The 144,179-nt window shown below is 42.9% G+C and overlaps 2 protein-coding genes across 2 annotated transcripts; one reads left to right on the forward strand and one right to left on the reverse strand.

The window, feature by feature from the left end:
* Positions 1 to 11,884: 11,884 nt before the first annotated feature.
* Positions 11,885 to 104,783, forward strand: LOC311106250 (beta-arrestin-1; the record flags this gene model as incomplete). The annotated part of the gene is made up of 17 exons (XM_084148545.1): positions 11,885 to 11,954; positions 12,336 to 12,384; positions 39,242 to 39,272; positions 41,854 to 41,914; positions 43,933 to 43,977; positions 44,345 to 44,541; positions 44,861 to 44,920; positions 45,054 to 45,121; positions 50,550 to 50,685; positions 64,772 to 64,856; positions 65,230 to 65,302; positions 67,699 to 67,836; positions 68,636 to 68,719; positions 69,471 to 69,494; positions 69,721 to 69,791; positions 69,919 to 69,967; positions 104,678 to 104,783. 17 exons carry the CDS (start codon positions 11,885 to 11,887, stop codon positions 104,781 to 104,783), a joined length of 1,347 nt encoding a protein of 448 aa, XP_084004671.1.
* Positions 104,784 to 110,562: 5,779 nt separating this feature from the next.
* LOC311105396 (olfactory receptor 52L1-like) lies at positions 110,563 to 111,615 on the reverse strand (the record flags this gene model as incomplete). The annotated part of the gene is made up of 1 exon (XM_084147542.1): positions 110,563 to 111,615. The coding sequence occupies one exon, from the start codon at positions 111,613 to 111,615 to the stop codon at positions 110,563 to 110,565; it is 1,053 nt and encodes a 350-aa protein (XP_084003668.1).
* Between the last annotated feature and the right edge of the window lie 32,564 nt (positions 111,616 to 144,179).

The raw sequence follows: 144,179 nt of genomic DNA on the forward strand, positions 1-144,179 counted from the left end.
ATCATCCTCTATAGTCTATTCACATCATCCTCTATAGTCTATATCCATCATCCTCTATAGTATATTCACATCATCCTCTATAGTCTATACACATCATCCTCTATAGTCTATACACATCATCCTCTATAGTCTATTCACATCATCCTCTATAGTCTATTCACATCATCCTCTATAGTCTATTCACATCATCCTCTACAGTCTATTCACATCATCCTCTATAGTCTATTCACATCATCATCTATAGTCTATTCACATCATCCTCTATAGTCTATATCCATCATCCTCTATAGTCTATATCCATCATCCTCTATAGTCTATTCACATCATCCTCTACAGTCTATTCACATCATCCTCTATAGTCTATACACATCATCCTCTATAGTCTATATCCATCATCCTCTATGGTCTATACACATCATCCTCTATGGTCTATACACATCATCCTCTATAGTCTATTCACATCATCCTCTATAGTCTATTCACATCATCCTCTATAGTCTATATCCATCATCCTCTATAGTCTATTCACATCATCCTCTACAGTCTATAAACATCATCCTCTATAGTCTATACACATCATCCTCTATAGTCTATTCACATCATCCTCTATAGTCTATTCACATCATCCTCTATAGTCTATTCACATCATCCTCTACAGTCTATTCACATCATCCTCTATAGTCTATTCACATCAACCTCTATAGTCTATTCACATCATCCTCTATAGTCTATTCACATCATCCTCTACAGTCTATTCACATCATCCTCTATAGTCTATACACATCATCCTCTATAGTCTATATCCATCATCCTCTATAGTCTATTCACATCATCCTCTATAGTCTAGTCACATCATCCTCTACAGTCTATTCACATCATCCTCTATAGTCTATACACATCATCCTCTATAGTCTATTCACATCATCCTCTATAGTCTATACACATCATCCTCTATAGTCTATATCCATCATCCTCTATAGTCATTCACATCATCCTCTACAGTCTATTCACATCATCCTCTATAGTCTATTCACATCATCCTCTATAGTCTATTCACATCATCCTCTATAGTCTATTCACATCATCCTCTATGGTCTATACACATCATCCTCTATAGTCTATACACATCATCCTCTATAGTCTATTCACATCATCCTCTATAGTCTATCCACATCATCCTCTATAGTCTATTCACATCCTCCTCTATAGTCTATACACATCATCCTCTATAGTCTATACACATCATCCTCTATAGTCTATACACATCATCCTCTATAGTCTGTTCACATCATCCTCTATAGTCTATTCACATCATCCTCTATAGTCTAAACACATCATCCTCTATAGTCTATATCCATCATCCTCTATAGTCTATTCACATCATCCTCTATAGTCTATTCACATCATCCTCTATAGTCTACTCACATCATCCTCTATAGTCTATATCCATCATCCTCTATAGTCTATTCACATCATCCTCTATAGTCTATTCACATCATCCTCTATAGTCTATACACATCATCCACTATAGTCTATATCCATCATCCTCTATAGTCTATTCACATCATCCTCTATAGTCTATACACATCATCCTCTATAGTCTATTCACATCATCCTCTATAGTCTATTCACATCATCCTCTATAGTCTATTCACATCATCCTCTATAGTCTATTCACATCATTCTCTATAGTCTATTCACATCCTCCTCTATAGTCTATTCACATCATCCTCTATAGTCTATTCACATCATCCTCTATAGTCTATTCACATCATAGTCTATTCACATCATCCTCTATTCACATCATCCTCTATAGTCTATTCACATCATCCTCTATTCACATCATCCTCTATAGTCTATATCCATCATCCTCTATAGTCTATTCACATCATCCTCTATAGTCTATTCACATCATCCTCTATAGTCTATTCACATCATCCTCTATAGTCTATATCATCATCCTCTATAGTCTATATCCATCATCCTCTATAGTCTATTCACATCATCCTCTATAGTCTATTCACATCATCCTCTATAGTCTATTCACATCATCCTCTATAGTCTATTCACATCATCCTCTATAGTCTATACACATCATCCTCTATAGTCTATATACATCATCCTCTATAGTCTATACACATCATCCTCTATAGCCTATTCACATCATCCTCTATAGCCTATTCACATCATCCTCTATAGCCTATTCACATCATCCTCTATAGTCTATTCACATCATCCTCTATAGTCTATTCACATCATCCTCTATGGTCTATACACATCATCCTCTATAGTCTATTCACATCATCCTCTATAGTCTATTCACATCATCCTCTATAGTCTATACACATCATCCTCTATAGTCTATATCCATCATCCTCTATAGTCTATTCACATCATCCTATATAGTCTATATCCATCATCCTCTATAGTCTATTCACATCATCCTCTATAGTCTATACACATAATCCTCTATAGTCTATACACATCATCCTCTATAGTCTATATACATCATCCTCTATAGTCTATACACATCATCCTCTATAGTCTATATCCATCATCCTCTATAGTCTATTCACATAATTCTCTATAGTCTATTCACATCATCCTCTATAGTCTATTCACATCACCCTCTATAGTCTATTCACATCATCCTCTATAGTCTATTCACATCATCCTCTATAGTCTATTCACATCATCCTCTATAGTCTATATCCATCATCCTCTATAGTCTATTCACATCATCCTCTATAGTCTATACACATCTTCCTCTATAGTCTATATCCATCATCCTCTATAGTCTATTCACATCATCCTCTATAGTCTATTCACATCATCCTCTATAGTCTATACACATCATCCTCTATAGTCTATTCATATCATCCTCTATAGTCTATTCACATCATCCTCTATGGTCTATTCACATCCTCCTCTATAGTCTATACACATCATCCTCTATAGTCTATACACATCATCCTCTATAGTCTATACATATCATCCTCTATAGTCTATTCATATCATCCTCTATAGTCTATTCACATCATCCTCTATAGTCTATTCACATCATCCTCTATAGTCTATTCACATCCTCCTCTATAGTCTATTCACATCCTCCTCTATAGTCTATTCACATCATCCTCTATAGTCTATTCACATCATCCTCTATAGTCTATTCATATCATCCTCTATAGTCTATTCACATCATCCTCTATAGTCTATTCACATCATCCTCTATAGTCTATTCACATAATCCTCTATAGTATATACCCATCATCCTCTATAGTCTATACACATCATCCTCTATAGTCTATTCACATCATCCTCTATAGTCTATTCACATCATCCTCTACAGTCTATTCACATCATCCTCTATAGTCTATTCACATCATCATCTATAGTCTATTCACATCATCCTCTATAGTCTATATCCATCATCCTCTATAGTCTATATCCATCATCCTCTATAGTCTATTCACATCATCCTCTACAGTCTATTCACATCATCCTCTATAGTCTATACACATCATCCTCTATAGTCTATATCCATCATCCTCTATGGTCTATACACATCATCCTCTATGGTCTATACACATCATCCTCTATAGTCTATTCACATCATCCTCTATAGTCTATTCACATCATCCTCTATAGTCTATATCCATCATCCTCTATAGTCTATTCACATCATCCTCTACAGTCTATAAACATCATCCTCTATAGTCTATACACATCATCCTCTATAGTCTATTCACATCATCCTCTATAGTCTATTCACATCATCCTCTATAGTCTATTCACATCATCCTCTACAGTCTATTCACATCATCCTCTATAGTCTATTCACATCAACCTCTATAGTCTATTCACATCATCCTCTATAGTCTATTCACATCATCCTCTACAGTCTATTCACATCATCCTCTATAGTCTATACACATCATCCTCTATAGTCTATATCCATCATCCTCTATAGTCTATTCACATCATCCTCTATAGTCTAGTCACATCATCCTCTACAGTCTATTCACATCATCCTCTATAGTCTATACACATCATCCTCTATAGTCTATTCACATCATCCTCTATAGTCTATACACATCATCCTCTATAGTCTATATCCATCATCCTCTATAGTCATTCACATCATCCTCTACAGTCTATTCACATCATCCTCTATAGTCTATTCACATCATCCTCTATAGTCTATTCACATCATCCTCTATAGTCTATTCACATCATCCTCTATGGTCTATACACATCATCCTCTATAGTCTATACACATCATCCTCTATAGTCTATTCACATCATCCTCTATAGTCTATCCACATCATCCTCTATAGTCTATTCACATCCTCCTCTATAGTCTATACACATCATCCTCTATAGTCTATACACATCATCCTCTATAGTCTATACACATCATCCTCTATAGTCTGTTCACATCATCCTCTATAGTCTATTCACATCATCCTCTATAGTCTAAACACATCATCCTCTATAGTCTATATCCATCATCCTCTATAGTCTATTCACATCATCCTCTATAGTCTATTCACATCATCCTCTATAGTCTACTCACATCATCCTCTATAGTCTATATCCATCATCCTCTATAGTCTATTCACATCATCCTCTATAGTCTATTCACATCATCCTCTATAGTCTATACACATCATCCACTATAGTCTATATCCATCATCCTCTATAGTCTATTCACATCATCCTCTATAGTCTATACACATCATCCTCTATAGTCTATTCACATCATCCTCTATAGTCTATTCACATCATCCTCTATAGTCTATTCACATCATCCTCTATAGTCTATTCACATCATCCTCTATAGTCTATTGACATCATCCTCTATAGTCTATTCACATCATTCTCTATAGTCTATTCACATCCTCCTCTATAGTCTATTCACATCATCCTCTATAGTCTATTCACATCATCCTCTATAGTCTATTCACATCATAGTCTATTCACATCATCCTCTATTCACATCATCCTCTATAGTCTATTCACATCATCCTCTATTCACATCATCCTCTATAGTCTATATCCATCATCCTCTATAGTCTATTCACATCATCCTCTATAGTCTATTCACATCATCCTCTATAGTCTATTCACATCATCCTCTATAGTCTATATCATCATCCTCTATAGTCTATATCCATCATCCTCTATAGTCTATTCACATCATCCTCTATAGTCTATTCACATCATCCTCTATAGTCTATTCACATCATCCTCTATAGTCTATACACATCATCCTCTATAGTCTATATACATCATCCTCTATAGTCTATACACATCATCCTCTATAGCCTATTCACATCATCCTCTATAGCCTATTCACATCATCCTCTATAGCCTATTCACATCATCCTCTATAGTCTATTCACATCATCCTCTATAGTCTATTCACATCATCCTCTATGGTCTATACACATCATCCTCTATAGTCTATTCACATCATCCTCTATAGTCTATTCACATCATCCTCTATAGTCTATACACATCATCCTCTATAGTCTATATCCATCATCCTCTATAGTCTATTCACATCATCCTATATAGTCTATATCCATCATCCTCTATAGTCTATTCACATCATCCTCTATAGTCTATACACATAATCCTCTATAGTCTATACACATCATCCTCTATAGTCTATATACATCATCCTCTATAGTCTATACACATCATCCTCTATAGTCTATATCCATCATCCTCTATAGTCTATTCACATCATTCTCTATAGTCTATTCACATCATCCTCTATAGTCTATTCACATCACCCTCTATAGTCTATTCACATCATCCTCTATAGTCTATTCACATCATCCTCTATAGTCTATTCACATCATCCTCTATAGTCTATATCCATCATCCTCTATAGTCTATTCACATCATCCTCTATAGTCTATACACATCTTCCTCTATAGTCTATATCCATCATCCTCTATAGTCTATTCACATCATCCTCTATAGTCTATTCACATCATCCTCTATAGTCTATACACATCATCCTCTATAGTCTATTCATATCATCCTCTATAGTCTATTCACATCATCCTCTATGGTCTATTCACATCCTCCTCTATAGTCTATACACATCATCCTCTATAGTCTATACACATCATCCTCTATAGTCTATACATATCATCCTCTATAGTCTATTCATATCATCCTCTATAGTCTATTCACATCATCCTCTATAGTCTATTCACATCATCCTCTATAGTCTATTCACATCCTCCTCTATAGTCTATTCACATCCTCCTCTATAGTCTATTCACATCATCCTCTATAGTCTATTCACATCATCCTCTATAGTCTATTCATATCATCCTCTATAGTCTATTCACATCATCCTCTATAGTCTATTCACATCATCCTCTATAGTCTATTCACATAATCCTCTATAGTATATACCCATCATCCTCTATAGTCTATACACATCATCCTCTATAGTCTATTCACATCATCCTCTATAGTCTATTCACATCATCCTCTATAGTCTATTCACATCATCCTCTATAGTCTATTCACATCATCCTCTATAGTCTATTCATATCATCCTCTATAGTCTATACACATCATCCTCTATAGTCTATACACATCATCCTCTATAGTCTATTCACATCATCCTCTATAGTCTATTCACATCATCCTCTATAGTCTATTCACATCATCCTCTATAGTCTATTCACATCATCCTCTATAGTCTATTCATATCATCCTCTATAGTCTATTCACATCCTCCTCTATAGTCTATTCACATCATCCTCTATAGTCTATTCACATCATCCTCTATAGTCTATATCCATCATCCTATATAGTATATTCATATCATCCTCTACAGTCTATTCATATCATCCTCTACAGTCTATTCACATCATCCTCTATAGTCTATTCACCTCATCCTCTATAGTCTATTCACATCATCCTCTATAGTCTATATCTATCATCATCTATAGTCTATACACATCATCCTCTATAGTCTATATCTATCATCCTCTATAGTCTATTCACATCCTCCTCTATAGTCTATTCACATCCTCCTCTATAGTCTATTCACATCATCCTCTATAGTCTATTCACATCATCCTCTATAGTCTATTCACATCATAGTATATTCACATCATCCTCTATTTACATCATCCTCTGTAGTCTATTCACATCATCCTCTAGTCTATTCACATCATCCTCTATTCACATCATCCTCTATAGTCTATTCACATCATCCTCTATAGTCTATTCACATCCTCCTCTATAGTCTATTCATATCATCCTCTATAGTCTATTCACATCATCCTCTATAGTCTATTCACATCATCCTCTATAGTCTATATCCATCATCCTCTATAGTCATCATCCTCTATAGTCTATTCACATCATCCTCTATAGTCTATTCACATCATCCTCTATAGTCTATATCCATCATCCTCTATAGTCTATATCCATCATCCTCTATAGTCTATTCACATCATCCTCTATAGTCTATTCACATCATCCTCTATAGTCTATTCACATCATCCTCTATAGTCTATTCACATCATCCTCTATAGTCTATTCACATCATCCTCTATGGTCTATATCCATCATCCTCTATGGTCTATTCACATCCTCCTCTATAGTCTATTCACATCATCCTCTATAGTCTATTCACATCATCCTCTATAGTCTATACACATAATCCTCTATAGTCTATACACATCATCCTCTATAGTCTATATACATCATCCTCTATAGTCTATACACATCATCCTCTATAGTCTATATCCATCATCCTCTATAGTCTATTCACATCATTCTCTATAGTCTATTCACATCATCCTCTATAGTCTATTCACATCACCCTCTATAGTCTATTCACATCATCCTCTATAGTCTATTCACATCATCCTCTATAGTCTATATCCATCATCCTCTATAGTCTATTCACATCATCCTCTATAGTCTATACACATCTTCCTCTATAGTCTATATCCATCATCCTCTATAGTCTATTCACATCATCCTCTATAGTCTATTCACATCATCCTCTATAGTCTATACACATCATCCTCTATAGTCTATTCATATCATCCTCTATAGTCTATTCACATCATCCTCTATGGTCTATTCACATCCTCCTCTATAGTCTATACACATCATCCTCTATAGTCTATACACATCATCCTCTATAGTCTATACATATCATCCTCTATAGTCTATTCATATCATCCTCTATAGTCTATTCACATCATCCTCTATAGTCTATTCACATCATCCTCTATAGTCTATATCCATCATCCTCTATAGTCTATTCATATCATCCTCTATAGTCTATTCACATCCTCCTCTATAGTCTATTCACATCCTCCTCTATAGTCTATTCACATCATCCTCTATAGTCTATTCACATCATCCTCTATAGTCTATTCACATCATCCTCTATAGTCTATTCACATCATCCTCTATAGTCTATTCACATCATCCTCTATAGTCTATTCATATCATCCTCTATAGTCTATTCACATCATCCTTTATAGTATATACCCATCATCCTCTATAGTCTATACACATCATCCTCTATAGTCTATTCACATCATCCTCTATAGTCTATTCACATCATCCTCTATAGTCTATTCACATCATCCTCTATAGTCTATTCACATCATCCTCTATAGTCTATTCATATCATCCTCTATAGTCTATACACATCATCCTCTATAGTCTATACACATCATCCTCTATAGTCTATTCACATCATCCTCTATAGTCTATACACATCATCCTCTATAGTCTATATCCATCATCCTCTATAGTCTATTCACATCATTCTCTATAGTCTATTCACATCATCCTCTATAGTCTATTCACATCACCCTCTATAGTCTATTCACATCATCCTCTATAGTCTATTCACATCATCCTCTATAGTCTATTCACATCATCCTCTATAGTCTATATCCATCATCCTCTATAGTCTATTCACATCATCCTCTATAGTCTATACACATCTTCCTCTATAGTCTATATCCATCATCCTCTATAGTCTATTCACATCATCCTCTATAGTCTATTCACATCATCCTCTATAGTCTATACACATCATCCTCTATAGTCTATTCATATCATCCTCTATAGTCTATTCACATCATCCTCTATGGTCTATTCACATCCTCCTCTATAGTCTATACACATCATCCTCTATAGTCTATACACATCATCCTCTATAGTCTATACATATCATCCTCTATAGTCTATTCATATCATCCTCTATAGTCTATTCACATCATCCTCTATAGTCTATTCACATCATCCTCTATAGTCTATTCACATCCTCCTCTATAGTCTATTCACATCCTCCTCTATAGTCTATTCACATCATCCTCTATAGTCTATTCACATCATCCTCTATAGTCTATTCACATCATCCTCTATAGTCTATTCACATCATCCTCTATAGTCTATTCACATCATCCTCTATAGTCTATTCACATCATCCTCTATAGTCTATTCATATCATCCTCTATAGTCTATTCACATCATCCTCTATAGTCTATTCACATAATCCTCTATAGTATATACCCATCATCCTCTATAGTCTATACACATCATCCTCTATAGTCTATTCACATCATCCTCTATAGTCTATTCACATCATCCTCTATAGTCTATTCACATCATCCTCTATAGTCTATTCACATCATCCTCTATAGTCTATTCATATCATCCTCTATAGTCTATACACATCATCCTCTATAGTCTATACACATCATCCTCTATAGTCTATTCACATCATCCTCTATAGTCTATTCACATCATCCTCTATAGTCTATTCACATCATCCTCTATAGTCTATTCACATCATCCTCTATAGTCTATTCATATCATCCTCTATAGTCTATTCACATCCTCCTCTATAGTCTATTCACATCATCCTCTATAGTCTATTCACATCATCCTCTATAGTCTATATCCATCATCCTATATAGTATATTCATATCATCCTCTACAGTCTATTCATATCATCCTCTACAGTCTATTCACATCATCCTCTATAGTCTATTCACATCATCCTCTATAGTCTATATCTATCATCCTCTATAGTCTATACACATCATCCTCTATAGTCTATATCTATCATCCTCTATAGTCTATTCACATCCTCCTCTATAGTCTATTCACATCCTCCTCTATAGTCTATTCACATCATCCTCTATAGTCTATTCACATCATCCTCTATAGTCTATTCACATCATAGTATATTCACATCATCCTCTATTCACATCATCCTCTGTAGTCTATTCACATCATCCTCTAGTCTATTCACATCATCCTCTATTCACATCATCCTCTATAGTCTATTCACATCATCCTCTATAGTCTATTCACATCCTCCTCTATAGTCTATTCATATCATCCTCTATAGTCTATTCACATCATCCTCTATAGTCTATTCACATCATCCTCTATAGTCTATTCACATCATCCTCTATAGTCTATATCCATCATCCTCTATAGTCATCATCCTCTATAGTCTATTCACATCATCCTCTATAGTCTATTCACATCATCCTCTATAGTCTATATCCATCATCCTCTATAGTCTATATCCATCATCCTCTATAGTCTATTCACATCATCCTCTATAGTCTATTCACATCATCCTCTATAGTCTATTCACATCATCCTCTATGGTCTATATCCATCATCCTCTATGGTCTATTCACATCCTCCTCTATAGTCTATTCACATCATCCTCTATAGTCTATTCACATCATCCTCTATAGTCTATACACATCATCCTCTATAGTCTATTCACATCATCCTCTGTGCATATCAGTGTGTTGTACGGATGGTGGAATGGTCTATTTAAATGCATAGTAACAATAGATACATGACACAACAAAGCAGCAGAAATGACGTCAATGCAAAGACAATGCCGCGTTCAGAACAACTGGGAACATGGAAATCTCCGACTTCAGTGCATTCAAGACAACTTATGACCAACTCGGAATTCCAAGTCGGAAACTCTGGCATCTTTCTAGAACTCCGATATGACGTCATGATTTGACCTCATTTTCCCCCCAGTTCCCAGTTGTCTTGAATGCAGCATACTAATGACATGCCTGCCTCCTGCAGCAGAGCAGCTGAGGGTCTTTCTCTGATTTTAATGCATTTCTCATCTTATTAGTTTGGCAGACGAGAGAGCCATTCCCTGTTCCCTAATCCATCCACACATCCGCGCTCTCACAGATTGAGTGAGCAACAGAGAGGAAAGGGAGGGAGGAGAGTGTGTGAGAGAGAGAGAGTGTGTGCTGGAGAGAGGGAGGGAGGGAGAGCGAGAGTGTGCGGCAGGGGGCGAGAGAGAGAGAGAGAGAGAGCGTGTGTGCTGGAGGGAGGGAGGGAGAGCGAGAGTGTGCGGCAGGGAGAGAGAGAGTGAGAGAGTGCTTAGCAGGGAGAGAGAGAGAGTGTGTGCTGGAGAGAGGGAGAGAGAGTGAGAGAGTGCTTAGCAGGGAGAGAGAGAGAGAGAGAGAGAGAGCGTGCTTGGCAGGGAGAGAGGGAGAGAGAGCGTGCTTGGCAGAGAGAGAGAGAGAGAGAGGGAGAGGGAGGGAGAGAGAGAGAGAGAGAGAGAGAGAGAGAGGGGGAGAGAGAGAGAGAGAGAGAGAGAGAGAGAGGGAGAGAGCGTGCTTGGCAGAGAGAGAGAGAGAGAGAGGGAGAGGGAGAGAGCGAGAGAGAGAGAGAGAGAGAGAGAGAGGGGGAGAGAGAGAGAGAGAGAGAGAGAGAGAGAGGGAGAGAGTGTGCTTGGCAGAGAGAGAGAGAGAGAGAGAGAGCCATAGAAGAGTGATAGAAGCAGTCAGAGCTTCTGAATGTGAACAGAACCTAGATGGAAGAAGAGGAAGATTCCTCCTGCCAGTCTGCTGGATCATTCTCTCCCACTGAGCTGAGCGCTGGATGTTCTGACTGCAGTTTGACCCGTTCAGCTCTACACTTGACTACCCAGGGAAAGGAAGAAACCAGACCCACTGTGCTGTATGGATGAATCACCTGTTTCTTCTTATTAAGGCAATTTCTCAGGCATCGCTGGAGATGCCCTTTTAAGTGCATTGAGCTGGAGACAGAGAGCTGAGAACAGAAGGCACAGACAGAGACATCCAACTGAGAAGAGCCCCTCTTCAATTCACCCACCCACCCACCCACCCTGAACTGCACAACCACAGTCTGTACATCAGAACATTCTTCTCACCCCTCCCTCTCTTTCTCTCTCTCTCTCTCTCTCTCTCTCTCTCTGCCTTTCTGCACAACGTTATTACGGTCTATTTACTGAGGGTGAAAAGGGGGATTCTACCACCCAACAATCCTCGCCATGGGAGATAAAGGCACAAGGTAAGCAGGAAATACCGTCTGGGTTTTTCATGTTGCTGTGGAGGGTGGAGATAATAACATCTATGACTGCTGTATTCTGACACCATGGCTGCTTCTCTTCACTCTGTGTAGGAGGTTATCTGCCATAGGATCCCCATGCTGTGTCCCTTTGTTATTTCATCATTTTGTGTGTGTGCGCAGACACGCATTTGTGTGCATCTGTACTCGTGTGTGTGTGTTGCTTGGTATGTTCAACGAGTGTTCAACGTGTGTTCGTGTTAGTTCTCTCTGTATAATTTCCCCAGTAAATGTAGTGTCAAAGGTAGTTATCTGTTGTGTTTTTGAGTCACCAGCCATGTAGCTCCCTGCCCAGCCAGCAGGCTAAACAGCCCATCCTCTCTCCTCTCTCTACCCAGCCCCTCTCTCCTCTCTCTACCCAGCCTCTCTCTACCCAGCCCCTCTCTCTACCCAGCCCCTCTCTCCTCTCTCTACCCAGCCTCTCTCCTCTCTCTACCCAGCCTCTCTCCTCTCTCTACCCAGCCCCTCTCTCCTCTCTCTACCCAGCCTCTCTCCTCTCTCTACCCAGCCTCTCTCCTCTCTCTACCAGCCTCTCTCCTCTCTCTATCCAGCCTCTCTCCTCTCTCTACCCAGCCTCTCTCCTCTCTCTACCCAGTCTCTCTCTACCCAGCCCCTCTCTCCTCTCTCTACCCAGCCCCTCTCTCCTCTCTCTACCCAGCCTCTCTTCTCTCTCTACCCAGCCTCTCTCCTCTCTCTACCCAGCCCCTCTCTCCTCGCTCTACCCAGCCTCTCTTCTCTCTCTACCCAGCCTCTCTCCTCTCTCTACCCAGCCTCTCTCCTCTCTCTACCCAGCCCCTCTCTCCTCGCTCTACCCAGCCTCTCTTCTCTCTCTACCCAGCCTCTCTCCTCTCTCTACCCAGCCTCTCTCTACCCAGCCCCTCTCTCCTCTCTCTACCCAGCCTCTCTCCTCTCTCTACCCAGCCTCTCTCCTCTCTCTACCCAGCCTCTCTCCTCTCTCTACCTAGCCTCTCTCCTCTCTCTATCCAGCCTCTCTCCTCTCTCTACCCAGCCTCTCTCCTCTCTCTACCCAGCCTCTCTCTACCCAGCCCCTCTCTCCTCTCTCTACCCAGCCTCTCTCTACCCAGCCTCTCTCTACCCAGCCTCTCTCCTCTCTCTACCCAGCCTCTCTCCTCTCTCTACCCAGCATCTCTCCTCTCTCTACCCAGCCTCTCTCTACCCAGCCTCTCTCTACCCAGCCTCTCTACCCAGCCTCTCTCTACCCAGCCCCTCTCTCCTCTCTCTACCCAGCCCCTCTCTCCTCTCTCTACCCAGCCCCTCTCTCCTCTCTCTACCCAGCCCCTCTCTCCTCTCTCTACCCAGCCCCTCTCTACCCAGCCCCTCTCTCCTCTCTCTACCCAGCCCCTCTCTCCTCTCTCTACCCAGCCTCTCTCTACCCAGCCCCTCTCTCCTCTCTCTACCCAGCCCCTCTCTACCCAGCCCCTCTCTCCTCTCTCTACCCAGCCCCTCTCTCCTCTCTCTACCCAGCCCCTCTCTCCTCTCTCTACCCAGCCTCTCTCTACCCAGACCCTCTCTACCCAGCCCCTCTCTCCTCTCTCTACCCAGCCCCTCTCTCCTCTCTCTACCCAGCCTCTCTCTCCTCTCTCTACCCAGCCTCTCTCTACCCAGCCTCTCTCTACCCAGACCCTCTCTACCCAGCCCCTCTCTCCTCTCTCTACCCAGCCTCTCTCTCCTCTCTCTACCCAGCCTCTCTCTACCCAGCCTCTCTCCTCTCTCTACCCAGCCCCTCTCTCCTCTCTCTACCCAGCCCCTCTCTCCTCTCTCTACCCAGCCCCTCTCTCCTCTCTCTACCCAGCCCCTCTCTCCTCTCTCTACCCAGCCTCTCTCCTCTCTCTACCCAGCCTCTCTCTCCTCTCTCTACCCAGCCCCTCTCGCCTCTCTCTACCCAGCCTCTCTCTACCCAGCCCCTCTCTCCTCTCTCTACCCAGCCTCTCTCTACCCAGCCTCTCTCCTCTCTCTACCCAGCCTCTCTCCTCTCTCTACCCAGCCTCTCTCCTCTCTCTACCCAGCCTCTCTCCTCTCTCTACCCTGCCTCTCTCCTCTCTCTACCCAGTCTCTCTCCTCTCTCTACCCAGCTTCTCTCCTCTCTCTAGCCAGCCTCTCTCCTCTCTCTAGCCAGCCTCTCTCCTCTCTCTACCCAGCCTCTCTCCTCTCTCTAGCCAGCCTCTCTCCTCTCTCTAGCCAGCCTCTCTCCTCTCTCTACCCAGCCTCTCTCCTCTCTCTACCCAGCCTCTCTCCTCTCTCTAGCCAGCCTCTCTCCTCTCTCTACCCAGCCTCTCTCCTCTCTCTACCCAGCCCCTCTCTCCTCTCTCTACCCAGCCTCTCTCTACCCAGCCCCTCTCTCCTCTCTCTACCCAGCCCCTCTCTACCCAGCCCCTCTCTACCCAGCCCCTCTCTCCTCTCTCTACCCAGCCCCTCTCTCCTCTCTCTACCCAGCCCCTCTCTCCTCTCTCTACCCAGCCTCTCTCTACCCAGACCCTCTCTACCCAGCCCCTCTCTCCTCTCTCTACCCAGCCCCTCTCTCCTCTCTCTACCCAGCCTCTCTCTCCTCTCTCTACCCAGCCTCTCTCTACCCAGCCTCTCTCTACCCAGACCCTCTCTACCCAGCCCCTCTCTCCTCTCTCTACCCAGCCCCTCTCTCCTCTCTCTACCCAGCCTCTCTCTCCTCTCTCTACCCAGCCTCTCTCTACCCAGCCTCTCTCCTCTCTCTACCCAGCCCCTCTCTCCTCTCTCTACCCAGCCCCTCTCTCCTCTCTCTACCCAGCCCCTCTCTCCTCTCTCTACCCAGCCCCTCTCTCCTCTCTCTACCCAGCCTCTCTCCTCTCTCTACCCAGCCTCTCTCTCCTCTCTCTACCCAGCCCCTCTCGCCTCTCTCTACCCAGCCTCTCTCTACCCAGCCCCTCTCTCCTCTCTCTACCCAGCCTCTCTCTACCCAGCCTCTCTCCTCTCTCTACCCAGCCTCTCTCCTCTCTCTACCCAGCCTCTCTCCTCTCTCTACCCTGCCTCTCTCCTCTCTCTACCCAGTCTCTCTCCTCTCTCTACCCAGCTTCTCTCCTCTCTCTACCCAGCTTCTCTCCTCTCTCTAGCCAGCCTCTCTCCTCTCTCTAGCCAGCCTCTCTCCTCTCTCTACCCAGCCTCTCTCCTCTCTCTAGCCAGCCTCTCTCCTCTCTCTACCCAGCCTCTCTCCTCTCTCTACCCAGCCTCTCTCCTCTCTCTAGCCAGCCTCTCTCCTCTCTCTACCCAGCCTCTCTCCTCTCTCTACCCAGCCTCTCTCTACCCAGCCTCTCTCCTCTCTCTACCCAGCCTCTCTCCTCTCTCTACCCAGGCTCTCTCCTCTCTCTACCCAGCCCCTCTCTCTACCCAGCCTCTCTCTACCCAGCCTCTCTCTACCCAGCCTCTCTCTACCCAGCCTCTCTCCTCTCTCTAGCCAGCCTCTCTCTACCCAGCCTCTCTCCCCTCTCTAGCCAGCCTCTCTCCTCTCTCTACCCAGCCTCAGACTCCTTTTTCTGGGGAAGCTGCTGAGGGGGACAGGGTTAACTTATCTCAGTGTCTGGGCCTGCCAGACTGCCTCAAGTAGCCCTCAGTAGAATCCTCAGAGGAGCTGAGGTCTACAGCCTAGGCTCCCCAACCACCTGATTCTTTTCAGAGGAAGTGAGAGATTGATTTTGGTGTGTGTGGATTGTGCTTCCTGTCCATTGTTACGTCATACCGTGGAGAGGATGGCTCTAATGGAAGAGGCTGTGGTATGTTACTGTGGGGCCAAGAGCTGTCAATCACATCTACTGGAACCACACCCCCACATGAACCGAGTTAGATAAATCCACTACATGACCAAAAAGTATGTGGACACCTGCTCGTCGAACATCTCATTCCAAAATCATGGGCATTAATATGGAGTTGGTCCCCCAACTTTACTGACGTAACAGCCTCCACTCTTCTGGGAAGGCTTTCCGCTAGATGATGGAACATTGCTGCGGGGAGACTTGCTTCCATTCAGCCACAAGAGCATTAGTGAGGTCGGGCACTGATGTTGGGCGATTAGGTCTGGCTCGCAGTTGGCGTTCCAATTCATTTCAAAGGTGTTCAATGGGGTTGAGGTCAGGGCTCTGTGCAGACCAGTCAAGTTCTGCCACACCGATCTCGACAAACCATTTCTGTATGGACCTCGCTTTGTGCACGGGGGCATTGTCATGCTGAAACAGGAAAGGGCCTTCCCCAAACTGTTGCCACAAAGTTGGAAGCACAGAATCATCTAGAATGTCATTGTATGCTGTAGTGTTAAGATTTCCCTTCACTGGAACTAAGGGGCCTAGCCCGAAACATGAAAAACAGCCCCAGACCATTATTCCTCCTCCACCAAACTTTACAGTTGGCACTATGCATTGGGGCAGGGAGCATTCTCATGGCATCCGCCAAACCCAGATTTGTCCATCAGACTGCCAGATTGTGAAGCGTGATTCATCACTCCAGAGAACGTGTTTCCACTGCTCCAGAGTCCAATGGCGGCAAGCTTTACACCACTCCAGCCGACGCTTGGCATTGCGCATGGTGATCTTAGGCTTGTGTGCGGCCACTCGGCCATGGAAACGCATTTCATGAAGCTCCCGACGAACAGTTCTTGTGCTGACGTTGCTTTCAGAGGCAGTTTGGAACTCTGTAGTGAGTGTTACAACCGGGGACAGACACTTTTTGCGCGCTACATGCTTCAGCACTCGGCGGTCCCGTTCTGTGAGCTTGTGTGGCCTACCACTTCGCGGCTGAGCCGTTGTTGCTCCTAAACGTTTCCACTTCACAATAACAGCACTTATAGTTGACCGGGGCAGCTCTAGCAGGGCAGAAATTTGACGAACTGACTTGTTGGAAAGGTGGCATCCTATGACGGTGCCATGTTGAAAGTCACTGAGCTCTTCAGTAAGGCCATTCTACTGCCAATGTTTGTCTATGGCGATTGCATAGCTGTGTGCTTGATTTTATACACTTGTCAGCAACGGGCAACGGGCTCCCGAGTGGCGCAGCGGTCTAAGGCACTGCATCTCAGTGCTAGAGGCGTCACTACAGACCCTGGTTAAATTCCAGGCTGTATCACAATCCGGCCGTGATTGGGCGGCGCACAATTGGCCCAGCGTCGTCCGGGTTTGGCCGGTGTAGGCCGTCATTGTAAATAATAATTTGTTCTTAACTGACTTGCCTAGTTAAATAAAGGTTAAAAAAATTAAATTAAAATGAATAGCTGAATCCACTAATTTGAAGGGGTGTCCACATACTTCTGTTTATATAGTGTGTCTCCCACTATTAGGTATAGACAAATACTAACAGACTGTCCTGGCTCTAACCCAGACTGTCCTGACTCTAACCCAGACTGTCCTGGCTCTAACCCAGACTGTCCTGACTCTAACAGACTGTCCTGACTCTAACAGACTGTCCTGGCTCTAACCCAGACTGTCCTGACTCTAACAGACTGTCCTGGCTCTAACCCAGACTGTCCTGGCTCTAACCCAGACTGTCCTGGCTCTAACCCAGACTGTCCTGGCTCTAACCCAGACTGTCCTGACTCTAACCCAGACTGTCCTGACTCTAACCCAGACTGTCCTGACTCTAACCCAGACTGTCCTGGCTCTAACCCAGACTGTCCTGGCTCTAACCCAGACTGTCCTGACTCTAACCCAGACTGTCCTTACTCTAACAGACTGTCCTGACTCTAACAGACTGTCCTGGCTCTAACCCAGACTGTCCTGACTCTAACCCAGACTGTCCTGGCTCTAACCCAGACTGTCCTGACTCTAACCCAGACTGTCCTGACTCTAACAGACTGTCCTGGCTCTAACCCAGACTGTCCTGACTCTAACCCAGACTGTCCTTACTCTAACAGACTGTCCTGACTCTAACAGACTGTCCTGGCTCTAACCCAGACTGTCCTGACTCTAACCCAGACTGTCCTGGCTCTAACCCAGACTGTCCTGACTCTAACCCAGACTGTCCTGGCTCTAACCCAGACTGTCCTGGCTCTAACCCAGACTGTCCTGACTCTAACCCAGACTGTCCTGACTCTAACAGACTGTCCTGGCTCTAACCCAGACTGTCCTGGCTCTAACCCAGACTGTCCTGACTCTAACAGACTGTCCTGGCTCTAACCCAGACTGTCCTGGCTCTAACCCAGACTGTCCTGACTCTAACAGACTGTCCTGGCTCTAACCCAGACTGTCCTGACTCTAACAGACTGTCCTGGCTCTAACCCAGACTGTCCTGGCTCTAACCCAGACTGTCCTAACCCTAACAGACTGTCCTGACTCTAACCCAGACTGTCCTGGCTCTAACCCAGACTGTCCTGACTCTAACAGACTGTCTTGACTCTAACCCAGACTGTCCTGACTCTAACAGACTGTCTTGACTCTAACCCAGACTGTCCTGACTCTAACAGACTGTCCTGGCTCTAACCCAGACTGTCCTGGCTCTAACCCAGACTGTCCTGGCTCTAACCCAGACTGTCCTGACTCTAACCCAGACTGTCCTGGCTCTAACAGACTGTCCTGGCTCTAACCCAGACTGTCCTGGCTCTAACCCAGACTGTCCTGACTCTAACAGACTGTCTTGACTCTAACCCAGACTGTCCTGACTCTAACCCAGACGGTCCTGACTCTAACCCAGACTGTCCTGGCTCTAACAGACTGTCCTGACTCTAACCCAGACTGTCCTGACTCTAACCCAGACTGTCCTGGCTCTAACAGACTGTCCTGACTCTAACAGACTGTCCTGACTCTAACAGACTGTCCTGACTCTAACCCAGACTGTCCTAACCCTAACAGACTGTCCTGACTCTAACAGACTGTCCTGGCTCTAACCCAGACTGTCCTGACTCTAACAGACTGTCCTGACTCTAACCCAGACTGTCCTGGCTCTAACCCAGACTGTCCTGACTCTAACCCAGACTGTCCTGGCTCTAACCCAGACTGTCCTGACTCTAACAGACTGTCCTAACCCTAACAGACTGTCCTGACTCTAACAGACTGTCCTGACTCTAACCCAGACTGTCCTGACTCTAACCCAGACTGTCCTGACTCTAACCCAGACTGTCCTGACTCTAACCCAGACTGTCCTGACTCTAACCCAGACTGTCCTGGCTCTAACCCAGACTGTCCTAACCCTAACAGACTGTCCTAACCCTAACAGACTGTCCTGACTCTAACAGACTGTCCTGACTCTAACCCAGACTGTCCTGACTCTAACCCAGACTGTCCTAACCCTAACCAGAACTGGGTTCAAATACTATTTAGGGTATTTCAATTACTTTAAAGTACATTTGGAAGTAATTATTTAATGTTTTTTATTTTTAAAAACAAGTAGTTGAATATTGGGAATGTATTTTGAAATTCACTTGGAAAGTATCTGAAAATACTCAAATACACTGACTCAAATACACACCCATGCATTTAACCCAGGTATTTAACCCATGCATTTAACACATGCATTTAACCCATGCATTTAACACATGCATTTAACCAAGGTATTTAACCCAGGCATTTAACTAAGGTATTTGAAAATAGTATTTGAATAACAAATAATCCAATACATTTTACATTTACATTTTAGTCATTTAGCAGACGCTCTTATCCAGAGCGACTTACAGTTAGTGAGTGCATACATTTTTCATACTGGCCCCCCGTGGGAAACGAACCCACAACCCTGGCGTTGCAAGCGCCATGCTCTACCAACTGAGCTACAGGGGACCCATGTATTTGAACCCAGGTCGGACACAGACTGACACAGCAGTGAAACTTGACCTTGATATTGAGCTGAACCCATGTGACTTGTCATGTGGCAACAGAAATGAGCAGGGTGACAGAGGCCCCCAAATACCCTATTCACACAGATACACACACACACAGACACACAACCTGACCAACCTGTCTGACATCTCTCTGATAGACAGCCCTGGGGACTCCTGCTCTCTCAATCTATATGAGGGTCTCCTTCTACAGAGGACTGACAGACAGAGACCCAGATGCAGCACTGTAACTTCTACAGAGGACTGACAGACTCTGCACTACCCTCCTGTCTGTCTGTCTGTCTGTCTGTCTGTCTGTCTGTGTGCTGCTGTGAGTGTCACAGTCATGTTACAAAGCTGAGTCAAAACAAGGAACACATGAAGTATGAATATTAAACACCTGTGTTACACTTATTTCAGTCCTGTGGTGTTGGGTGGTGATGTGAAGCATACTGTTCAGTATTTTGCTGTGGGGGGAATCACTGTGTGTGTGTGTGTGTGTGGGAGAGAGAGCGAGATTTGCGTGAGCATTTACCCAACTTTTTCTGAAAAATGCATTGAAAGTATAGGGATCATTACTTTACTCACTGCCAACAAAGATCAATGTTTATCCACCCGTTTCCTTCCCACTCCATCACTGGGCTGCATGTGTGTATTTGTCTTGGCTAGGGGTGAATGGGAGGCTGGGGCAGGGTGTACAGTATCTTGCCTTAAATGGCTCCTTGTTAAGAGCTCTTGATTCATTTATGGATTGGGGCTGAAAGCATCTGACATACTGGAGCTGCTAGGGGAATCCACGCTATCCCCCTCCAGAAGGATCGTCTCCAGCCATTCACAATAAATTGGCCTTCTTGTTTCCCCTGTGTCTCATTGCATCATGTCCTTCTGGAGAAGGGTGCTGGCCAGAGTGGAAGCGGCTTTTCCCAAGTACACAGCTTATGATGGGGCTTTACCTTCCCTGAACAGCACCACCACCAACTCCAAACTTCAAAACATAACTTGGAAACTGTTCATGGATAACTACCAGCTAGCTGTCTCTCTCTTTCTCAGTGTTCATGGATAACTACCAGCTAGCTGTCTCTCTCTTTCTCAGTGTTCATGGATAACTACCAGCTAGCTGTCTCTCTCTTTCTCAGTGTTCATGGATAACTACCAGCTAGCTGTCTCTCTCTTTCTCAGTGTTCATGGATAACTACCAGCTAGCTGTCTCTCTCTTTCTCAGTGTTCATGGATAACTACCAGCTAGCTGTCTCTCTCTTTCTCAGTGTTCATGGATAACTACCAGCTAGCTGTCTCTCTCTTTCTCAGTGTTCATGGATAACTACCAGCTAGCTGTCTCTCTCTTTCTCAGTGTTCATGGATAACTACCAGCTAGCTGTCTCTCTCTGTCTCTGTTTTCATGGATAACTACTAGCTAGCTGTCTCTCTCTTTCTCAGTGTTCATGTATAGATGCTAGCTGTCTCTCTCTGTCTCTGTTTTCATGGATAACTACTAGCTAGCTGTCTCTCTCTTTCTCAGTGTTCATGGATAACTACCAGCTAGCTGTCTCTCTCTTTCTCAGTGTTCATGGATAACTACCAGCTAGCTGTCTCTCTCTTTCTCAGTGTTCATGTATAGATGCTAGCTGTCTCTCTCTGTCTCTGTTTTCATGGATAACTACTAGCTAGCTGTCTGTCTCTCTGCTCATGGATAACTACTAGCTAGCTGTCTCTCTCTTTCTCAGTGTTCATGTATAGATGCTAGCTGTCTCTCTCTGTCTCTGTTTTCATGGATAACTACTAGCTAGCTGTCTCTCTCTTTCTCAGTGTTCATGGATAACTACCAGCTAGCTGTCTCTCTCTTTCTCAGTGTTCATGTATAGATGCTAGCTGTCTCTCTCTGTCTCTGTTTTCATGGATAACTACTAGCTAGCTGTCTCTCTCTTTCTCAGTGTTCATGGATAACTACCAGCTAGCTGTCTCTCTCTTTCTCAGTGTTCATGGATAACTACCAGCTAGCTGTCTCTCTCTTTCTCAGTGTTCATGTATAGATGCTAGCTGTCTCTCTCTGTCTCTGTTTTCATGGATAAATACTAGCTAGCTGTCTGTCTCTCTGTCTCTGTGTTCATGGATAACTACTAGCTAGCTGTCTGTCTCTCTGCTCATGGATAGATACTAGCTAGCTGTCTGTCTCTCTGCTCATGGATAGATACTAGCTAGCTGTCTGTCTCTCTGCTCATGGATAGATACTAGCTAGCTGTCTGTCTCTCTGTCTCTGTGTTCATGGATAACTACTAGCTAGCTGTCTGTCTCTCTGCTCATGGTTAGATACTAGCTAGCTGTCTGTCTCTCTGCTCATGGATAGATACTAGCTAGCTGTCTGTCTCTCTGCTCATGGATAGATACTAGCTAGCTGTCTGTCTCTCTGCTCATGGTTAGATACTAGCTAGCTGTCTGTCTCTCTGCTCATGGATAGATACTAGCTAGCTGTCTGTCTCTCTGCTCATGGATAGATACTAGCTAGCTGTCTGTCTCTCTGTCTCTGTGTTCATGGATAAATACTAGCTAGCTGTCTGTCTCTCTGTCTCTGTGTTCATGGATAACTACTAGCTAGCTGTCTGTCTCTCTGCTCATGGATAGATACTAGCTAGCTGTCTGTCTCTCTGCTCATGGATAGATACTAGCTAGCTGTCTGTCTCTCTGACTCTGTGCTCTTTTATTTTATTTAACCAGGTAGGCCAGTTGAGAACAAGTTCTCATTTACAACTGCGACCTGGTCAAGATAAAGCAAAAGCAGTGCGATAAAAACAACAAACACAGAGTTACATATGGGGTAAACAAAATGTACAGTCAATAACACAATAGAAAATATATATACAGTGTGTGCAAATGTAGTAAGTTATGGAGGTAAGGCAATAAATAGGCCATAGTGCAAAATAATTACAATTTAGTATTAACACTGGAGTGATAGATGTGCAGAAGATGATGTGCAAATAGAGATACTGGGGTGCAAATGAGCAAAATAAATAACAACGTAAATAACAATATGGGGATGAGGTAGTTGGGTGGGCTAATTACAGATGGGCTGTGTACATCTGCAGGGATCCTGTTAGCCATCATGGTGGACACTGAAATGCATTTGGGGGAAAAGTGAAAGCTTGTTTGCATCTCCCTACTGAAGGCAGCGATGTCTGTCGTGGCCTGTGTGTTAAACAGGGAGAGACTGTCATCCCTCCCTCTCTCTCTCTCTCTCTTCCTCCCTCCCTCTCTCTCTACTCATCCACTTATCTGCCTCCCACCCCCTGCTCTGCCTTTCTGGACCTCTCTCGCTCTCTTTCTCTCTCTCTCTCCATCTCAATTGAGTTTCAGCAGGCTATGTTGCCAATAGAGAATGATTGATTGATAGGGTCTAGAAAGCAGATCGGAGCAGCAGGAGATGGTTGATTGATAGGGTCTAGAAAGCAGATCGGCGCAGTAAGAGATGATTGATTGATTGACAGGGTCTAGAAAGCAAATAGAAGAAGCAGCAATTGATCACAGACAGAGAAGATGAGGCGCCGGAGGTGATGGCTGCCGTTTTACGGGCTCCTAACCAACTGTGCTATTTTGTGTGTTTTTTCGCATTGTTTGTAACTTCTTTTGTACATAATGTTGCTGCTACCATCTTTTATGACCGAAAAGAGCTTCTGGATATCAGAACAGCGATTACTCACCTCGAACTGGACAAAGATCTTTTCTTGAATGAGTCCGACGCGAAGGATATACTGCTTCTCCGAGACCAGGCCCAAAGTCCCCGTCATTCACGTGAAGAAAATAAATACAGGGGGCGGAGATTGGGGTGCCTGGTGAGAACTCGTCGGCGAGTAGGTAACCCGACTCTACCATCCGTTCTATTGGCCAACGTGCAATCACTGGAGAAAAAACTGGATGATCTCCGTTCGAGACTATCCTACCAACGGGACATTAAAAACTGTATTATCTTATGTTTCACCGAGTCGTGGCTGAATGACGACACAGATAATATACAGTTAGCTGGGTTTTCCGTGCATCGGCAGGACAGAACAGCTACGTCTGGTAAGACGAGGGGTGGGGGTGTGTGTCTATTTGTCAATAACAGCTGGTGCGCGATGTCTAATATTAAGAAGTCTCAAGGTATTGCTCACCTGAGGTAGAGTACCTCATGATAAGCTGCCGACCACACTATCTACCAAGAGATCTATATTTTTCGTAGCCGTCTATTTACCACCACAAACCGATGCTGGCACTAAGACCGCACTCAACAAGCTGTATAAGGCCATAAGCAAACAAGAAAATGCTCATCCAGAAGCGGCGCTCCTAGTGGCCTAATTCTATCCTCCTGAATCCTGCTTACAAGCAAAAACCAAAGCAGGATTCAGGAGGATAGAATTAGGCCACTAGGAGTGACTCGCTCAATACGGAAGTGGTCAGATGACGCAGATGCTACGCTACAGGACTGTTTTGCTAGCTCAGACTGGAATATGTTCCTGGATTCATCCAATGGCATTGAGGAGTATACCACCTCAGTCACCGGCTTCATCAATAAGTGCATCGACGACGTCGTCCCCACAGTGACCGCACGTACATATCCCAACCAGATGCCATGGATTACAGGAAACATCCGCACTGAGCTAAAAGCTAGAGCTGCCGCTTTCAAGGAGCGGGACACTAATCATTTTTTAAACATTTTTAGTCATTTTAGCAGACGCTCTTATCCAGAGCGACTTACAGTTAGTGAGTGCATACATTTTCATACTGGCCCCCCTGGGCCCCAGTGGGAATCGAACCCACAACCCTGGCGTTGCAAGCGCCATGCTCTACCAACTGAGCTTATAAGAAATCCCGCTATGCCCTCAGACAAACCAACAAACAGGCAAAGAGTCAATACAGGACTAAGATTGAATCCTCCTACACCGGCTCTGACACTCGTCGGATGTTGCAGGGCTTGCAAACTATTACGGAGTAAAAAGGGAAACCCAGCCGCGAGCTGCCCAGTGATGCGAGCCTACCACACGAGCTAAATGCCTTCTATGCTCGCTTCGAGGCAAGCAACACTGAAGCATGCATGAGAGCACCAGCTGTTCCGGATGACTGTGTGATCACGCTCTCCGTAGCCAATGTGAGCAAGACCTTTAAACAGGTCAACATTCACAAGGCTGCATACTCAGAGCATGCACAGACCAATTGGCAAGTGTCTTCACTGACATGTTCAACCTCTCCCTGACCATGTCTGTAATACCTACATGTTTCAAGCAGACCACCATAGTCCCTGTGCCCATGAAAGCGAAGGTAACCTGCCTAAATTACTACCACCCCGTAGCACTCAAGACTGTCGGTAGCCAAGAAGTGCTTTGAAAGGCTGGTCAAGGCTCACATCAACACCATCATCCCTGAAACCCTAGACCCACTCCGATTCGCATAATGCCCCAACAGATCCACAGATGACACAATCTCAATCACATTCCACACTGCCCCTTCCCACCTGGACAAAAGGAACACCTATGTGAGAATGCTGTTCATTGACTACAGCTCAGATTTCAACACCATAGTGCCCACAAAGCTCATCACTAAGCTAAGACCCCTGGGACTAAACAACTCCCTCTGCAACTGGATCCTGGACTTCCTGACAGGCCGCCCCCAGATGGTATGGGTAGGCAACAACACATCTGCCACGCGGATCCTCAACACGGGGGCCCCTCAGGGGTGCGTGCTTAGTCCGACTCTAACACCATCATTAAGTTTGCTGACGACACAACAGTGTTAGGCCTGATCACAGACAACGATGAGACAGCCTATAGGGAGGAGGTCAGAGACCTGGCAATGTGATGCCAGGACAACAACCTCTCCCTCAACGTGAGCAAGACAAAGGACCTGATCGTGGACAACAGGAAAAGGAGGGCCGAACACGCCCCCATTCACATCGATGGGGCTGTAGTGGAGCGGGTCGAGAGCTTCAAGTTCCTTGATGTCCACATCACCAACAAACTATCATGGTCCAAACACACCAAGACAGTCGTGAAGAGGGCGTGACAACACCTTTTCCCCCTCAGGAGACTGAAAAGATTTGGCATAGGGCCCCAGATCCTCAAAAAGTTCTACAGCTGCACCATCGAGAGCATCCTGACCAGTTGCATCACCGCCTGGTATGGCAACTGCTCGACATCTGACCGTAAGGCGCTACAGAGGGTAGTACTTACGGCCCAGTACATCACTGGGGCCAAGCTTCCTGCCATCCAGGACCTACAGTACCGTTCAAAAGTTTTGGGGTCACTTAGAAATGTCCTTGTTTTTCGAAAGAAAAGCAATTTCTTTGTCCATTAAAATAACATAAAATTGATCAGAAATACAGTGTAGACATTGTTAATGTTGTAAATGGCTATTGTAGCTGGAAACGGCTGATTTTTAAAAAATGGAATATCTACATAGGCGTACCGAGGCCCATTATCAGCAACCATCAGTCCTGTGTTCCAATGGCACGTTGTGTTTGCTAATCCAAGTTTATCATTTTAAAAGGCTAATTGATCATTAGAAAACCCTTTTGCAATTATGTTAGCACAGCTGAAAACTGTTGTGCTGATTAAAGAAGCAATAAAACTGGCCTTCTTGAGACAAGTTGAGTATCTGGAGCATCAGCAATTGTGGGTTTGATTACAGGATCAAAATGGCCAGAAACAAATAACTTTCTTCTGAAACTCGTTAGTCTATTCTTGTTCTGAGAAATGAAGGCTATTCCATGCGAGAAATTGCCAAGAAACTGAAGATCTCGTACAACGCTGTGTACTACTACCCTTCACAGAACAGCGCAAACTGGCTCTAACCAGAATAGAAAGAGGAGTGGGAGGCCCCGGTACACAACTGAGCAAGAGGACAAATACATTAGAGTGTCTAGTTTGAGAAACAGACGCCTCACAGGTCCTCAACTGGCAGCTTCATTAAATAGTATCCGCAAAACACCAGTCTCAACGTCAACAGTGAAGAGGCGACTCCGGGATGCTGACCTTCTAGGCAGAGTTGCAAAGAAAAAGCCATACAGTTGAAGTCGGAAGTTTACATACACCTTAGCCAAATACATTTAAACTCCGTTTTTCACAATTCCTGACATTTAATCCTAGTAAAAATTCCCTGTCTTAGGTCAGTTAGGATCACCACTTTATTTTAAGAATGTGAAATGTCAGAATAATAGTAGAGAGAATGATTTATTTCAGCTTTTATGTCTTTCATCACATTCCCAGTGGGTCAGAAGTTTACGTACACTCAATTAGTATTTGGTAGCATTGCCTTTAAATTGTTTAACTTGGGTCAAATGTTTCGGGTAGCCTTCCACAAGCTTCCCACAATAAGTTGGGTGAATTTTGGCCCATTCCTCCTGACAAAGCTGGTGTAACTGAGTCAGGTTTGTTGGCCTCCTTGCTCGCACACGCTTTTTCAGTTCTGCCCACACATTTTCTATAGGATTGAGGTCAGGGCTTTGTGATGGCCACTCCAATACCTTGACTTTGTTGTCCTTAAGCCATTTTGCCACAGCTTTGGAAGTATGCTTGTGGTCATTGTCCATTTGGAAGACCCATTTGCGACCAAGCTTTAAGTTCCAGGCTGATGTCTTGAGATGTTGCTTCAATATATCCACATAATTTTCCTTCCTCATGATGCTATCTATTTTGTGAAGTGCACCAGTCCCTCCTGCAGCAAAGCACCCACACAGCATGATGCTGCCACCCCCGTGCTTCACGGTTGGGATGGTGTTCTTTGGCTTGCAAGCCTTCCCCTTTTTCCTCCAAACGACGGTCATTATGGTCAAACAGTTCTATTTTTGTTTCATCAGACCAGAGGACATTTCTCCAAAAAGTACGATCTTTGTCCCCATGTGCAGTTGCAAACCGTAGTCTGGCTTTTTTATGGCGGTTTTGGAGCAGTGGCTTCTTCCTTGCTGAGCGGCCTTTCAGGTTACGTCGATATAGGACTCGTTTTACTGTGGATATAGATACTTCAGTACCTGTTTCCTCCAACATCTTCACAAGGTCCTTTGCTGTTGTTCTGGGATTGATTTGCACTTTTCGCACCAAAGTACGTTCATCTCTAGGAGACAGAACCCGTCTCCTTCCTGAGCGGTATGACGGCTGCGTGGTCCCATGGTGTTTATACTTGCGTACTATTGTTTGTACAGATGAACGTGGTACCTTCAGGCGTTTGGAAATTGCTCCCAGGGATGAACAAGACTTGTGGAGGTCTACAGTTTTTTTTCTGAGGTCTTGGCTGATTTCTTTTGATTTTCCCATGATGTCAAGCAAAGAGGCATCCATCCACAGGTACACCTCCAATTGACTAAAATAATGTCAATTAGCCTATCAGAAGCTTCTAAAGCCATGATATCATTTTCTGGAATTTTCCAAGCTGTTTAAAGGCACAGTCAACTTAGTGTATGTAAACTTCTGACCCACTGGAATTGTGATACAGTGAATTATAAGTGAAATAATCTGTCTGTAAACAATTGTTGGAAAAATTACTTGTGTCATGCACAAAGTAGATGTCCTAACCGACTTGCCAAAACTATAGCTTGTTAACAAGACATTTGTGGAGTGGTTTAAAAACAAGTTTGAATGACTCCAACCTAAGTGTATGTAAACTTCCGACTTCAACTGTATCTCAGACTGGCCAATAAAAATAAAAGATTAAGATGGACAAAAGAACACAGACACTGGACTTTTTCTTTGCAACTCTGCGTAGGTCAGCATCCCAAAAAATTATCAAAGACTCCACTCACCCAAGTCATAGACTGTTCTCTCTGCTACCGCGAGCGTCAAGTCTAGGTCCAAGAGGCTTCTACCCCCAAAGCTTCTACCCCTAAGCCATAAGACTGCTGAACAATTAATCAAATGGCCACCCGGACTATTTACATTGACAACCCCCTCTTTGTTTTTACACTGCTGCTACTTGCTGTTTATTATCTATGAATAGTCACTTTACCCCTACCTACATGTACAAATGACCTTGACTAACCTGTACCCCCGCACATTGACTCAGTACCGGTACCCCCTGTTTTTAGTCTAGTTATTGTTATTTTATTAACTTTTTTACTGTCTTAACTCTATTTCTTGAACTGCATTGTTGGTTAAGGGCTTGTAAGTAAGCATTTCACGGTAAGGTGAATTCGATCCCTGTTGTATTCGGCGCATGTGACAAAATAAAAATTGATTTGATTTGAAGCGAGCGGGTTTACTCCGCCCAAAATCTGTCCACGTTTAAGCAGATCATTAATTATTAAGCAAGTGAGGTATTTTTGTATGGGGGCAATGAGAGCATGTCGAATTTAGTCAAGATAAACATGAATTGATATTTTGATACGTGAGGCTTATTTGATCTAATAGAAGTTTGTAACAAAAATGAAGTTTTGTGATGCACTTGACATCCCGGCAACTTTGAGAGAAAACACTTTATATCAGAGTTGCCCCTGTTGAAATTCGAGACGGTCTATGCATATTCATGAGGACAGCATGTCACTCTCCATTGAATACAGGCGGTTGACGTCAACACCCCTCATCAAATATTCAAAAAGTATTTTTGACAGCCCGCCGTTCCGCTCTGTGGACAAAGGAATCCCATTGTTACGGCGGACACAAAAGCATCTCGTCATTATATCTAGTATCTCTGTCACAGATATGAATCAGGAAGCAGGGTTGGGTCGGGGGAAAGGATCATGTCATCATGTAAAATGAAATGATGATGTCTCGTAATTGGTTGAACATTTACTTTTGACCTCATTGTTTTTATGTGGCCATTGTGAAGGAGGATATTAACAGAACAGAAGCAGCTCTGGGAAGGAGGACAGTAACATATGTTTCTTAACAGTTGAATTATTGAGGAGCTACAGTAGGAGAGATGCTAATTGAACATGTGCAGCCCTATATGGATGATCTAACCTATAAGGGAGTATCTGTGCGCCTCACCATCATGCAGTCTTTACAAACAGACAGACACACGACAGATGCACATCTAAATCTGATTTGTTCCTACGGTAGTAAAACCAGAAGGAGAAAGTCTGTCTTTGTTTGTCTTGTTATGTATCTAAATGTGTGAATTGGAGGATGTTTCTGTCTTCACAAAGCTGCTGAGATGTATTCAAATGAAGCGTAATGTTGTTAAGGAATATCTCACATTGAAATGGAATGAATTTAATCATTTTTAAATGGCGAAATGGCAGGTGCAACGAAATGCTTATGTTCCTAGTTCCTATCAATCAATGCAGTAAATGTCAACAAGCACACCATAATCCAAAATGTTACATTTATTTACATTTAGTACAGCAGTAGATAAATATATATATGTAAACATTATTAAAGCAACCAGTGATCAATGACTATGTACATAGGGCAGCAGTCCCTAAGGTGCAGGGTAAAGCAGTGGTTTCCAAACTGTGGGACGCGAGGGGTCGGCAGGGGGTGAGCGGGGTTCCCCCCCCAAATTTTTTTTTTTAAATAATTGAAAGGAACTCAGTCCGGTTTTAAACTTACTGTTGAAAGTTGTAATATTAGAATGCACAAGGTACAATTTCTAAATTGGGTATTGGATCATCAGTTCCTCTTGTCATGTCAGTCATTGCAGACCTTAGAGAGCTATTTATAACTTGTCAGAAATGTCCAGATCAACTAGCCCGCGTGCAGGATGTTCCCCAATGCTGGAAGGGGGGCCCCCAAGTTAAAACGTTGGGGAACCCCTGGGGTAGAGTACCCGGTGGTAGCCAGCTAGTGACTGTGACTGAGGGGCAGAGTAGGGTACTGGTCAGAGGGCAGGGTACTGGCCGGAGGGCAGGGTACTGGCCGGAGGGCAGGGTACTGGCCGGAGGCTGTCTAGCGGTGGTTATTTAACAGTCTGATGGCCTGGGGATAGAAGCTGTTTATCAATCTCTCGATCCCAGCTTTGATGCACCTGTACTGTCTCCACTTTCTAGATGGTAGTGGGGTGAACAGGCCGTGGCTCGGGTGATGATCTCCTTGGCCTTCCTGTGACTCCAGGTGCTGTAGATGTCCTGGAGGGCAGGCAGTGTGCCCCCCGCACCACCCTCTGGAGAGCCCTGCGGTTGCGGACCGTGCAATTGCCGTACCAGGCGGTGATACAGAGCTGTTGCGCCTTCTTCACCACACTTGTCGGTGTGAAGAGACCATTTCAGAATCGATCAGAAGATAGTTTGACATTCATCATGGGCATTTATCTGGGAATGAGGTTATCTTTATAATAGAATCATAAGACACAAATATAACAAAACCTGAAGCTTTTGACCCTCTTGACTCCGGCCCCGTCGATGTGGATGGGGGGTGTGCTCTCTCTGAGGGAGAGGTTATTTTCCTGGCACCACTCCACAAGGCACTCACCTCCTCCCTGTAGGCTGTCTCGTCGTTGTTGGTAATCAGGCCTACCACTGTTGTGTCGTCTGCAAACTTGATGATTAGGTTGGAGACGTGCGTGGCTGCGCAGTCATGGGTGAAAAGGGAGTACAGGAGGGGGCTGAGCATGCCCCCATGTAGGGCCCCCCGTGTTGAGGATCAGCGTGGCGGATGTCTGGTTGCCTACCTTCACCACCTGGGGTCGGCCCGTCAGGAAGTCCAGGATCCAGTTGCAGCGTGAGGTGTTCCCAGGGTCCTTAGATTAGTGATGACTATGGTGTGCTGTAGTCGATGAACAGCATTCATACATAGGTATTTCTCTTGTCCAGGTGGGATAGGGCAGTGCAATGCCAATGGCAATTGCGTCGTCCATGGATCTGTTGGGGGGCGGTGTGCAAATTGTAGTGGGTCTAGGGTGTCGGGTAAGATGGAAGTGATATGGTCCTTAACCAACCTCTCAAAGCGCTTCATGATGACAGAGGTGAGTGCTAGTCCTTTAGTTCAGTTACCTTCGCTTTCTTGGGTACAGGAACGATGGGGGAATCATCCGAGTCCATGACGTCCTGCTTCAGGAGAGATATTCAGTCTGCTAGGGTCAGGGTTAGTCTGGTACAATAATACTGTGGCAACACTAGTAGTGTGAAATATCATAGTTTTTCTGTGTTTGTTTTGAGGGGGTCCTATTGAGAGTGAAACGACTCTTGGTGTAGTTATCCTTACAGTAGTCTCAATAGGCCATTTCTGAGTGTTGTTTTTCTGCACAACGACTGTGTAATCTTTTGCATACCAAAGATAATATTTGAATGAGTCCAGGAGCAGCAGAGTCAAATATCCCCAGTCATCTATTGTTGCCATGTAAACCACAACCCTAACCCTGTTACCATGTAAACCACAACCCTAACCCTGTTACCATGTAAACCACAACCCTAACCCTGTTACCATGTAAACCACAACCCTAACCCTGTTACCATGTAAACCACAACCCTAACCCTGTTACCATGTAAACCACAACCCTAACCCTGTTACCATGTAAACCACAACCCTAACCCTGTTACCATGTAAACCACAACCCTAACCCTGTTACCATGTAAACCACAACCCTAACCCTGTTACCATGTAAACCACAACCCTAACCCTGCCTGCTATGTAAAGCCTAACCCTAACCCTGTTGCCATGTAAACCACAACCCTAACCCTGTTGCCATGTAAACCACAACCCTAACCCTGCCTGCTATGTAAAGCCTAACCCTAACCATGCTGCCATGTAAACCACAACCCTAACCCTAACCCTGTTGCCATGTAAACCACAACCACAACCCTAACCTTAACCCTGTTGCCATGTAAACCACAACCATAACCCTAACCATGCTGCCATGTAAACCACAACCCTAACCCTGTTGCCATGTAAACCACAACCTTAACCCTGTTGCCATGTAAACCACAACCACAACCCTAACCCTGCTGCCATGTAAACCACAACCCTAACCCTGTTGCCATGTAAACCACAACCTTAACCCTGTTGCCATGTAAACCACAACCACAACCTTAATCCTGCTGCCATTTAAACCACAACCCTAACCCTAATCCTGTTGCCGTGTAAACCACAACCCTAACCCTAACATCATCACTACATCATGTCAGAGCTGCAATGTTTATCAGAAAGATTTACATTGTTTTAGTTTTTAACATTTGAATACATTTTTTTGTTTTGTTTTAAAAAACCTCTGTCATACAGTACAGAATATGCTATGTTTCTGGGAAGTATTTCCAGTTAGTTATTCCCCACAACCGTCATTCCAGGAGAAAGTAGGGGAGGGTCTGCTACTCTGCTCTGGACAGTGACATAATGTCTTCCTGGAGTCATTAAGACTATAGAGGGAGGACAGGGGGGGAGAGAGGATACGGAGGGAGAGAGGGAGGACAGGGAGAGAGGGAGGGAGGGAGGGTGTAAATGGAGGGAGGACAGGTAGGGAGAGAGGGAGGACAGGGAGGGAGGATACGGAGGGAGAGAGGGAGGACAGGGAGGGAGGTCAGCGAGGGAGGCAAGGGGGAATGAGAACAGGGAGGATACAGAGGGAGGGAGGACAGGGAGGGAGGGAGGACAGGGAGGGAGGGAGGACAGGGAGGGAGGGAGGATACAGAGGGAGGGAGGAAGGGAGGATATGGAGGCAGGGAGGACAGGGAGGGAGGATACGGAGGGAGGGAGGACAGGGAGGGAGGGAGGATACAGAGGGAGGGAGGGAGGATATGGAGGCAGGGAGGGAGGATATGGAGGCAGGGAGGGAGGATATGGAGGCAGGGAGGGAGGATATGGAGGCAGGGAGGAAAGGGAGGGACACCACAGTATTGCATTGGACACCATTTAACAGGCTGGAGAGGAGAGCGCCATCAGGGCTGAGTAAACTGGGTGAGTGACTGACTGAGTCTGAGAGAAACCGACCTGGATCCAAATAGCTACTATTTGTTATCTTCCAAATACTTTAACTGCATTTGATTAAAGCTTGACTGGAGCAATGCAACCAATAGAATAGAACCCAAACGTGTAAGCACATCTGGTACTCCAGCCAGGCTCAATCAAATGCTCAGTGTTAGAAAAACAATACACATGCTGTTTGACCCCAGGTGAGGTGAGAAAACCTCGTGGTTGTGCAGTATTAGAAGGCTGAGACAGTCCGTGTTGTACTATAGGCCTGCTGAGTTTGGAATGCTGTTTGGGTCTTTGCATGTCAAAAAAGATACACATCAAATAACACTTTGACCCGTCAAATAAGCTTGTTGACCAATCAGGACTTGATTATGACTGCACGTCACGTAATAATTTGACATGTTCATTCATTTTTTATGGAGTTATTACACATGGATTACACTATCACTGTGCTGGTCAGACATTTTTTTGCTAGCAGATGGATGAAAACAAATGTTCTCCCCCAAAAAAACATGGCAAAACGACATCATCTTTTTCAAAACGACATCATCTTTTTCAGTAGCTATAGTTAGCTAGCTAACTATCATCTAAAATACCACTAATTTATAAGACAGTTTTCGTATTTGGTTGCTGATGATCAGACCCGGTCAAGCCACACTAGCCAGATGAAGCTAGCTAGCTGCTTATATGGTTAGCTTGGAGCAACAGGTGTAGGTAGCTGGCTAACTTGTTTAGTTCGCTATCTATCTAGCTAGCTAGATAGTTTCTTTTCATGTACAATGTAAATAGGAGACCAACAAGTGGCTGCCTAGCTAGCTAATACTTAGACAGGTGGATTCCTAAATCATTGCTAAGAATATTGACAATTATCGCCGTTTCTGGTCATTGTTTTCAGTCTAGTTGCATTGGTGCTATGCTAGGTACCAAGCTACAGCTAGCTAGTTACAGTAGCTACCCCACACTGTCCACAGAAGTTGCTGATAACACCTGTATCAAAGATACATTTGTGAGTGACTTTGTCATACTGCAAACCGAGGTCAACGTAGCAGGGAAGACGGCCTACCTCCAGTCTCCAAACTGTCATCGATGTTGACAAAAATGCTTGATTATTATTCTGTATTTTGACTAGCTAGGATGAATCAGGTGCACCTGCTTGGGATGTGGCTGGCAGACGCAGCAGGATCTCCATCCTTTCTCCCCCGCCTCTGGGATGGTTGCATGTCGGGGAGAGTGTTGGACTACCTAGCTATTTTGATCCTGCTGGTTTGATCGTGATCTTATTTCAAAGGCTCACCACACAGACGTTTTCCCATTTGGTCGAACAAATAATGGTGTATTACCAACGCGGTATTGTAAACGCATCATGGCCGGTGTGTGTGCTTTTTTGCAGATTAGTATTATTATTATCTGACGCTTCAAATAGTGTTATTATGCTGAGCTCAGAGAGTCAGAGTATTGTACAACAGCCCTGCTGCTCTGACGTTAACACAGGGATATCTAGAATGGAAGACGTTAAGTAATGGGCATTGCAACATTGTGATGTGATCTAAGGTTATTTAGTTTGATGATTTTCTATTCGTTTTTTATATCTATTAGTTTTACTTTTTGGGGGGTTAATTCAATTTAGTTTCAGTTAGTTTTCAGACTTGATTTACTACAGATGTAGGATCTTAATTTGATCACTTTTTTTTTGCTGAGAATATTCCTGCACAGCAGGAAATGCAAACTTGTAGTGTATTTGAGTTTTAAAAACACTTCTAATGTTTGTAATTTCCACTTTGAATATTCAGACTTGATTTGCCCTAACCAAAAATGTATCAACCCCTACAAAAACCTCCATTATTTATAATCCACATAATAATTCACATTTCCTGACGCTGCAGGATTATTTTCCTGCTGTAGCAAACTGGCTCAAATCTGTAGTTTTTAATTCAGTTTCAGTTTGATAAAAACATTTTTCTATTTCGTTTTTATACTATTTCGTTTTAGTGTTAGGGACAGAAAGTAGCCTTATGCATGGGAGTTTAGGAGACATTTATGTGTTGTTGGCCTATAGCAGGGATATTCAAGTACTATTTGAGATGGTCCGGTCACACACATTTCCTAGGTGGCAAAGGTCCAGATGGATATTGTCATTTATCAGCGTAGTAGCAAACCCATGCAACCCCAAACTGTTCAAACTGTTAACACCCTTTTTGTTGGTGGAGAGAAAAATGTGCAGTTTTAAAGCTAATTTCCTGCAATTCTACACATTTCTGTTCATATGATACCAGGAGTCGAATCCTGACGGATTCCAAAAAATAAAATAATATCTATAATAATAATATCTCACCTTGTCTTTATCCTGAAATTCTTTGTGGGTTCAGATTAACTTTGAGGTTGGTTGGGTTTTTCATCTCTGTTCTATGCACGCTGCCATCTTCTGACACAATACATTTGCTTCTGTCCTTTCCAGCAATAATTCACATATTGAAAGAGCATTTATTTCAATAAACAGACTGAGCAAATGTTTTTTATTTACAGAGATTTTTATAAAGATCAAGGGCTTGTTTGGAATTTAACCAATTTCAAAGATTGTTTATATAACTTTACCTAATTTGAGAAGACAATAAACGGGTATTTTTCAAAAAACTACATTTGTGAATGAAATATTTTGCCATGATGATCAAAAAATTATACATACATTCAGCTTTCCTGTCCTCCATTAGAAAACCAAACCTGATATTATTAAACGTTAAAGTTGGTATGAATAGATCGTCATATGTGATCTAGTACTGAAATCAATCCCAAAAGGTTTTAGTAGGCTTGACGTGAAGAAGAAACATGTTCTGCCGTTTCAATATCTGAGTTACAAAAACACACAATGGTTCAAGTCAGAGTTAAATCTTCATCTTAAGAAATCATTACATGGATAAATATCCTTCAGTGTTTTGAGATGAACTTCTTTAGCTTTAGGCGATGAAGGAGAAGAATGGTATCTGGTTCTTATTCTGACGGTAGAACACCTAGCGAAGTCTTGTAACATATATTTCCTTTTCAGAGGTGAAGAGAAACCGTCTGCAGTAAGAGTAGTTCTTAAGAAGGCTCTGTCATAGCCGGCCGCGACCCGGGAGACCCAACGTCGTCCAGGGTAGGGGAGGGAATGGCCGGCAGGGATGTAGCTCAGTTGGTAGAGCATGGCGTTTGCGACGCCAGGGTTGTGGGTTCGATTTCCACGGGGGGCCAGTATGATTTTTTTTAAAAATAATGTATGCACTCACTAACTGTAAGTCGCTCTGGATAAGAGCGTCTGCTAAATGACTAAAATGTAATATATTATTACATTTTTTATCTAAGAAATTGTATCCTTCTATAACTAATGAAAACATCTGTGATACTGCAGCAGAATAAGTCAACATTCCTTTGACTAAAATAATAATTGCTTGTGGGATTGCCTTAACCACTGTAGTATATTGTCTATCGAGGTCAAACAAGGTCATATTTTTTTATGAAATCGTTATACAATAAAATATTTCCATTATCATCCATTAAATGTTGAATAGACCAGATACCTTTATCCATCCGTTCATTGTAAAATAAGGATTTACTCTTAATTACTAGGATGTATCTATTGATCCAAATTGGATTAGTATGCAGAGTGAAGTTATGTTTATTTATTAGTTTCCAATAACAGAGGACTTGCTGATGAAATGCAGATAACTTAATGGGCAGTTTAGAAATCTCAAAATCACATCTTAATAAAAAATCTATACCACCAAAACTCTTAAAGATTTTAGAAGGAAACTCGAACCAAAAATGTTCACATTTTTGAATAAAACATTGTAATCATTTTTAAGTTGATGGTACCATTCACTGGATCAAAGTCAATTGCATTCAGACCACCTTCCTCAATACACTTTACAATATCCCCCTTTCTTAAATAATGATGTTGATTTTTCCAAAATTGTCTTGGTTAATTAACTTGAATAACTTGTCAGGCATAGCTAAGGAATAGTTAGTCTTGATAGACTCTCCATCTTAGTAAGTAAAATATGTCAAAAATATGTCAAAAAATGGATAACTCCCTTTGTAGCCTACTATTGAGAATAGTTTGACTCTTCTGTAAATAATTCTGTATATTGGACTTTTCCCTAAACTTTAAATCCTTTGTAATTACAATACCTAAATATTTCACTTAATCTTTAACTGGTATATTATGCACAGGAGTCAGAGGGTGATCATGAAGAGCCATTAATTCATATTTTCATATTTAAATGTAAACCGAAAGCTTAAAAAATAAAATAAACATTTAGTACTGCTGGAATCTGTGCTGTGTTCTTAAGGAATAGAGTAGTGTCATCTGCTAATTGACTGATAGCCAATTAACAGTAATGGTGAGCTGGGACATCCTTGATGAATTCCTCTCTTCACGTCAACTCTTTTAGATGTTCCATGCGGAAGAGATACTGAGCTATTAATACCATCATATAACATTCCAATCACCTTGACACATTTTCACCTAAACCTAAATATTCCAGTGTTCAATGTACTCCAAATAATCCCACACGGGACTGACCACTGCTGGTGTTGGGTTTGCTGCCGCCATTGGTTCATGCTCTGAGCTCTTCCTCTTGATTCCTTCCCTGCTAGCTAGTGATAGCTAGTGATAGTGAAGCTAGGCCTATTTGAAACATCACCATCTACTGGCAGCATTAACAGAATCTCGAAAACCCCATTAGAAAAGAAATCCTTCAAAACCCCAAGTCTAGAAGGGGAAACAACTCAAACTAAACATCATTTATGCTGGTATTTTATTTTAGTTCGTTTTGCAGTCAAATATAATAGTTTCAGTATAGTTGTAGTTTTTCAAATGTTGTTTATTTTTATTTCAGATAGTTATTCCAATTTTAGTTGTAATTTTATTTTCAGTTTTTGTTTACAGTTTTTGTTTACTTGGTGTGATCCAGTATGGCACAGCATTATATAACCTACAATCTAAGGACCGGACAAATATGGCCACATCAAGAGATTCTGTTGGTTTGACTGGTCATTGTTACAATCTAGTTTGGTTTCTTTGTTTTATTTGAATGAAGAAACGGATTTATAAATGATAATGATATCAACTCCTAAATCTCACTGTTTATTTTCTCCTCCCCCTCTCTCTCTCTCCCTTTCCCTCCATCTCTCTCGCTCCCCATCGCTCTCTTTCTATCTCTCTCTCTCTCTCTGTGTCCTTTTTCAGGGTATTCAAAAAAGCAAGTCCCAATGGAAAGGTGAGTTATACTTTGTGTTATTAGTAATGACTTATTACATAATAAAAGCATAAGGAGCAACATTCCTCTGATTTCTTAGACAATCCAAAAATAATCAACTAATCTCCATTTAAATTGCATTAATAAGTGTTTCTGATCCCAATGTAACCATTCTAGCGTAATAATAATTTTCAAAGGTTTCATTTACAATTAGAGAACATTAGGAAACACATCCGATGGCTGGAGCTAGCAGCTATAATAACTACCTGTCTGGTAGCTGGAGCTAGCAGCTATAATAACTACCTGTCTGGTAGCTGGAGTTAGCAGCTATAATAACTACCTGTCTGGTAGCTGGAGTTAGCAGCTATAATAACTACCTGTCTGGTAGCTGGAGTTAGCAGCTATAATAACTACCTGTCTGGTAGCTGGAGTTAGCAGCTATAATAACTACCTGTCTGGTAGCTGGAGTTAGCAGCTATAATAACTACCTGTCTGGTAGCTGGAGTTAGCAGATATAATAACTACCTGTCTGGTAGCTGGAGTTAGCAGCTATAATAACTACCTGTCTGGTAGCTGGAGCTAGCAGCTATAATAACTACCTGTCTGGTAGCTGGAGTTAGCAGCTATAATAACTACCTGTCTGGTAGCTGGAGTTAGCAGCTATAATAACTACCTGTCTGGTAGCTGGAGTTAGCAGCTATAATAACTACCTGTCTGGTAGCTGGAGCTAGCAGCTATAATAACTACCTGTCTGGTAGCTGGAGCTAGCAGCTATAATAACTACCTGTCTGGTAGCTGGAGCTAGCAGCTATAATAACTACCTGTCTGGTAGCTGGAACTAGCAGCTATAATAACTACCTGTCTGGTAGCTGGAGTTAGCAGATATAATAACTACCTGTCTGGTAGCTGGAGTTAGCAGCTATAATAACTACCTGTCTGGTAGCTGGAGTTAGCAGCTATAATAACTACCTGTCTGGTAGCTGGAGTTAGCAGCTATAATAACTACCTGTCTGGTAGCTGGAGTTAGCAGCTATAATAACTACCTGTCTGGTAGCTGGAGTTAGCAGCTATAATAACTACCTGTCTGGTAGCTGGAGCTAGCAGCTATAATAACTACCTGTCTGGTAGCTGGAGCTAGCAGCTATAATAACTACCTGTCTGGTAGCTGGAGTTAGCAGCTATAATAACTACCTGTCTGGTAGCTGGAGCTAGCAGCTATAATAACTACCTGTCTGGTATCTGGAGTTAGCAGCTATAATAACGACCTATCTGATAGCTGGAGTTAGCAGCTATAATAACTACCTGTCTGGTAGCTGGAGCTAGCAGCTATAATAACGACCTGTCTGGTAGCTGGAGTTAGCAGCTATAATAACTACCTGTCTGGTAGCTGGAGCTAGCAGCTATAATAACTACCTGTCTGGTAGCTGGAGCTAGCAGCTATAATAACTACCTGTCTGGTAGCTGGAGTTAGCAGCTATAATAACGACCTATCTGATAGCTGGAACTAGGGTTAGGGTCAAGAGGACTCTGCTAAGAGCTGTGATTCTCCTGTCTGGGCAGTGCTGGCTGGGCCATGCCTGTGTCTCCAGTAGTCTCCAGTAGTCTGTAGGCCACAGCAGAGAAGATGGCACAGGTCCTCACAGCAGCAGCAGCAGATACCGTGGGAAGAATATGAAGCAGCTTCCTGGAACACAGGGTTCTAAACAGGGTTCTAAACAGGGTTCCACACATGGTTCTACTCAGGGTTCTCCACAGTGTTCTAAACAGGGTTATACACAGGGTTCTTCATAGGGTGCTTCACAGGGATCCACACAGGGTTCTTAATATAGTTCTCCACAGGGTTCTAAACATGGAACCCCTACCTGTCCCAGACCTGCTGTTTTAAACTCTAATGATCGGCTATGAAAAGCCAACTGAGATTTATTCCTGATTATTATTTGACCATGCTTGTCACTTATGAACATTTTTGAACATCTTGGCATGGTTCTGTTATAATCTCCACCCGGCACAGCCAGAAGAGGACTGGCCACCCCTCATAGCCTGGTTCCTCTCTAGGTTTCTTCCTAGGTTTTGCCTTTCTAGGGAGTTTTTCCTAGCCACCGTGCTTCTACACCTGCATTACTAGCTGTTTGGGGTTTTAGGCTGGGTTTCTGTACAGCACTTCGAGATATTAGCTGATGTAAGAAGGGCTATATAAAATAAAATTGATTGATTGATTGATTGGTTATACAAAGTGTTCTAAACAGGGTTCTACTCAGGGTTCTACACAGGATTCTAAGCAGAGTTCTCCTGGTCAACGACAGGATGAACATGGGATATTGGAGACAGACAGAGTTAATGTTTATAGAGAGCAATACTTTTACAGAAGCCTGAAGATGCATAATCTTTATGAAAACATTTATTTCATCAATATTTACACTGTTGAGACGTTTGTAACACATAAAACGTTGTTGTGCGTGTATATTTAAATTATTCATTTTTTCAAGGGTATGTGATATTTTAGTCAAAAAAATATGTTTTAGTTTTTAGAACAATGAAATCTGGTACTTATATTCATTATCTCATTACACCATTCTCTGAAACCCACCATTGTCTTCCTCAGCTCACGGTGTACCTGGGGAAGAGGGACTTTGTGGACCACGTTGACATGGTGGAACCCCTAGGTAAGACAACACTAACCATAACCACCTCTAGTTAAGACAACTAACCATAACCACCTCTAGTTAAGACAACTAACCATAACCTCCTCTAGTTAAGACAACTCTAACCATAATCACCTCTAGTTAAGACAACTCTAACCATAACCACCTCTAGTTAAGACAACTAACCATAACCTCCTCTAGTTAAGACAACTCTAACCATAACCACCTCTAGTTAAGACAACTCTAACCATAACCACCTCTAGTTAAGACAACTAACCATAACCACCTCTAGTTAAGACAACTAACCATAACCTCCTCTAGTTAAGACAACTAACCATAACCCCCTCTAGTTAAGACAACACTAACCATAACCTCCTCTAGTTAAGACAACTCTAACCAAAACCACCTCTAGTTAAGACAACTCTAACCAAAACCTCATCTAGTTAAGACAACTAACCATAACCACCTCTAGGTAAGACAACTCTAACCATAACCACCTCTAGTTAAGACAACTAACCATAACCTCCTCTAGTTAAGACAACTAACCATAACCTCCTCTAGTTAAGACAACTAACCATAACCCCCTCTAGTTAAGACAACACTAACCATAACCTCCTCTAGTTAAGACAACTCTAACCAAAACCACCTCTAGTTAAGACAACTCTAACCAAAACCTCATCTAGTTAAGACAACTAACCATAACCACCTCTAGGTAAGACAACTCTAACCATAACCACCTCTAGTTAAGACAACTAACCATAACCTCCTCTAGTTAAGACAACTCTAACCATAACCCCCTCTAGTTAAGACAACTCTAACCAAAACACCCTCTGGTTAAGACAACACTAACCATAACCCCCTCTAGTTAAGACAACCCTGACCATAACCCTGTGTAGCTTAGTTGGTAGAGCATGGTGCTTGCAACGCCACTCTACCACTCACCACCCTGCTCTGTGTACTGAATGTCCCACTCACCACCCTGCTCTGTGTACTGAATGTCCCACTCTATCACCCTGCTCTGTGTACTGAATGTCCCACTCACCACCCTGCTCTGTGTACTGAATGTCCCACTCACCACCCTGCTCTGTGTACTGAATGTCCCACTCACCACCCTGCTCTGTGTACTGAATGTCCCACTCACCACCCTGCTCTGTGTACTGAATGTCCCACTCACCACCCTGCTCTGTGTACTGAATGTCCCACTCACCACCCTGCTCTGTGTACTGAATGTCCCACTCACCACCCTGCTCTGTGTACTGAATGTCCCACTCACCACCCTGCTCTGTGTACTGAATGTCCCACTCTATCACCCTGCTCTGTGTACTGAATGTCCCACTCACCACCCTGCTCTGTGTACTGAATGTCCCACTCTATCACCCTGCTCTGTGTACTGAATGTCCCACTCACCACCCTGCTCTGTGTACTGAATGTCCCACTCACCACCCTGCTCTGTGTACTGAATGTCCCACTCACCACCCTGCTCTGTGTACTGAATGTCCCACTCTATCACCCTGCTCTGTGTACTGAATGTCCCACTCACCACCCTGCTCTGTGTACTGAATGTCCCACTCACCACCCTGCTCTGTGTACTGAATGTCCCACTCACCACCCTGCTCTGTGTACTGAATGTCCCACTCACCACCCTGCTCTGTGTACTATATGTCCCACTCACCACCCTGCTATGTGTACTGAATGTCCCACTCACCACCCTGCTATGTGTACTGAATGTCCCACTCACCACCCTGCTCTGTGTACTGTATGTCCCACTCACCACCCTATAGTATGCTTCTGTAATGGAGTTGGTTCAGAAGCACTTCTTGTGGTGCTTGGGAGACCCAGCTTTAAACACCGCTCCATATACTTACTATGGTTTAGTCGGCAGGGTTTTGTGTGTTTGACTTCAAGCAATATGTTATGTGTGATATAATCACAGGTATTTCCTTGAGACGTTGCATTGTTCAGTAGACTACTGTTTCTGGTGGTGAAAGGTGTTTGATTTCACACACCTAGATAACTCTTACATCTCCTTCTGCTTTCAGACGGCGTGGTGTTGATAGATCCAGAGTACCTGAAAGAGAGAAAAGGTACTGTGAAAGAGACTGTCTACTGTGAAAATAAACTGTTTACTGTGAAAAGAGACTGTTTACTGTGAAAGAGACTGTCTACTGTGAAAAGAGACTGTCTACTGTGAAAAGACTGTCTACTGTGTTAATGGCAGCTTGAAATGAAGCTTAAATTAACCCAGTGGACAAAACTGCTTGTCATGACGTCATAAGTGGTCATCATGACGTCAATAGCCTGGTTGTCATTACGTAATTAGCCTGGTCGTCATGACGTCATTAGTCTGGTTATCATGACGTCATTAGACTGGTTGTGGTTTCAGCAATATATTGCATTTAAAAAGGTCTAATTAGCTACTTGATTATCTTCACTCTTCTCTTCTCCCCTCAGTGTTTGTGACGTTGACATGCGCCTTCCGTTATGGCCGTGAGGACTTGGATGTTCTGGGCTTGACGTTTCGGAAGGACCTCTTCGTGGCCAACATCCAGGCCTTCCCTCCAGTGCCTGAAGACAAAAAGAGCTTAACTCGCCTTCAAGAACGCCTGATCAAAAAGCTTGGGGAACATGCTCACCCTTTCACCTTCGAGGTAATGGTCACCACCATTGTGATCTCTATTAGGAGTTTTTTTTGAGTTTTTTTTTTTTTGTTAGTGTTGTTGTTTTTGTTGTCATATGTGAATTGTATAATGTTGTAATGTTTTTGCACCATACACTTTAGGGACCACAGTGGGAAAAAGTATCTGACACCATTCTACTGTGTATATGTATTATTTTTTTAACTGGCAGATAAAATGAATCAATCAATGATCTCATCCTAATTTCTAAATGAAGGTAGCACATCATCCAACCTCCTGTCAGCTGTTTTAAGTACTAAGGTTGAAACTTTCTTTATATTTCTGTCGACAGATTCCACTGAATTTACCATGCTCAGTCACCCTGCAGCCTGGACCGGAGGACACAGGGAAGGTGCTTCTCGGGTTCAGCCTAAATCTAACTTTAACCTGTATAGGTTCAAACAGTTACAATCCATAATGACATTTAAGCAGAAAAATAATCCAACTTAAAAGTGAAAACTTGTTTCTATATTTTGTCTCTGAAGGCCTGCGGGGTTGACTTTGAAGTCAAAGCTTTCTGCTCAGAGAACGTCCAAGACAAAATACATAAAAGGTAAAACAATTTAAGAATAATCATGATACAAAATGTTAAGCACATAAAAACGTAAATTATTAATGTAGTTCAAATTATGGAGTGATGGTTGGGAAAACTACTTTTGAATCAGTCCAGAAGGTATCAGGGATGTACACCAGCACAGTGAACAGAGGAGAATGTTGACATTTTAAAGACGATCATAAATTCACACCATAAAGTTCAGACTTGATTGGGTGGGGAGGTCCTATATGATTGGGTGGGGAGGTCCTATATGATTGGGTGGGGAGGTCCTATATGATTGGGTGGGGAGGTCCTATATGATTGGGTGGGGAGGTCCTATATGATTGGGTGGGGAGGTCCTATATGATTGGGTGGGGAGGTCCTATATGATTGGGTGGGGAGGTCCTATATGATTGGGTGGGGAGGTCCTATATGATTGGGTGGGGAGGTCCTATATGCCCAGCATGGTAAATGGAGTCATTCCACTCCACAATGACTGCATCGGCAAAATGGCATATGTAGATATAATTATTACTATAACTGCATATTGCTATATAGTATTGCATTGGTCCCCAATAACTGCATATTGCTATATAGTATTGCATTGGTCCCCAATAACTGCATATTGCTATATAGTATTGCATTGGTCCCCAATAACTGCATATTGCTATATAGTATTGCATTGGTCCCCAATAACTGCATATTGCTATATAGTATTGCATTGGTCCCCAATAACTGCATATTGCTATATAGTATTGCATTGGTCCCCAATAACTGCATATTGCTATATAGTATTGCATTGGTCCCCAATAACTGCATATTGCTATATAGTATTGCATTGGTCCCCAATAACTGCATATTGCTATATAGTATTGCATTGGTCCCCAATAACTGCATATTGCTATATAGTATTGCATTGGTCCCCAATAACTGCATATTGCTATATAGTATTGCATTGGTCCCCAATAACTGCATATTGCTATATAGTATTGCATTGGTCCCCAATAACTGCATATTGCTATATAGTATTGCATTGGTCCCCAATAACTGCATATTGCTATATAGTATTGCATTGGTCCCCAATAACTGCATATTGCTATATAGTATTGCATTGGTCCCCAATAACTGCATATTACTATATAGTATTGCATTGGTCCCCAATAACTGCATATTGCTATATAGTATTGCATTGGTCCCCAATAACTGCATATTGCTATATAGTATTGCATTGGTCCCTGTCACGTTGTTGATGTGGATGCGGTGGTGAAGTCAGGCGCAGGACACAGAGGATAAGTCAACACGACTTTACTGAGACTCATGAACAAAATACAAAGTAAATGGTCTCGAAAACACCGGAGGCGAACTAATACGCGCAATGCGTAAAATATTCTAAAAACAAAAGTACCGAACCTTGACACCAAACGACAGGCGGACAATAACACACAACTACAAAACATAACACAGGGAAACTTATAGGTGACATAATCAGGACAGAATACGAAACAGGTGCACTAAACTAGACATGACCAAACAAACATCGAAAACATCAAACGGTGGCAGCTAGTACTCCGGGGATGACGAACGCCGAAGCCTGCCCGAACAAGGAGGAGGAGCAGCCTCGGCAGTATTCGTGACAGTACCCCCCCCCCCCCCCCCTTGACTCGGGGACGGCCAGGAGGACGCGGAGCAGGGCGCGTGGGATGGTTACGGTGGAACTCCGTCAGGAGGGAGGGATCTAAGATGTCCCTCCTAGGCACCCAGCACCGTTCCTCCGGACCGTACCCCTCCCACTCCACGAGATATTGTAGACCCCCCATCCGACGTCTCGAATCCACGGTGGACCGGACTGAGTACGCCGCAGCCCCCTCGATGTCCAGTGGGGGCGGAGGAGTCTCTCTTATCTCACTGTCCTGGAGTGGACCAGCTACCACCGGCCTGAGGAGAGACACATGGAACGAGGGGTTAATGTGATAATCATTAGGCAGTTGTAACTTGTAGCATACCTCGTTCAATCTCCTCAGGACTTTAAATGGCCCCACAAACCGCCGACCCAGCTTCCGGCAGGGCAGGCGAAGGGGCAGGTTTCGAGTCGAGAGCCAGACTCGATCTCCAGGTGCGTATACTGGACCCTCACTGCGGTGGAGATCGGCGCTCGCCTTCTGTCTACGGATAGCCCGCTGCAGATGGACGTGTGCAGCGTTCCACGTCTCCTCCGAGCGCCGAAACCACTCATCCACCGCAGGAGCCTCGATCTGTCAAGTCATGCTCCAACAACCTACCCAACACTCGGCGTACCAGGGCTACATGCTCGGCTCGTGTAGAAGAGTACACTAGAATGTCGTCAATGTACACGACCACACCCTGCCCATGCATGTCCCGGAAGATCTCGTTCACAAAGGATTGGAAGACTGAAGGAGCATTCATTAACCCGTATGGCATGACGAGATACTCATAATGACCCGAGGTGGTACTAAATGCTGTCTTCCATTCATCTCCCTCCCTAATGCGCACCAAGTTGTAAGCGCTCCTGAGATCCAGTTTTGTGAAGAAACACGCTCCGCGTAATGATTCCGTCATACTCGCAATCAGAGGAAGAGGATAACTGTATTTGACAGTGATCTGATTGAGATTACGGTAATCAATACACGGGCGCAACCTTCCATCCTTTTTCTTCACAAAAAAGAAACTCGAGGACACAGGGGAAGTGGAGGGCCGTATGTATCCCTGTCTCAGAGACTCGGCTATGTATGTCTCCATAGCCGCCGTCTCCTCTTGAGACAAGGGATACACATGGCTCCGCGGAAGTGCCGCACCCGCCAGGAGGTCTATCGCACAATCTCCCCGTCTATGAGGTGGCAATCGCGTCGCCCTAGTCTTGCTGAACACGAGTGCCAAATCCTCATACTCGGAGGGAATGTGCATTGCGGGCACCTGGTTCGGACTCTCCACCGTGGTCGCCCCTACGGAAACACCTAAACATCGCCCGACACACTGGTTAGACCACTCCTTGAGAGCCCTCTGTTGCCACGAAATGGTGGGGTCATGGGCGATTAACCAAGGAAGCCCCAGTACCACGGGATACGCAGGAGAGTCGATCAGATACAACTGAATAATCTCTTCATGACCCCCCTGCGTCCTCATCTTAAGTGGCGCTGTGACGTCCCTAATCAACCCAGATCCCAACGGACGGCTATCTAGGGCATGGATAGGGAAGGGTGCATCAACGGGCAGGAGGGGAATCCCTAACCTCACACAAAAATTACGATCAATGAAATTCCCAGCTGCGCCTGAATCGACTAGCGCCTTATGCTGGGACTGAGATGCAACCTGAGGAAATCCTACAGGTAAACAAAAGTGAACAACAGAGAGCTCTGGGTGAGTTGGGCGCCTACCCACCTGGAATGACTCCCCAGTGCGCGACCTGTTGCCTCGAACCCCTGGAGACCCTCCCCAGCACCTAGCCGCAGTGTGTCCTCTACGACCACAGTTGGTGCAGGGGACGGCCTCCCTCGGAATCTCTCTCCTCCTCTCTCTAGCGCCAGCACCCCCGAGCTCCATAGGGCTCGGCTCGGAGGTGCTGGGGGATGGAATGGACGGCCCCAACTCTGGACGTCCGCGGGTGGCCAGCAGGGTATCCAGACGGATTGACATGTCCACCAACTGGTCGAAGGTTAGATTGGTGTCCCTGCAGGCCAACTCTCGTCGAACGTCCTCACGCAGGCTACACCGATAGTGGTCGATGAGGGCCCTCTCATTCCACCCAGCATCCACCGCTAGAGTCCGGAAGTCCAGGGCGGGAGAACTCCGCGTAGCTGATGGTGGCGGCGTCTATTCCCCTCCATTCGGCATTGGCCCACTCCAACGCCTTGCCGAAGAGACAGGAGATGAGGGCGGAAACGCTCTCGTATCCCGAGGGCGCCGGGTGTATGGTTGCCAGGTAGAGTTCCACTTGAAGGAGGAACCCCTGACACCCGGCTGCGGTGCCATCATATGCCCTCGGGAGCGAGAGCCGAATACCACTGGACTCCGGAGCTGGTCTGGTGGGGCTGGCCGATGGTGGTGGTGAGGCAGGAGGAGGTGTGGGCAAGCCTCCTCTCTCCCATCGGCGCAGGGTGTTCATGACCTCTTGCATGGCGGATCCGAGTTGCTGGATCCTGGCGTTCTGGCAGCTGACCCGATCCTCCAGCGACTCGGTAATGGTGTGTTATTCTGTCACGTTGTTGATGTGGATGCGGTGGTGAAGTCAGGCGCAGGACACAGAGGATAAGTCAACACGACTTTACTGAGACTCATGAACAAAATACAAAGTAAATGGTCTCGAAAACACCGGAGGCGAACTAATACGCGCAATGCGTAAAATACTCTAAACACAAAAGTACCGAACCTTGACACCAAACGACAGGCGGACAATAACACACAACTACAAAACATAACACAGGGAAACTTATAGGTGACATAATCAGGACAGAATACGAAACAGGTGCACTAAACTAGACATGACCAAACAAACATCGAAAACATCAAACGGTGGCAGCTAGTACTCCGGGGACGACGAACGCCGAAGCCTGCCCGAACAAGGAGGAGGAGCAGCCTCGGCGGTATTCGTGACAGTCCCCAATAACTGCATATTGCTATATAGTATTGCATTGGTCCCCAATAACTGCATATTGCTATATAGTATTGCATTGGTCCCCAATAACTCCATATTGCTATATAGTATTGCATTGGTCCCCAATAACTGCATATTGCTATATAGTATTGCATTGGTCCCCAATAACTGCATATTGCTATATAGTATTGCATTGGTCCCCAATAACTGCATATTGCTATATAGTATTGCATTGGTCCCCAATAACTGCATATTGCTATATATTATTGCATTGGTCCCCAATAACTGCATATTGCTATATAGTATTGCATTGGTCCCCAATAACTCCATATTGCTATATAGTATTGCATTGGTCCCCAATAACTGCATATTGCTATATAGTATTGCATTGGTCCCCAATAACTGCATATTGCTATATAGTATTGCATTGGTCCCCAATAACTGCATATTGCTATATAGTATTGCATTGGTCCCCAATAACTGCATATTGCTATATAGTATTGCATTGGTCCCCAATAACTGCATATTGCTATATAGTATTGCATTGGTCCCCAATAACTGCATATTGCTATATAGTATTGCATTGGTCCCCAATAACTGCATATTGCTATATAGTATTGCATATGGCTAGAGCAAAAGTATTTATTCAATATGTATTTTAAAAGCATATTTGTGAATCGTTTGAATAAATGTCAATGTGAATGTTTTAATATAGCCATAGTTGACTTCCTGATTTCCAGTGGTTGTGTCTGAACAGGAACTCAGTGTGTCTAACCCTAACCCTTGTGTCTGAACAGGAACTCAGTGTGTCTAACCCTAACCCTTGTGTATGAACAGGAACTCAGTACGCCTGGTAATCCGTAAGGTCCAGTACGCCCCAGAGAAGCCTGGCCCTCAGCCCATGGCTGAGACCACCAGACAGTTCCTGATGTCTGACAAACCACTGCACCTCGAGGCCTCACTGGACAAAGAGGTGATGGACATGTTTTTTTCTGCCGGTAGAGGACACCTCTACTTCACACTACATTACACTACATTATACTACATTACTCTTCATTATACTACATTGCTCCACATTATACTATGTTAGTCCACATTACTCTACATTACCCTACATTGCTCCACATTACCCTACATTGCTCCACATTATTCTACATCAATCCACATTACTCTACATTACCCTACATTACAGTACATTATACTACATTACTCCATATTATACTATGTTAGTCCACATGACTCTACATTATACTACATTGCTCCACATTATACTATGTTAGTCCACATTACTCTACATTATACTACATTGCTCCACACTATACTACATCAATCCACATTATTCTACATTACCCTACATTACAGTACATTATACTACATTACGCTAAATTACAGTAAATTATACTATGTTAATCCACGTTACTCTACATTACATTACATTTTTGTATTGTATTTATTATGGATCCCCATTAGTTCCTGCCAAAGCACGTTTTTGACCAACGCCTAGAACACAGCAGGCGCGTTGGCTAGACCGAACGTTATGACTTGGTTCTCGTAATGCCCACTGGGTGTGTTAAAAGCAGTCTTCCACTCATCCCCCTCCTGAATCCTCACCAGGTTGTAGGCATTACGTGAGTCCAGCTTGGTGAAGACCCGGGCTCCCTGCAATGACTAGAATGCCGTCGTCATCAGGGGGAGTGGGTAGCGGTTCTTAACCGTGATGTCGTTGAGCGCCCGGTAATCAATGCACGGCCGCTGCCCACCGTCCTTTTTCCCCACGAAGAAGAAGCCCGCGCCGGCGGGTAAGGTAGAGGGACGGATGTGACCCTCGACGAGTGCATCGTCGATATACTCCCTCATGGCCAGCGTCTCCGGCCAGAACAATGGCAAACAATCGCCCTCGTGTGGGCATGGCGCCCGGCAGGAGATCGATAGCGCAGTCGTAAGGCCTGTGAGGAGGTAGGCCCTTGGTACGCCTCTTACTAAACACCTCCCCCAGATCCCAATACTCTCGGGGAATGCCTACCAGGTCTGGGCAGGTGACGGAGTCTGTAGCCGCCGTCCTCCCGGTGGCAACCACCGCTAGGGCAGTAGACGGTTCGGAGTGTGGGACCTGGGGAAGAGGTGAGGACTGGTAGGTGGTCTGGGACTGTGGTTTGGGCTGATGAGTGGTCGGTGGAGACCGGAACAGGACGGAGGCAGAGCCTCCCTTCAGGATGAGCCGCCCCGTGGACCAGCCTATCCGGGGTTTGTGGGCGACCAGCCAGGGGTGCCCGAGGACGAGGGGACACTCCGGAGAGTCCACAATGAAAAACTGGATATCCTCCCATAGCGCCCCCGCCACCCGGACACGCACGGGGACAGTGCGCCGGGTGATGAAGCCCGACCCCAACGGCCGGCTGTCCAGGCCCATGACCGGAACCGGCTCGGAGAGGGAGAGTAACGGAACGCTCCACCCTAGGGCCAGCCCCGTGTCCATCAGGTTTTCTGCTGCCCCGCGGCCCCAGAATCCACCAATGCATATGCCTGACGCGCAGCGCGGGCCCACTGAACCCTGACGGGGAGAAAAGTCCGGGAGTCTCTGGAGTTTTGGTTTCAGTTCTGGCTTCCCGTCTTCTCCGGGCATGAGTCGCAGTGGTGACCTGCCTGGCCGCAGTACAGGCAACGTCCCTGGCACAGACGCCTCTGCCTCTCCATCCTGGACAAGTGCGCCGCCCCCAGCTGCATAGCCTCCTCCTGAGGCGTCTCCTCCCTGAATCGGCGGATAGCCTCCGGGTTGATAGGGAGATGCGGAGGCACGCCTTGCGTCATCCCTCTCTCATGCGCCCTCTCATAACGCCGATTGTCCGTAAAGGACCAGGGCGGCCTCCTCCCATCCTGCCTCTCGAGCCCGGGTCCGGAACTCCACGGAGTAGTCCGCCACCGAACGGTCACCCTGCCGACAGGCCGTGAGCCGCCTCTCGGCCTCGTGCCCCAACACCACCTGAGAGGTGTCGAACACCTTGCGTAGCTCCCGGGTGAATTGGTAGGAGTCGGAGCATGCCGGAGTTTGGCTCTCCCACTCCGCGGCAGCCCAGGAAAGGGCCCGACCCATCAACAGAGTGATGATGTAGGCCACACGGCCCTGCTCCGTCGGGAAGGAGGAGGGTTGTAGGCTGAATACCAGGGAACACTGGGTGAGAAATTCCCTGCAGCCCTCTGGACGTCCGTCATACCTCTCCGGAGGTGGTAGGCAGGGTTCCTGCGATATCGCAAGCGAGACTGGAGACTCCGCGGCTTCCGCTCTGCCGGCTGCCGGGGCTGGTCGGATGTCCACCCAGCTCTGCACGGCGATCGTCAGCTGGCGGAGATTCTCGGTGATCTGTTGCAGGCTGCGGTCGTGCTGGTTCAGCATGGCTCCCTGCGTTGCCAATGCGCTCCGATACTGTGCTGCCTCCGTTGGGTCCATATTGGCTCAGTTTTCTGTAAGGGTTGGGGTGAGGTGTGACCCAGGTGCGGTGCAGGACATACAGTAGGCATGATGGTGAAACAAGGATCTTTACTGGTGGTCCCGAAGCCAAAATACAAAATAACAGACTTATCACAATAAAAGAAAGGTGGAGCAAATAAGTCTCCAAAAACCGGCTGACAGCCAAAATACGAAATACTACCTAAGACTGAAACAAATAACGTAACAGAGAGAACACTTCTGGTACCTGTACATAGATCTCCGATCAGACACTGAGTAGTACTGCTGGACATAGAGAAACTAGCAGAGAAAACTGAGCAAGGGAACACAGGGAAGTGAGGGCATAAATAAAAAGGTGAACCGATAGACTCAGGTGACACCAATAGGATGATGATTAGTCCCGACTGTGAGTGAGGAGGTGCCTAAGGTTGTCGGAGGATGACACCTAGTGGGACGCTCCGGAACTGCGACCCCCTCCTGTAACATTTTAGTTTTTGAAATATTTAGTACTAACTTATTCATTGCCACCCATTTCAAAACTAACTGCAGCTCTTTGTTAAGTGTTGCAGTCATTTTAGTCGCTGTAGTAGCTGACGTGTATAGTGTTGAGTCATCCGCATACGTAGACACACTTGCTTAACTGAAAGCCAGTGGCATGTCAATAGTAAAGATTGAAAAAAGTAAGGGGCCTAGACAGCTGCCCTGGGGAACTCCTGATTCTACCTGGATTATGTTGGAGAGGCTTCCATTAAAGAACACCCTCTGTGTTCTGTTAGACAGGTAACTCTTTATCCACAATACATGAGGGGATGTAAAATCATAACACATACACTACCGGTCAAAAGGTTTAGAACACCTACTCATTCAAGGGTTTTTCTTTATTTTTACTATTATCTACATTGTAGAATAATAGTGAAGACATCAAAACTGTGAAATAACACATATGGAATGATGTAGTAACCAAAAAAGTGTTAAACAAATCAAAATAGATTTGAGATTTGAGATTCTGCAAATAGCCACCCTTTGCCTTGATGACAGCTTTGCACACTCTTGGCATTCTCTCAACCAGCTTCACCTGGAATGCTTTTCCAACTGTTGAAGGAGTTCCCACATATGCTGAGCACTTGTTGGCTGCTTTTCCTTCACTCTGCCGTCTGACTCATCCCAAACCATCTCAATTTGGTTGAGTTCGGGGGATTGTGGAGGCCAGGTCATCTGATGCAGCACTCCATCACTCTCCTTCTTGGTAAAATAGCCCTTACACAGCCTGAAGGTGTGTTGGGTCATTGTCCTGTTGAAAAACAAATGATAGTCCCACTAAGCCCAAACCAGATGGGATGGCTGTGACACTCTGGCTCCGGGACTTTTGTATTTGAGCCAGGGTGTATTTGTTTTGTTGGGTTTTGTTGTGGGGTTTGTTGTATAGGGTGTATTCGGTTGGTTGTGTTTTGGGTGAGTTAATTGTGGTGTCGTGTGACTCCCAATCGGAGGTAACGAGTGTCAGCTGTCGGCTCGTTATCTCTGATTGGGAGCCATATTTAAACTATTTGTGTTCTCATGAGGGTTGTGGGTTTTTGTTCCAAGTTCAGTCGGTGTACTGAGGACGTTACGGTTCTTGTTTTGTTTTGTCGTTTATTCTACAATAAAGTCATGTTTCTTGGACACGCTGCGCCTTGGTCATACTTGGACGACATAGACCCCCGTGACAATGGCGTATCGCTGCAGAATGCTGTGGTAGCCATGCTGGTTAAGTGTGCCTTGAATTCTAAATAAATCACAGACAGTATCACCAGCAAAGCACCCCCACACCATAATACCTCCTCCTCCATGCTTTACGGTGAGAAATACACATGCGGAGATCATCCGTTCCCCCACACCACGTCTCACAAAGACACGGCGGTTGGAACCAAAAATCTCCAATTTGGGCTCCAGACCAAAGGATACATTTCCACCAGTCAAATGTCCATTGCTCGTGTTTCTTGGCCCAAGGAAGTCTCTTCTTTGTATTGGTGTCCTTTAGTAGTGATTTCTTTGCAGCAATTCGACCATGAAGGCCTGGTTCACACAGTCTCCTCTGAACAGTTTATGTAGAGATGTGTCTGTTTTGTTTTTTTTATAATATGTTTATTATTTTCCAATAAAAATAAAGTAAAAGAGACAGCAATACAAACAATGACATTCATTGTACTGTTGGATGGGATGGCCAGTTTAGAGGACAAAACAAAAGTTAACTCACACATACACAAAATAAAACAAAATCCTATTAGGTGGTACGTGTATAAGAAGACAGCATATAGTCATTACAAGCAGTGTAGTTCAGCCAAAAATAAATATTGAGTGGAGTACAGCACAGAGTAGCAGCAGATCGTCAGCCCAGTTATGAAGCGGGACTAGACCATTTATCCAGTATCGGCTGCCATATTTTGTAAAACAATGGACTTCTATTGGAGGTGTTGTATCGAATCTTTTCCATATGGATTACATTCCCTAAATCCCGTAACCACATTTCAAAGGTGAGATGTGTCTGTTACTTGAACTCTGTGAAGCATTTATTTGGGTTGCAATTTCTGAGGCTGGAAACTCTAATTAACCTATCCTCTGCAGCAGAGGTAAATATGGGTCTTCCATTCCTGTGGCGGTCCTCATGAGTGCCAGTTTCATCATAGCGCTTGATGGTTTTTGCGACTGCACTTGAAGAAACTTTCAAAGTTCTTGAAATGTTCCGTATTGACTGACCTTCATGTCTTAAAGTAATGATGGACGATTAGTTACCGGAGTGTAACTCCAGTTCTATGAGTGGAGCGGAGCCCCATAGGGGAGCTCTGCTCCTAATGGTTTACCCTCTGCCCTAAGGCAGCAGCAGCCTGAGACAAAATTATGCACACACCTACAGCCAATAGGAGTACAGGTGTCCCTATAAGAGGGGACGCTTCCCCTCAATCAGCCTCCCGAGATATTTTTCTTCAGCGAGACTAGAGAGGGTCGGCAGGGCCTTAAGTCCTATGGGGCTCCGCTCCACTCATAGAACTGGAGTTACACTCCGGTAACTAATCGTTCTATATTGTGGAGCTCCGCCCCATAGGGGAGCTCTGCTCCTAATGGTTTAAGGCGGAGCGTAGCGCTCCAAAATGTACTCCCTGCCGAACCTAACACTTCCCATCAAAACGAGAAAGTCAGGCCCAGCAATGGCTGTAACCGAGTCCCGCAGTACTGCAACTAAAAACCCCTACGGGCGTCACAATATACCGCGTCATCGGTTAAAAGACCCGCCCCACCTAGTCCAATGGCAATGCCAATGACTAGTGGGCAGATCACCAGAATAGAAGCCATACTAATCTGTACTAGCAGATAGATGTGCCTCAATATCCTGTGAAAACACTACCGACCACTAATGGAATGACATCAAATGTCACTCTACATTATGAACGCGGTAGACCGCCTCACTCACTCAATGGAATCCCAGAGATTAGTGGGCAGGAACAAAACATGAGTCATACTATCTGAGCGAGCAGATAGATGACCTCATATTCTGTTAATCCACGCATGCCTCTACTGTACTGAGCTTGTCAGTCAGGATTCATGCCACAAAATATGTTTTCTCATCCAAAGCGGACCTGATGGAAACCCAGTCCATAGTCCTGCTTTTCCCTCTCTTCCTAGCTCCAGATCTCCCTTCAGCTATGCTGAGTACAGACCGAGCCAAAGAGTTAGAAAACACATCTGTTAAAGACATGTCTTCCTAACCAAAAGCGGACCTGATGGAAACCTGTGTCCACAGTCCTGCTTCTCCTCTCCTTCTTGCTCAAGATCTCCCTTCAGCCACGCTGAGTACAGATCGAGCCAGAGAATTGGAAGACATATCTAAGAGATAGAAACGGATAAATGGAGACGGCGTCGACCAGGATGCTGCTCTACAGATATCCTCTACTCCCGTTCCTCTAAAAAGGGCAGTAGAAGCCGCTACTCCACGAGTGGAGTGAGCTCTGATACCCTGAGGCAATTGCCGCCCTGCTACCTCATAAGCTGTCTCAATGCCTTCGCAAAGCCAGTGAGACAGCCTCTGTTTTGAAAGTGGTCTACCTAGTGCAGCCGCACCGTGACACACAAACAACTGAGGCGATGACCTAATCGCTGCTGTGCGCTCGACGTAACACGCCAAAGCGCGTACCGGGCACAGGCGATGGAGCTTTTCCTCACTCCTCTCTCTATGAGGAGGAGGAGAAAAAGCCCACAGCTCCACGGTCTGTGACCTATATGAACTCTTAATAACCTTCGGCACAAATGCCGGGTTAGGACGTAACACTGCTCTGCTCAGGTCACCATTGATGGCCAGGCAGTCAGGTCTCGTCGAAAGAGCACACAAATCACTGACCCGCTTAGTTGTAGTCAAAGCGAGCAACAGTGCTGTCTTGATAGACAGCATCTTGAGGGGTATTTGATTCAATGGCTCGAACGGCGACTTACATAGCGCTTCGAGTACCAAAGCCAAATCCCACTGAGGAAGCGTGACTCTAGGTGTTGGCCTAAGTCGCCGCGTTCCTAATAGGAAGCGTTTCACTAGAGGGTGACTAAAGACATTGTCTCTGCCAAAACCCTCATGACAAGCTGAAATCGCTGCTGCAAACACTCTAATCGTGGCAGGCGATTTTTGCTTATCAAACATGAGCTGCAGAAAAGAGAGAATACTCTCCACCTGACAGCTCATGGGGTCCACACTTTGTGTGACACACCATCGTGAAAACACGTTCCATCTACTGGCATACATCTTAGAAGTGGAACTGGCACGTGAACCCTGTATGGTCCTGATCACCGCATCAGATAACCCACGGCGTTCTAGCCTGTCCCTCTCAGCAGCCAGGCCTTCAGTGGTTGGCCGATTATGGGCAATTTCCCTATCGTGCCAGCCGCCTGAGACAACGCGTCCCGTCGATGTGGAATTGGCCAAGGTGGCGCAATCAACATCTGACTCATCTCCGCAAACCACAGAGCCCCCGGGCGATCGGGCGCTATCGGTATCACTGACAGCCCCCCTGACCTCACCCTGGCTAGCAGTGGGAGAATGCAGGACAGCGGAGGGAATGCATACAGGAGAACTCTCGGCCACGGTTGGTGCGCAAAGGCGTCCCTTCCCAGTGGCGGTTCGTCCTGTTCCCTCAGAGAGAACCACAGAGGACATTGCGCGTTCACGCGTGACGCGAATAGGTCCACCTCGGCTCTCCCGAATTGTTCCCAAATCTGGAGAACAATGTCTGGATGCAGACACCACTCGTCGTCTCGAGGACCCCCTCTTGACATGAGGTCTGCTCCTACGTTCAAGTAGCCCGGAATGTGTGCTGCTCTCAATGAGCGAAGGTGCTCGTGAGCCCACAGCCACAATTCCTCTGCCGCCCGATGGAGAGCAGGAGACCTGACTCCTCCCTGGCGATTTATGTGGGCTACTGTGGTCCGGTTGTCTGACCAGACCAGCACATCGCGACCCCGAAGGGTAGACGCGAAGTGGGTCAGAACCAGTCGAACCGTTTCCAACTCCAGGAGGTTGATGTGACGACCTGATTGAGGCCACACACCTCCTATCGCTTGTGTCTGACATGTCCCTCCCCATCCCGTCAGGGACGCATCCGTGAATACTGGGATGTGAGAGGACACCTTTCCTATCGGGACTCCGTGCGTGAGAACGCGCGAGCTTCTCCAATAGTTTAGGTCTGCACTGAGCGAGAGGGGAACCACCACCAACCGATGACGTTGACGCAATGGGTCTAGTCTTAGTTGGGCGAACCATCGCTGCGTCCTGCGCATGTGCAGGAGTCCCAGCGGAACCACAGAGTGGGCTGACGACATGAGACCCAAAAGTGACATGATCGACAGCGCCGTCACCGTGTGATTCGGACAACACTTCCTTAGGGCTAGCAACAAGGCTACCCTTCGGGGGTCCGAAATTCGAGCCCTCATCCTCACAGTGTCTAGCTGTATCCCCAGGTAGACAATCTGATGAGTGGGCCAGGGCGCGCTCTTTTTCCAATTCACAGCAAACCCCAGACTTGTGAGATGCATCACTGTCTGTGTTGTGTGAGTGATCGCCAGCTCTGCTGACGGGGCGAGAACAAGTAGGTCGTCCAGGTAGGCTAGTAGCCGTATTCCCTGACGACGCAACGGTTCCAATGCCGCCTCCACACACTTGGAAAATGTGCGAGGTGCCAGGGCATACCCAAATGGCATCCTCGTGTATTCGTACGCCACCCCTTGAAAGGCGAACCGCAGAAACTTCCTGTGACGCGGCTGAACCGGCACATGAAAGTACGCGTCCTTTAGGTCTATGCTCGTACAAAAATCCCCTTTCTGGACACATTCCAGCAGGCGTTTTGTCGTTAGCATTCGGAAGGGCCGTTTGGTTATGCTCTCGTTGAGAATGCGTGAATCCAAAATCGGCCTCACTCCTCCCGTCTTTTTGGGCACTAGGAAATAAGGCAAATATAGCCCTTTGTTCCTTTGCTCCCGGGGAACTACTGTCACCGCCTCCTTCGCCAAAAGTTCCGTAATCTCTGTCATCAGAGCGGCCACTTTGTCTGGCGTCTTCATCACCGTCTCCACCACTCCCCTGAAGGGGGTGGGGTCCGGTGGAATTGGAGAGCATAACCCTTCTGCAACGTCTGTTCTAGCCAGCGTGAGAGGGTGCAGCTTCTTCGCCACTGCCAGCAATGCAGAGAAAGTGGCTGGGCGCGAAGCTGTGGTGCATCCAGTAGGAAGGACCTGTATTCCTCTATGGCCCTTACCGCCACTGTTCCCCGACATTGAAGTGGTGGAACAGCCCAAGGTGGGCCTCCCGTGAAAGGGAGAGGAAATGCGTTCAGTTAAACCCGTAACCGTCGTATTCCTGCCCTCCTTGAACGCATCGCGGGTCTGAATTGCGCTGACCGAGGCCACAGCCTGCGGCAGGGCACCATCCCCAGCGAGCGATTGCGTCATCTTAGGTGACTGCAATTCGCTATCAGAGCCCTTCACTACAGTACTCCTAGAAGTCTGTAGTATGAGGTCTCTATGAGGTAAAACAAGACGGCGCCTTGATACCTTCTTAACTTTCACCTTCTGTGTGTGTTCAACTCTGCACCCCTGGTGGGTTGATTCACGCTCAGTGTGGTGAGTACTGGCTCGTTCTGTCAGGGGAGCTGATACTTTGGTTATACCCATAACGCTAGTAATCCTGCCCTCCGTGAACGTAGCATGGGTCTGAATCGCATTAACCGAGACCTTGGTCTGCGATAATGCGCCGTCCCCAGATAGCTGCTGTGTTACAATGCCTGGGGGCGCCGATACTCTGGGCACCTTGGTGACCGCGGTAATCGGGCCCTCCGTGAACGCAGCATGGGTCTGGCTCGTACTAGTGGAGACCTTAGTCTGTACTAGTGCGCCATCCCCAAATAGCGGCTGCGTCCTCATGTCAGAATCTGACCGGGACTGCTGCCTTCTATGTAAAGCACTTCTTATACGTGAAGTGTGATGTGACGACCTGATTGAGGTCTTCTGGATACCTACTCTTAGTGCCTGTTCAGCAACGCACCCTCGGTGGGCTGAACGGCTCTTAGAGTGGTAAGGAAGAGAGGGTGAGATTTGAACGCTCTCGGACGTATTATGGAAAAGAGGCTCTTTTTTGACAAAGTCAGGTGGAGCCAACTCTTTATTAAACACATCAACAAAAGCATTTACATCAGCACCCGTCCCTTCAACCGAAGGGTGGGGGGGAACAGTGGGCGCGTTCGACACCATCGATGCGTCCTCCATCCTCTCCCCCGCGTCCCGTCACGTACGCCTCCTCTTGCCTCCCTTGGAGGGCCAGGTCGGCGTCCTCGTCACCTCCCTCGCCGGCTGTAGTGGGGCTACCGTAGCTGCTGGGAGGGCCGAGCCCGCTCCCTTGCTGCTCGTGGCCGCCGGATGATGCCGATTACGCCGCCTCGTCGTAGATCCCGGTCTACTTAGAGGGGCGGAGGTAGATGGCCTTTGGGGAGGAGGGGGGCCGAGTCGTCCTGCCAACGGCAGGTGCTTGGCCAACTGCTTCTTCTCCTCCTCCAACTTCGAAAAACGCTCCGTCGCCTCTTTGACTGCGACCCCAAAGAGGCCGTCGTCAGAGAGGGGGGCGTTCAAGAGAGACGTCCTGTCTGCCTCTTTCATGGAAGTCAAAGACAACCAGAGGTGTCGTTCCCCGACCACCGAAGTGGCCATGGATCTCCCCGCGCAGACTGCGGACGCCTGTGTAAGGTGGAGTATGGCGCCAGAAATCCTGGACGCCTCCTCCACCTCCTCTGGTGCCATCTCTGTCTTACCCGTGGTTAAACGGGACAGAGAGGCCGCCAAGAGGGCAATGTTGTTAGCTGCTGCTACAGCTTGGGCTCCCAACCCAAAAGACTTCTCCAACAGCGACGCTGTGAGTCGGTCCTTCTGGGATGGCAACGTGGCCTTCTTGGAAGAGGGCCAAGGGCTCGAACCCGGTACGAGATACGCCGCCATGGCGCTCTCTAACCTGGGGATCCCCTGACACTGGAACCTTCCTTCCACTCTCGTGAATGGGAGATACGCTTTTACAGGCGAACGCGCCGCTAAAGGTGCCTCCCCCGAGCCTCCAACGTACCTAGCCAAAGAAGGCATGGCAGGAGCCACTGGCTCTGCCGCCTTCCTCGGCCTGGAATAAGGACCGCCCTCCATCATATCAACCTCCGGTGCGGAGGGAAGAGGGGGCAGGCTTATTGCCAGCCGTTGAGCAGCTCTCTCAATGAGACACGGAAAATCCGCTCTCAGAGAGGCTGCAGCGAAAGAGAGAGCTTCTGATCTCTCAGAGCTCGTATCCCCTTCGCTATAGGGACTACAAGCCCTCTCGCTCTCCAGAGGAAAGGGGGGCTTGAAAGTATGAGGGACGGGGTCCGACTGTTCCATTGGAATGCCAGACCCTTCCTCAAAATCCCCATCTTCCCCCGAGTCTGCGCCGTCGGACGACGCCTCTGAAGCAGAGGCTAGTATCGACAGCACATCCTCAAGGGGGATGTCCTCCCTGAAAAACGCCCAACGCTGCTTCCTCTCCTTTAAAGAAAGGAGGGCGCAGGAGGCGCAATTCGGGGGACTGCAGACGCCCTCCTTGGCATGCTGGGATCCCAAACACACTAAACATAAGTCGTGGTGGTCACCGGCCGCCATGGAGGTGCATCTGCACTGAGCTCTGAAAAGAGCTTTTGGGGGGGGAAAATCACCCGGTGTGCTCATTTAGACGACGTTGATGACTGGAATATCAACGGCGTTTTCGTCCTGAGTCTTCGTGCTTCGTCTCTTCTTGGCTCTTCAGTCTAGTCATCCAGTCGCTGAAGAAAAAGGGAGGCTGATTGAGGGGAAGCGTCCCCTCTTATAGGGACACCTGTACTCCTATTGGCTGTAGGTGTGTGCATAATTTTGTCTCAGGCTGCTGCTGCCTTAGGGCAGAGGGTAAACCATTAGGAGCAGAGCTCCCCTATGGGGCGGAGCTCCACGATATAGAACTGTCATTTCTCTTTGCTTGTTTGAGCTGTTCTTGCCATAATATGGACTTGGTCTTGTACCAAATAGGGCTATCTTCTGTATATCCCCCCCTACCTTGTCACAACACAACTGATTGGCTCAAACACATTATGAAGGAAATAAATTCCACAAATTCACTTTTAAGAAGGCACACCTGTTAATTGAAATGAATTCCAGGTGACTACCTCATGAAGCTGGTTGAGAGAATGCCAAGAGTGTGCAAAGCTGTCATCATGGCTATTTGAAGAATCTCAAATCTCAAATATATTTTGATTTGCTTAACACTTTTTTTGGTTACTACATGATTCCATATGTGTTATTTCATAGTTTTGATGTCTTCACAATTATTCTACGATGTAGAAAATTGTAAAAATAAAGAAAAATCATTGAATGACTAGGTGTTCTAAAACTTTTGACCAGTAGTGTAAGTTTGTATCTGGTCAAACACCATTTTTCCAAAACTTTACTAAGGGTTGGTAACAGGCTGATTGGTCGGCTATTTGAGCCAGTAAAGGGGGCTTTCCTATTCTCAGGTAGCTGAATGACCCTCCAGACCTGAGGGAACACACTTTCTAGTAGGCTTAAATTGAAGATATGGCAAATAGGAGTGGCAATATCGTCCGCTATTATCCTCAGTAATTTTCCATCCATGTTGTCAGACCAAGGTGGCTTGTCATTTCACCTCTTCCACACTCAGTTTACGGAATTCAAAATTACAACGCTTGTCTTTCATAATTTGGTCAGATATACTTGGATGTGTAGTGTCAGCGTTTGTTGCTGGCATGTCATGCCTGAGTTTGCAAATTTTGCCAATGAAAAAATCATTAAAGTAGTTGGCAATATCAGTCGGTTTTGTGATGAATGAGCCATCTGATTCAATGAATGATGGAGCTGAATTTGCCTTTTTCCCCAAAATTTCATTGAAGGTGCTCCAAAGCTTTTTACTGTAATTCTTTGTCGTTTATCCATGTTTCATAGTGTAGTTTCTTCTTCTTTTTATTCAGTTTAGTCACATTATTTATTGGTTGTACAGCCAGACCTATTTGCCATTCCTTTTGCCTCATCCCTCTCAACCATACACTTTTTCAATTTCTCACAGTACATTAGAATACGTTAATCCACATTACTCTACATTACTCTTCATTATAATACATTTTACTACATTTTACTACAGTACTCTACATTATATTACATTACTCTACATTATACTACATTACTCGACATTACCCTACATTACAGTACATTATTGTCACGATCGTCGTAGGAGTGAGTAGACCAAGGCGCAGCGTGTGAAACAAACATGACTTTAATTAGTTAAAGTATACAAAACAAAACACGACTCGTGAAGTCCACGGTAAACAAATACCGACACGGAACAAAAACCCACAAACACAAAGTGAAACACAGACAGTTAAATATGGCTCCCAGAGACAACCAGCCGACAGCTGACACTCGTTGCCTCTGATTGGGAGTCACACAGGCAAACATAGAAACAGACAACCTAGAACCCCCAACATAGACATATCACACATAGAATAAACACACCCTGGCTCAACAAATAGAGTCCCAGAGCCAGGGTGTGACAATTATACTACATGAATCCACATTACTCCACATTACTCTTCATTATAATACATTTTACTACATTTTACTACAGTACTCTACATTATATTACATTACTCTACATTATACTACATTACTCGACATTACCCTACATTACAGTACATTATACTACATGAATCCACATTACTCCACATTACTCTTCATTATAATACATTTTACTACATTTTACTACAGTACTCTACATTATATTACATTACTCTACATTATACTACATTACTCTATATTACTCTACATTACTCTACATTATATTACATTACTCTACATTATACTACATTACTCTATATTACTCTACATTACTCTACATTACTCTACATTACTCTATATTACTCTATATTACTCTACATTATACAGAGTTAATCCACATTACTCTACATTACTCAGCCTACTGTTTTTTCGGGGGGAGGAGGGTGTTTGTTGGGGTACAGTAATATTGAGTCTTTTGCATCTCTCCTTTCAGATCTACTACCACGGGGAGCCTATCAGTGTCAACGTTCACGTCACAAACAACACCAACAAGACAGTGAAGAAAATGAAGATTTCAGGTTATTGCAACCTACAATTCAGAATCAAATTACTGTAATCCTGTGTGTTTCTTTCAGAACATTGACAGGTTCTACATATGTAGGATCTCAATTTGACCAATATTGTCACAGCAGAAATATCCTGCAACAATAGGATTTGAACATTTAGTCCATAATGTTGCTTATCGGCGGTTAGGCTATTAGCTAGACAAAAGTAGTCTACATGAACAGTGCAATACTGTTAATATAACAATGTATTATTGTGGGTTTTCAGTGAATTAATGTAAATCATGAAGCTCATCTGCATTTCCTGCGGTTCAGGAAAATTCTCAGCAACAAAAGAGTGATCAAATTAAGATACTACATCTGTAAGTATTGTAATTTCTATTCACAGTGCGTCAGTATGCAGACATCTGCCTATTCAACACAGCACAATACAAATGCCCGGTCGCAACAGAGGAGACAGAGTACGTTTCTTTACCTTCTTTATAATACAGACATCTGACATGTAGGCCAGGCCAGTCTTCAATAACTAATGACTTGTGACATCTGACATGTAGGCCAGGCCAGTCTTCAATAACTAATGACTTGTGACATCTGACATGTAGGCCAGGCCAGTCTTCAATAACTAATCTGACATTTGGATATAGAGATACAGTGGGGGAAAAAAGTATTTAGTCAAATCAAATCAAATCAAATGTTATTGGCCACATGTGCCGAATACAACAGGTGCAGACATTACAGTGAAATGCTTACTTACAGCCCTTAACCAACAGTGCATAAAAATAAAACAACAACAAAAAAAGTGTTGAGAAAAAAAGAGCAGAAGTAAAATAAAATAACAGTAGGGAGGCTATATATACAGGGGGGTACCGGTGCAGAGTCAACGTGCGGGGGCACCGGCTAGTTGAGGTAGTTGAAGTAATATGTACATGTGGGTAGAGTTAAAGTGACTATGCATAAATAATTAACAGAGTAGCAGCAGCGTAAAAGGATGGGGTGGGGGGGCAGTGCAAATAGTCCGGGTAGCCATGATTAGCTGTTCAGGAGTCTTATGGCTCGGGGGTAGAAGCTGTCTGGACTATCAGCCACCAATTGTGCAAGTTCTCCCACTTAAAAAGATGAGAGAGGCCTGTAATTTTCATCATAGGTACACGTCAACTATGACAGACAAATTGAGATTTTTATTTCTCCAGACAATCACATTGTAGGATTTTTAATGAATTTATTTGCAAATTATGGTGGAAAATAAGTATTTGGTCACCTACAAACAAGCAATATTTCTGGCTCTCACAGACCTGTAAATTCTTCTTTAAGAGGCTCCTCTGTCCTCCACTCGTTACCTGTATTAATGGCACCTGTTTGAACTTGTTATCAGTATAAAAGACACCTGTCCACAACCTCAAACAGTCACACTCCAAACTCCACTATGGCCAAGACCAAAGAGCTGTCAAAGGACACCAGAAACAAAATTGTAGACCTGCACCAGGCTGGGAAGACTGAATCTGCAATAGGTAAGCAGCTTGGTTTGAAGAAATCAACTGTGGGAGCAATTATTAGGAAATGGAAGACATACAAGACCACTGATAATCTCCCTCGATCTGGGGCTCCACGCAAGATCTCACCCGTGGGGTCAAAATGATCACAAGAACGGTGAGCAAAAATCCCAGAACCACACGGGGGGACCTAGTGAATGACCTGCAGAGAGCTGGGACCAAAGTAACAAAGCCTACCATCAGTAACACACTACGCCGCCAGGGACTCAAATCCTGCAGTGCCAGACGTGTCCCCCTGCTTAAGCCAGTACATGTCCAGGCCCGTCTGAAGTTTGCTAGAGTGCATTTGGATGATCCAGAAGAGGATTGGGAGAATGTCATATGGTCAGATGAAACCAAAATAGAAATTCTTGGTAAAAACTCAACTCGTCGTGTTTGGAGGACAAAGAATGCTGAGTTGCATCCAAAGAACACCATACCTACTGTGAAGCATGGGGGTGGAAACATCATGCTTTGGGGCTGTTTTTCTGCAAAGGGACCAGGACGACTGATCCGTGTAAAGGAAAGAATGAATGGGGACATGTATCGTGAGATTTTGAGTGAAAACCTCCTTCCATCAGCAAGGGCATTGAAGATGAAACGTGGCTGGGTCTTTCAGCATGACAATGATCCCAAACACACCGCCCGGGCAACGAAGGAGTGGCTTCGTAAGAAGCATTTCAAGGTCCTGGAGTGGCCTAGCCAGTCTCCAGATCTCAACCCCATAGAAAATCTTTGGAGGGAGTTGAAAGTCCGTGTTGCCCAGCGACAGCCCCAAAACATCACTGCTCTAGAGGAGATCTGCATGGAGGAATGGGCCAAAATACCAGCAACAGTGTGTGAAAACCTTGTGAAGACTTACAGAAAAACGTTTGACCTGTGTCATTGCCAACAAAGGGTATATAACAAGGTATTGAGAAACTTTTGTTATTGACCAAATACTATTTTCCACCATAAGTTGCAAATAAATTCATAAAAAATCCTACAATGTGAATTTCTGGATTTTTTTTTCTCATTTTGTCTGTCATAGTTGACGTGTACCTATGATGAAAATTACAGGCCTCTCTCATCTTTTTAAGTGGGAGAACTTGCACAATTTGTGGCTGACTAAATACTTTTTTCCCCCACTGTACAATATTATTGTCATAGTTTTTCTTAGGATTGAGACATTGCTGGATGGTATGCCTGGTTAACCTTCATAAACACAAATTACAAAGCAGGCCAAGCATTAGTCATCATCACAGAAAAGAACCATCTTCATGTACAGTACATCAACCTCATGTAACTGATCTGGTGTTATTGATTACGATTGATCATTGTTGTTCCAGTGACGTGGTGGCTCCAAGTTCAACGTTTTGTAAAGTCTACACCCTCACCCCCTTCCTCAACAACAACCGGGAGAAACGTGGTCTGGCGTTGGATGGGAAACTGAAGCACGAGGACACAAACCTGGCTTCTAGTACATTGTGAGTACAATGTGTTATGCTATTTTATGCAATGCTGTGCTATGCTATACTATACTATGTTATACTATTATATACTATGTTATACTATACTATGTTATTATATACTATGTTATACTATACTATGTTATACTATGTTATACTATACTATGTTATACTATACTATGCTATACTATGTTATCCTATTCTATATTATTCGATATGTTATACTATGCTATACTATGTTATACTATTCTATTTTATTCGATATGTTATACTATGCTATACTATTCTATACTATGCTATGCTCTGCTATGTCATGTTAAGGTTTCCCCCACTGTGGAGGTATAAAGCTGAAATAAGGCTTACTGTCTTCAGACATCATGTGTATGCTTGACCCTAAGGCTTACTGTCTTCAGACATCATGTATATGCTCGACTCTATTATTGTCTTCATGTCGTCGTCCGATATCTTCTCCTATTATACAGTTCACATCTGAATACAACAATTCCACCAGTTTCCACAATCCCACCAACAATCCCACCAGCTTCCACAATCCCACCAGCTTCCACAATCCCACCAGCTTCCACAATCCCACCAGCTTCCACAATCCCACCAACAATCCCACCAGTTTCCACAATCCCACCAGCTTCCACAATCCCACCAGCTTCCACAATCCCACCAGCTTCCACAATCCCACCAGCTTCCACAATCCCACCAACAATCCCACCAGTTTCCAGAATCCCAGCTGGTGAATGAAGGGCTTGGTGATAATCAGAAGATGATGTCAGTCAGTGATTTTTTTTGTTTGTCCCATCAACAGGTTAAGAGAGGGAGCCAACAAGGAGATCCTGGGTATCATCGTATCCTACAAAGTCAAAGTGAAGCTTGTTGTGTCTCGAGGCGGGTATGCACTTTAAACATACATCTTGGTGTTAAGTGTTAGGGTTAGGGTTTAAACATACGTCTTGGTGTTTGTGAACCAGTATGTTCATTTTGCCTAATAACCCTAAACCTATTTTATTGGTGTCTGGGGGTTAGGGTTATGTTCATAGACCTCCTATTAAATTACTAGAGGGGAAACGTCATCAACTCTCAAAGTTCTAGAATGGTATGAAAATGGCAGCCATTGTGGTCAGGGAGAAATCCAAACCAGTCTAATTGCAATGAATGCAATGCCAGTACAGGCATACAGTAGGTGATGCATTTCCTGATTTAACTTATGCAGGAAAATAGAAATAAGGCATCTGATATATCAAAATTGTGTAGTAGAATATTAGTATTAGTATTGTCAACCTAAAATATTATAATATAATTATAAAGTTTACACAGTTTACACCGGTTTTATAAAAATAATAATAATCTGTATAAATAGTCTCTAAAATATATGTAAACAGACCATAAATGACTCAATGTTGTTTTTTTTGGAAAGCTGTGAGTGTTATAATATGATACAAATCAGTACTTGTTGCATTTACAACTTGTCTAATGGCTCTATTCAATCCGTTTGGTGGAAATTCAGCGTTACAGCGTGATCGAAGCAATACAGATTGAATAAAGCCCTGAATCCATTCTAGTATTCTAATTCCTAATTCTATGGTTATGTGACTGCATTGCTGTCTGAGGTAAAAACACTGACAATGTTTCATTGATTTCAGACTCTTAGGAGATCTTGCAACAAGGTAAACATAGATGTTTCTGTAATGACATGTTGCATGCCAATGTTGTTGTCTAGAGTTGTAATGCTATTTGTTTTGCCCGAAGAGATGTACATTTCCGTGTTATACAGAGCAGACTGTGATGTAATAATACAAGCTGTAACATAATACTACATTGAAATGCTAATTCATAAACTTGTTTGTTCATCATACATCATTCATCTACATGTAGTTTCATTTTCTTTTCCAGTGATGTCCATGTTGAGCTCCCCTTTACGCTAATGCATCCCAAACCAATCGAAGATGCAATCTACAGAGATGGTATGTATCTACACATACAGTATTTTTCAGTTCACAAGTTTTCAATGTCGTTCTGTATCAATCAATCAACAAAAACGTTTCTTGGTCTAAAATGGTGAATTATAATGCTCATTTACTTGTATTTCAGCTGCAGACGAGGAGCCAATAGACACAAACTTGATAGAATTTGACACAAAGTAAGCAGCTCTACCCTGGTCTGTCTGTCTGTCTGTCTGTCTGTCTGTCTGTCTGACTGACACTCTAACATACTGGCCCTTGCTGGTTGCTGCCTTTACTTGTTGCTTACTGCCTGCTGCTTACTGCCTTCTGCCTGCTGCTTACTGCCTGCTGCTTACTGCCTTCTGCCTGCTGCTTACTGCCTGCTGCTTACTGCCTGCTGCTTACTGCCTTCAGCTTACTGCCTGCTGCTTGCTGCCTGCAGCTTACTGCCTTTCACTTACTGCCTGCCACTTGCTGCTTGCTGCCTTCAGTTTACTGCCTTCAGCTTACTGCCTGCTGCTTACTGCCTGCTGCTTGCTGCCTGCTGCACCACTTGTCCTCGTCAATAAAACATGGCTTCACTTCCTCCTGTTTCATTGCCTCTCTATAACAGCCCGTCTCTGGCCAATGCAACGTAACAGCCCATCTCTGGCCCAATGCAACCTAACAGCCCGTCTCTGGCCAAAGCACATTAACCAGCAGAAAGGCCCAATTATGAATAATACATTCAATATTCTTTCATGTAATGTGGTCTCTCCCAGCACGCCTCTTTATTGTTTTATAGCCATCTAAATGACTGACAGCAGGAAAGAGATGTAGCCGTGGCAGGTTTCTGTAGCTCTCAGGCTGTTGGAAGCATTAGTGTGGTTGATGGACCTGCATAATGATCTGCTGATAATACAGTTTCGGACTTGATGTTGCTGACATGTTTCTACGCCCTGTACTGTCTGTAAATGACTATGGCCAGGATTCAATCCAATTGCGTTTGTCCGCGATGCACGTTTTTAAAGGCAACGTTCCTGCGTTCGCGGAGAGACCACATTCACGGTAAACGCTGCATACTATATGTCGGTTCAATGGGAAATTCACTTTAAATAATACATTGTCCAAATCCGCTATCGGATTGAATACCGGCATAAATAACAGCAACAATAACAAAACAACAACAACAGAATAAGCTAAGACGTTTACTGAGCTGAGCATACGCCTACAGTAATTAAACAATCAAAATACTTGTGTGGTAATCTTGATTTCAGCTCTCTTTGAACCACCTATGTGTAATGCAATATGAATGGGTTATAAAGACTTATAAAGAACTGTGAGCTTTAAAACTGCTTAAACAGTATAGTTTCTAATCAATGCATTTTAATAACCAACGGATCTAATACACTTTACCAACCATCTCTGATATAATCCACTTTACTAACCAACTAATCTAATACACTTTTCTAACCATCTCTGATATAATCCACTTTACTAACCAACTGATCTAATACACTTTTCTATCCATCTCTGATCTAATACACTTTACTAACCAACTCTGATCTAATACACTTTACTAACCAACTCTGATTAAATACACTTTACTAACCATCTCTGATCTAATACACTTTACTAACCAACTGATCTAATACACTTTTTTAACCATCTCTGATCTAATACACTTTACTAACCAACTCTGATCTAATACACTTTACTAACCAACTCTGATCTAATACACTTTACTAACCATCCCTGATCTAATACACTTTACTAACCAACTGATCTAATACACTTTTCTAACCATCTCTGATCTAATACACTTTTCTAACCAACTCTGATTAAATACACTTTACTAACCAACTCTGATCTAATACACTTTACTAACCAACTGATCTAATACACTTTACTAACCATCTCTGATCTAATACACTTTATTAACCATATCTGATCTAATACACTTTACTAACCAACTCCGATCTAATACACTTTTTTAACTAACTGATTTAATACACTTTACTAACCATCTGATCTAATACACTTTACTAACCAACTCCGATCTAATACACTTTATAATATAATAATAATAATATGCCATTTAGCAGATGCTTTTATCCAAAGCGACTTAGTCATGTGTGCATACATTTTTACTTATGGGTGGTCCCGGGGATCGAACATATTACCCTGGCGTTACGAGCGCCGTGCTCTACCAATTGAGCTACAGAGGACTTTACTAACCAACTGATCTAATACACTTTACTAACCAACTCCGATCTAATACACTTCACTAACCAACTGATCTAATACATTTTACTAACCAACTCTGATCTAAAACACTTTACTAACCAACTCTGATCTAATACACTTTTCTAACCATCTCTGATCTAATACACTTTACTAACCAACTGATCTAATACACTTTACTAACCATCTCTGATCTAATACACTTTACTAACCAACTCTGATCTAATACACTTTACTACCCAACTCTGATCTAATACACTTTACTAACCATCTCTGATCTAATACACTTTACTAACCAACTCTGATCTAATACACTTTACTAACCAACTCTGATCTAATACACTTTACTAACCAACTCTGATATAATACACTTTACTAACCAACTCTGATATAATCCACTTTACTAACCAACTGATCTAATCCACTTTTCTAACCATCTCTGATCTAATACACTTTACTAACCATCTCTGATCTAATACACTTTACCAACCAACTCTGATCTAATACACTTTACTAACCAACGGATCTAATACACTTTACTAATCATCTCTGATCTAATACACTTTACTAACCAACTGATCTAATACACTTTACTAACCATCTCTGATCTAATACACTTTACTAACCAACTCTGATCTAATACACTTTACTAACCAACTCTGATCTAATACACTTTACTAACCATCCCTGATCTAATACACTTTACTAACCAACTGATCTAATACACTTTTCTAACCATCTCTGATCTAATACACTTTTCTAACCAACTCTGATCTAATACACTTTACTAACCAACTCTGATTAAATACACTTTACTAACCAACTGATCTAATACACTTTACTAACCAACTCTGATCTAATACACTTTATTAACCATCCCTGATCTAATACACTTTACTAACCAACTGATCTAATACACTTTACTAACCATCCCTGATCTAATACACTTTACTAACCAACTCTGATCTAATACACTTTATTAACCAACTCTGATCTAATACACTTTACTAACCATCCCTGATCTAATACACTTTACTAACCAACTCTGATCTAATACACTTTATTAACCAAATCTGATCTAATACACTTTACTAACCATCCCTGATCTAATACACTTTACTAACCAACTCTGATCTAATACACTTTATTAACCAACTCTGATCTAATACACTTTACTAACCATCCCTGATCTAATACACTTTACTAACCATCCCTGATCTAATACACTTTACTAACCAACTCTGATCTAATACACTTTATTAACCAACTCTGATCTAATACACTTTACTAACCATCTCTGATCTAATACACTTTACTAACCAACTGATCTAATACACTTTACTAACCATCTCTGATCTAATACACTTTATTAACCAACTCTGATCTAATACACTTTACTAACCATCTCTGATCTAATACACTTTACTAACCATCTCTGATCTAATACACTTTACTAACCATCTCTGATCTAATACACTTTATTAACCAACTCTGATCTAATACACTTTACTAACCATCCCTGATCTAATACACTTTACTAACCAACTGATCTAATACACTTTTCTAACCATCTCTGATCTAATACACTTTTCTAACCAACTCTGATTAAATACACTTTACTAACCAACTCTGATCTAATACACTTTACTAACCAACTGATCTAATACACTTTACTAACCATCTCTGATCTAATACACTTTATTAACCATATCTGATCTAATACACTTTACTAACCAACTCCGATCTAATACACTTTTTTAACTAACTGATTTAATACACTTTACTAACCATCTGATCTAATACACTTTACTAACCAACTCCGATCTAATACACTTTATAATATAATAATAATAATATGCCATTTAGCAGATGCTTTTATCCAAAGCGACTTAGTCATGTGTGCATACATTTTTACTTATGGGTGGTCCCGGGGATCGAACATATTACCCTGGCGTTACGAGCGCCGTGCTCTACCAATTGAGCTACAGAGGACTTTACTAACCAACTGATCTAATACACTTTACTAACCAACTCCGATCTAATACACTTCACTAACCAACTGATCTAATACATTTTACTAACCAACTCTGATCTAAAACACTTTACTAACCAACTCTGATCTAATACACTTTTCTAACCATCTCTGATCTAATACACTTTACTAACCAACTGATCTAATACACTTTACTAACCATCTCTGATCTAATACACTTTACTAACCAACTCTGATCTAATACACTTTACTACCCAACTCTGATCTAATACACTTTACTAACCATCTCTGATCTAATACACTTTACTAACCAACTCTGATCTAATACACTTTACTAACCAACTCTGATCTAATACACTTTACTAACCAACTCTGATATAATACACTTTACTAACCAACTCTGATATAATCCACTTTACTAACCAACTGATCTAATCCACTTTTCTAACCATCTCTGATCTAATACACTTTACTAACCATCTCTGATCTAATACACTTTACCAACCAACTCTGATCTAATACACTTTACTAACCAACGGATCTAATACACTTTACTAATCATCTCTGATCTAATACACTTTACTAACCAACTGATCTAATACACTTTACTAACCATCTCTGATCTAATACACTTTACTAACCAACTCTGATCTAATACACTTTACTAACCAACTCTGATCTAATACACTTTACTAACCATCCCTGATCTAATACACTTTACTAACCAACTGATCTAATACACTTTTCTAACCATCTCTGATCTAATACACTTTTCTAACCAACTCTGATCTAATACACTTTACTAACCAACTCTGATTAAATACACTTTACTAACCAACTGATCTAATACACTTTACTAACCAACTCTGATCTAATACACTTTATTAACCATCCCTGATCTAATACACTTTACTAACCAACTGATCTAATACACTTTACTAACCATCCCTGATCTAATACACTTTACTAACCAACTCTGATCTAATACACTTTATTAACCAACTCTGATCTAATACACTTTACTAACCATCCCTGATCTAATACACTTTACTAACCAACTCTGATCTAATACACTTTATTAACCAAATCTGATCTAATACACTTTACTAACCATCCCTGATCTAATACACTTTACTAACCAACTCTGATCTAATACACTTTATTAACCAACTCTGATCTAATACACTTTACTAACCATCCCTGATCTAATACACTTTACTAACCATCCCTGATCTAATACACTTTACTAACCAACTCTGATCTAATACACTTTATTAACCAACTCTGATCTAATACACTTTACTAACCATCTCTGATCTAATACACTTTACTAACCAACTGATCTAATACACTTTACTAACCATCTCTGATCTAATACACTTTATTAACCAACTCTGATCTAATACACTTTACTAACCATCTCTGATCTAATACACTTTACTAACCATCTCTGATCTAATACACTTTACTAACCATCTCTGATCTAATACACTTTATTAACCAACTCTGATCTAATACACTTTACTAACCATCCCTGATCTAATACACTTTACTAACCAACTGATCTAATACACTTTTCTAACCATCTCTGATCTAATACACTTTACTAACCAACTGATCTAATACACTTTACTAACCATCTCTGATCTAATACACTTTATTAACCATATCTGATCTAATACACTTTACTAACCAACTCCGATCTAATACACTTTTTTAACTAACTGATTTAATCAATCAATCAATCAATTTTATTTTATATAGCCCTTCTTACATCAGCTAATATCTCGAAGTGCTGTACAGAAACCCAGCCTAAAACCCCAAACAGCTAGTAATGCAGGTGTAGAAGCACGGTGGCTAGGAAAAACTCCCTAGAAAGGCGAAAACCTAGGAAGAAACCTAGAGAGGAACCAGGCTATGAGGGGTGGCCAGTCCTCTTCTGGCTGTGCCGGGTGGAGATTATAACAGAACCATGCCAAGATGTTCAAAAATGTTCATAAGTGACAAGCATGGTCAAATAATAATCAGGAATAAATCTCAGTTGGCTTTTCATAGCCGATCATTAAGAGTTTGAAAACAGCAGGTCTGGGACAGGTAGGGGTTCCATAACCGCAGGCAGAACAGTTTAAACTGGAATAGCAGCAAGGCCAGGCGGACTGGGGACAGCAAGGAGTCACCACGGCCGGTAGTCCCGACGTATGGTCCTAGGGCTCAGGTCTCTCAGTTGGCTTTTCATAGCCGATCATTAAGAGTTGAAAACAGCAGGTCTGGGACAGGTAGGGGTTTCGTAGCCGCAGGCAGAACAGTTGAAACTGGAATAGCAGCAAGGCCAGGCGGACTGGGGACAGCAAGGTGTCATCATGCCCGGTAGTCCTGACGTATGGTCCTAGGGCTCAGGTTCTCAGAGAGAAAGAGAGAACGAGAGAATTAGAGAGAGCATACTTAAATTCACACAGGACACTGGATAAGACAGGAGAAGTACTCCAGGTATAACCAACTAACCCCAGCCCCCCGACACATAAACTACTGCAGCATAAATACTGGAGGCTGAGACAGGAGCGGTCCGGAGACACTGTGGCCCCATCCGAAGAAACCCCCGGACAGGGCCAAACAGGAAGGATATAACCCCACCCACTCCGCCAAAGCACAGCCCCCGCACCACTAGAGGGATATCCCCAACCACCAACTTACAATCCTGAGACAAGGCCGAGTATAGCCCACAGAGGTCTCCACCACAGCACAAACCAAGGGGGGGGCGCCAACCCAGACAGGAAGATCACGTCAGTAACTCAACCCACTCAAGTGACGCACCCCTCCCAGGGACGGCATGAAAGAGCACCAGCAAGCCAGTGACTCAGCCCCTGCAACAGGGTTAGAGGCAGAGAACCCCAGTGGAGAGGGGAACCGGCCTGGCAGAGACAGCAAGGGCTGTTCGTTGCTCCAGCCTTTCCGTTCACCTTCACACTCCTGGGCCAGACTACACTCAATCATATGACCTACTGAAGAGATAAGTCTTCAGTAAAGACTTAAAGGTTGAGACTGAGTCTGCGTCTCTCACATGGGTAGGCAGACTGTTCCATAAAAATGGAGATCTATAGGAGAAAGCCCTGCCTCCCGCTGTTTGCTTAGAAATTCTAGGGACAATTAGGAGGCCTGCGTCTTGTGACCGTAGCGTACGTATTGGTATGTACGGCAGGACCAACTCGGAAAGATAGGTAGGAGCAAGCCCATGTAACGCTTTATAGGTTAACAGTAAAACCTTGAAATCAGCCCTTGCCTTAACAGGAAGCCAGTGTAGGGAAGCTAGCACTGGAGTAATATGATCAAATTTCTTGGTTCTAGTCAGGATTCTAGCAGCCGTATTTAGCACTAACTGAAGTTTATTTAGTGCTTTATCCGGGTAGCCGGAAAATAGAGCATTGCAGTAGTCTAACCTAGAAGTAACAAATGCATGGATTAATTTTTCTGCATCATTTTTGGACAGAAAATTTCTGATTTTTGCAATGTTACGTAGATGGAAAAAAGCTGTCCTTGAAACAGTCTTGATATGTTCGTCAAAAGAGAGATCAGGGTCAAGAGTAACGCCTAGGTCCTTCACAGTTTTATTTGAGACGACTTTACAACCATCAAGATGAATTGTCAGATTTAACAGAAGATCTCTTTGTTTCTTGGGACCTAGAACAAGCATCTCTGTTTTGTCCGAGTTTAAAAGTAAAAAGTTTTCAGCCATCCACTTCCTTATGTCTGAAACACAGGCTTCTAGCGAGGGCAATTTTGGGGCTTCACCATGCTTCATTGAAATGTACAGCTGTGTGTCATCCGCATAGCAGTGAAAGTTAACATTATGTTTTCGAATAACATCCCCAAGAGGTAAAATATATAGTGAAAACAATAGTGGTCCTAAAACGGAACCTTGAGGAACACCGAAATGTACAGTTGATTTGTCGGAGGACAGACCATTCACAGAGACAAACTGATATCTTTCCGACAGGTAGGATCTAAACCAGGCCAGAACTTGTCCGTGTAGACCAATTTGGGTTTCCAGTCTCTCCAAAAGAATGTGGTGATCGATGGTGTCAAAGGCAGCACTAAGGTCTAGTAGCACGAGGACAGATGCAGAGCCTCGGTCTGACGCCATTAAAAGGTCATTTACCACCTTCACAAGTGCAGTCTCAGTGCTATGATGGGGTCTAAAACCAGACTGAAGCATTTCGTATACATTGTTTGTCTTCAGAAAGGCAGTGAGTTGCTGCGCAACAGCTTTTTCTAAAATTTTTGAGAGGAATGGAAGATTCGATATAGGCCGATAGTTTTTTATATTTTCCGGGTCAAGGTTTGGCTTTTTCAAGAGAGGCTTTATCACTGCCACTTTTAGTGAGTTTGGTACACATCCGGTGGATAGAGAGCTGTTTATTATGTTCAACATAGGAGGGCCAAGCACAGGAAGCAGCTCCTTCAGCAGTTTAGTAGGAATAGGATCCAGTATGCAGCTTGAAGGTTTAGAGGCCATGATTATTTTCATCATTGTGTCAAGAGATATAGTACTAAAACACTTAAGTGTCTCTCCCGATCCCAGGCCCTCGCAGAGCTGTGCAGATCCAGGACAGCTAAGCCCTGGAGGAATACGCAGATTCAAAGAGGAGTCCGTAATTTGCTTTCTAATGGTCATGATCTTTTCCTCAAAGAAGTTCATGAATTTATCACTGCTGAAGTGAAAGCCATCCTCTCTTGGGGAATGCTGCTTTTTAGTTAGCTTTGCAACAGTATCAAAAAGAAATTTTGGATTGTTCTTATTTTCCTCGATTAAGTTGGAAAAGTAGGATGATCGAGCAGCAGTGAGGGCTCTTCGGTACTGCACGGTACTGTCTTTCCAAGCTAGTCGGAAGACTTCCAGTTTGGTGTGGCGCCATTTCCGTTCCAATTTCCTGGAAGCTTGCTTCAAAGCTCGGGTATTTTCTGTATACCAGGGAGCTAGTTTCTTATGACAAATGTTTTTCGTTTTTAGGGGTGCAACTGCATCTAGGGTATTGCGCAAGGTTAAATTGAGTTCCTCAGTTAAGTGGTTAACTGATTTTTGTCCTCTGACGTCCTTGGGTAGGCAGAAGGAGTCTGGAAGGGCATCAATGAATTTTTGTGTTGTCTGAGAATTTATAGCACGACTTTTGATGCTCCTTGGTTGGGGTCTGAGCAGATTATTTGTTGCGATTGCAAACGTAATAAAATGGTGGTCCGATAGTCCAGGATTTTGTGGAAAAACATTAAGATCTACAACATTTATTCCATGGGACAAAACTAGGTCCAGAGTATGACTGTGGCAGTGAGTAGGTCCAGAGACATGTTGGACAAAACCCACTGAGTCGATAATGGCTCCGAAAGACTTTTGGAGTGGGTCTGTGGACTTCTCCATGTGAATATTAAAATCACCAAAAATTAGAATATGATCTGCTATGACTACAAGGTCTGATAGGAATTCAGGAAACTCAGAGAGGAACGCTGTATATGGCCCAGGAGGCCTGTAAACAGTAGCTATAAAAAGTGATTGAGTAGGCTGCATAGATTTCATGACTAGAAGCTCAAAAGATGAAAACGCCATTTTTTTTTTTGTAAATTGAAATTTGCTATCGTAAATGTTAGCAACACCTCCGCCTTTGCGGGATGCACGGGGAATATGGTCACTAGTGTAACCAGGAGGTGAGGCCTCATTTAACACAGCAAATTCATCAGGCTTAAGCCATGTTTCAGTCAGGCCAATCACATCAAGATTATGATCAGTGATTAGTTCATTGACTATGACTGCCTTTGAAGTGAGGGATCTAACATTAAGTAACCCTATTTTGAGATGTGAGGTATCACAATCTCTTTCAATAATGGCAGGAATGGAGGAGGTCTTTATCCTAATAAGATTGCTAGGGTGAACACCACCATGTTTAGTTTTGCCCAACCTAGGTCGAGGCACAGACACAGTCTCAATGGGTATGGCTGAGCTGACTACACTGACTGTGCTATTGGCAGACTCCACTAAGCTGGCAGGTTGGCTAACAGCCTGCTGCCTGGCCTGCACCCTATTTCACTGTGGGGCTAGAGGAGTTAGAGCCCTATCTATGTTGGTAGATAAGAGGAGAGCACCCCTCCAGCTAGGATGGAGTCCGTCACTCCTCAGCAGGTCAGGCTTGATCCTGTTTGTGGGTGAGTCCCAGAAAGAGGGCCAATTATCCACAAATGTTATCTTTTGGGAGGGGCAGAAAACAGTTTTCAACCAGCGATTAAGTGCTGAGACTCTGCTGTAGAGCTCGTCACTTCCCCTAACTGGGAGGGGGCCAGAGACAATTACTCGATGCCGACACATCTTTCTAGCTGATTTACACGCTGAAGCTATGTTGCACTTGGTGACCTCTGACTGTTTCATCCTAACATCGTTGGTGCCGACGTGGATAACAATATCTCTATACTCTCTACACTCGCCAGTTTTAGCTTTAGCCAGCACCATCTTTAGATTAGCCTTAACGTCGGTAGCCCTGCCCCCTGGTAAACAGTGTATGATCGCTGGGTGATTCGTTTTAAGTCTAATACTGCGGGTAATGGAGTCGCCAATGACTAGGGTTTTCAATTTGTCAGAGCTAATGGTGGGAGCCTTCGGAGTCTCAGACCCCGTAACGGGAGGAGTAGAGACTAGAGAAGACTCAGACTCAGACTCCGACTCGCTACATAATGGGGAAAACCGGTTGAAGGTTTCTGTCGGCTGAATGAGCGACACCGGTTGAGCATTCCAACAGTATTTCCCTCCAGAAGCCATGAGAAAGTTGTCCGGCTGCGGGGACTGTGCGGGGGGATTTATACTAACGTTACTGTCTGTACTTACTGGTGGCACAGACGCTGTTTCTTCCTTTCCTACACTGATATTGCCCTTGCCTAACGATTGCGTCTGAAGCTGGGCTTGTAGCACAGCTATTCTCGCCGTAAGGCGAGAATTCTCCTGTATATTATGAGTACAGCGACGGCAATTAGAAGACATCATGTTAATGTTACTACTTAGCTTCGGCTGTTGAAGATGTTGAAGATGTTGATGAACCACGTCCAGATAAAGCGTCCGGAGTGAAAAAGTTGAATAAGGGAAAAAAGTTGCGATGGAAAAAAGGAAAATAACGTAAAGTTGGCAGCTAAAACGCACAGGAAAATGACTCTTCTGTCTCGGGATAAACGTCCGGGGTGAAAAAGTTTAACGAAAAAAGATGAGTGAGGACAAAACTAAAAAGTTGGTAAATTTGTTGAACACAGAGATTGATTAAACGTTTATTAAAAGTAAAACGTGAATAGTTTGGCAGGTAGCCAAGTAGCAACAGACAGCACAGCAACAACAGCACGGAGACAATGCGGAAGCGAGACGGAAGTCACGTGTTCAATCGGAAGTCAGTTGTCAGTAGCCGGAAGTCAGTTGTTAATACACTTTACTAACCATCTGATCTAATACACTTTACTAACCAACTCCGATCTAATACACTTTATAATATAATAATAATAATATGCCATTTAGCAGACGCTTTTATCCAAAGCGACTTAGTCATGTGTGCATACATTTTTACTTATGGGTGGTCCCGGGGATCGAACATATTACCCTGGCGTTACGAGCGCCGTGCTCTACCAATTGAGCTACAGAGGACTTTACTAACCAACTGATCTAATACACTTTACTAACCAACTCCGATCTAATACACTTCACTAACCAACTCTGATATAATACACTTTACTAACCAACTCTGATATAATCCACTTTACTAACCAACTGATCTAATACACTTTTCTAACCATCTCTGATCTAATACACTTTACTAACCAACTCTGATCTAATACACTTTACTAACCAACTCTGATCTAATACACTTTACTAACCAACTCTGATCTAATACACTTTACTAACCAACTCTGATATAATCCACTTTACTAACCAACTGATCTAATCCACTTTTCTAACCATCTCTGATCTAATACACTTTACTAACCAACTGATCTAATCCACTTTTCTAACCATCTCTGATCTAATACACTTTACTAACCAACTCTGATATAATACACTTTACTAACCAACTCTGATATAATCCACTTTACTAACCAACTGATCTAATCCACTTTTCTAACCATCTCTGATCTAATACACTTTACTAACCAACTCTGATTTAATACACTTTACTAACCAACTCTGATCTAATACACTTTACCAACCAACTCTGATCTAATACACTTTACTAACCAACGGATCTAATACACTTTACTAATCATCTCTGATCTAATACACTTTACTAACCAACTGATCTAATACACTTTACTAACCGTCTCTGATCTAAAACACTTTACTAACCAACTCTGATCTAATACACTTTACTAACCAACTCTGATCTAATACACTTTACTAACCAACTGATCTAATACACTTTTCTAACCAACTCTGATCTAATACACTTTAGTAACCAACTCTGATCTAATACACTTTACTAACCATCTCTGATCTAATACACTTTTCTAACCAACTCTGATCTAATACACTTTACTAACCAACTCTGATCTAATACACTATACTAACCATATCTGATCTAATACACTTTTTTAACTAACTGATTTAATACACTTTACTAACCAACTGATCTAATACACTTTACTAACAAACTCTGATCTAATACACTTTACTAACCATATCTGATCTAATTCACTTTACTAAACAACTGATCTAATACACTTTACTAACCAACTGATCTAATACATTTTACTAACCAACTCTGATATAATACACTTTACTAACCAACTGATCTAATACACTTTACTAACCAACTCTGATCTAATACACTTTACTAACCAACTCTGATCTAATACACTTTACTAAACAACTGATCTAATACACTTTACTAACCAACTCTGATATAATCCACTTTACTAACCAACTGATCTAATACACTTTTCTAACCAACTCTGATCTAATACACTTTAGTAACCAACTCTGATCTAATACACTTTTTTAACTAACTGATTTAATACACTTTACTAACTAACTGATCTAATACACTTTACTAACAAACTCTGATCTAATACACTTTACTAACCATCTCTGATCTAATTCACTTTACTAAACAACTGATCTAATACACTTTACTAACCAACTGATCTAATACATTTTACTAACCAACTCTGATATAATACACTTTACTAACCAACTGATCTAATACACTTTACTAACCAACTCTGATCTAATACACTTTACTAACCAACTCTGATCTAATACACTTTACTAAACAACTCTGATCTAATACACTTTACTAACATCTCTGATCTAATACATTTTACTAACCAACTGATCTAATACATTTTACTAACCAACTCCGATCGAAAACACTTTACTAACCATCTCTGATCTAATACACATTACTAAACAACTCTGATCTAATACACTTTACTAACCATCTCTAATCTAATACACTTTACTAATGATCTCTGAAATAATACATTTTACTAACCAACTCCGATCTAATACACTTTACTAACCAACTGATCTAATACACTTTACTAACCAACTGATCTAATACACTTTACTAACCAACTCTGATCTAATACACTTTACTAACCATCTCTGATCTAATACACTTTACTAACAAACTCTGATCTAATACACTTTACTAACCATCTCTGATCTAATTAACTTTACTAAACAACTGATCTAATACACTTTACTAACCATCTCTGATCTAATACACATTACTAAACAACTCTGATCTAATACACTTTACTAACCATCTCTGATCTAATACACTTTACTAAACATTTTATCTAATACACTTTACTAAACAACTGATCAATACACTTTACTAACCAACTGATCTAATACACTTTACTAACCAACTCTGATCTAATACACTTTACTAACAAACTCTGATCTAATACACTTTACTAACCATCTCTGATCTAATTCACTTTACTAAACAACTGATCTAATACACTTTACTAACCATCTCTGATCTAATACACATTACTAAACAACTCTGATCTAATACACTTTACTAACTATCTCTGATCTAATACACTTTACTAAACATTTTATCTAATACACTTTACTAAACAACTGATCAATACACTTTACTAACCAACTGATCTAATACACTTTACTAACCAACTGATCTAATACACTTTACTAACCAACTCTGATCTAATACACTTTACTAACAAACTCTGATCTAATACACTTTACTAACCATCTCTGATCTAATTCACTTTACTAAACAACTGATCTAATACACTTTACTAACCATCTCTGATCTAATACACATTACTAAACAACTCTGATCTAATACACTTTACTAACCATCTCTGATCTAATACACTTTACAAACCATCTGATCTAAAACATTTTACTAAACAACTGATCAATACACTTTACTAAACAACTGATCAATACACTTTACTCACCAACTGATCTAATACACTTTACTAACCAACTGATCTAATACACTTTACTAACCAACTCTGATATAATACACTTTACTAACAAACTCTGATCTAATACACTTTACTAACCATCTCTGATCTAATTCACTTTACTAAACAACTGATCTAATACACTTTACTAACCATCTCTGATCTAATACACATTACTAAACAACTCTGATCTAATACACTTTACTAACTATCTCTGATCTAATACACTTTACTAAACATTTTATCTAACACACTTTACTAAACAACTGATCAATACACTTTACTAACCAACTGATCTAATACACTTTACTAACCATCTCTGATCTAATACACTTTACTAACAAACTCTGATCTAAAACACTTTACTAACCATCTCTGATCTAATTCACTTTACTAAATAACTCTGATCTAATACACTTTACTAACCATCTCTGATCTAATACACTTTACAAACCATCTCTGATCTAAAACATTTTACTAAACAACTGATCAATACACTTTACTAACCAACTGATCTAATACACTTTACTAACCATCTCTGATCTAATTCACTTTACTAAACAACTGATCTAATACACTTTACTAAACAACTGATCTAATACACTTTACTAACCAACTCTGATCTAATACACTTTACTAACCAACTGATCTAATACACTTTACTAACCAACTGATCTAATACACTTTACTAACCATCTCTGATCTAATACACTTTAATAACCAACTTTGATCTAATACACTTTACTAACCAACTCTGATCTAATACACTTTACTAACCATCTCTGATCTAATACACTTTACTAACCATCTCTGATCTAATACACTTTACTACCCAACTCTGATCTAATACACTTTACTAACCATCTCTGATCTAATTCACTTTACTAAACAACTGATCTAATACACTTTACTAACCAACTGATCTAATACACTTTACTAACCAACTCTGATCTAATAAATTTTACTACCCAACTGATCTAATACACTTTACTAACCAACTGATCTAATACACTTTACTAACCATCTCTGATCTAATACACTTTACTAACCAACTCTGATCTAATACACTTTACTAACCAACTCTGATCTAATACACTTTTCTAACCATCTCTGATCTAATACACTTTACTAAACAACTCTGATCTAATACACTTTACTAACCATCTCTGATCTAATACACTTTACTAACCAACTCTGATCTAATACACTTTACTAACAAACTCTGATCTAATACACTTTACTAACCATCTCTGATCTAATTCACTTTACTAACCAACTGATCTAATACACTTTACTAACCAACTGATCTAATACACTTTACTAACCAACTCTGATCTAATACACTTTACTAACCAACTGATCTAATACACTTTACTAAACATTTTATCTAATACACTTTACTAACCAACTGATCTAATACGCTTTACTAACCAACTCTGATCTAATACACTTTACTAACCAACTCTGATCTAATACACTTTACTAACCATCTCTGATCTAATACACTTTACTAACCATCTCTGATCTAATTCACTTTACTAAACAACTGATCTAATACACTTTACTAACCAACTGATCTAATACACTTTACTAACCAACTCTGATCTAATACACTTTACTACCCAACTGATCTAATACACTTTACTAACCAACTGATCTAATACACTTTACTAACCATCTCTGATCTAATACACTTTACTAACCAACTCTGATCTAATACACTTTACTAACCAACTCTGATCTAATACACTTTTCTAACCATCTCTGATCTAATACACTTTACTAAACAACTCTGATCTAATACACTTTACTAACCAACTCTGATCTAATACACTTTACTAACAAACTCTGATCTAATACACTTTACTAACCATCTCTGATCTAATTCACTTTACTAACCAACTGATCTAATACACTTTACTAACCAACTGATCTAATACATTTTACTAACCAACTCTGATATAATACACTTTACTAACCAACTGATCTAATACACTTTACTAACCATCTCTGATCTAATACACTTTACTAACCAACTCTGATCTAATACACTTTACTAAACAACTCTGATCTAATACACTTTACTAACATCTCTGATCTAATACATTTTACTAACCAACTGATCTAATACATTTTACTAACCAACTCCGATCGAAAACACTTTACTAACCATCTCTGATCTAATACACATTACTAAACAACTCTGATCTAATACACTTTACTAACCATCTCTAATCTAATACACTTTACTAATGATCTCTGAAATAATACATGTTACTAACCAACTCCGATCTAATACACTTTACTAACCAACTGATCTAATACACTTTACTAACCAACTGATCTAATACACTTTACTAACCAACTCTGATCTAATACACTTTACTAACCATCTCTGTTCTAATACACTTTACTAACAAACTCTGATCTAATACACTTTACTAACCATCTCTGATCTAATTCACTTTACTAAACAACTGATCTAATACACTTTACTAACCATCTCTGATCTAATACACATTACTAAACAACTCTGATCTAATACACTTTACTAACCATCTCTGATCTAATACACTTTACTAAACATTTTATCTAATACACTTTACTAAACAACTGATCAATACACTTTACTAACCAACTGATCTAATACACTTTACTAACCAACTCTGATCTAATACACTTTACTAACAAACTCTGATCTAATACACTTTACTAACCATCTCTGATCTAATTCACTTTACTAAACAACTGATCTAATACACTTTACTAACCATCTCTGATCTAATACACATTACTAAACAACTCTGATCTAATACACTTTACTAACTATCTCTGATCTAATACACTTTACTAAACATTTTATCTAATACACTTTACTAAACAACTGATCAATACACTTTACTAACCAACTGATCTAATACACTTTACTAACCAACTGATCTAATACACTTTACTAACCAACTCTGATCTAATACACTTTACTAACAAACTCTGATCTAATACACTTTACTAACCATCTCTGATCTAATTCACTTTACTAAACAACTGATCTAATACACTTTACTAACCATCTCTGATCTAATACACATTACTAAACAACTCTGATCTAATACACTTTACTAACCATCTCTGATCTAATACACTTTACAAACCATCTGATCTAAAACATTTTACTAAACAACTGATCAATACACTTTACTAAACAACTGATCAATACACTTTACTCACCAACTGATCTAATACACTTTACTAACCAACTGATCTAATACACTTTACTAACCAACTCTGATCTAATACACTTTACTAACAAACTCTGATCTAATACACTTTACTAACCATCTCTGATCTAATTCACTTTACTAAACAACTGATCTAATACACTTTACTAACCATCTCTGATCTAATACACATTACTAAACAACTCTGATCTAATACACTTTACTAACTATCTCTGATCTAATACACTTTACTAAACATTTTATCTAACACACTTTACTAAACAACTGATCAATACACTTTACTAACCAACTGATCTAAAACACTTTACTAACCATCTCTGATCTAATACACTTTACTAACAAACTCTGATCTAATACACTTTACTAACCATCTCTGATCTAATACACTTTACTAACAAACTCTGATCTACTACACTTTACTAACCAACTCTGATCTAATACACTTTACTAACCATCTCTGATCTAATACACTTTACTAACCAACTGATCTAATACACTTTACTAACCAACTCTGATCTACTACACTTTACTAACCAACTCTGATCTAATACACTTTACTAACCATCTCTGATCTAATACACTTTACTAACCAACTGATCTAATACACTTTACTAACCAACTCTGATCTACTACACTTTACTAACCAACTCTGATCTAATACACTTTACTAACCAACTCTGATCTAATACACTTTACTAACCATCTCTGATCTAATACACTTTACTAACCAACTCTGATCTAATACACTTTACTAACCATCTCTGATCTAATACACTTTACTAACCAACTCTGATCTAATACACTTTACTAACCATCTCTGATCTAATACACTTTACTAACCAACTCTGATCTAATACACTTTACTAACCATCTCTGATCTAATACACTTTACTAACCAACTCTGATCTAATACACTTTACTAACCATCTCTGATCTAATACACTTTACTAACCAACTCTGATCTAATACACTTTACTAACCATCTCTGATCTAATACACTTTACTAACCAACTGATCTAATACACTTTACTAACCAACTCTGATCTAATACACTTTACTAACCATCTCTGATCTAATACACTTTACTACCCAACTGATCTAATACACTTTACTAACCAACTGATCTAATACACTTTACTAACCATCTCTGATCTAATACACTTTACTAACCAACTGATCTAATACACTTTACTAACCAACTGATCTAATACACTTTACTAACCATCTCTGATCTAATACACTTTACTAACCAACTGATCTAATACACTTTACTAACCATCTCTAATCTAATACACTTTACTAACCAACTGATCTAATACACTTTACTAACCAACTGATCTAATACACTTTACTAACCATCTCTGATCTAATACACTTTACTAACCAACTGATCTAATACACTTTACTAACCAACTGATCTAATACACTTTACTAACCATCTCTGATCTAATACACTTTACTAACCAACTCTGATCTAATACACTTTACTAACCAACTCTGATCTAATACACTTTACTAAACAACTCTGATCTAATACACTTTACTAACCATCTCTGATCTAATACACTTTACTAAACATTTTATCTAATACACTTTTCTAACCAACTCTGATCTAATACACTTTACTAACCATCTCTGATCTATTACACTTTACTAACCATCTCTGATCTAATTCACTTTACTAAACAACTGATCTAATACACTTTACTAACCAACTGATCTAATACACTTTACTAACCAACTCTGATCTAATACACTTTACTACCCAACTGATCTAATACACTTTACTAACCAACTGATCTAATACACTTTACTAACCATCTCTGATCTAATACACTTTACTAACGAACTCTGATCTAATACACTTTTCTAACCATCTCTGATCTAATACACTTTACTAAACAACTCTGATCTAATACACTTTACTAACCATCTCTGATCTAATACACTTTACTAACCAACTCTGATCTAATACACTTTACTAACCAACTCTGATATAATACACTTTACTAACCAACTGATCTAATACACTTTACTAACCAACTCTGATCTACTACACTTTACTAACCAACTCTGATATAATACACTTTACTAACCAACTGATCTAATACACTTTACTAACCAACTCTGATCTAATACACTTTACTAACCATCTCTGATCTAATACACTTTACTACCCAACTGATCTAATACACTTTACTAACCATCTCTGATCTAATACACTTTACTAAACAACTGATCTAATACACTTTACTAAACAACTGATCTAATACACTTTACTAACCAACTGATCTAATACACTTTACTAACCAACTCTGATCTAATACACTTTACTACCCAACTGATCTAATACACTTTACTAACCAACTGATCTAATACACTTTACTAACCATCTCTGATCTAATACACTTTACTAACCAACTCTGATCTAATACACTTTTCTAACCATCTCTGATCTAATACACTTTACTAAACAACTCTGATCTAATACACTTTACTAACCATCTCTGATCTAATACACTTTACTAACCAACTCTGATCTAATACACTTTACTAGCCAACTCTGATATAATACGCTTTACTAACCAACTGATCTAATACACTTTACTAACCAACTCTGATCTACTACACTTTACTAACCAACTCTGATCTAATACACTTTACTAACCATCTCTGATCTAATACACTTTACTACCCAACTGATCTAATACACTTTACTAACCATCTCTGATCTAATACACTTTACTACCCAACTGATCTAATACACTTTACTAACCATCTCTGATCTAATACACTTTACTAACCAACTCTGATCTACTACACTTTACTAACCAACTGATCTAATACACTTTACTAACCAACTCTGATCTAATACACTTTACTACCCAACTGATCTAATACACTTTACTAACCAACTGATCTAATACACTTTACTAACCATCTCTGATCTAATACACTTTACTAACCAACTCTGATCTAATACACTTTACTAACCAACTCTGATCTAATACACTTTTCTAACCATCTCTGATCTAATACACTTTACTAAACAACTCTGATCTAATACACTTTACTAACCATCTCTGATCTAATACACTTTACTAACCAACTCTGATCTAATACACTTTACTAACAAACTCTGATCTAATACACTTTACAAACCATCTCTGATCTAAAACATTTTACTAAACAACTGATCAATACACTTTACTAACCATCTCTGATCTACTACACTTTACTAACCATCTCTGATCTAATTCACTTTACTAACCAACTGATCTAATACACTTTACTAACCAACTGATCTAATACACTTTACTAACCAACTCTGATCTAATACACTTTACTAACCAACTGATCTAATACACTTTACTAACCAACTGATCTAATACATTTTACTAACCAACTCTGATCTAATACACTTTACTAACCAACTGATCTAATACACTTTACTAACCAACTCTGTTCTAATACACTTTACTAACCAACTGATCTAATACACTTTACTAACCAACTGATCTAATACACTTTACTAACCATCTCTGATCTAATACACTTTACTAACCAACTCTGATCTAATACACTTTACTAACCAACTCTGATCTAATACACTTTACTAACCAACTGATCTAATACACTTTACTAACCAACTGATCTAATACACTTTACTAACCATCTCTGATCTAATACACTTTACTAAACATTTTATCTAATACACTTTTCTAACCAACTCTGATCTAATACACTTTACTAACCATCTCTGATCTAATACACTTTACTAACCATCTCTGATCTAATTCACTTTACTAAACAACTGATCTAATACACTTTACTAACCAACTGATCTAATACACTTTACTAACCATCTCTGATCTAATACACTTTACTAACCAACTCTGATCTAATACACTTTACTACCCAACTGATCTAATACACTTTACTAACCAACTGATCTAATACACTTTACTAACCATCTCTGATCTAATACACTTTACTAACCAACTCTGATCTAATACACTTTTCTAACCATCTCTGATCTAATACACTTTACTAAACAACTCTGATCTAATACACTTTACTAACCATCTCTGATCTAATACACTTTACTAACCAACTCTGATCTAATACACTTTACTAACCAACTCTGATCTAATACACTTTACTAACCAACTGATCTAATACACTTTACTAACCAACTCTGATCTAATACACTTTACTAACCAACTCTGATCTAATACACTTTACTAACCAACTCTGATCTAATACACTTTACTAACCAACTCTGATCTAATACACTTTACTAACCAACTGATCTAATACACTTTACTAACCAACTCTGATCTACTACACTTTACTAACCAACTCTGATCTAATACACTTTACTAACCATCTCTGATCTAATACACTTTACTAACCAACTGATCTAATACACTTTACTAACCAACTCTGATCTACTACACTTTACTAACCAACTCTGATCTAATACACTTTACTAACCATCTCTGATCTAATACACTTTACTAACCAACTGATCTAATACACTTTACTAACCAACTCTGATCTACTACACTTTACTAACCAACTCTGATCTAATACACTTTACTAACCAACTCTGATCTAATACACTTTACTAACCATCTCTGATCTAATACACTTTACTAACCAACTCTGATCTAATACACTTTACTAACCATCTCTGATCTAATACACTTTACTAACCAACTCTGATCTAATACACTTTACTAACCATATCTGATCTAATACACTTTACTAACCAACTCTGATCTAATACACTTTACTAACCATCTCTGATCTAATACACTTTACTAACCAACTCTGATCTAATACACTTTACTAACCATCTCTGATCTAATACACTTTACTAACCAACTCTGATCTAATAAACTTTACTAACCATCTCTGATCTAATACACTTTACTAACCAACTGATCTAATACACTTTACTAACCAACTCTGATCTAATACACTTTACTAACCATCTCTGATCTAATACACTTTACTACCCAACTGATCTAATACACTTTACTAACCAACTGATCTAATACACTTTACTAACCATCTCTGATCTAATACACTTTACTAACCAACTGATCTAATACACTTTACTAACCAACTGATCTAATACACTTTACTAACCATCTCTGATCTAATACACTTTACTAACCAACTGATCTAATACACTTTACTAACCATCTCTGATCTAATACACTTTACTAACCAACTGATCTAATACACTTTACTAACCAACTGATCTAATACACTTTACTAACCATCTCTGATCTAATACACTTTACTAACCAACTGATCTAATACACTTTACTAACCAACTGATCTAATACACTTTACTAACCATCTCTGATCTAATACACTTTACTAACCAACTCTGATCTAATACACTTTACTAACCAACTCTGATCTAATACACTTTACTAAACAACTCTGATCTAATACACTTTACTAACCATCTCTGATCTAATACACTTTACTAAACATTTTATCTAATACACTTTTCTAACCAACTCTGATCTAATACACTTTACTAACCATCTCTGATCTAATACACTTTACTAACCATCTCTGATCTAATTCACTTTACTAAACAACTGATCTAATACACTTTACTAACCAACTGATCTAATACACTTTACTAACCAACTCTGATCTAATACACTTTACTACCCAACTGATCTAATACACTTTACTAACCAACTGATCTAATACACTTTACTAACCATCTCTGATCTAATACACTTTACTAACGAACTCTGATCTAATACACTTTTCTAACCATCTCTGATCTAATACACTTTACTAAACAACTCTGATCTAATACACTTTACTAACCATCTCTGATCTAATACACTTTACTAACCAACTCTGATCTAATACACTTTACTAACCAACTCTGATATAATACACTTTACTAACCAACTGATCTAATACACTTTACTAACCAACTCTGATCTACTACACTTTACTAACCAACTCTGATCTAATACACTTTACTAACCATCTCTGATCTAATACACTTTACTACCCAACTGATCTAATACACTTTACTAACCATCTCTGATCTAATACACTTTACTACCCAACTGATCTAATACACTTTACTAACCATCTCTGATCTAATACACTTTACTAACCAACTCTGATCTACTACACTTTACTAACCAACTCTGATCTAATACACTTTACTAACCATCTCTGATCTAATACACTTTACTAACCATCTCTGATCTAATACACTTTACTAACCAACTCTGATCTAATACACTTTACTAACCATCTCTGATCTAATACACTTTACTAACCAACTGATCTAATACACTTTACTAACCAACTCTGATCTAATACACTTTACTAACCATCTCTGATCTAATACACTTTACTAACCAACTGATCTAATACACTTTACTAACCAACTGATCTAATACACTTTACTAACCAACTCTGATCTAATACACTTTACTAACCAACTCTGATCTAATACACTTTACTAACCATCTCTGATCTAATACACTTTACTAACCAACTGATCTAATACACTTTACTAACCATCTCTGATCTAATACACTTTACTAACCAACTGATCTAATACACTTTACTAACCAACTCTGATCTACTACACTTTACTAACCAACTCTGATCTAATACACTTTACTAACCATCTCTGATCTAATACACTTTACTAACCAACTGATCTAATACACTTTACTAACCAACTGATCTAATACACTTTACCAACCAACTCTGATCTAATACACTTTACTAACCAACTCTGATCTAATACACTTTACTAACCATCTCTGATCTAATACACTTTACTAACCAACTGATCTAATACACTTTACTAACCAACTGATCTAATACACTTTACCAACCAACTCTGATCTAATACACTTTACTAACCATCTCTGATCTAATACACTTTACTAACCAACTGATCTAATACACTTTACTAACCAACTGATCTAATACACTTTACTAACCAACTGATCTAATACACTTTACCAACCAACTCTGATCTAATACACTTTACTAACCAACTCTGATCTAATACACTTTACTAACCATCTCTGATCTAATACACTTTACTAACCAACTGATCTAATACACTTTACTAACCAACTGATCTAATACACTTTACTAACCATCTCTGATCTAATTCACTTTACTAACCAACTGATCTAATACACTTTACTAACCAACTGATCTAATACACTTTACTAACCAACTCTGATCTAATACACTTTACTAACCAACTGATCTAATACACTTTACTAACCAACTGATCTAATACACTTTACTAACCATCTCTGATCTAATACACTTTACTAACCAACTCTGATCTAATACACTTTACTAACCAACTCTGATCTAATACACTTTACTAACATCTCTGATCTAATACACTTTACTAACCATCTCTGATCTAATACACTTTACTAAACATTTTATCTAAAACACTTTACTAACCAACTGATCTAATACACTTTACTAACCAACTGATCTAATACACTTTACTAACCATCTCTGATCTAATACACTTTACTAAACAACTCTGATCTAATACACTTTACTAACCATCTCTGATCTAATACACTTTACTAAACATTTTATCTAATACACTTTACTAACCAACTGATCTAATACACTTTACTAACCAACTCTGATCTAATAGACTTTACTAACCAACTGATCTAATACACTTTACTAACCAACTGATCTAATACACTTTACTAACCATCTCTGATCTAATACACTTTACTAACCAACTCTGATCTAATACACTTTACTAACCAACTGATCTAATACACTTTACTAACCAACTCTGATCTAATACACTTTACTAACCATCTCTGATCTAATACACTTTACTACCCAACTGATCTAATACACTTTACTAACCAACTGATCTAATACACTTTACTAACCATCTCTGATCTAATACACTTTACTAACCAACTGATCTAATACACTTTACTAACCAACTGATCTAATACACTTTACTAACCATCTCTGATCTAATACACTTTACTAACCAACTGATCTAATACACTTTACTAACCATCTCTGATCTAATACACTTTACTAACCAACTGATCTAATACACTTTACTAACCAACTGATCTAATACACTTTACTAACCATCTCTGATCTAATACACTTTACTAACCAACTGATCTAATACACTTTACTAACCAACTGATCTAATACACTTTACTAACCATCTCTGATCTAATACACTTTACTAACCAACTCTGATCTAATACACTTTACTAACCAACTCTGATCTAATACACTTTACTAAACAACTCTGATCTAATACACTTTACTAACCATCTCTGATCTAATACACTTTACTAAACATTTTATCTAATACACTTTTCTAACCAACTCTGATCTAATACACTTTACTAACCATCTCTGATCTAATACACTTTACTAACCATCTCTGATCTAATTCACTTTACTAAACAACTGATCTAATACACTTTACTAACCAACTGATCTAATACACTTTACTAACCAACTCTGATCTAATACACTTTACTACCCAACTGATCTAATACACTTTACTAACCAACTGATCTAATACACTTTACTAACCATCTCTGATCTAATACACTTTACTAACGAACTCTGATCTAATACACTTTTCTAACCATCTCTGATCTAATACACTTTACTAAACAACTCTGATCTAATACACTTTACTAACCATCTCTGATCTAATACACTTTACTAACCAACTCTGATCTAATACACTTTACTAACCAACTCTGATATAATACACTTTACTAACCAACTGATCTAATACACTTTACTAACCAACTCTGATCTACTACACTTTACTAACCAACTCTGATCTAATACACTTTACTAACCATCTCTGATATAATACACTTTACTACCCAACTGATCTAATACACTTTACTAACCATCTCTGATCTAATACACTTTACTACCCAACTGATCTAATACACTTTACTAACCATCTCTGATCTAATACACTTTACTAAACAACTGATCTAATACACTTTACTAAACAACTGATCTAATACACTTTACTAACCAACTGATCTAATACACTTTACTAACCAACTCTGATCTAATACACTTTACTACCCAACTGATCTAATACACTTTACTAACCAACTGATCTAATACACTTTACTAACCATCTCTGATCTAATACACTTTACTAACCAACTCTGATCTAATACACTTTTCTAACCATCTCTGATCTAATACACTTTACTAAACAACTCTGATCTAATACACTTTACTAACCATCTCTGATCTAATACACTTTACTAACCAACTCTGATCTAATACACTTTACTAACCAACTCTGATATAATACACTTTACTAACCAACTGATCTAATACACTTTACTAACCAACTCTGATCTACTACACTTTACTAACCAACTCTGATCTAATACACTTTACTAACCATCTCTGATCTAATACACTTTACTACCCAACTGATCTAATACACTTTACTAACCATCTCTGATCTAATACACTTTACTACCCAACTGATCTAATACACTTTACTAACCATCTCTGATCTAATACACTTTACTAACCAACTCTGATCTACTACACTTTACTAACCAACTCTGATCTAATACACTTTACTAACCATCTCTGATCTAATACACTTTACTAACCATCTCTGATCTAATACACTTTACTAACCAACTCTGATCTAATACACTTTACTAACCATCTCTGATCTAATACACTTTACTAACCAACTGATCTAATACACTTTACTAACCAACTCTGATCTAATACACTTTACTAACCATCTCTGATCTAATACACTTTACTAACCAACTGATCTAATACACTTTACTAACCAACTGATCTAATACACTTTACTAACCAACTCTGATCTAATACACTTTACTAACCAACTCTGATCTAATACACTTTACTAACCATCTCTGATCTAATACACTTTACTAACCAACTGATCTAATACACTTTACTAACCATCTCTGATCTAATACACTTTACTAACCAACTGATCTAATACACTTTACTAACCAACTCTGATCTACTACACTTTACTAACCAACTCTGATCTAATACACTTTACTAACCATCTCTGATCTAATACACTTTACTAACCAACTGATCTAATACACTTTACTAACCAACTGATCTAATACACTTTACCAACCAACTCTGATCTAATACACTTTACTAACCAACTCTGATCTAATACACTTTACTAACCATCTCTGATCTAATACACTTTACTAACCAACTGATCTAATACACTTTACTAACCAACTGATCTAATACACTTTACCAACCAACTCTGATCTAATACACTTTACTAACCATCTCTGATCTAATACACTTTACTAACCAACTGATCTAATACACTTTACTAACCAACTGATCTAATACACTTTACTAACCAACTGATCTAATACACTTTACCAACCAACTCTGATCTAATACACTTTACTAACCAACTCTGATCTAATACACTTTACTAACCATCTCTGATCTAATACACTTTACTAACCAACTGATCTAATACACTTTACTAACCAACTGATCTAATACACTTTACCAACCAACTCTGATCTAATACACTTTACTAACAAACTCTGATCTAATACACTTTACTAATCAACTGATCTAATACACTTTACTAACCATCTCTGATCTAATTCACTTTACTAACCAACTGATCTAATACACTTTACTAACCAACTGATCTAATACACTTTACTAACCAACTCTGATCTAATACACTTTACTAACCAACTGATCTAATACACTTTACTAACCAACTGATCTAATACACTTTACTAACCATCTCTGATCTAATACACTTTACTAACCAACTCTGATCTAATACACTTTACTAACCAACTCTGATCTAATACACTTTACTAACATCTCTGATCTAATACACTTTACTAACCATCTCTGATCTAATACACTTTACTAAACATTTTATCTAAAACACTTTACTAACCAACTGATCTAATACACTTTACTAACCAACTGATCTAATACACTTTACTAACCATCTCTGATCTAATACACTTTACTAAACAACTCTGATCTAATACACTTTACTAACCATCTCTGATCTAATACACTTTACTAAACATTTTATCTAATACACTTTACTAACCAACTGATCTAATACACTTTACTAACCAACTCTGATCTAATAGACTTTACTAACCAACTGATCTAATACACTTTACTAACCAACTGATCTAATACACTTTACTAACCATCTCTGATCTAATACACTTTACTAACCAACTCTGATCTAATACACTTTACTAACCAACTCTGATATAATACACTTTACTAACAAACTCTGATCTAATACATTTTACTAACCAACTGATCAATACACTTTACTAACCAACTGATCTAATACACTTTACTAACCAACTCTGATCTAATACACTTTACTAACCATCTCTGATCTAATACACTTTACAAACCATCTCTGATCTAAAACATTTTACTAAACAACTGATCAATACACTTTACTAACCAACTGATCTAATACACTTTACTAACCATCTCTGATCTAATACACTTTACTAACCAACTGATCTAATACACTTTACTAACCAACTGATCTAATACACTTTACTAACCATCTCTGATCTAATACACTTTACTAACCAACTGATCTAATACACTTTACTAACCAACTGATCTAATACACTTTACTAACCATCTCTGATCTAATACACTTTACTAACCAACTCTGATCTAATACACTTTACTAACCAACTCTGATCTAATACACTTTACTAAACAACTCTGATCTAATACACTTTACTAACCATCTCTGATCTAATACACTTTACTAAACATTTTATCTAATACACTTTTCTAATCAACTCTGATCTAATACACTTTACTAACCATCTCTGATCTAATACACTTTACTAACCATCTCTGATCTAATTCACTTTACTAAACAACTGATCTAATACACTTTACTAACCAACTGATCTAATACACTTTACTAACCAACTCTGATCTAATACACTTTACTACCCAACTGATCTAATACACTTTACTAACCAACTGATCTAATACACTTTACTAACCATCTCTGATCTAATACACTTTACTAACGAACTCTGATCTAATACACTTTTCTAACCATCTCTGATCTAATACACTTTACTAAACAACTCTGATCTAATACACTTTACTAACCATCTCTGATCTAATACACTTTACTAACCAACTCTGATCTAATACACTTTACTAACCAACTCTGATATAATACACTTTACTAACCAACTGATCTAATACACTTTACTAACCAACTCTGATCTACTACACTTTACTAACCAACTCTGATCTAATATACTTTACTAACCATCTCTGATCTAATACACTTTACTACCCAACTGATCTAATACACTTTACTAACCATCTCTGATCTAATACACTTTACTACCCAACTGATCTAATACACTTTACTAACCATCTCTGATCTAATACACTTTACTAAACAACTGATCTAATACACTTTACTAAACAACTGATCTAATACACTTTACTAACCAACTGATCTAATACACTTTACTAACCAACTCTGATCTAATACACTTTACTACCCAACTGATCTAATACACTTTACTAACCAACTGATCTAATACACTTTACTAACCATCTCTGATCTAATACACTTTACTAACCAACTCTGATCTAATACACTTTTCTAACCATCTCCGATCTAATACACTTTACTAAACAACTCTGATCTAATACACTTTACTAACCATCTCTGATCTAATACACTTTACTAACCAACTCTGATATAATACACTTTACTAACCAACTGATCTAATACACTTTACTAACCAACTCTGATCTACTACACTTTACTAACCAACTCTGATCTAATACACTTTACTAACCATCTCTGATCTAATACACTTTACTACCCAACTGATCTAATACACTTTACTAACCATCTCTGATCTAATACACTTTACTACCCAACTGATCTAATACACTTTACTAACCATCTCTGATCTAATACACTTTACTAACCAACTCTGATCTACTACACTTTACTAACCAACTCTGATCTAATACACTTTACTAACCATCTCTGATCTAATACACTTTACTAACCATCTCTGATCTAATACACTTTACTAACCAACTGATCTAATACACTTTACTAACCATATCTGATCTAATACACTTTACTAACCAACTGATCTAATACACTTTACTAACCAACTCTGATCTACTGCACTTTACTAACCAACTCTGATCTAATACACTTTACTAACCATCTCTGATCTAATACACTTTACTAACCAACTGATCTAATACACTTTACTAACCAACTGATCTAATACACTTTACCAACCAACTCTGATCTAATACACTTTACTAACCAACTCTGATCTAATACACTTTACTAACCATCTCTGATCTAATACACTTTACTAACCAACTGATCTAATACACTTTACTAACCAACTGATCTAATACACTTTACCAACCAACTCTGATTTAATACACTTTACTAACCATCTCTGATCTAATACACTTTATTAACCAACTGATCTAATACACTTTACTAACCAACTGATCTAATACACTTTACTAACCAACTGATCTAATACACTTTACCAACCAACTCTGATCTAATACACTTTACTAACCAACTCTGATCTAATACACTTTACTAACCATCTCTGATCTAATACACTTTACTAACCAACTGATCTAATACACTTTACTAACCAACTGATCTAATACACTTTACCAACCAACTCTGATCTAATACACTTTACTAACAAACTCTGATCTAATACACTTTACTAACCAACTGATCTAATACACTTTACTAACCATCTCTGATCTAATTCACTTTACTAACCAACTGATCTAATACACTTTACTAACCAACTGATCTAATACACTTTACTAACCAACTCTGATCTAATACACTTTACTAACCAACTGATCTAATACACTTTACTAACCAACTGATCTAATACACTTTACTAACCATCTCTGATCTAATACACTTTACTAACCAACTCTGATCTAATACACTTTACTAACCAACTCTGATCTAATACACTTTACTAACATCTCTGATCTAATACACTTTACTAACCATCTCTGATCTAATACACTTTACTAAACATTTTATCTAAAACACTTTACTAACCAACTGATCTAATACACTTTACTAACCATCTCTGATCTAATACACTTTACTAACCAACTCTGATCTACTACACTTTACTAACCAACTCTGATCTAATACACTTTACTAACCATCTCTGATCTAATACACTTTACTAACCATCTCTGATCTAATACACTTTACTAACCAACTGATCTAATACACTTTACTAACCATATCTGATCTAATACACTTTACTAACCAACTGATCTAATACACTTTACTAACCAACTCTGATCTACTACACTTTACTAACCAACTCTGATCTAATACACTTTACTAACCATCTCTGATCTAATACACTTTACTAACCAACTGATCTAATACACTTTACTAACCAACTGATCTAATACACTTTACCAACCAACTCTGATCTAATACACTTTACTAACCAACTCTGATCTAATACACTTTACTAACCATCTCTGATCTAATACACTTTACTAACCAACTGATCTAATACACTTTACTAACCAACTGATCTAATACACTTTACCAACCAACTCTGATTTAATACACTTTACTAACCATCTCTGATCTAATACACTTTATTAACCAACTGATCTAATACACTTTACTAACCAACTGATCTAATACACTTTACTAACCAACTGATCTAATACACTTTACCAACCAACTCTGATCTAATACACTTTACTAACCAACTCTGATCTAATACACTTTACTAACCATCTCTGATCTAATACACTTTACTAACCAACTGATCTAATACACTTTACTAACCAACTGATCTAATACACTTTACCAACCAACTCTGATCTAATACACTTTACTAACAAACTCTGATCTAATACACTTTACTAACCAACTGATCTAATACACTTTACTAACCATCTCTGATCTAATTCACTTTACTAACCAACTGATCTAATACACTTTACTAACCAACTGATCTAATACACTTTACTAACCAACTCTGATCTAATACACTTTACTAACCAACTGATCTAATACACTTTACTAACCAACTGATCTAATACACTTTACTAACCATCTCTGATCTAATACACTTTACTAACCAACTCTGATCTAATACACTTTACTAACCAACTCTGATCTAATACACTTTACTAACATCTCTGATCTAATACACTTTACTAACCATCTCTGATCTAATACACTTTACTAAACATTTTATCTAAAACACTTTACTAACCAACTGATCTAATACACTTTACTAACCAACTGATCTAATACACTTTACTAACCATCTCTGATCTAATACACTTTACTAAACAACTCTGATCTAATACACTTTACTAACCATCTCTGATCTAATACACTTTACTAAACATTTTATCTAATACACTTTACTAACCAACTGATCTAATACACTTTACTAACCAACTCTGATCTAATATACTTTACTAACCAACTGATCTAATACACTTTACTAACCAACTGATCTAATACACTTTACTAACCATCTCTGATCTAATACACTTTACTAACCAACTCTGATCTAATACACTTTACTAACCAACTCTGATATAATACACTTTACTAACAAACTCTGATCTAATACATTTTACTAACCAACTGATCAATACACTTTACTAACCAACTGATCTAATACACTTTACTAACCATCTCTGATCTAATACACTTTACAAACCATCTCTGATCTAAAACATTTTACTAAACAACTGATCAATACACTTTACTAACCAACTGATCTAATACACTTTACTAACCAACTCTGATCTAATACACTTTACTAAACATTTTATCTAATACACTTTACTAAACAACTGATCAATACACTTTACTAACCAACTGATCTAATACACTTTACTAACCAACTGATCTAATACACTTTACCAACCAACTCTGATCTAATACACTTTACTAACCATCTCTGATCTAATACACTTTTCTAACCAACTCTGATCTAATACACTTTACTACCCAACTCTGATCTAATACACTTTACTAACCAACTGATCTAATACACTTTACTAACCAACTGATCTAATACACTTTACTAACCAACTGATCTAATACACTTTTCTAACCATCTCTGATCTAATACACTTTTCTAACCAACTCTGATCTAATACACTTTACTACCCAACTCTGATCTAATACACTTTACTAACCAACTGATCTAATACACTTTACTAACCAACTGATCTAATACACTTTACTTACCAACTCTGATCTAATACACTTTACTAATTATCTCTGATCTAATACACTTTACTAATCAACTGATCTAATACACTTTACTAACCATCTCTGATCTAATACACTTTACTAACAAACTCTGATCTAATACACTTTACTAAACATTTTATTTAATACACTTTACTAAACAACTGATCTAATACACTTTACTAACAAACTCTGATCTAATACACTTTACTAACCATCTCTGATCTAATACACTTTACTAACAAACTCTGATCTAAAACACTTTACTAACCAACTCTGAACAAATGCGCTATACTAAACACCTCTTGCCCATAACCAACTCTTGCAGAATTCCTACCAAAGTGTCTCCCCCTGTCTTTCATGAATCTAAATTTCTCCCCCATGTCTGCCATGAATCAAAATGTCTCCCTCCTGTCTGCCATGAATCAAAATGTCTCCCCCCTGTCTGCCATGAATCAAAATGTCTCCCCCCTGTCTGCCATCAATCATTAATGCACCTAAAGTATAGTTATGCCTTCTGAGTATTGTCAGGATCCTGACTAACTGAGTTTCCTCTCTCCAGCGATGATGACATCATCTTTGAGGACTTTGCGCGGCAGCGGCTGATCGGAGCAAAAGACGATGAGGATGAGGAGGGTACAGACTCTCCCAAGCTGAACCACAGATAGAGGATGAAGATGCTGTGTTGTTCCTGTGTTGTGGTACAGAGGAGCTACTGTAACCGGAGGGGAGAGAGAGAGAGAGAGAGAGAGAGAGAGAGAGAGAGAGAGGCCCTTTAGAGTCCAGGGAGACCCTTTAAACACACTCACAGTGGTGCCGTTGTCCTGTTCTTGTTCACATTCGTCTTCTCCGTACAGCAAAGATGTTAGAGAGAAAAAGTGTAGAGGAAATGCAGCCTAGGCATGGCGTGGTCTGAGGATGGAGGAGAAGGAGGAGGTCTTGTTAAAAGCAGCACAAAGTTGTGATAAATACACTCCAGTAGTAGCATACATTTAATGACTTTGTTATACATGGTATCATTAGGACTGAACAGGCACATTAAATGACTTTTGTTATACATGGTATCATTAGGACTGAACAGGCACATTAAATGACTTTTGTTATACATGGTATCATTAGGATTGAACAGGCACATTAAATGACTTTTGTTATACATGGTATCATTAGGACTGAACAGGCACATTAAATGACTTTTGTTATACATGGTATCATTAGGACTGAACAGGCATATTAAATGACTTTTGTTATACATGGTATCATTAGGACTGAACAGGCATATTAAATGACTTTTGTTATACATGGTATCATTAGGACTGAACAGGCATATTAAATGACTTTTGTTATACATGGTATCATTAGGATTGAACAGTCATCTTTGTATTGAAATTATATTTAATGTAACTGTAGAATTACTACAGTTCTGGCCTTCATATGTAAGGAAAACTGGAATTTGCTACAAACGACTACAACTACTGCCTAAACCAATGACTTGATAACAGTAATGCACAGAGCAGGACAGTCCACTGCCTCACCCCAAGAGCAGGACTGCACCTATCATACTACTATGGCTGACCCTGTAAAACAACACATTACACTGTACCTATCTGGTGTATGTGACAATATTTTTTTTTCAATATATATATTTCCTTTTCAAACACAGTTCAAACTTTATGCCCATTTACTATTTGTTTTTTTTTTATGTTGTTCATACAGTACACTTTATATAATAATGTATCACATATATAGTATAGTATGTGCTTCAATTGGAATTGATATTTTCTATAAGAGCCAGATAGCCCATAGCCAGCAGAGAGCTGAAGAGCTGGGAATATCATGCATAATGCACACATGCTCCTTGCTAAATTGTTGCTGTTGAAATACCTGGAGATTAAGGGCTGGATTCAATCCATATCTCGGAAGATCAGCGTTAAAATGGAACGGTCATTTCCGATTGAGACGATATATGCAGCGTTTACCGTGAATCTCAGTCTCCTCGAACGCGGCAACATTGCCTTTCAATTTCTATCGAGATATAACAGATCCGCGATAAGGATTGAATCCAGCCCCACCACCCTCTTTCTAGCATGCTACTGGCAAAGACTGTACTACCCCTATAACAAATGTATGGCGATTTAAAGTTGATCGGGTCTCTCTTGAAATACTATGGCTTGTTAGGCCTAGATTCAATCAAATCAAGCGTTAACGGGTGATAGCCGACACCCGCATAGCTGATGTTTTGGCGGTGACGGACGTGGAGCTGTTTTGAAGCTGTCAAATCAGTGAGGAGCTACTCCTGTGATCATTGTCAGGAAGCCACACCCGTCCAACTCGAGTTAGAAGTTCCGAACGAGAAAGTGTATATTGCTTTATAGAAATAATGATGCTCACATTGAAAATCATTAATTGAAATAATGAAGATTTTTATCAGTCTAATCGAGGTGTAGATTATTATCTCACATTCCAGTGTTTGAACTTGTAAACAAGGCTGCATGGGATTTCTCAATGCGACTCCGTGCAGCCAATAGCAATGTCAGCTTTGGGTATAACGCCAGGAGCCGCTTGTTGATTTGACAGCTCTAATGCGGTTCCGCCTCCGACACGGCCGAAACAACCGCTATGCGGGTGTCGGTTAGCACGGATCTGATAGAATCTAGCCCCAAATCTACAGTTCAGATAGAATGCAATGTAGATTTATTGGACATGTAGGATAGGGGTTAGGGTTAGTAACCCGTAGTTAGGATAGGATAATACTGTAGGGGTTAGGGTTAGTAACCCGTAGTTAGGATAGGATAATACTGTAGGGGTTAGGGTTAGTAACCCGTAGTTAGGATAGGATAATACTGAATGGGTTAGGGTTAGTAACCCGTAGTTAGTTAATGTAATATGCCAACATGTGCCATGCTCAATACATGATGGGTCCAGTCTTTTTCAATTATTAAATAAATAGATTTTAAATCACAAGAAGCTTTTGTTGCCCTCAGAGAAATGTATTGTTTATTTATTGAGGTATCAAAACCACCCTGAAATGTGTATTATTATTATTATTATTATTTTATCATAAATTGACATACTACATTTTTGTGAGGGTGGGAAGGAAGAAACCTGTATGTTCAACTGTATCTTTAATAAAATAATATTTGTCGCTACCTGGTATACCTCATAGCTCATTTTTATTTTTTTCGATCTACGATTTCCATGATCTACGATTTCCACAATTTACGATAATAAGATTTCCACGATCTACGATTTCCACAATCTATGATAATAAGATTTCCACGATCTACGATTTCCACAATCTATGATAATAAGATTTCCACGATCTATGATTTCCACAATCTACGATAATATGATTTCCATGATCTACGATAATAAGATTTCCACGATCTACGATAATAAGATTTCCACGAATCTATGATCATACGATTTCCACGATCTACGATAATACGATTTCCATGATCTACGATAATAAGATTTCCACGATCTACGACAATAAGATTTCCACGATCTATGATAATACGATTTTCACGATCTACGATAATAAGAGTTCCACGATCTACGATAATATGATTTCCATGATCTACGATAATAAGATTTCCACGATCTACGACAATAAGATTTCCACGACCTATGATAATACGATTTCCACGATCTACGATAATAAGAGTTCCACGATCTACGATAATAAGATTTCTACGATCTACGATAATAAGATTTCTACGATCTACGATAATATGATTTCCATGATCTATGATAATACGATTTCCACGATCTACGATAATAAGAGTTACACAATCTACGATAATACGATTTCTACGATCTACGATAATATGATTTCCATGATCTACGATAATAAGATTTCCAGACATTGATAATAATATTTCCAGACAGTACGTTTTTCCTGACCATGTCACCTGACCAGGGAAAACTCTGGGGTCCTAATTACAGGCTATAATGAAGGTTCAGAGTTTTTCCTGGCCAGGTCATGAGGTCAGGAAAATACTCCTGGCGCTAATTACTGTATGTAGTAAGATTAGCTTGCTCAGTCTGTAAGGTAGGTTCAATCCCCTCGGTAACCAATAATCCCCACACTGCTAACAAACTATCGTTGGTGGCCAGTCTGCTCTCATTAGCTTTGGCCTTATTAGAACATCCTGGTAGCTGAGGGACTTTAGAAACACTCTCCACTCATTTATTCTGTTCACTGTACACTCCTGTTTTTAGTTGTTTACGAGTGAGAATAATTGGCTTGTTATCTAACTGCACATATAGTATAATGTGGTAAACACATTTGTATCATATAATAATAATAATAATAATAATAACAATAATAACATATATTGTTGTTGTCTTTCAGTTTCTTTAATTAAGGAACAGGTGGAGTAGTATTGGGAGTTGTGACTGTGATCATGGCATAACTGACAAAACACAAGCCAAATGCAAGGGGGATAGTTAGTTAATTTTAGTCATATAGGTATAATTGTGTCATTTTCATACTGTAATATCATGTCAAAGTACTCAGTGTCTTCAGAAAGTATTCACACTCCTTTACTTTTTCCACATTTTATTGTGTTACAAAGTGGGCTTGAAATGAATTTAATTGTGATTTTTTTTTTTTGTCAACGATCTACACAAAATACTCTGAAAGTGAAAGAACATTTTAACAACATAAAAATCTATGGAAATCAAACACTAATATATCTTGATTAGATAAAGTATTCAACCGCCGGAGTCAATACATGTTAGAATCACCGTAGGCAGTGAATACAGCTGTAAGTGTTTCTGGGTAAGTCTCTAAGAGCTTTGCAAACCTGGATTGTACAATATTTGCCCATTATCCTCTCCAGCAACTGAGTTAGGAAGGACGCCAGTATCATTGTAGTGACTGGGTGTATTGAGACAACATCCAAAGTGTAAATATGAATTTCACCATGCTCAAAGGGATATTCAGCGTCTTCTTTTTTTATTTCTTAATTGTTTATCTACCAATAGGTGCCCTTCTTTGAGAGGCATTGGAAAACCTCCCAGGTGTTTGTGGTTAAATCTGTGTTTGAAATTCACTGCTCGACTGAGGGACGTTACAGATAATTGTATGTGTGGGGTACAGAGATGAGGTAGTCATTAAAACAATCATGTTAAACACTATTATTGCACACAGAGTGAGTCCATGTAACTTATTATGTGACTTGTTAAGCAAATCTTTTCTCCTGAACGTATTTAGGCTTGCCATAACAAAGGGGTTGAATACTTCAAGAGTTTCATTCCAAAACGCTATATATCCATTTTCAGAAATGTTGGTAGTTTTGCTTTTATTGTTTAAAGAAATGATCACTATCTGATCATAGGATGAGGTTGTTCAATAACAGACATGTATTTGTATTAAATCTATCACTTGATGGTTTCATTTCAGAAAGACAAATAATCATGTTTCTTTGCTAAATGCTATATATCTGCCTCACTCTCAGAGAAATAAGTAGTACTGCTAGGTTTTACACAGTGAAATGTAACAAATAACTACATTTGTAGTAAGGAAATGTACAAATGATACATTTATGACATCAATATTTAAATGTTAAAAAAGTATGATTCAATAGTACAGTAAAACATTTTACATTTCACATTTTAGTCATTTTTAGCAGATGCTCTTATCCAGAGCGACTTACAGTTAGTGCATTCATCTTAAGATAGCTAGGTGGGACAGCCACATATCACAGTCAAATATACAGGATACCATTCCAGCTAAACATTCCAGCTAAACACTGAGTGTATTGAGTGTACAAAACATTAAGAACACCTTCTCTTTCCTTGAAATAGACTGACCAGGTGAAAGATATGATCCCTTATTGATGCTCACCGGTTTGTGTCAAGAACTGCAACGCTGCTGGGTTTTTCACACTCAACAGTTTCCTGTGTGTATCAAGAATGGTCCACTACCCAAAGGACACAACTGAATGGTCCATCATTCAGCCAACTTGATACAACTGTGGGAAGTATTGGAGTCAACGTGGGGTGAAATTCAATATTAGGAAGGTATTCTTAATGTTTTGTACACTCTGTGTATAGTGTTTTAGCAACTAACAAAAAAACAACTTCATACACATCAAAAATATTTTACACACACATGAACGTACCCATAAGCAATTATTTCTGATGAAAAAACACAAATGTGAAAAATTAGTGGATATAGTGTTTTGTAAATATTGACCCAAGATATTTCAGCTTTTCATTTTTCTATGAATTTGTACAAATGTCTAAAAACATATTTCCACTTTTACATAATGGGGTATTGTGTGTAGATCAGTGACACAAAATCTCAATTTAATAAATTTTTAATTCAGGCTGTAACACAACAAAATGTGGAAAAAAATCAAGGGTGTGAATAATTTCTGAAGGCACCGTAAATATCTAACCCTAACTCTAACACTAACTAAAGTAGAGCTTTGAAAATAATCACATTTCTACAGTAGCAACCTGGACAGTCAATACTTTGTTTACTCTTGTGTTGAACATTTTCAAAATGCGGTTTCGTATTTCCTTTGTCCGGACTCCATAGATAATTGGATTGACACTTGCTGGTAGAGCAATATACATCACCCCTAGCAAAGTATTGATATCAGTTGGAATTTGAATATTCAGATTGCGTGACAGAAAAGTAACAGTACCCACCAGATAGAAACACATTATTACAAGAAGGTGGGTGCCACAAGTATGGAAGGCTTTCCATCTATCCTCCCCTGCTGCTGCCCTCAACACTACATTCAGAATCTTCATGTAGGAAAATACAATGACACAAATATCCATTCCCACAAAACAGATAATCACAGCCAATCCCATAGCATGATTCTTGTCAGTGTTACCACATGCTAGGCTAACCAGGGCCATGTGGTCACAGTAGCAGTGGTGGATCACATTGGATCCACAGAAAGACAGAGAACCAGCTAGCGCAACAAGCAGGGACATTATGGAACCACTCCTTATAACAGTGAACAGCAACAGTCTGACTAACGTGGCAGAGTTGATGACGCGAGCGTAGCGTAGAGGGAAGCAGATGGCCACATAGCGGTCCAGAGCCATGGCCAGGAGGATAGTCGACTCTACTGACGAGAGGAAGTGAGTGAAGAACATCTGAGTCAAACAGCTGGCCAAGGAGATGTCGTTCCAGTCAAACAGAAAGCTGAGCAGCATGTTGGGGATAACGACTGTTGCCACCACAATGTCCACCGCCGCCAGGCCACATATTAGTATATACATGGGGCTGTGGAGGCTCTCCATAATTCTAATCACGTGGATCAACAAAGAATTTCCCACCAAGACCAAAATGTAGATAATGAAAAATGGTAAGAAAAGTTGATGTCTGTACTCGTAGATCTCTGGAAATCCCACAAAGATGAACTCACTGTGTGAAAAATTTATTCCCTGGAATTCTTTAATCATTACACTTTGGGTATTGCCAATTAATTGAGATGAAAAGAAAAAAACTATGTAAAACTTCAACGTTTTCATTGACACAATATTTTCAATACTCTGATATGTATGAATGGTTTACAAATGCCGTAATAAACCCACTTGCTGCTGTTCTGTTTTCTTCTGCTGTTTGGTCGTTGGTCTTTATACCCCAAACCAGACATCCCATGAGACAACATACACAACTTCGACTTCTTATATTGAGCGTGTATATATATTGTATCCAGGCTCTGCTGTAGCCGGCCGCAACCGGGAGACCAATGGGGCGGCGCACAATTGGCCCAGCGTTGTCCAGGGTAGGGGAGGGAATGGCCGGCAGGGAGGTAGCTTAGTTGGTAGAGCATGGCGTTTGCAACGCCAGGGGTGTGGGTTCGATTCCCATGGGGGGCCAGTATGAAAAAAAAATAAGAATAATGTATGCACTAACTGTAAGTCGCTCTGGATAAGAGCGTCTGCTAAATGACGTAAATGTAAATGTATTACTGCACGGTTTTGATTATTACCTGTTATTATTGTCCCTTAACCAGCTCCTCTCTCTGACTCCACCCACCACTAAGTAGTGTTCTTTATCATGGTTCTTTGAGCCGGATGATGTAACCTGTCTAGGGTTGCAAAGGGATTACTAGAAACTTTCTAGGTTTACCAGTAAACTACCAGAATTTGGGTAACTTTCAAGGTTAATTTGTAATTTAATAAGATGACATGTAGTGGTCTTTTTTTGGGTACGTCAGATTATCACAGGTGTCTAATGATCTCTGGCCGTCTGCGTAGGCCGTATCACATGGAAAATATATGAACAAATTAAATAAGATGATTTAAAAATAGAATGACAAAGCTGTAAAACATTATCCTAAATAAAAACCATCAACTTAGTGAATACCATTGGTGTTTAATATGAGGGTTTCTGCATGAAATATCCTTTATATTTTTGTACATACTTTTATTTATTTTACTATGTCAATATGTATTTGTTGTCAATGTTTTGTTGTCAAACTGGTGGAAGTTATGAAAAAAGTCAATAGTTGGAAGCCCAATTCCCCATTCAACCACTGGCGAAATCCCCTCACAATGATCTCAAACTGTGTTTCTAATACACAATTAAATAAAACACAGATGACCCCTTACTAATCAGGAAACTCTTGGGTATGTTGTGGTGGACTGTCAATTGCTTCACAGGAACCTGGTAAAATTATGTTTGTAGTGTAGCTAACCACTGAATGGCCATGAATTCAAAGAAAGCTATATCCACTTTTGGAGCTAACTAATGCTCTCAAATCGTATCCTGATGTCGACAGCAGATGGGAGTTGTATTCATAACATTGCTAACTTAGCTAGCTAACATACATTTAGAGAAAACAAGTTATATTAAGTGGCTGGCTAGCTAGCTAGCGTTAGCAACGTTTGGTGGTCAATGAGACAGAGTTAGCTAACCAGCTAACACGCTCTGCATTTCAGGAATCACTGTAGAAATTACTCCTGGTGCACGGTTAAATTATTTAACATTTAAAAAAAAGAAAACTCTGTTTTTTGCCATAGCCCTGACTGGCTTTCATGCGATTTAAACGTGAGCTTGTCTGAGGTGTCAGACTCAGTTGCTATCCATTGGTGCATTGCAATGGGTTTCCCAAAATTCTGGGGTGGGGCTTAGTGAAGGGTTAATTGAAAATATTGCCATTGTTGATTAGATCCTTTTTTTTATTAATAATCAGGCTATTTTCTCTTGAACCATATGATCTATCTACTACAACCTAATGGACAATATGGACACAGCTATGAAAAAAACGAATACTATATATGAATCTCCAAAATGACTGAAGATTCCGGTAACTTTGGTAAATTACTGGTATCTTTGCAACCCTAAACCTGTCTGACCAGTTTGGGTCAGGAGACACAAAGGAGACTATCCCTAACCCTGACCCTAACCCTGACCCAAACCCAACATGATGAGAGTAGGGAGACCATCCCTAACCCTGACCCTAACCCAACATGAGAGAGTAGGGAGACCATCCCTAGCCCTGACCCAAACCCAACATGATGAGAGTAGGGAGACCATCCCTAACCCTGACCCTAACCCAACATGAGAGAGTAGGGAGACCATCCCTAACCCTGACCCTAACCCTGACCCTAACCCAACATGAGAGAGTAGGGAGACCATCCATAACCCTGACCCTAACCCTGACCCAAACCCAACATGAGAGAGTAGGGAGACCATCCCTAACCCTGACCCAAACCCAACATGATGAGAGAGTAGGGAGACCATCCCTAACCCTGACCCAAACCCAACATGAGAGAGTAGGGAGACCATCCATAACTCTGACCCTAACCCAACATGATGAGAGTAGGGGGACCATCCCTAACCCTGACCCTAACCCAACATGATGAGAGTAGGGAGACCATCCATAACCCTGACCCTAACCCAACATGATGAGAGTAGGGAGACCATCCCTAACCCAACATGATGAGAGAGTAGGGAGACCATCCATAACCCTGACCCAAACCCAACATGAGAGAGTAGGGAGACCATCCATAACCCTGACCCTAACCCAACATGATGAGAGTAGGGAGACCATCCCTAACCCTGACCCTAACCCAACATGATGAGAGTAGGGAGACCATCCCTAACCCTGACCCTAACCCAACATGATGAGAGTAGGGAGACCATCCCTAACCCTGACCCTAACCCAACATGATGAGAGTAGGGAGACCATCCCTAACCCTGACCCAAACCCAACATGATGAGAGAGTAGGGAGACCATCCCTAACCCTGACCCTAACCCAACATGATGAGAGAGTAGGGAGACCATCCCTAACCCTGACCCTAACCCAACATGATGAGAGTAGGGAGACCATCCCTAACCCTGACCCTAACCCAACATGAGAGAGTAGGGAGACCATCCCTAACCCTGACCCTAACCCAACATGATGAGAGTAGGGAGACCATCCCTAACCCTGACCCTAACCCAACATGATGAGAGTAGGGAGACCATCCCTAACCCTGACCCAAACCCAACATGATGAGAGTAGGGAGACCATCCCTAACCCTGACCCTAACCCAACATGATGAGAGTAGGGAGACCATCCCTAACCCTGACCCTAACCCAACATGATGAGAGTAGGGAGACCATCCCTAACCCTGACCCAAACCCAACATGAGAGAGTAGGGAGACCATCCCTAACCCTGACCCTAACCCAACATGATGAGAGTAGGGAGACCATCCCTAACCCTGACCCTAACCCAACATGAGAGAGTAGGGAGACCATCCCTAACCCTGACCCTAACCCAACATGATGAGAGTAGGGAGACCATCCCTAACCCTGACCCTAACCCAACATGATGAGAGTAGGGAGACCATCCCTAACCCTGACCCTAACCCAACATGATGAGAGAGTAGGGAGACCATCCCTAACCCTGACCCTAACCCAACATGAGAGAGTAGGGAGACCATCCCTAACCCTGACCCTAACCCAACATGATGAGTGTAGGGAGACCATCCCTAACCCTGACCCAAACCCAACATGAGAGAGTAGGGAGACCATCCCTAACCCTGACCCTAACCCAACATGATGAGAGAGTAGGGAGACCATCCCTAACCCTGACCCTAACCCAACATGATGAGAGTAGGGAGACCATCCCTAACCCTGACCCAAACCCAACATGAGAGAGTAGGGAGACCATCCCTAACCCTGACCCTAACCCAACATGATGAGAGTAGGGAGACCATCCCTAACCCTGACCCTAACCCAACATGATGAGAGTAGGGAGACCATCCCTAACCCTGACCCTAACCCAACATGATGAGAGTAGGGAGACCATCCCTAACCCTGACCCTAACCCAACATGATGAGAGTAGGGAGACCATCCCTAACCCAACATGATGAGAGTAGGGAGACCATCCCTAACCCTGACCCTAACCCAACATGATGAGAGTAGGGAGACCATCCCTAACCCTGACCCTAACCCAACATGATGAGAGAGTAGGGAGACCATCCCTAACCCTGACCCTAACCCAACATGATGAGAGTAGGGAGACCATCCCTAACCCTGACCCTAACCCAACATGATGAGAGTAGGGAGACCATCCCTAACCCTGACCCTAACCCAACATGATGAGAGTAGGGAGACCATCCCTAACCCTGACCCTAACCCAACATGATGAGAGTAGGGAGACCATCCCTAACCCTGACCCTAACCCAACATGATGAGAGTAGGGAGACCATCCCTAACCCTGACCCTAACCCAACATGATGAGAGTAGGGAGACCATCCCTAACCCTGACCCTAACCCAACATGATGAGAGAGTAGGGAGACCATCCCTAACCCTGACCCTAACCCAACATGATGAGAGAGTAGGGAGACCATCCCTAACCCTGACCCTAACCCAACATGATGAGAGAGTAGGGAGACCATCCCTAACCCTGACCCTAACCCTGACCCAAACCCAACATGATGAGAGAGTAGGGAGACCATCCCTAACCCTGACCCTAACCCTGACCCAAACCCAACATGATGAGAGAGTAGGGAGACCATCCCTAACCCTGACCCTAACCCAACATGATGAGAGAGTAGGGAGACCATCCCTAACCCTGACCCTAACCCTGACCCAAACCCAACATGATGAGAGTAGGGAGACCATCCCTAACCCTGACCCTAACCCAACATGATGAGAGAGTAGGGAGATCATCCCTAACCCAACATGATAAGAGTAGGGAGACCATCCCTAACCCTGACCCAAACCCAACATGATGAGAGTAGGGAGACCATCCCTAACCCTGACCCTAACCCAACATGATGAGAGTAGGGAGACCATCCCTAACCCTGACCCTAACCCAACATGATGAGAGTAGGGAGACCATCCCTAACCCTGACCCTAACCCAACATGATGAGAGAGTAGGGAGACCATCCCTAACCCTGACCCTAACCCAACATGATGAGAGAGTAGGGAGACCATCCCTAAACCTGACCCTAACCCAACATGATGAGAGTAGGGAGACCATCCCTAACCCTGACCCTAACCCAACATGATGAGAGTAGGGAGACCATCCCTAACCCTGACCCTAACCCAACATGATGAGAGTAGGGAGACCATCCCTAACCCTGACCCTAACCCAACATGATGAGAGTAGGGAGACCATCCCTAACCCTGACCCTAACCCAACATGATGAGAGTAGGGAGACCATCCCTAACCCAACATGATGAGAGAGTAGGGAGACCATCCCTAACCCTGACCCTAACCCAACATGATGAGAGTAGGGAGACCATCCCTAACCCTGACCCTAACCCAACATGATGAGAGTAGGGAGACCATCCCTAACCCAACATGATGAGAGAGTAGGGAGACCATCCCTAACCCTGACCCTAACCCAACATGATGAGAGAGTAGGGAGACCATCCCTAACCCAACATGATGAGAGAGTAGGGAGACCATCCCTAACCCTGACCCTAACCCAACATGATGAGAGAGTAGGGAGACCATCCCTAACCCTGACCCTAACCCAACATGATGAGAGAGTAGGGAGACCATCCCTAACCCTGACCCTAACCCTGACCCAAACCCAACATGATGAGAGAGTAGGGAGACCATCCCTAACCCTGACCCTAACCCTGACCCAAACCCAACATGATGAGAGAGTAGGGAGACCATCCCTAACCCTGACCCTAACCCAACATGATGAGAGAGTAGGGAGACCATCCCTAACCCTGACCCTAACCCTGACCCAAACCCAACATGATGAGAGTAGGGAGACCATCCCTAACCCTGACCCTAACCCAACATGATGAGAGAGTAGGGAGATCATCCCTAACCCAACATGATAAGAGTAGGGAGACCATCCCTAACCCTGACCCAAACCCAACATGATGAGAGTAGGGAGACCATCCCTAACCCTGACCCTAACCCAACATGATGAGAGTAGGGAGACCATCCCTAACCCTGACCCTAACCCAACATGATGAGAGAGTAGGGAGACCATCCCTAACCCTGACCCTAACCCAACATGATGAGAGTAGGGAGACCATCCCTAACCCTGACCCTAACCCAACATGATGAGAGAGTAGGGAGACCATCCCTAACCCTGACCCTAACCCAACATGATGAGAGAGTAGGGAGACCATCCCTAACCCTGACCCTAACCCAACATGATGAGAGAGTAGGGAGACCATCCCTAAACCTGACCCTAACCCAACATGATGAGAGTAGGGAGACCATCCCTAACCCTGACCCTAACCCAACATGATGAGAGTAGGGAGACCATCCCTAACCCTGACCCTAACCCAACATGATGAGAGAGTAGGGAGACCATCCCTAACCCAACATGATGAGAGAGTAGGGAGACCATCCCTAACCCTGACCCTAACCCAACATGATGAGAGAGTAGGGAGACCATCCCTAACCCAACGTGATGTTTACATGGTCATTGTTTAATTGGCGCTGTAATGAACATCAGAGGTGTGTTGGTGTGCTACTGCTGCAATAACAGTAGTTATTTACACACTAAATTACCCAGGAGGCATCAGGCGGGTCGGACTGGACACACAGAGGATGGTGACATCACCAAGGGGCCAATTAGTCAATGAGACGGTCTGACTGTGAGTCCAATTAGCCAATGAAATGGGCCGACTGGGAGTCCAATTAGCCGATGAAATGGGCCGACTGGGAGTCCAATTAGCCAATGAAATGGGCCGACTGGGAGTCCAATTAGCCAATGAAATGGGCCGACTGGGAGTCAGTGAAGGATTACTCTCTAACTATGACCACTAATTATCAACAACAGCCGTACTGTCCTGTGTCTTTGTCCACAGATCTGCACATATGAAGGAGTATTATGCTGATTTAATTTTAGAATAACTTTATTTTTCCTAAAGGAACTTTAGTCTAGTTGGCCGCAGCTGTATTTTGGAAAGCAGACTGAAGGGAAAAAATGTGTTATGATTTTTGTTGGTTATATTTTGTTGGTATCAGATGTTATTCAGGTATATGTCAAACCGTTTCATGATGTAATAGGTTTACATTATGTGGACACAATCTTTGTGTATACAGTGAGTGCGTAGTGTACAGTGTATCTTTCGAAAATCAACACTTGTTGCACTTGTTTTCCACTCTTGTAATCTCTACACACGTTTTCTGCAATGCCTGCAACTATGGAGCAAATCGTTTTGAGGTGACAATCAGTTATTTGCTTTGCCTTAAAATAAATATAGGCATAGGACCTAAAATTAACTTTTTTGGTCCACCAGCCACTGATTTAAACATCTACCAGTCACTCAGATGTTACCATTCCCCCCAAAAAAATTGCGCTAAAATTACACCAACGAAACATAAAAACGGATGAGTATGCTTTGTAATGTTTCTAAAACAATAAATGTATTACTAGTAAGAAGTAATTTGGTATGTTGTTTAATTTCATTTAATTTTTTGTGACCTGTCTATTAACCAAAATATCACAGCTATCACAAATGTTCACTTTTAAGGACGGGAGGAAACGCGAGTCTTTGAAACTCAAACATTGAAAAACAACCTAGCTTATAGCCAAGAAACACAAGGACAAAGTCTCACTTCAGTAGACTTTAGTTTCAAATAAATTAGACCAACTTTTATGCCTGTGCGCAGCTCTTCATGTGCGCACAGCCCCCAGCCAGGAGCATTGCAGCGCGAGTTGGGATATGATTTTGTGTGATTCATTTACCAGCTATGAAACAAAACGGCAGAAATACTTTGAAAACAGCTACTGCAGCATTTATTTTACTATAAATGTGATCATACTTGACCATTTTTATTCACAAATGCGTGTGAAACGCTCACACTATGGATCCCTGACCACCCGCCAACGTGGCTGGGGGAAAGATACATTTGACCAATGCAAATATCTACCCGCATTCGGCAGGCGGCGGTTGTTCATTTTAGTCCCTGCATAGGACCTATATCGGCACCTACAATCCTAAGAAATGTCATTACTTGGATCATTGATGCAATTTTATTCAATCTGGCACATCACTCAAAGTACCAACTCAGTGTTCTTGTGGTCAGAGTGTCTGCCCTGATATTGGAAAGTTGGGAGTTCGATCCCCGGCCGAGTCATACCCAAAACTGTAAAAATGATACAATCTGTCTCTGCTTGGCACTCAGCATTAAGGAGATCGACTGGGGGTAAGGCCCTGCGGCCCTAGCTTCCTGTCCAGAGGGTGTACTTGAACATCAAGCTGCCTCACGCTACAGAAACAGGAGATAGGCTCCTGCTCCCATGAGCCGTTCCAGCTAGCACAGGCAAAGGCTCATGCAAGGCTACTAGCATCACATCTAAACATCGGACTCAACTGAACCCACATAAACATGACAACAAGGTTAGAAACAGACATAAAACAATATTTCCAAGTACACATGGTTTATTGTATTCAGTATAACACAAGTCAATTAGCACAAGTCCATTTTATTACATGTAAAATATTTAAGCAAGTGAACTCTAATCTCTTTAGTTCTATAACCATATATTACAGGATTAAAACAGCCAGGAACTAGAATATACATCAGACTAGTAAACAGGTGTACATCAGGAGGGATAGTGTTCACCCTATAGCCAACGAATGCAGTCATACACATTTACATTTAGGTAATTTAACAGACGCTCTTATCCAGAGCGACTTACAAATTGGTGCATTCACCTTATGATAGCCAGTGGGACAACCACTTTACCTTTATTTTTTTTATATTTGGAAGGGGGGGGGGGTGTAGAAGGATTACTTTTATACTATCCCAGGTATTCCTTAAAGAGGTAGGGTTTCAAGTGTCTCCGGAAGGTGGTCAGTGACTCCGCTGTCCTGGCGTCGTGAGGGCGCTTGTTCCACCATTGGGGTGCCAGAGCAGCGAACAGTTTTGACTGGGCTGCATAGCACTTAAATTAGCAACACATATAACCATGACATGAGAACTGCAGGTATCAATGGCCTTCTGCCGTGAATCTCCTGATGGTGATTTCAATATAGCCATAAAGATAACCACATAGGAATACACTATGAAAATACAGTAAGTAGTTGGTATGCAGAAGGTCACTATACCTGCCATGTTACCCACTAAGGTAGCTTAGTGGGTAAGAGCGTTGGGCCAGTAACCGAAAGGTCGCTGGTTCTAATCCCCGAGCCGACTAGGTGAAAAATCTGTCGATGTGCCCTTGAGCAAGGCACTTAACCCTAATTGCTCCTGTAAATCGCTCTGGATAAGAGCGTCTGCTAAATGACAAAAAAAAACAAAAAAAAAACATGTTGTTTCTGGAAACGTTGCCACAAGCTAACCACTGACGTTCTGCTCACAGAAGCAGTGGTACATCATATTGGACTTGCACAATGTAAGCGGTGTTACCAGACCGACCATCACAGTAGTGTTTCGAATCATGAGCACAGCGTTGAAAATAAGAGAATGGGCCATGTTGATGTAGTCGTTGTATCTTAGAGGAAGACAGATTGCAACATAGCGACCTATAGCCATCCCCAGTAAGATAGTGGATTGAAAACAGGCACAGTAATGAATGCAAAACATCTGAATAAGACGTTCCTCTCTGGAAATCAAGTTAATGTCAAATAGGAAACTAATCAGCATCCTGGGTACAGACATCACAGGCACAGCAATACCCAGAGCAGATATGGCCCCTGTAAAGTCATACATAGGAGCGTAGCATAGCAACGTGTGTTGTTTGGTGATCACTAGAATGAGGGGATGAAGAGCAAAGGGGGGGGGGGGGGGCGATACTGTAGAAGACTGCTGAATCCATTCAGGTAGAGGGGCGGGGGCAATACTGTAGAAGACTGCTGAATCCATTCAGGTAGAGGGGCGGGGGCAATACTGTAGAAGACTGCTGAATCCATTCAGGTAGAGGGGCGGGGGCAATACTGTAGAAGACTGCTGAATCCATTCAGGTAGAGGGGGGGGCGGGGCGATACTGTAGAAGACTGCTGAATCCATTCAGGTAGAGGGGCGGGGGCAATACTGTAGAAGACTGCTGAATCCATTCAGGTAGAGAGGGGGGGCGGGGCGATACTGTAGAAGACTGCTGAATCCATTCAGGTAGAGAGGGGGGGGCGGGGCGATACTGTAGAAGACTGCTGAATCCATTCAGGTAGAGGGGCGGGGGCAATACTGTAGAAGACTGCTGAATCCATTCAGGTAGAGAGGGGGGGCGGGGCGATACTGTAGAAGACTGCTGAATCCATTCGGGGGGGGGGGGGGGATACTGTAGAAGACTGCTGAATCCATTCAGGTAGAGAGGGGGGGGCGGGGCGATACTGCAGAAGACTGCTGAATCCATTCAGGTAGAGGGTTTAATAATAATAATAATATGCCATTTAGCAGACGCTTTTATCCAAAGCGACTTACAGTCATGCGTGCATACATTTTTTTTTTGTATGGGTGGTCCCGGGGATCGAACCCACTACCTTGGCGTTACAAGCGCCGTGCTCTACCAGCTGAGCTACAGAGGGTTAGGTGAGGGATGTTGCTCGGTGAGCGGTTCCATGCAAACTCCAGAACCACAAGTCACTACTAATGGATAACCATTAAGAAAACATTTTCACTAGAATGACAGTTTGTTGCAAGAAGAAGTTATTCTGTACTTTTATTACATCAGCTCGTATAACTCAACAACACAGTGACGCAATGCAGATCTACAACAACAGAATTCATTGGAAAAGGGGAAATATCTGGTCATAAAAGACTTACCCACAAGAACAGGCAGTGATCAAATAAATGTTAATATATGACGCAAAGTACCAGCATCAGATGCCAGGGTTAGGGGTAGGGGTAGGAGGCTCTGAATACCAGACAGGGTTAGGGGTAGGAGGCTCTGAATACCAGACAGGGTTAGGGGTAGGAGGCTCTGAATACCAGACAGGGTTAGGGGTAGGCGGCTCTGAATACCAGACAGGATTAGGGGTAGGAGGCTCTGAATACCAGACAGGGTTAGGGGTAGGAGGCTCTGAATACCAGACAGGGTTAGGGGTAGAGGTAGGAGGCTCTGAATACCAGACAGGGTTAGGGGTAGGAGGCTCTGAATACCAGACAGGGTTAGGGGTAGGAGGCTCTGAATACCAGACAGGGTTAGGGGTAGGAGGCTCTGAATACCAGACAGGGTTAGGGGTAGGGGGCTCTGAATACCAGACAGGGTTAGGGGTAGGAGGCTCTGAATACCAGACAGGGTTAGAGGTAGGGGGCTCTGAATACCAGACAGGGTTAGGGTTAGGGGTAGGAGGCTCTGAATACCAGACAGGGTTAGGAGGCTCTGAATACCAGACAGGGTTAGGGGTAGGAGGCTCTGAATACCAGACAGGGTTAGGGGTAGGAGGCTCTGAATACCAGACAGGGTTAGGGGGCTCTGAATACCAGACAGGGTTAGGGTTAGGGGTAGGAGGCTCTGAATACCAGACAGGGTTAGGAGGCTCTGAATACCAGACAGGGTTAGGGTTAGGAGGCTCTGAATACCAGACAGGGTTAGGGGTAGGAGGCTCTGAATACCAGACAGGGTTAGGGGTAGGAGGCTCTGAATACCAGACAGGGTTAGGGGTAGGAGGCTCTGAATACCAGACAGGGTTAGGAGGCTCTGAATACCAGACAGGGTTAGGGTTAGGAGGCTCTGAATACCAGACAGGGTTAGGGGTAGGAGGCTCTGAATACCAGACAGGGTTAGGGGTAGGAGGCTCTGAATACCAGACAGGGTTAGGGGTAGGAGGCTCTGAATACCAGACAGGGTTAGGGGGCTCTGAATACCAGACAGGGTTAGGGGTAGGAGGCTCTGAATACCAGACAGGGTTAGGGGTAGGAGGCTCTGAATACCAGACAGGGTTAGGGGTAGGAGGCTCTGAATACCAGACAGGGTTAGGGGTAGGACGCTCTGAATACCAGACAGGGTTAGGGGGCTCTGAATACCAGACAGGGTTAGGGTTAGGGGGCTCTGAATACCAGACAGGGTTAGGGTTAGGAGGCTCTGAATACCAGACAGGGTTAGGGGTAGGGGGCTCTGAATACCAGACAGGGTTAGGGGTAGGAGGCTCTGAATACCAGACAGGGTTAGGGGTAGAGGTAGGAGGCTCTGAATACCAGACAGGGTTAGGGGTAGGAGGCTCTGAATACCAGACAGGGTTAGGGGGCTCTGAATACCAGACAGGGTTAGAGGTAGGAGGCTCTGAATACCAGACAGGGTTAGGGGTAGGAGGCTCTGAATACCAGACAGGGTTAGGGGTAGGAGGCTCTGAATACCAGACAGGGTTAGGGGTAGGAGGCTCTGAATACCAGACAGGGTTAGGGGTAGGAGGCTCTGAATACCAGACAGGGTTAGGGGTAGGAGGCTCTGAATACCAGACAGGATTAGGGGTAGGAGGCTCTGAATACCAGACAGCGTTAGGGGGCTCTGAATACCAGACAGGGTTAGGGGGCTCTGAATACCAGACAGGGTTAGGGGGCTCTGAATACCAGACAGGGTTAGAGGTAGGAGGCTCTGAATACCAGACAGGGTTAGGGGTAGGAGGCTCTGAATACCAGACAGGGTTAGGGGTAGGAGGCTCTGAATACCAGACAGGGTTAGGGGTAGGAGGCTCTGAATAACAGACAGGGTTAGAGGTAGGAGGCTCTGAATACCAGACAGGGTTAGGGGTAGGAGGCTCTGAATACCAGACAGGGTTAGGGGTAGGAGGCTCTGAATACCAGACAGGGTTAGGGGTAGGAGGCTCTGAATACCCGACAGGGTTAGGGGTAGGAGGCTCTGAATACCAGACAGGGTTAGGGGTAGGGGTAGGAGGCTCTGAATACCAGACAGGGTTAGGGGTAGGGGTAGGAGGCTCTGAATACCAGACAGGGTTAGGGGTAGGGGTAGGAGGCTCTGAATACCAGACAGGGTTAGGGTTAGGAGGCTCTGAATACCAGACAGGGTTAGGGTTAGGGGTAGGAGGCTCTGAATACCAGACAGGGTTAGGGGTAGGAGGCTCTGAATACCAGACAGGGTTAGGGGTAGGAGGCTCTGAATACCAGACAGGGTTAGGGGTAGGAGGCTCTGAATACCAGACAGGGTTAGGAGGCTCTGAATACCAGACAGGGTTAGGGGTAGGAGGCTCTGAATACCAGACAGGGTTAGAGGTAGGAGGCTCTGAATACCAGACAGGGTTAGGGGTAGGAGGCTCTGAATACCAGACAGGGTTAGGGGTAGGAGGCTCTGAATACCAGACAGGGTTAGGGGTAGGAGGCTCTGAATACCAGACAGGGTTAGGGGTAGGAGGCTCTGAATACCAGACAGGGTTAGGGGTAGGGGTAGGAGGCTCTGAATACCAGACAGGGTTAGGGGTAGGAGGCTCTGAATACCAGACAGGGTTAGGGTTAGGACGCTCTGAATACCAGACAGGGTTAGGGTTAGGGGTAGGAGGCTCTGAATACCAGACAGGGTTAGGGGTAGGAGGCTCTGAATACCAGACAGGGTTAGGGGTAGGAGGCTCTGAATACCAGACAGGGTTAGGGGTAGGAGGCTCTGAATACCAGACAGGGTTAGGAGGCTCTGAATACCAGACAGGGTTAGGGTTAGGAGGCTCTGAATACCAGACAGGGTTAGGGGTAGGAGGCTCTGAATACCAGACAGGGTTAGGGGTAGGAGGCTCTGAATACCAGACAGGGTTAGGGGTAGGAGGCTCTGAATACCAGACAGGGTTAGGGGGCTCTGAATACCAGACAGGGTTAGGGGTAGGAGGCTCTGAATACCAGACAGGGTTAGGGGTAGGAGGCTCTGAATACCAGACAGGGTTAGGGGTAGGAGGCTCTGAATACCAGACAGGGTTAGGGGGCTCTGAATACCAGACAGGGTTAGGGTTAGGGGGCTCTGAATACCAGACAGGGTTAGGGTTAGGGGGCTCTGAATACCAGACAGGGTTAGGGTTAGGAGGCTCTGAATACCAGACAGGGTTAGGGGTAGGGGGCTCTGAATACCAGACAGGGTTAGGGGTAGGAGGCTCTGAATACCAGACAGGGTTAGGGGTAGAGGTAGGAGGCTCTGAATACCAGACAGGGTTAGGGGTAGGAGGCTCTGAATACCAGACAGGGTTAGGGGGCTCTGAATACCAGACAGGGTTAGAGGTAGGAGGCTCTGAATACCAGACAGGGTTAGGGGTAGGAGGCTCTGAATACCAGACAGGGTTAGGGGTAGGAGGCTCTGAATACCAGACAGGGTTAGGGGTAGGAGGCTCTGAATACCAGACAGGGTTAGGGGTAGGAGGCTCTGAATACCAGACAGGGTTAGGGGGCTCTGAATACCAGACAGGGTTAGGGGGCTCTGAATACCAGACAGGGTTAGAGGTAGGAGGCTCTGAATACCAGACAGGGTTAGGGGTAGGAGGCTCTGAATACCAGACAGGGTTAGGGGTAGGAGGCTCTGAATACCAGACAGGGTTAGGGGTAGGAGGCTCTGAATACCAGACAGGGTTAGAGGTAGGAGGCTCTGAATACCAGACAGGGTTAGGGGTAGGAGGCTCTGAATACCAGACAGGGTTAGGGGTAGGAGGCTCTGAATACCAGACAGGGTTAGGGGTAGGAGGCTCTGAATACCAGACAGGGTTAGGGCTAGGGGGCTCTGAATACCAGACAGGGTTAGGGTTAGGAGGCTCTGAATACCAGACAGGGTTAGGGGTAGGAGGCTCTGAATACCAGACAGGGTTAGGGGTAGGGGTAGGAGGCTCTGAATACCAGACAGGGTTAGGGGTAGGGGGCTCTGAATACCAGACAGGGTTAGGGGGCTCTGAATACCAGACAGGGTTAGGGTTAGGAGGCTCTGAATACCAGACAGGGTTAGGGGTAGGAGGCTCTGAATACCAGACAGGGTTAGGGGTAGGAGGCTCTGAATACCAGACAGGGTTAGGGGTAGGAGGCTCTGAATACCAGACAGGGTTAGGAGGCTCTGAATACCAGACAGGGTTAGGGGTAGGAGGCTCTGAATACCAGACAGGGTTAGGGGTAGGAGGCTCTGAATACCAGACAGGGTTAGGGGTAGGAGGCTCTGAATACCAGACAGGGTTAGGGGTAGGAGGCTCTGAATACCAGACAGGGTTAGGGGTAGGAGGCTCTGAATACCAGACAGGGTTAGGGGTAGGGGTAGGAGGCTCTGAATACCAGACAGGGTTAGGAGGCTCTGAATACCAGACAGGGTTAGGGGTAGGAGGCTCTGAATACCAGACAGGGTTAGGGGTAGGAGGCTCTGAATACCAGACAGGGTTAGGGGTAGGAGGCTCTGAATACCAGACAGGGTTAGGGGGCTCTGAATACCAGACAGGGTTAGGGGGCTCTGAATACCAGACAGGGTTAGGGGGCTCTGAATACCAGACAGGGTTACATTTAAATTTTTAGTCATTTAGCAGACGCTCTTATCCAGAGCGACTTATAGTTTATTTTTCCATACTGGCCCCCCTTGGGAATCGAACCCACAACCCTGGCGTTGCAAACGCCATGCTCTACCAACTGAGCTACATCCCTGCCGGCCATTCCCTCCCCTACCCTGGACGACGCTGGGCCAATTGTGCGCCGCCCCATGGGTCTCCCGGTCACGGCCGGCTATGACAGAGCCTGGATTCGAACCAGGATCTCTAGTGGCACAGCTAGCACTGCGATGCAGTGCCTTAGACCACTGCGCCACTCGGGAGAGGTTAGGGGTAGGAGGCTCTGAATACCAGACAGGGTTAGGGGTAGAGGTAGGAGGCTCTGAATACCAGACAGGGTTAGGGGTAGGAGGCTCTGAATACCAGACATGGTTAGGGGTAGGAGGCTCTGAATACCAGACAGGGTTAGGGGTAGGAGGCTCTGAATACAAGACAGGGTTAGGGGGCTCTGAATACCAGACAGGGTTAGGGGGCTCTGAATACCAGACAGGGTTAGAGGTAGGAGGCTCTGAATACCAGACAGGGTTAGGGGTAGGAGGCTCTGAATACCAGACAGGGTTAGGGGTAGGAGGCTCTGAATACCAGACAGGTTTAGGGGTAGGAGGCTCTGAATACCAGACAGGGTTAGAGGTAGGAGGCTCTGAATACCAGACAGGGTTAGGGGTAGGAGGCTCTGAATACCAGACAGGGTTAGGGGTAGGAGGCTCTGAATACCAGACAGGGTTAGGGGTAGGAGGCTCTGAATACCAGACAGGGTTAGGGGTAGGGGGCTCTGAATACCAGACAGGGTTAGGGTTAGGAGGCTCTGAATACCAGACAGGGTTAGGGGTAGGAGGCTCTGAATACCAGACAGGGTTAGGGGTAGGGGTAGGAGGCTCTGAATACCAGACAGGGTTAGGGGTAGGAGGCTCTGAATACCAGACAGGGTTAGGGGGCTCTGAATACCAGACAGGGTTAGGGTTAGGAGGCTCTGAATACCAGACAGGGTTAGGGGTAGGAGGCTCTGAATACCAGACAGGGTTAGGGGTAGGAGGCTCTGAATACCAGACAGGGTTAGGGGTAGGAGGCTCTGAATACCAGACAGGGTTAGGAGGCTCTGAATACCAGACAGGGTTAGGGGTAGGAGGCTCTGAATACCAGACAGGGTTAGGGGTAGGAGGCTCTGAATACCAGACAGGGTTAGGGGTAGGAGGCTCTGAATACCAGACAGGGTTAGGGTTAGGAGGCTCTGAATACCAGACAGGGTTAGGGGTAGGAGGCTCTGAATACCAGACAGGGTTAGGGGTAGGAGGCTCTGAATACCAGACAGGGTTAGGGGTAGGAGGCTCTGAATACCAGACAGGGTTAGGGGTAGGAGGCTCTGAATACCAGACAGGGTTAGGGGTAGGAGGCTCTGAATACCAGACAGGGTTAGGGGGCTCTGAATACCAGACAGGGTTAGGGGGCTCTGAATACCAGACAGGGTTAGAGGTAGGAGGCTCTGAATACCAGACAGGGTTAGGGGTAGGAGGCTCTGAATACCAGACAGGGTTAGGGGTAGGAGGCTCTGAATACCAGACAGGGTTAGGGGTAGGAGGCTCTGAATACCAGACAGGGTTAGAGGTAGGAGGCTCTGAATACCAGACAGGGTTAGGGGTAGGAGGCTCTGAATACCAGACAGGGTTAGGGGTAGGAGGCTCTGAATACCAGACAGGGTTAGGGGTAGGAGGCTCTGAATACCAGACAGGGTTAGGGGTAGGGGGCTCTGAATACCAGACAGGGTTAGGGTTAGGAGGCTCTGAATACCAGACAGGGTTAGGGGTAGGAGGCTCTGAATACCAGACAGGGTTAGGGGTAGGGGTAGGAGGCTCTGAATACCAGACAGGGTTAGGGGTAGGGGGCTCTGAATACCAGACAGGGTTAGGGGGCTCTGAATACCAGACAGGGTTAGGGTTAGGAGGCTCTGAATACCAGACAGGGTTAGGGGTAGGAGGCTCTGAATACCAGACAGGGTTAGGGGTAGGAGGCTCTGAATACCAGACAGGGTTAGGGGTAGGAGGCTCTGAATACCAGACAGGGTTAGGAGGCTCTGAATACCAGACAGGGTTAGGGGTAGGAGGCTCTGAATACCAGACAGGGTTAGGGGTAGGAGGCTCTGAATACCAGACAGGGTTAGGGGTAGGAGGCTCTGAATACCAGACAGGGTTAGGGGTAGGAGGCTCTGAATACCAGACAGGGTTAGGGGTAGGAGGCTCTGAATACCAGACAGGGTTAGGGGTAGGGGTAGGAGGCTCTGAATACCAGACAGGGTTAGGAGGCTCTGAATACCAGACAGGGTTAGGGGTAGGAGGCTCTGAATACCAGACAGGGTTAGGGGTAGGAGGCTCTGAATACCAGACAGGGTTAGGGGTAGGAGGCTCTGAATACCAGACAGGGTTAGGGGGCTCTGAATACCAGACAGGGTTAGGGGGCTCTGAATACCAGACAGGGTTACATTTAAATTTTTAGTCATTTAGCAGACGCTCTTATCCAGAGCGACTTATAGTTTATTTTTCCATACTGGCCCCCCTTGGGAATCGAACCCACAACCCTGGCGTTGCAAACGCCATGCTCTACCAACTGAGCTACATCCCTGCCGGCCATTCCCTCCCCTACCCTGGACGACGCTGGGCCAATTGTGCGCCGCCCCATGGGTCTCCCGGTCACGGCCGGCTATGACAGAGCCTGGATTCGAACCAGGATCTCTAGTGGCACAGCTAAAACTGCGATGCAGTGCCTTAGACCACTGCGCCACTAAGGAAAGGTTAGGGGTAGGAGGCTCTGAATACCAGACAGGGTTAGGGGTAGAGGTAGGAGGCTCTGAATACCAGACAGGGTTAGGGGTAGGAGGCTCTGAATACCAGACATGGTTAGGGGTAGGAGGCTCTGAATACCAGACAGGGTTAGGGGTAGGAGGCTCTGAATACAAGACAGGGTTAGGGGGCTCTGAATACCAGACAGGGTTAGGGGGCTCTGAATACCAGACAGGGTTAGAGGTAGGAGGCTCTGAATACCAGACAGGGTTAGGGGTAGGAGGCTCTGAATACCAGACAGGGTTAGGGGTAGGAGGCTCTGAATACCAGACAGGGTTAGGGGTAGGAGGCTCTGAATACCAGACAGGGTTAGAGGTAGGAGGCTCTGAATACCAGACAGGGTTAGGGGTAGGAGGCTCTGAATACCAGACAGGGTTAGGGGTAGGAGGCTCTGAATACCAGACAGGGTTAGGGGTAGGAGGCTCTGAATACCAGACAGGGTTAGGGGTAGGGGGCTCTGAATACCAGACAGGGTTAGGGTTAGGAGGCTCTGAATACCAGACAGGGTTAGGGGTAGGAGGCTCTGAATACCAGACAGGGTTAGGGGTAGGGGTAGGAGGCTCTGAATACCAGACAGGGTTAGGGGTAGGAGGCTCTGAATACCAGACAGGGTTAGGGGGCTCTGAATACCAGACAGGGTTAGGGTTAGGAGGCTCTGAATACCAGACAGGGTTAGGGGTAGGAGGCTCTGAATACCAGACAGGGTTAGGGGTAGGAGGCTCTGAATACCAGACAGGGTTAGGGGTAGGAGGCTCTGAATACCAGACAGGGTTAGGAGGCTCTGAATACCAGACAGGGTTAGGGGTAGGAGGCTCTGAATACCAGACAGGGTTAGGGGTAGGAGGCTCTGAATACCAGACAGGGTTAGGGGTAGGAGGCTCTGAATACCAGACAGGGTTAGGGTTAGGAGGCTCTGAATACCAGACAGGGTTAGGGGTAGGAGGCTCTGAATACCAGACAGGGTTAGGGGTAGGGGTAGGAGGCTCTGAATACCAGACAGGGTTAGGAGGCTCTGAATACCAGACAGGGTTAGGGTTAGGAGGCTCTGAATACCAGACAGGGTTAGGGGTAGGAGGCTCTGAATACCAGACAGGGTTAGGGGTAGGAGGCTCTGAATACCAGACAGGGTTAGGGGTAGGAGGCTCTGAATACCAGACAGGGTTAGGAGGCTCTGAATACCAGACAGGGTTAGGGTTAGGAGGCTCTGAATACCAGACAGGGTTAGGGGTAGGAGGCTCTGAATACCAGACAGGGTTAGGGGTAGGAGGCTCTGAATACCAGACAGGGTTAGGGGTAGGAGGCTCTGAATACCAGACAGGGTTAGGGGGCTCTGAATACCAGACAGGGTTAGGGGTAGGAGGCTCTGAATACCAGACAGGGTTAGGGGTAGGAGGCTCTGAATACCAGACAGGGTTAGGGGTAGGAGGCTCTGAATACCAGACAGGGTTAGGGGTAGGAGGCTCTGAATACCAGACAGGGTTAGGGGGCTCTGAATACCAGACAGGGTTAGGGTTAGGGGGCTCTGAATACCAGACAGGGTTAGGGTTAGGAGGCTCTGAATACCAGACAGGGTTAGGGGTAGGGGGCTCTGAATACCAGACAGGGTTAGGGGTAGGAGGCTCTGAATACCAGACAGGGTTAGGGGTAGAGGTAGGAGGCTCTGAATACCAGACAGGGTTAGGGGTAGGAGGCTCTGAATACCAGACAGGGTTAGGGGGCTCTGAATACCAGACAGGGTTAGAGGTAGGAGGCTCTGAATACCAGACAGGGTTAGGGGTAGGAGGCTCTGAATACCAGACAGGGTTAGGGGTAGGAGGCTCTGAATACCAGACAGGGTTAGGGGTAGGAGGCTCTGAATACCAGACAGGGTTAGGGGTAGGAGGCTCTGAATACCAGACAGGGTTAGGGGTAGGAGGCTCTGAATACCAGACAGGATTAGGGGTAGGAGGCTCTGAATACCAGACAGGGTTAGGGGGCTCTGAATACCAGACAGGGTTAGGGGGCTCTGAATACCAGACAGGGTTAGGGGGCTCTGAATACCAGACAGGGTTAGAGGTAGGAGGCTCTGAATACCAGACAGGGTTAGGGGTAGGAGGCTCTGAATACCAGACAGGGTTAGGGGTAGGAGGCTCTGAATACCAGACAGGGTTAGGGGTAGGAGGCTCTGAATAACAGACAGGGTTAGAGGTAGGAGGCTCTGAATACCAGACAGGGTTAGGGGTAGGAGGCTCTGAATACCAGACAGGGTTAGGGGTAGGAGGCTCTGAATACCAGACAGGGTTAGGGGTAGGAGGCTCTGAATACCAGACAGGGTTAGGGGTAGGAGGCTCTGAATACCAGACAGGGTTAGGGGTAGGGGTAGGAGGCTCTGAATACCAGACAGGGTTAGGGGTAGGGGTAGGAGGCTCTGAATACCAGACAGGGTTAGGGGTAGGGGTAGGAGGCTCTGAATACCAGACAGGGTTAGGGTTAGGAGGCTCTGAATACCAGACAGGGTTAGGGTTAGGGGTAGGAGGCTCTGAATACCAGACAGGGTTAGGGGTAGGAGGCTCTGAATACCAGACAGGGTTAGGGGTAGGAGGCTCTGAATACCAGACAGGGTTAGGGGTAGGAGGCTCTGAATACCAGACAGGGTTAGGAGGCTCTGAATACCAGACAGGGTTAGGGGTAGGAGGCTCTGAATACCAGACAGGGTTAGAGGTTGGAGGCTCTGAATACCAGACAGGGTTAGGGGTAGGAGGCTCTGAATACCAGACAGGGTTAGGGGTAGGAGGCTCTGAATACCAGACAGGGTTAGGGGTAGGAGGCTCTGAATACCAGACAGGGTTAGGGGTAGGAGGCTCTGAATACCAGACAGGGTTAGGGGTAGGGGTAGGAGGCTCTGAATACCAGACAGGGTTAGGGGTAGGAGGCTCTGAATACCAGACAGGGTTAGGGTTAGGACGCTCTGAATACCAGACAGGGTTAGGGTTAGGGGTAGGAGGCTCTGAATACCAGACAGGGTTAGGGGTAGGAGGCTCTGAATACCAGACAGGGTTAGGGGTAGGAGGCTCTGAATACCAGACAGGGTTAGGGGTAGGAGGCTCTGAATACCAGACAGGGTTAGGAGGCTCTGAATACCAGACAGGGTTAGGGTTAGGAGGCTCTGAATACCAGACAGGGTTAGGGGTAGGAGGCTCTGAATACCAGACAGGGTTAGGGGTAGGAGGCTCTGAATACCAGACAGGGTTAGGGGTAGGAGGCTCTGAATACCAGACAGGGTTAGGGGGCTCTGAATACCAGACAGGGTTAGGGGTAGGAGGCTCTGAATACCAGACAGGGTTAGGGGTAGGAGGCTCTGAATACCAGACAGGGTTAGGGGTAGGAGGCTCTGAATACCAGACAGGGTTAGGGGGCTCTGAATACCAGACAGGGTTAGGGTTAGGGGGCTCTGAATACCAGACAGGGTTAGGGTTAGGGGGCTCTGAATACCAGACAGGGTTAGGGTTAGGAGGCTCTGAATACCAGACAGGGTTAGGGGTAGGGGGCTCTGAATACCAGACAGGGTTAGGGGTAGGAGGCTCTGAATACCAGACAGGGTTAGGGGTAGAGGTAGGAGGCTCTGAATACCAGACAGGGTTAGGGGTAGGAGGCTCTGAATACCAGACAGGGTTAGGGGGCTCTGAATACCAGACAGGGTTAGAGGTAGGAGGCTCTGAATACCAGACAGGGTTAGGGGTAGGAGGCTCTGAATACCAGACAGGGTTAGGGGTAGGAGGCTCTGAATACCAGACAGGGTTAGGGGTAGGAGGCTCTGAATACCAGACAGGGTTAGGGGTAGGAGGCTCTGAATACCAGACAGGGTTAGGGGGCTCTGAATACCAGACAGGGTTAGGGGGCTCTGAATACCAGACAGGGTTAGAGGTAGGAGGCTCTGAATACCAGACAGGGTTAGGGGTAGGAGGCTCTGAATACCAGACAGGGTTAGGGGTAGGAGGCTCTGAATACCAGACAGGGTTAGGGGTAGGAGGCTCTGAATACCAGACAGGGTTAGAGGTAGGAGGCTCTGAATACCAGACAGGGTTAGGGGTAGGAGGCTCTGAATACCAGACAGGGTTAGGGGTAGGAGGCTCTGAATACCAGACAGGGTTAGGGGTAGGGGGCTCTGAATACCAGACAGGGTTAGGGTTAGGAGGCTCTGAATACCAGACAGGGTTAGGGGTAGGAGGCTCTGAATACCAGACAGGGTTAGGGGTAGGGGTAGGAGGCTCTGAATACCAGACAGGGTTAGGGGTAGGGGGCTCTGAATACCAGACAGGGTTAGGGGGCTCTGAATACCAGACAGGGTTAGGGTTAGGAGGCTCTGAATACCAGACAGGGTTAGGGGTAGGAGGCTCTGAATACCAGACAGGGTTAGGGGTAGGAGGCTCTGAATACCAGACAGGGTTAGGGGTAGGAGGCTCTGAATACCAGACAGGGTTAGGAGGCTCTGAATACCAGACAGGGTTAGGGGTAGGAGGCTCTGAATACCAGACAGGGTTAGGGGTAGGAGGCTCTGAATACCAGACAGGGTTAGGGGTAGGAGGCTCTGAATACCAGACAGGGTTAGGGGTAGGAGGCTCTGAATACCAGACAGGGTTAGGGGTAGGAGGCTCTGAATACCAGACAGGGTTAGGGGTAGGGGTAGGAGGCTCTGAATACCAGACAGGGTTAGGAGGCTCTGAATACCAGACAGGGTTAGGGGTAGGAGGCTCTGAATACCAGACAGGGTTAGGGGTAGGAGGCTCTGAATACCAGACAGGGTTAGGGGTAGGAGGCTCTGAATACCAGACAGGGTTAGGGGGCTCTGAATACCAGACAGGGTTAGGGGGCTCTGAATACCAGACAGGGTTAGGGGGCTCTGAATACCAGACAGGGTTACATTTAAATTTTTAGTCATTTAGCAGACGCTCTTATCCAGAGCGACTTATAGTTTATTTTTCCATACTGGCCCCCCTTGGGAATCGAACCCACAACCCTGGCGTTGCAAACGCCATGCTCTACCAACTGAGCTACATCCCTGCCGGCCATTCCCTCCCCTACCCTGGACGACGCTGGGCCAATTGTGCGCCGCCCCATGGGTCTCCCGGTCACGGCCGGCTACGACAGAGCCTGGATTCGAACCAGGATCTCTAGTGGCACAGCTAGCACTGCGATGCAGTGCCTTAGACCACTGCGCCACTCGGGAGAGGTTAGGGGTAGGAGGCTCTGAATACCAGACAGGGTTAGGGGTAGAGGTAGGAGGCTCTGAATACCAGACAGGGTTAGGGGTAGGAGGCTCTGAATACCAGACATGGTTAGGGGTAGGAGGCTCTGAATACCAGACAGGGTTAGGGGTAGGAGGCTCTGAATACCAGACAGGGTTAGGGGGCTCTGAATACCAGACAGGGTTAGGGGGCTCTGAATACCAGACAGGGTTAGAGGTAGGAGGCTCTGAATACCAGACAGGGTTAGGGGTAGGAGGCTCTGAATACCAGACAGGGTTAGGGGTAGGAGGCTCTGAATACCAGACAGGGTTAGGGGTAGGAGGCTCTGAATACCAGACAGGGTTAGAGGTAGGAGGCTCTGAATACCAGACAGGGTTAGGGGTAGGAGGCTCTGAATACCAGACAGGGTTAGGGGTAGGAGGCTCTGAATACCAGACAGGGTTAGGGGTAGGAGGCTCTGAATACCAGACAGGGTTAGGGGTAGGGGGCTCTGAATACCAGACAGGGTTAGGGTTAGGAGGCTCTGAATACCAGACAGGGTTAGGGGTAGGAGGCTCTGAATACCAGACAGGGTTAGGGGTAGGGGTAGGAGGCTCTGAATACCAGACAGGGTTAGGGGTAGGAGGCTCTGAATACCAGACAGGGTTAGGGGGCTCTGAATACCAGACAGGGTTAGGGTTAGGAGGCTCTGAATACCAGACAGGGTTAGGGGTAGGAGGCTCTGAATACCAGACAGGGTTAGGGGTAGGAGGCTCTGAATACCAGACAGGGTTAGGGGTAGGAGGCTCTGAATACCAGACAGGGTTAGGAGGCTCTGAATACCAGACAGGGTTAGGGGTAGGAGGCTCTGAATACCAGACAGGGTTAGGGGTAGGAGGCTCTGAATACCAGACAGGGTTAGGGGTAGGAGGCTCTGAATACCAGACAGGGTTAGGGTTAGGAGGCTCTGAATACCAGACAGGGTTAGGGGTAGGAGGCTCTGAATACCAGACAGGGTTAGGGGTAGGGGTAGGAGGCTCTGAATACCAGACAGGGTTAGGAGGCTCTGAATACCAGACAGGGTTAGGGGTAGGAGGCTCTGAATACCAGACAGGGTTAGGGGTAGGAGGCTCTGAATACCAGACAGGGTTAGGGGTAGGAGGCTCTGAATACCAGACAGGGTTAGGGGGCTCTGAATACCAGACAGGGTTAGGGGGCTCTGAATACCAGACAGGGTTAGGGGGCTCTGAATACCAGACAGGGTTACATTTACATTTTTAGTCATTTAGCAGACGCTCTTATCCAGAGCGACTTATAGTTTATTTTTCCATACTGGCCCCCCTTGGGAATCGAACCCACAACCCTGGCGTTGCAAACGCCATGCTCTACCAACTGAGCTACATCCCTGCCGGCCATTCCCTCCCCTACCCTGGACGACGCTGGGCCAATTGTGCGCCGCCCCATGGGTCTCCCGGTCACGGCCGGCTACGACAGAGCCTGGATTCGAACCAGGATCTCTAGTGGCACAGCTAGCACTGCGATGCAGTGCCTTAGACCACTGCGCCACTCGGGAGAGGTTAGGGGTAGGAGGCTCTGAATACCAGACAGGGTTAGGGGTAGAGGTAGGAGGCTCTGAATACCAGACATGGTTAGGGGTAGGAGGCTCTGAATACCAGACAGGGTTAGGAGGCTCTGAATACCAGACAGGGTTAGGGGGCTCTGAATACCAGACAGGGTTAGGGGGCTCTGAATACCAGACAGGGTTAGGGGGCTCTGAATACCAGACAGGGTTACATTTACATTTTTAGTCATTTAGCAGACGCTCTTATCCAGAGCGACTTATAGTTTATTTTTCCATACTGGCCCCCCTTGGGAATCGAACCCACAACCCTGGCGTTGCAAACGCCATGCTCTACCACTGAGCTACATCCCTGCCGGCCATTCCCTCCCCTACCCTGGACGACGCTGGGCCAATTGTGCGCCGCCCCATGGGTCTCCCGGTCACGGCCAGCTACGACAGAGCCTGGATTCGAACCAGGATCTCTAGTGGCACAGCTAGCACTGCGATGCAGTGCCTTAGACCACTGCGCCACTCGGGAGAGGTTAGGGGTAGGAGGCTCTGAATACCAGACAGGGTTAGGGGTAGAGGTAGGAGGCTCTGAATACCAGACAGGGTTAGGGGTAGGAGGCTCTGAATACCAGACATGGTTAGGGGTAGGAGGCTCTGAATACCAGACAGGGTTAGGGGTAGGAGGCTCTGAATACCAGACAGGGTTAGGGGTAGAGGTAGGAGGCTCTGAATACCAGACAGGGTTAGGGGTAGGAGGCTCTGAATACCAGACAGGGTTAGGGGTAGGAGGCTCTGAATACCAGACAGGGTTAGGGGTAGGAGGCTCTGAATACCAGACAGGGTTAGGGGTAGGAGGCTCTGAATACCAGACAGGATTAGGGGTAGGGTTAGGAGGCTCTGAATACCAGACAGGACAATCGGATAAGTATTACAGGCTCAAGTTTATCTTCTGTGACAACGCTTCACTATCAACTCAAAAACTGTTGTCGTTTTCTCATTATTCCTTTAGCAACTCTTCGCCTCCTGCTTAAATCTCCTTCTAACCCTAACCCTTAAATACCCTTCCCTCCTGTCCCCTGGTAGAGCGTTGGGCCATTGACCTAATATAGACGTCCACACAGGTAAACAGGAGACCAAAACACTGTGTACCATTTAACAGCATGTTGTGATATTTGGGCCAAAATAAGTGAGCACACACAGTTCTCATTAGAACCCCAAGGTGAAGCTACGGTCTGGACAGCATTAGAACCCCAAGGTGAAGCTACGGTCTGGACAGCATTAGAACCCCAAGGTGAAGCTACGGTCTGGACAGCATTAGAACCCCAAGGTGAAGCTACGGTCTGGACAGCATTAGAACCCCAAGGTGAAGCTACGGTCTGGACAGCATTAGAACCCCAAGGTGAAGCTACGGTCTGGACAGCATTAGAACCCCAAGGTGAAGCTGTGGGCTATACTGTGGGCTATACTCGGCCTTGTCTCAGGATTGTAAGTTGGTGGTTGGGGATATCCCTCTAGTGGTGCGGGGGCTGTGCTTTGGCGGAGTGGGTGGGGTTATATCCTTCCTGTTTGGCCCTGTCCGGGGGTTTCTTCGGATGGGGCCACAGTGTCTCCGGACCGCTCCTGTCTCAGCCTCCAGTATTTATGCTGCAGTAGTTTATGTGTCGGGGGGCTGGGGTTAGTTGGTTATACCTGGAGTACTTCTCCTGTCTTATCCAGTGTCCTGTGTGAATTTAAGTATGCTCTCTCTAATTCTCTCGTTCTCTCTTTCTCTCTGAGAACCTGAGCCCTAGGACCATACGTCAGGACTACCGGGCATGATGACACCCTGCTGCCCCCAGTCCGCCTGGCCTTGCTGCTATTCCAGTTTCAACTGTTCTGCCTGCGGCTACGAAACCCCTACCTGTCCCAGACCTGCTGTTTTCAACTCTTAATGATCGGCTATGAAAAGCCAACTGAGAGACCTGAGCCCTAGGACCATACGTCGGGACTACCGGCCGTGGTGACTCCTTGCTATCCCCAGTCCGCCTGGCCTTGCTGCTATTCCAGTTTAAACTGTTCTGCCTGCGGTTATGGAACCCCTACCTGTCCCAGACCTGCTGTTTTAAACTCTAATGATCGGCTATGAAAAGCCAACTGAGATTTATTCCTGATTATTATTTGACCATGCTTGTCACTTATGAACATTTTTGAACATCTTGGCATGGTTCTGTTATAATCTCCACCCGGCACAGCCAGAAGAGGACTGGCCACCCCTCATAGCCTGGTTCCTCTCTAGGTTTCTTCCTAGGTTTTGCCTTTCTAGGGAGTTTTTCCTAGCCACCGTGCTTCTACACCTGCATTACTAGCTGTTTGGGGTTTTAGGCTGGGTTTCTGTACAGCACTTCGAGATATTAGCTGATGTAAGAAGGGCTATATAAAATAAAATTGATTGATTGATTGATATACATTTTCAAATAAATTATAAATATAGTTTATTCATTTATTGTCCTATCATGATGGAACGGTCCCCAACCCGACACCCACCTGAGCGACCCGTACACTAAGGAGAAGGCCTTATCTGTTTAATGGGCCTGCTGTAAGTAGCCTATACCCAGCCAAAACAGAAAGATGAATGCGGTCAGAGACCCACTAGAGCAGCACCGCCCCCTCAAGATTCTGAGCCTGCCTGGCAGGGTTGGTCCTACAAAGCCAGAGCCCCCTGATGGGAGAGCATAATATACAAGGAAATTCTCAAAGCTTCTAATGAGAACCTTGACGACCTTGTACCTAGCCGGTGGGGATTCCGGTGGGGTGCCCCCACCCAGGTAGTGGCAGTGCTGGCAACACTAGCTGCAGTAACCCATGGGGAGGGGGTCACATTCGGACATTCAGAGAGGGGGCATATTGTGGCACAGAATAATCAAAGGTCTGACTGCACAGAGATGCTTGTGTGTGTTTCAGGGGAATGGGGTGTATCTGATCTCCGTCATCTAGGACTTGACAATGGTTAATCAAATCTCCCAAATTTTGCCAGTTTTTGCTCAATTTTGCATGCCTTCTCAAACAGCTGCAACTGTATATGCATTCGTAAATCAAGATCTTTCTTGAGTTAGGCTCTGGGATGGAACAACTGTTGAGCATCTGAGTTTATGATTGTTTGTGGCTGTTTTATGAAAATCTGGGAATACGTAGCCAAGGAACCATTTCTGGTTGGTCTCAGGGAATGTAAAACAGTTAGGAAGGGAGACTTTTAAAATGGGATTGAGTGAAGTAGCGGCAAATATTTTGAATGAGCAACTAATGAGCATGGAGACTGGAGAGCTTCACAAGTTAGACAAAATTAGCTTATATCTTTCAGACTAATACGGCTATTTATTTCATTTTGTAGCTCTTCATCAGCAGCAAGGTTTTTGTAAGTAGTGAGGCCTAACTGTCCTCTCAATGTTTAGCAGGAATTTAGCCCGAAAGGATTTCAGAAATGTGATTGGTTGACGATAAGCCTATGACATTGGCCTACGTCTTGTCTTGCGCTGCGCAGAATATCAGATCTCAACAAGGATTGGAGAAGTGTTTAAAGGAAAGGTTCACCCATTTTGAATGTTACATTGTTTTTGTGCATCTCTGAGTGTTGTTCTACTGATTCCCTGGGTCATTTCATGTTTTCATGTGTATCTGAGTTATTGGCGTTCAAGCAGGCAGAAATCCGGCGGTATGACATAGCACCGTGATAAAGTCGCTCTCACTAATTTACACTGGAAGTTAATAGGAATACGACTTTTAGATCGCGAAAACGTCTATTATACATGTCAGATTTCAATACTGGCCGATGTCATAACTCGGGAGGATTTCTCTCGAAGGAGCGATTGATCATATTTTTTGCGATATTTCTACCACGATACATTTTTTATTAAACGGAGGATCTAGCACATTTTTCATATTTGTCTGCCTCTTTATTCCAAGGTGCATTGTGTGGTTCCGTTTCCAGAGATATTATAGAAACGAGATAGGAATCCAATAATTGAAGGAATGTATAACGCGCCACCCAGGAGACTGTCGACCAATTGCGTTCACGTTGTGATTTACATTTTAGTCATTTAGCAGACGCTCTTATCCAGAGCGACTTACAGTTAGTGAGTGCATACATTTTTCATACTGGCCCCCCGTGGAGAAACGAACCCATAACCCTGGCGTTGCAAGCGCCATGCTCTACCAACTGAGCTACAGGGGACGCGGTTGTTAAGCTAAATTCAGTGTACACGTCGAGAAAGGTGCCTATCTTCCTCGAAAGTACATAATGTCACGATTCCAAAGCTATACTATACAACATATAGCAAGTTAATTGTCTCACATCTCGGAAAAGATTTGTATTGTTGTACTTCTTGTTAATGAAATTCGTGCTAATGGTGGGTTTTTGAGCTAGTGCCCAATAGACTCAATTGGGTTGAGATCTGGTGACTGAGACGGCCATGGCATATGGGTTTACATCGTTTTCATGCTCATCAAACCATTCAGTGACCACTCGTGCCCTGTGGATAGAGGCATTGTCATCCTATGGGGGCATAGCCATGGCAGGTAAAATAATGGCCTGACCAGCATTTCTATACACGACCCTAAGCACGATGGGATGTTACTTGCTTAATTAACTTAGGAACCACACCTGTGTGGAAGCACCTGCTTCCAATATACGTTGTATCCCTCATTTCCTCACGCGTTTCCTTTATTTTGGCAGTTACCTGTTAATTGCAGTTGAAGTGTGACTTAAAGTTAATATAAGTTCTGAAAATATTTTGATTTTTAATTACAATATAGGTAACGTCATCACCAGGCTTAATCGCTACCTCATGAATACTGTATAGGTTTGACAGAGAGAGAGAGAGAGACGTCTGGTAGATGGGATTACAGTATTGGCTACATTGTTCACATTCTTATCAAATTGGAAATGAAGATTCATCTTTTTGGATGTCTTCTAAAGGTCATGTGATGATGTAACCTCTAACCTCTGACCTCAGTTTGAGATACGCAAAACTGAGTTCATGTCCGTTGTGTTAACCGCGTCAACGTGTCCGTTGTGTTAACCGCGTCAACGTGTCCGTTGTGTTAACCGAGTCAACGTGTCCGTTGTGTTAACCGCGTCAACGTGTCCGTTGTGTTAACCGAGTCAACGTGTCCGTTGTGTTAACCGCGTCAACGTGTCCGTTGTGTTAACCGCGTCAACGTGTCCGTTGTGTTAACCGCGTCAACATGTCCGTTGTGTTAACCGCGTCAACATGTCCGTTGTGTTAACCGCGTCAAGATGTCTGTTGTGTTAACCGAGTGAATATGTCCATTGTGTTAACCGAGTCAACATGTCCGTTGTGTTAACTGCGTCAACATGTCCCTGTTCCCTATATATAGTACACTATTTTTGACCCGAGGGCCCTGGAAAAGTACACACACAGTACTGCTCTATATAGGGAAGATGGTGCCATGTGGGATGCACCATCTGTTTTCCTCAGTACTGACAAGGTGACACTGGCACTACGGTCTGGGCAGGAATCCACAAAGCTTCTCAGAGTAGAAGAGATGATCTAGGACCTGTCCATATAATCGTATTGATTACGATCTGAATATGCAACATTTGTCCTAGATCAGCTCTCCTACTCAGAGATGATTTATGAGTACGGCCCTGGACGGATCACTCATCATGTTCTCTGCTCTCATCTAGTGGTGTAAAGGAGACATTACACTGAGATTACACTGCCTCTGTCTCTACACACACTGTCTCTGTCTCTATACTGTCACTAACATTACACTGTCTCTGTCTCTACACTGTCACTAACATTACACTGTCTCTGTCTCTACACTGTCACTAACATTACACTGTCTCTGTCTCTATACTGTCACTAACATTACACTGTCTCTGTCTCTATACTGTCACTACCATTACACTGTCTCTGTCTCTATAATTACACTGTCTCTGTCTCTAACATTACACTGTCTCTATACTGTCACTAACATAACACTGTCACTAACATTACACTGTCTCTGTCTCTACACTGTCACTAACATTACACTGTCTCTATCTCTACACTGTCACTAACATTACACTGTCTCTATACTGTCACTAACATTACACTGTCTCTGTCTCTACACTGTCACTAACATTACACTGTCTCTGTCTCTACACTGTCACTAACATTACACGGTCTCTGTTTCTACACTGTCACTAACATTACACTGTCTCTGTCTCTACACTGTCACTAACATTACACTGTCTCTGTCTCTACACTGTCACTAACATTACACGGTCTCTGTTTCTACACTGTCACTAACATTACACTGTCTCTGTCTCTACACTGTCACTAACATTACACTGTCTCTGTCTCTACACTGTCACTAACATTACACGGTCTCTGTTTCTACACTGTCACTAACATTACACTGTCTCTGTCTCTACACTGTCACTAACATTACACTGTCTCTGTCTCTACACTGTCACTAACATTACACTGTCTCTGTCTCTACACTGTCTCTGTCTCTATACTGTCACTAACATTACACTGTCTCTGTCTCTACACTGTCACTAACATTACACTGTCTCTGTCTCTACACTGTCACTAACATTATACTGTCTCTGTCTCTACACTGTCTCTGTCTCTATACTGTCACTAACATTACACTGTCTCTGTCTCTACACTGTCACTAACATTACACTGTCTCTGTCTCTATACTGTCACTAACATTACACTGTCTCTGTCTCTACACTGTCTCTGTCTCTATACTGTCACTAACATTACACTGTCTCTGTCTCTACACTGTCTCTGTCTCTACACTGTCACTAACATTACACTGTCTCTGTCTCTATACTGTCTCTGTCTCTATACTGTCACTAACATTACAGTGTCTCTGTCTCTACACTGTCACTAACATTACAGTGTCTCTACACTGTCATTAACATTACACTGTCTCTGTCTCTATACTGTCACTAACATTACAGTGTCTCTGTCTCTACACTGTCACTAACATTACAGTGTCTCTACACTGTCATTAACATTACACTGTCTCTGTCTCTACACTGTCACTAACATTACACTGTCTCTATACTGTCACTAACATTACACTGTCTCTGTCTCTACACTGTCACTAACATTACACTGTCTCTATACTGTCACTAACATTACAGTGTCTCTACACTGTCATTAACATTACACTGTCTCTGTCTCTACACTGTCACTAACATTACACTGTCTCTCTGTCTCTACACTGTCACTAACATTACACTGTCTCTACACTGTCACTAACATTACACTGTCTCTCTGTCTCTACACTGTCACTAACATTACAGTGTCTCTGTCTCTATACTGTCACTAACATTACACTGTCTCTGTCTCTATACTGTCACTAACATTACACTGTCTCTGTCTCTACACTGTCTCTGTCTCTATACTGTCACTAACATTACAGTGTCTCTACACTGTCATTAACATTACACTGTCTCTGTCTCTATACTGTCACTAACATTACACTGTCTCTGTCTCTATACTGTCACTAACATTACACTGTCTCTGTCTCTACACTGTCTCTGTCTCTATACTGTCACTAACATTACAGTGTCTCTACACTGTCACTAACATTACACTGTCTCTGTCTCTA

The sequence above is a fragment of the Coregonus lavaretus genome, assembly GCF_964263955.1.
Source record: "Coregonus lavaretus genome assembly, chromosome: 30".
NCBI classification, from domain to species: Eukaryota; Metazoa; Chordata; class Actinopteri; order Salmoniformes; family Salmonidae; genus Coregonus; species Coregonus lavaretus.